The 121,896-nt window shown below is 44.1% G+C and overlaps 1 protein-coding gene and 1 long non-coding RNA gene across 16 annotated transcripts; one reads left to right on the top strand and one right to left on the bottom strand.

Moving 5' to 3' along the window:
* Nucleotides 1-4,011: 4,011 nt before the first annotated feature.
* LOC147009933 (uncharacterized) lies at nucleotides 4,012-119,843 on the bottom strand. 15 transcript variants are annotated; one of them, XM_085863249.1, is made up of 9 exons: nucleotides 119,306-119,826; nucleotides 116,842-116,901; nucleotides 113,730-113,894; nucleotides 104,022-104,129; nucleotides 79,457-79,564; nucleotides 31,735-31,800; nucleotides 20,786-20,845; nucleotides 10,439-10,525; nucleotides 4,012-4,525 (listed from the first exon to the last, which is right to left on the bottom strand). In XM_085863249.1, exons 1-9 carry the CDS (start codon nucleotides 119,478-119,480, stop codon nucleotides 4,431-4,433), a joined length of 924 nt encoding a protein of 307 aa, XP_085719375.1. In that variant the 5' UTR covers nucleotides 119,481-119,826; the 3' UTR covers nucleotides 4,012-4,430. The 15 variants fall into 15 exon arrangements, with proteins under 15 accessions (XP_085719375.1, XP_085719368.1, XP_085719369.1 ...); XM_085863235.1 differs by lacking the exons at nucleotides 4,012-4,525; nucleotides 113,730-113,894 and having other exon boundaries at nucleotides 8,347-10,525; nucleotides 119,306-119,755; XM_085863245.1 differs by lacking the exons at nucleotides 4,012-4,525; nucleotides 10,439-10,525; nucleotides 20,786-20,845; nucleotides 31,735-31,800 and adding an exon at nucleotides 75,548-77,620 and having other exon boundaries at nucleotides 119,306-119,825.
* Nucleotides 31,859-69,680, top strand: LOC147009934 (uncharacterized). The gene is made up of 2 exons (XR_015053079.1): nucleotides 31,859-32,070; nucleotides 69,452-69,680. It is a non-coding gene; the product is annotated as an uncharacterized LOC147009934 (long non-coding RNA).
* Nucleotides 119,844-121,896: the final 2,053 nt, after the last annotated feature.

The raw sequence follows: 121,896 nt of genomic DNA, 5'->3' as shown, positions 1-121,896 counted from the left end.
AGATAGAGACATGGAAGACGGGAACTCCAAGCTGTTTGGACAATGTATTACTTGAAGAAGAGGAGATATTGGAGGACGAATAAGCTGCCTTCTCGAAAATGGCTTGAAAACACATGTGCCAGCTTAGCAGAAGTGTCGTTGCCTTCTCATCCTCTCCTCCGTTCCTCCTTTCGTTCACACACTGTCGTGTCTCCTTATATCTTGTGTTTTTGTTGTTGCAGTTTTTTGTTGTTGAGACAACCGGAAATTTAACAGCCAATATAGTTTTCACTAAAGCACAATTAAATGGAACTACTGGTCCGTAACACTCTCCTCCTTCAAGGAAGAAAGTATGAACACAGTGATAACTTTCTTATCCTTTACGCAAAACACACACAACAAAACAAAATATTCACAGCCATGAATAGCATTCAGAAATGCAAAATAAAAACAGATTATCCTCAGTAACACATCCCAACAAACTACAGTCTGAATGATCACAGAGTTACTCAGATCTTGACAGAACATCTGCAATTACATTGTCTTTGACGTGTCTAATTTCCAAGTTGAATTCTTACGAAGACAAGCTCCATCTCATCAATCTGATTTTTAAAAATTCTTTATTTCATGAAGGAAAGTTAAAGGATTGTGATCTGTGAAAACAATAACTGGAAAAGTAGTACATAAATATACCTCAAACTGTTGCAAAGCTAGTGAAAGAGTAAGGATCTCTTTTTGTATTGAGCAATAGTTATTACTTTGTGAAATGATTTTGCCAAGTATGTTGGTCTGTAGCGTCTGTCTGTCTGTTACAAGATATTTGTCCACAGTTTTCAAGCAATCGTTGTGAATTTTCTTGTGTGTAGGTGACCAGCCAAGGACAGCAACGCACATTTTTGGTCAAGATCCATATCTGGATCCGGATACTAGAAATTTGTAATTGATTCTGCATCATTGAGATGGGCTAAAAAACACATTGAATGTTATTTCAAAATGCTGTGGATGCATTCAGACGAAACTTGGTGGACAGGTTGGGTGTGTGAGATGGACGACTTAATTCAATTTTACTGAATATCCGGATCTGGATTCGAGAATTTTTCAGGCGATTCTTCACCATTAAGAGATTAGGTCAAAAACGATATATAGCACAATATCTCAAAAGGTTATGGATGGATTCACACAAAACTTAGTGGACAGGTTGGGAGTACCACTAGGAAGAATTGATTCATTTTTGGTGAAGATCCGAATCCAGATCTGGATATAAGAATTATTAAATTAACTGATTCTTCACCATTGAGAGATGGGGCTAAAAATGATATTGCATATCTCAAAAAGTTGTGGACGGATTCAGACGAAACTTGGTGAACAGGTTGGGTGTGTGACAATAACGAAGCAATTCGATTATAGTGAAGATATGAATCCGGATACGATAATTTTTCAAGTGATACTTCACCACTGAGAGATGGAGCCAAAAACTATATAGAGTATATCATGATATCTCAAAATGTTGTGGACGAGTTATGACAAAACTAGGTGGATGAGTTGGTTAGGTGACAGGAACAAACCAATTCCAGTTTGGTTCAGATCCAGCCTATCGGTGGGATACAAAACATAAACTGTTCAGCCTGGCAGAAGTGTGCACTCTCCCAAATGCCGTTCTAGTTACCGAAGGTGAAGGAGGTAATGTTTTTTTTACCCCTTTCTGTCGGTTTATTTGTGTGTAGGATACCTCAAAAAGTTGTGGACAGATTCAGATGACATTTTGTGGACAAGTTGGGTGTGTGATGAGGACGAACTGATTAGATTTTGGTGAAGATCCAGATCCGGATCTGACGACGAGAATTTTATCAATGATTCGTCACCATTGAGAGATAGGGCCAAAAATGATAGAAAGCACAATATCTCAAAAAGTTGCAGACGGATTCGGACGACAATTGGTGGACATGTTGGGTGTTTGACAAGGAGGAATTGATTCAATTTTTGATCCGAATCCAGATCTGATTTTTTTTCAGTGAATCTTCACCATCGAGAGATTGGGCTAAACCGATATATAACAGGATACATCAAAAGGTTGTGGACGGATTTGGACTAAACTTGGTGGACAGGTTGGGTGTGTGGCATGGATGAACTGATTAGATTTTGGTGAAGATCCGGATCCGACTACGAGAATTTTAAAAATGATTCTTCACCATTGAGAGATGGGGCCAATAATGATAGACAGCACGATATCTCAAAAAGTTGTGGACGGATTTGGACAAAACTTGGTGGACATGTTGGGTGTGTGACAAGAAAGAATTGATTCAATTTTAGATCCAAATCCGGATCTGATTTTTTGAAGTGATTCTTCACCATGGAGAGATAGGGCCAAAACATTTTTTTTTTGATGGACACTCATCACTTCTGATCAGAGAACATTCTCTGTGGATCAGAGAACATACCTTCCAAAAAGGTATATCCATTATACGTTCACCGCTGCCTAACAAATAGCATGAAATTTGAAAAATGTATTGGGCCTGATATGTTCTTGTGGATCAGGCATTGAGTGGTGGAGATATGCGCTCTCCCGAGTGCCCTTCCAGTTCAGTTTGTTTCACTGATTGTCACTCTACGAGTGATTTCTAGTTTTGGTGTTTGTCAAACTTCTTCGAATCATAACATACAGAGTGATCTACACCTGCAGTAATTCCCTGCAGCCAAACAGCCCCAGCACCCACATCACGAGCGTCTACTGCTAATTTTAAGTTTTTCTGAAAATTTGGTACAAGAACTGGAGAACTCATAAGTATGGCTTTAACTTTGTCGAATGCCACCTGACATTATCCATACCATACAAATTCTGCCTTCTCATTAGGAAGATTAGTCAAGGGATAGCAACATCAGAGAAAGTTTTGGAAAACCTCAGATAGAAACCATCAAGCAATACCAAAGAATCTTATGAGCTCCTTGTTACCTTTAGGTGCTGTCAAGCTATCAATTGCTCCCACTTTTACTTTTACTGGCTGAACCTCACCTTGACCCATTACATGACCTAAGAACACAAGCTGTGCTTTAGCAAATTCAGATCTTACCAGATTTACAGTCAGTTTGGCATCAGTGAGCCTCGTAAAGAAAGCATGGGTTCTCTTTGAAGGTGATTGTCACAAGTCATGGAGTGGACAAAGACATGTAATGTAAGCCTCTACCCGCTCAATATCCATTGTAGGATCATTAACGAGGTGTTGAAACATAGCTCGGCTGTTCTTTAGGCCGAAAGTAAAAACTTTATACTGGTAAAGTTCATTTGGTGTCACGAAAGCATTGATTTTCTTTGCTCATTCAGCAAGAGGAATCTGCCAGTACTCCTTCATTAAGTCAAACTTGCTCAAAAACTTGGCTTGACCAATCGTGTCAATGCAATCATCAATCCTAGGTATTGGATTAGAGTCATTTGTAGTTCTTGACACAGCATTGACCTGCTTGAAATCAGTGCAACAACGGAAATTGGCATCTGGCTTCGGTGGCTGGATGAATGGTGAACTCCATTCACTGTCCCTCGGTTCAATGATGTCATCCTTGAGCATGTATTCAACCTACTTATGAAAATGTTCCAACTTGAGACAGGGTTCATCCTGTACGGGTGATCTTTCACTGGTGTGGCATCACCTCCAAATCTTTCTAGAACACCTTGAGACTCAGGATGGAAAGCACTTCTTGGCTCAACCTGTTTCACCCCAAGCTGGTGCAAAACCTGATGAAAAAGTTTTTACATGAAATCGAATCCCTGATCATACTGTATGACCTGAGGTAGGCCAACAAGGGTAAATAACTTAACTTTTTTTTTTTGATTACCTGCCTTAGTCTCGGGTAAGGGACCTATACAATCAATGATAACTCGACTGAAGGGTTCATCAAAAGCCGGAATGGGTTTTAATGGCGCTGAAGGAATTTTTTTGATTGGGTTTCCCAACCATCTGACGTGAGTGACAGGATTTACAAAACTCCACAGCATCAAGTGGCAAACCTGGTCAAAATAAATACGTCAAAATTTTGTCACATGTTTTGTTCACCCCTAGGTGACCTGCCAATGGTCATGTGCCAAACTCAATATGTCATTACGTTGCAGTTGCAGAACCACAATTTGATAATGTACCTTCCATTCATCATCCGCTGTTCCATCAGGCAATCTCCATGTCCTCATTAAGACACCATCTTTCTTAAAGTAGCTAACTAGTACTTTGGTAACATCCTCCTCCACGAGGACTATTAGCTAGCACAATGAGCTCAGAATCTTTCATTTGCTCTTCTACAAGTCTCTCTCATGTGAGACCAGACTGTTCTAATGCTTTTCCAGACATTTCTGATTGGGTCCCAGATTTGAAAGGTTTATATCCCTCATTCATAACGTCTGGATCTAGCATCACATCTTTTTGGGTGACCCTTAAAAAGTCACTCAAGAAGGAAAAACTGGAAACTTAAAGAGAGGTGGGCTTGGGTAGGGTGAATGGGGGGTATAAATGATCATGGTTTTGGATGATCTGAGATGGTGGCGAACAGCTGTCTTGAAAACCTGGAGGAAGGAAGAGATTGAAGAGAACATGGAAGTTGGTTCCACAGATGGTTAAAAAAAAAAAATTAAACAAATGAGTGGAGGTGAGCAGTGATTCTGGCTTTTGGGAGATACACCAGAAGAGGGTTGCTGGCAGACCACAGGTGACCTCCAGAAATTTGGGTGGGTTGGGAGGGGGGTGGTGGGGGGAGCAGGGAGAGAAGAGCACAGAGAGAACACAGGGTGCAACACCAGAAGGGAGGGGGTAGAATACAGAATTTATGTTATTCCACCAACATGATCTTTATAATGGCAGTGTTTTCAGAATAGCCTCAAGTGTTTGCACTTTGTCGTCTTGCGGCCTTTTGTCTGGCGTAATCAAAAGCAATTTCCATTTTTCTTCTTTTGTTTAATTATTTGTTCTTGGGTCACTTCTACCAATGTGGGTCGTCATGTGTGCCAGGCAGCCTGAGTTGTCAGGGAATGATTTAATGCAGCAACTGCACTTACATGGCAGCTGCAGGTAGTATCATTGCTTCTCCCATTGGTTATCTCCAGTTCAGGAGGTGGGAGACAGTTCTCCCAGAACTCAAAATCTCCATCACCTATTTTTTGGTAAAGGATCATTATTCATGAACCAAAATGTGAAGTTTCGTTCTCAGCCTCGTTCCAAGGGCTCTTTTCAGAATCTTCACTGAACCTCTGAAAGCCTCCACTTGTAGCTCGTTTGTAGTGATATTCCCCAGATTGATTTTTAAATACTCATGAATGGTTTTCTTTATCATTCCTGTAGCTCTGACTATCACTGGTACAATTTCAGCTTTCTTCATTTTCCACATCCTCTTGACCCCATTTTTCAGATCCTGGTATTTGGTAATTTTCCTAATTTCTGTGGCATTTCGTCCAAACTCATTGGGAACTGAAACCTCGTTTGTTGCTAAATGGATTAAGGATCCCTTTTCTGGTTTGTTGTTTTTTCACTTGTGTACAAATCTCATCCGATAGTCTGTTGATCTGTTCATCAAACCATCTCCTCCTTATCGGCTCGGTAAGTGCAACCTCGGTATGCATTGGTTTTGTAGAACATCTTGTGAATAGTTAGAAGTTTCCTTGTTTTGGTGTCTTAAATTGTTGAACTCCAATGGTGGACAGTTTATAATTACACAGCTATATTGCAATACGGTACGACAAGTTGATTTATAGCTTTGATTTTGTTTCTTGAAGAGAGGGATGACTTCAGAATTAGTGTTATTCCACGTAGGTAGTCTTTGCTCATTATTTTCCACATCTATTTTGTGTTGCACCTGAAGGCTTTCTTCTATTCCGAGGTACTTGTAGGATACTTTGTTTTTTATTTCCACAATTGTTGTACTCTGATCGATTGAGATGTTGAATGTTCTTCTCGTTTTTCCTTGTACAAATGTGCCAAATGCACATTTGGCGAGATCAAACACCATTCGGTTGTCCTCTGAGTACTGCTTTACTAGTTTCTGTTGATCTGTCAATTTCTCATCAATCTATGTGAAGAGTTTTAGATCATCCATGTTCAGTAAATGTGTTACCTTTCTTGTTTCTTTGGTCATTTTTCTTTTGCATGTCAGATTGTATCCATTTCATTGTTCATTGATGAGGTGAGTCAGTGGGTCCAGAGCCAGATAAAACAGGAGAGGGGAAATGCTGTCACCCTGCAAGATACCACATGGTATCTTTACATGGTATCCTGGGATTTCAATCTTTCCTTCCAAGTAAGGTAGTACCATCGTTTTATTCCAGAGAGCATCATTGCTTTCTCCATCAGTGTGACTACTTGGGGGTCAGTTTTATATACTTGCATGAATTTTATAATGCTTGAATGTGGGACATTATCAAAGGGTTTTTTTTGTAATCTATCCAGGCTGTGAATAAGTTGGTTTGTCGGAGCTTGCAGTTTTTGAGTATGGTTTTATTTCACAATAAATGGTCAATTGTTCCATCACATCCTCTCTTAAACCCTTTCTGAAGCTCCTTGTTGAGTGAGGTGGCCATAAATTGCTTCGGTGATTATATTCCTGTTTAAAGTGTGTCAGTTGTTGGGAGGCATGTTATTGGTCTATATTTGTTGGGAAGATGGATTTCTTCAAATTTGGGGATTAAAAGAGCATTGCCTTCTGTGAACCATTCCTCCAATGGCTGTTCCCCTTGGATGAATTCCTTAAATGCTCGAGCATAGTGAGGGTGGAGAGCATGTAGTTGCTTTAGCCAGAAGCTCGGTATCTCTTCCATGCCTGGGCATAAAATGTGGCACTTTTGCGAGATGTTTTATATTTTTTTTCCTTTGTCAATTATCATTGGGTGCATTTATTTTATATTTTCCAAGTGTTGTCGCACTCCGATTCCTTGTGTTCTTTTTTGTCTTCAAATGTACCTTTCTGGAATTTTTCTAGATCCTATTTTTTGGGGGGAAGTGGTCACATTTTGTTTGTTTCCCTCGCTCTCGGTAGAACTTTTTCGGGTTGTTTTCAAACTGTTTATTTTGATTTCTTTTGTTGTTGGCCTCATCAGAGTTTTTAATTTTCCCAGCTATCTGTTGTATTTGGAGTTTATTATGGGCAGCTGATGGTTCTAATCCATTGTATTCTAAGATGTATTTTTTTCTTTGTCTGTCTGATTCTTTTCTTGAGCTTTGGACTTCTGTTTCCCCACTTGAATTATTCTATTTGTCCCGTTTCCATCCTCAGTCGGTCTCTCTACTTCTCAAGTCTCTATTTCCATGGTGGTGTTTTGTTTCTGTTCAGATTATCAGATCTATCTTTTTTGTGTTGTTGTTTACCTGTTATTTTCTCTTGGACATGTCGTGCTGCTGAAAAGCCAATTTGTTAATTTCTTTTAGATTAGGTGATTTTGGGAGCATTTTAATGACTGCTTGGTTTATTCTCCTTACATGTATGCTCAACTGTTTATTCGGTGAAGATGTGGTCTTTGCTTGGATGATATCAATTTAATTGGCTCTATTTTATGATCCAGCTCATCTTCTAGCCTATGTTGTTCATCATAAACCTCCTCTTCATTCTGTTGTCCATTCTTCTCCTCCTCATTGTGATCTATCCTTGTTGCTCTTCTTTGCTTTGTTTATAAAGGTACTATTTGATCCGAGTTGGTAACTTCAAGTAGATCTTTCTCTACACGTGCTGTTACATCATCTCTTTTTGTCATTCTCTGGTCCTGTTGTTGTTTTCAGTTTTGTTTCTTGATTCAATTCTCCAATCTGTTGCCTAATTTCTGTTTCTGTTATACTGATTAAATTTGAAATCTCATCTGTTTCTGTTTTACTCTCTTGTTCTATTTTCTGTGCAACCCCAGTGAGTTCTGTTGGTTGTTCCTTTTCTTTGGGAGTTTGTACTCTGGAAATCTCGTTCCAAACGTATGTCCCGTCATTCCATTGTGGCATTGGTGGTAGGTCTTCATTTATAGGTGACCATTCGTTTGTTCTTGCATCTTCAATTTATTCCTCTCTTATTCTTCCTTCCTTCTCTGTGAATATTTTCTGTTTGAGGATTTTGATTTTCTTTGTGTTTACCCAGGCAAAAATAACATTCCTTTCCTGTAGTAATTCTGTGCAAACTACAATAGTATGAGAGTGCAACTCTAATATATATATATATATATATATATATATATATATATATATATATATATATATATATATATATATATATATATATATATATATATATATATATATATATATATATATATATATATATATATATATATATATATATATATATATATATATATATATATATATATATATATATATATATATATATATATATATATATATATATATATCACTGCCAAGGTAAGCCTGGTGTGTTGGCGCAGTGGTTAGGGCAGCGGCTTGGGATCCAAAAGGTCCTGAGTTCAAGCCCCGTTGGGCCACTGAATTAATACACCAGGGGGTTGACTCAGCCTGTCATCCTTCCGAGGTCGGCGAAATGAGTACCAGTGTACTGGGCCGGTGTATACCCCGGTTAAAATAGGTGTACCATATCCCTGTGTCGTAAGAGGCGACCAGGGTTGTGTCAGGAAGGGCATCCGGCGTAAAACATGTGCCAAATCACTATGCGGATCGGATGATCCGCTGTGGCGACCCCTAACGGGAGCAGCCAAAAGGAGAAGAAGAAGAAGATATATATATATATATATATATATATATATATATATATATATATATATATAATATTTCTAACTGCAGCATTTTTACCTGGGTAGTGCTGCCCTATCAAAAATTGCCTTTATCAGAGCATAGTCCAGATTATTTGTTCCCAGGTGTTTGCACTTTTTTTCCTCATGCCTTTTCCTGGAGTTCTCCTGTATGAGACTTCATGTGCACCTTCCACTTTGAGTAATGAATAAACGATTTGGTGCACACATTGCACTTAAACGGCTGCTCCCCGGTGTGTGACCTCATATGTCCCTGGCAGTTTGAGTATTGAATAAATGTTTTATTGCACATGCTGCACTTGTACGGCCTCTCACCAGTATGGGTCCTCATGTGATTTTGGCAAGTGACGTTTGTACGGAATAATTTATTGCATATGCTACACTTGAATGATTTCTCTCCTGTATGAATCTTCATGTGCACCTTGCAGGTTGAATAATAAATAAACGATTTGTTGCACACAGTGCACTTGTATGGCTTCTCCCCAGTGTGTGTCTTTATGTGTTCCTGGAGGGATGAAAACTTACTAAATGATTTGAAGCACATACCGCACTTATAAGGCTTCTCACCAGTATGCGTCCTCATGTGATTCTGGCATGTCAACTTAGTACGGAATAGTTTATCACAGATGCTGCACTTGAATGACTTCTCTCCGGTATGAATCTTCATGTGCACCTTGCAGTTTGAGTAACGAATAAATGATTTGCTGCACACGGTGCATTTATAAGGCTTCTCCCCTGTGTGAATCATCATGTGTACCTGGCAATGTGCATTCCTCGTGAATGATTTGCTGCACACACTGCACTTATATAGCTTCTTCTCGGTGTGAATCCTCATATGTATGTGGCGATCTGCAATATTACTATATGATTTATTGCATATTGTGCAATTATAGGGCTTTTCTCCAGTATGTGTCCTCAAGTGTGCTTGGTATTTGTCATTCTTACGAAAGGATTTATTGCACAAAGTGCACTTAAAGGGTTTCTCACCGTTATGAAGCCTCATGTGTGCCTGAAATGATGACTTGCATTTTAATGATTTATGACAGATAATGCACTTGTATGGCTTTTCTCTCGTATGCGTCCTCATGTGTGCTTGACATTTTCCGCTACTTCGAAATGATTTATTGCAAACACGGCATTTAAACGGCTTCTCTCCGGTATGAATCCTCATATGTTCTTGTCGGGTTGAGCTTTGACTGAATGATTTGTTGCACACACTACAGTTAAATGGTTTTTCTCCAGTGTGAGTCCGCATGTGCATCTGGCTGCTTGATTTCTGGCTGAATGATTTGTTACACACATTACACTGATATGGCTTCTCCCCAGTGTGAGTCCTAACATGTGCTTGGTACTTTGACTTCCAGTTTAATGATTTATTACAGATAAGGCACTTGTAGGGCTTCTCTCCAGGATGTGTCCTCATGTGTATCTTGTACAATGAGTTGTGAATAAATGATTCGTTGCAAACATGACATGTATACGGCGTTTTACCGATATGTATCCTCATGTGATTGTGATACGTTGAGACCTCAGAGAATATTGTAAAACATAAACAACACTTGAACTGATTCTCTGAAGGGTGGATCCTCATGTGTACCTGATACGTTGAAACGCAACCGAATGTTTGATTGCACACAGTACACGTGTGTATATTTTCAAAAGTGGGAATGTTCAAGTGTTCGTGTCCATGAATACTTTTCTCTTTATAATCCGAAAACTGCACATCACCTTCCCCGTGTTGCGGTGAAGCATTCTCCATGAACGTCACATCATTCTTGGTAAAGGACAACGTATTGAAGATTGGTGTCTGTCTATCTGAAGATTGGTCAGAAAAAAAGAAAAAAAAGAGGATACATGTTAGTGAAGCAAAACACACAATTAGGATGTATTTTGAAAAGCAACTAGAAAGCATCTGAAAATGCAAATCCTGTCTGCATCGTACTAATACTAAACGTCACAAAAGCGTTAAACAAATTGTGCATTTTATTATTAATTTGTGTTCTCCAGGTTAGGTCAAATATGGGAGCATGTGCCAGAGCTGTGAGTCGCTGTGTCCACTTTCCACCGGTAGTCCAGGGGCCGCCATCTGGCCACTTCCCAGGCAGATGCCCGGCCCATCCCCCATCTCCTTAAGATGATGATCAACCTGCTGCAACCATGAGGTACGTGGTTAGCCCATTAGCCTCCTGCACTCAGGAGGCTCCCTCGCTGAGAGAATCTGGTGAGCAGGATCAGCATCAGGAAAACGAACCACATGTCCATACAGCTGCAGTTGAGGCTGTTGAGCTGCACTATGCAGGCAACAAATCTCATTTGAGTCTCTCTCAGCAACCGCTCGTTGGATACAAATTCCGACCAGCGATAACCAAGGATTCTCCGAAGAGACCTGGTATGAAAGGAATAAAGTCTCCATCTCAGATCCCTGGTCAGAGTCCAAGTGTCACATCCATAGAGCAAGACTGGAAGTAACAAGGACCTGAAGACTCGGGCTTTCATCCTCCTGCACAGGCACTGGCAGTGCCACACCCTATGATCCAGTGAATCCATGACTCCTCAGGCCCAACCCAGACATCTAATGACCTCTGGCTCACAGCCAGCAGAGACATGTACATCACTGCCAAGGTAAGTGAATTTCTCCGTGGCCTCAATATACTCACCACAAACAGGCACAGACAAGACAGCAGCATCCAAGATGTCATTGAAAGCCTGGATCTTAGTTTTGACCCCGGAAACTCGTAATCCCAGCGACTCCGACTCCTCATTCAACACCTCAAAGGCCCCCAAAAACATATCCAGAGTTTCCGCAAAGATGACTGCATAATCTGCGAAATCAAGGTCAGAGATCTTGACATTCCCAAACGATGCACCGTAGCTCAAGCTCTCTGACATCCTCCCCAGGATCCAATCTAGACAAGTGCTGAAAGGTGTGGGGGCCAGTACACACCCCGAATGAACTCCAGTCGCAACTGGAAATAAATCAGAGATGGTATCGCCACATCTCACAGCACTCTCAGTACCAGGATATAGTTCAGACATCAGATTGATCAGTTTTGGTGGCACCAAGAAGACCAAGAATCCTCCAGAGGGCATCACGATTCACTGAATCAAATGCTTTCCAGAGATCAACATAAGCTGCAAGCACGTTATGCCAAAACTCTCGTCTGCGTTTGGTGAGGACCCGAAGAGCAAGGATACTACTGTCAATCATTGACCTCTTTGTTCTAAAGCCTGACTGCAGTGGACGCCGGTGCTCAAGCAGATAGTGGTGAACCCGATGAATAATTATCCGAGCAAAGACCTTACTCAGCATTGAGAGCAGCGTCACCCCTTGGTAGTTGTTTCAGTTCTGGCGATCACCCTTCCCTTTCCAGAGAGGGACAACAAGGCCCCTCTTCCAGTCAGTTGGGATGATGCCTGTGTTCCAGGTAGAGCACAAAACTGCAAGCAACAACATGAGTACAGTTCAGCATGGATGTCACAGATCCTAGGAGCTTTACCCCATTTCAACTTTACCCATTTCACCGCTGCCTGTGTTTCCACAAATGAAGGTGGATCACAGTTGATTGGAGGGTCAGCAATAGGAATAGTAACACTCTTGACATCCAACTTGACAGCTGGTGTATCAGCCTGGTACAGCCACTCAAAATAACCGGCCCAGCGAGTCTTCATTTCAGACTCCTCTGTCCAGAGCCAACTACCCTCCACTCTAAATGCAGTACACCGAGGGATGGGCTTGGAGGAACGCAATACATGAATTCTCCTGTAAGCAGGAAGACAATCAGGTAACCACAGGTGATGCTCTACCGCCTCACAGATTCCTCGCATATAGGCGTCGTTGTCCACCCTTAGTGTATGTACAGTTTTATACCTCAGCTACCTGAACAGTTCAGCTTTGCCATTAAGCCTGGCCCTGCGACTCTGGTCAATGGTATCCACTGTCCCTTGAGACAAAATTCTTCTTCACCCAATGGTGAGTTCCAAGACATCCACCAGCAACATCAAGGATGGTAGTCTTGAAGGCACTGCACAACTCTTCAGGATTCTCCAAAGCACTCAGACCCCCCAAATCCCCACTCAGCCTATATCCAAACTCCTCAGCTACCCTCTCATCATTGAGCTTGCCATCATCCAGCCTAGGCGGGGATGGTGCCATTCTCCCAGATTTAAGCTACAACTTTAGAGCTGCTACAAAAAGCCTGTGGTCGGTACTGAGGAACTGAGCACTCCGGTAAACCTTGCAGTTCTGGGTCCTCCTCCAGCAATCATCAACAAGCACATGGTCAATCTCCTTTGCCACACCGCCGGCGTTGGAATACCAAGTCCAGCGATGAGCCTGTGGGCGCTGAAACTATGAACCAGCCTCCCTCAGTCCATGACTTCTTGCAAAGTCAAGGAACTTAGTGCTATTCAGGTTCACAGTTCCAGACCCATGGGGACGAACACATGTCTCATACCATCCATATCAACTCCAATCGATGCATTAAAATCCCCCATGACTAGAAGAGTATCTCACCTGGGGCACTGATCAACCACAGATTTGAGTGTGGCATAGAATGCGTCCTTCACGGTGAGATCACTCGCCTCAGTCGGAGCATATGCAGAGACCAGGGAAATGACACCCAAGGAGTGACAAATCCTTAGTCTCATAATACGCTCGTTGACTGCTGTTTCCTCAATTATCATTGAAGTCAGATTATTGGACACAGCTACAGCAACTCCTTGGGCATGGTAACCATCAGAGCGACCAGACCAAAAGTAGGTGTAACTACCCGCCATATCACATCACCACTATCTGGTCTCCAAACGTCAGAGAGTGCTGCAATACTGATGTTCAAACGCTTGAGCTTGGATGATAACAGAGACAAGTAATCATCCTCTCTTTGAGAAAGGACATTCCAGGCACCCACCCAAAGGGACCACCTCAGGTTAACCCAAGGAGACCCCCATCTGGTGGACAACACCTTGTCACCATTCCGCCACACACCACCACAATCTGATCCTGGATATTAACACCATGTTTTTTGTCCTATCATCAAGGAATGGGGGTCCCAAATGCTTTGCCCCAATCCCGTCATATGATGAGCTGCCCTGAGAAGGGCAGCAGCACAGGAGGTACTCCCACAGAGTGAGTTTTCAGATTTCCTTATATTTGTGGGTTTTGCGGAATGAAGTGTTTTACGGTGGCCGGAGTGTAAATCCTGCCACTAACCTCCTTAAAAAAAAGTAACCCAACTGCAGGAGGACATCAGCAGACACAGATGGGCAGTAGAAATGGATGGCCATTGGCTCACAAGGAGCTCCTCTGCCCTTTGACAGGATTTTTTTTTTAATCCTGCTGGGTGTCGATATCCATACACCCTCCTCATCAGAAAACCTGGTGGGGGAGACGGTTAGTCACCGACAACCCGACCATGAAACAGGTTAGCACAGGTTTACATGGTACCTGTAGCAAGTCACAGATCTCATCTGGCTTGACCTGACAAATGTGTTCTCCACAATCTTATAATAAAGGTTTGTTGAAGATTTGATGACAAAATCTCAATTGGTAAATATGTTATGACCTGGACATGCACAATTAATCTCAATGGTAAACAAAGATTTTGATTAAAACATTTATGGCTAGTCTACCACTTCACCGATGACATCATCCGAACAAGACTTTATTTCTCCATTGGGAGTAGAATGAAATGTGCCAAGTTTCAAATTTTTCTGATCAGCGGTTTCAGAGATATAATATTCTAATTTTTTTTGTGTTTAATCAAAGATGGCTGCCATACCCCTTGACCTGTAACATCGCAATTACCATTAAATACTCTCCATAGCAGAGTCTCTCCTACCCTGAAAATTTTGCGTCAATCGGACAAGTCGTTACTGAGAAGACAATAAATGTTTTAAAAAAAAAATAAAACAAAAAAAGGATCGTAGAATAACAATTAATGAAAATTATTTTAACCAAATTATTAATTTGCCTTCTTCATATTCTCATAATAAAGCTTTTTGAAAAATTGATGACAAAAGCTCAAATGGTAAAAAAAAAAAAAACAAATGGCCCAGACAGAGACACAGAAGTGATTGCAAAATCCTGTCTCTCGCTGTGCAAGTTGATTTATAGCTAATGAATCTCATAGCTATAGAGGACAGGCTAATGAATCAGCAAACTTACACTCTCATTAAAAGACTTCACCTGGAAGCCAATCAATGTATTTATGAATGAGGCATTTACTTTTTCAAATACTATAACCATGCCAGTGAGAAGAGGTACAAAAGTGCAACGTCATGAAAAGTTTTAGTGATAAAACGTGTCCATGAGACTTCAGCGACTGAGACCGATTTGTGCAGAAAACTTTTCACAGGGAACTTCATGATCCCACTAGAAAATTATCAGACCTTATTTCTTGCTCTTCACTTTCTTGTGGAGAGATTCACTTACTTTGGCAGTGATATTCATGTCTCTGCTGGCTGTGAGTCAGAGGTCAATAGACGTCTGGGTCAATCCTGGGGAGTCATGGATTCACTGGATAATGGGGTGTGGCGCTGCTGGTACCTGTGCGGGAGGACTAAAGTCCCAGTCTTCAGGGCCTTGGTGCTTCCAGTCTTGATCTATGGATGTGAGACTTGGACTCTGACCAAGGATCGAAGACGGAGACTTAATTCCTTTGGTACCAGGTCTCTTCGGAAAATCCTTGGCAATCGCTAGTCGGACTTTGTGTCCAACGAGCGGTTGCTGAGAGAGACTCAAATGAGATTTATTACCTGCATAGTCCGTGAGCGTCAGCTGCGGCTGTATGGACATGTGGCTCGTTTTCCTGACGCTGATCCTGCTCACCAGATTCTCTCAGCGAGGGAGTCTCATGAGTGGAGGAGGCCAATGGGCCGACCACGTGCCTCATGGTTGCAGCAGGTTGATCGGCATCTCAAGGAGATTGGGATGGGCCAGGCATCTGCCTGGGGGATGGCCAGATGGAGGCCCCTGGAGTACCGACGGAAAGTGGACGCAGCGACACGCTGGTCTGGCGCATTCTCCCATACCTGACCTGACCTCTTCACTTTGAAGTGTGGGTAAAATATCAAGTACAGGGTATTCAGATGTATTGTGACCCCCATTTTTTTTTTGAAGAATTTTTTGAGAAAAAAAATTGAAGTTTTTTTGGGATAAGTGGATAGGCAGAGGCTCAGCAAATTTTCCAGCACCACTTAATTGCCCCCCCCCCCGTCCCCGAGAGTCCTGATCTCTCCTCATGTGATAACTCAACATAAGGATTTATCAAAGAATGAATCTCAAAAAGAAAGATACAGCACAACAGAAAAATGCATTTGCTCAAGTGGACCTGGAAATGTTTATAAAATTTATCACAGGACATGACATCGAATTGCAAAAACAAGAAAAAATTGGTAGTGGATAGATATAAACTTTATTTCCATGGACAGGATGGGAGAATAAATGGTTTTGGAGTACTACTTATAGTCAGTTGCCATTACACCTCAGACTGGGCATGGACCTGAGAAAGAAAATAATTCTGGAAACACATGGACAATATGATACAAACGATAACAAGTAGTGTCAGATTTGTGGTGGCAGGTGACCTAAATGGACATGTGGGGAGAGAAAGTGGGATATGAGGATATCCATGGTGGACATGGTCTTGGAGGAGTAAATGAAGGAGTCAAAACCTTGGAGTTCACAGTATTGTACCAACTGGTAAAACTCAACATGGTATCAAAAACGTAGGAACCACCTTCTAACTTACAACAGTGGTCGTAAAGAAACACAGTTGGACGACATCATAGTGAGGAAATAATATGTAAAGGAAACAAAGAATTCATTGCAAAGTCTTCCCAAGGAAGGCACTGACCCATCACTATCTGACCCTAAACCCATCACTATCTCTACCCACTTTACCCAGTCGCACCCAACTGTCCCTGGACTCTGTATCCTTTTCTCCTGACAAGGAGGAGAGCTTGCTTTCAAACCTCGAGTCAGATTCTGCAACCGGTCCAGACGGCATCAGCCCACGTGTCCTCAAAGCCTGCTCTTCTGCTCTTGCCCACCCACTCTCTGTTCTATTCACCCTCTCATTTGCCCAAGGTCATCTGCCATCTGCTTGGAAATCTGCTAACATCACTGCCCTGCATAAAAAAGGTGCAAAAACAGATCCCTGTAACTACAGACCAATCAGCCTTCTCCCAATTATCAGCAAGGTGATGGAATCCATCATCGCCTCAGATATGAAATCCTTCCTCTTCTCCAATGGCTTGATTTCCAATCATCAATTTGGTTTCAGACCAGGTCACTCTACCCTGGATATGCTGCTTCTGCTCTCCCATCAATGGATGGAGGTCCTCAATGCCAGACAGGAAATCCGAGCCGTATCCCTGGACATATCATGTGCTTTTGACACAGTCTGGCACCCTGCCCTACTCACCAAACTCTCTTCCCATGGTATTCAAGGCCATCTCCACTCATGGCTCGCAGACTTCCTCTCCTGTCGCAGTCAACGTGTGGCCCTAAATGGAGTTCTTTCATCCCCTCTTCCTGTGCAGGCTGGAGTTCCTCAAGGTAGCGTTCTGGGCCCTGTTCTTTTTCTGGTTTTCATCAATGATCTCTCGGACTCTCTGGAAAATCCTCTATTTCTCTTTGCCGACGACTCCACCCTCTGCCGTACCATCTGTCATCCCTCAGACCGGCAAGCAGCAGCTTCTTCACTCACTGCAGATCTGGATAAAATCACAAACTGGTCCAACACGTGGAACATGTCTTTCAATCCAGACAAATCTCATACTCTCACTATGTCTCTTCGAAAGGACCGTTTACAAAACCCCCCCATCCACTTTCTCAACAATCCTCTGGAAGAAGTCTTTTCTTTCAAGCTTCTAGGTCTCACTATCTGCCATGACCTTTCCTGGGAAAGTCACATTTCCAACCTCGCCTCAAAAGCCAGTCGCCGACTGGGAATCCTCCGTCGTGCTAAGTCCTTCCTCGGCCCTCTTGAGCTCCTGACCACTTATAAAGCTTTTGTCCATAGCCTGATGGAGTACTGCTCTCCCCTCTGGGCTGGTGCTCCTGCCTCCCACCTTTCTCGGCTTCACGCTGTCGAAACCAGGGCATTTATGATCATCGGCATCTCCCGCAATGAAGCTGAGTCTTTGGGCCTCTCACTCAATCACCGCAGGTTGGTCGGTGGTCTTTCTGTCTTCTACCGACTCCTCTCCAGCCTTGCCCCCCCTGCTCTCTCTGCGATTTGTCCCCACCACATTTCCACAGGGCGCTCAAGGTCCGCCAACAACCCCCTTCTGGTAAAACTACCAAAATCACGAATCACTGCTCATCTTCACTCTTTCATTCCTCTTTTTTCCCGCCTTTGGAATAAACTTCCTCACTCTATTCTTTCCCATTCTTCCCTCCAGGCTTTCAAAACAGCTGTTCACCACCACCTCTTATCTTCCCCCATCCAAATCCTCGATCTTTTCTACCCCCGATAATCCACCCAAGCCCACTTCCTTCATTTCTCCTGCTTTCCTTCCTGAAAGTCCCTGAAATGTCCATCTTCTCTTCGTCATGTTCCCCGTCCCATCCCCATCCCTCTCCCTTCCACAGTTCACCTAATGTGTCTGTTCCCCACTGTTTTGTCCCTTCCACTCCCGCCCCTCTTGTCTCATGCCTCCTTGCTGTGAGTTGTGTGTTAGCTCTCATACGAGCCTCGACCAAGGTATACAAAAAAAAAAAAAAAAACACCGCCCATCGCTACTCCCGATCAGACGGTTTGGTGAGATCCTTGGATCAGCCCCTGCACACTATCAAAGATCAGGCCATTCACAATACATGTCGTTACACCACATCGTCGTTGTGTCTGGTCGTGCCGGTGCGCCGAAAAGATGAGTGAACTTGACTGTCTAGAAGAAGTTAAAGTCATAACAAGGTTCTCCAAACTGGACTTCTCAAGATTCCTAATGACCAGATAAAATGTATTGTTACGTGGAAGGGGAGAAGGATCTATAGGTAGACAGTGATAAGTGCAGTATCGTCCGTGTGTTTTGAGTTGGTTAGATTGCCATGTAACAGGCATCTGTCAAAGTACAGTGTCATTTGTTAACATAATGCTGAGGAGGCAGAGTATATCATTTATAGACAGGGTAGACAATTTAATTATGTATATGTAAAAACCTATTGTAAATGGGGCTAGGTGTGGACTTCCTATTGCAGAGACACATATAGGCTGATGGCGATATCTCTGGCCAGTGTGTGCCAGCCATGGCAGCACAGTGGCTGTAGAGCCAAGAAGAAAAGAAGTATTTATTTCTTATTGGGGGGGGGGTGGGATGCATAACGAGGGGACATAAAGTGGAGGGATACTGAGGGGGGCACATATAAGGGGTGGGTTGGCAGGACATGAGCAGGTAGATGTGGGGGGGGGAGTACTGACATGGAGGGGTTTGACACCATTATGGGATGTGAAGGAGAAGCAATTGTCATGAGCAGATGACATCTGCAAACTGGACTTCTCAAGATTCCTAATATGGATTTATGGAGACAGACCTCATTGGAGGGATGGAAAGAATGATTGATGAAGACACCGAGGAAAGTCATGCTGTTGACTGCATGGGAGGAGGGTTGATCATCAAAGCGTTGAGGAGTGATACAGGTTTAGAAGAAGAAAAAGATGAAGAAGAAGACAACAAAGATAATGAACAAGAAGAAGAGAATAAAAATAGGACGGCACGTCCTGAAGCTCACCTGGATCAGGATCAGACCACTCAAAGTGCCTGCAGACCCCCTTAGACCCTGATTTTTTTTTTAATGCCATGAACAAAATTTGGTACATCATGGCTGATGAAGGTTGTTGTCAAGTTTCATCGAAATTGTGTGCGTAATTTTAGAGAAGAGTAAATACCTATTTTGGAGAGTCAACCCCCCCCCCCCCAATAAACCACCTTAATGAGCGCAGATTTTGATGTGGTCGATACACTTTGGTTCATCATGGGTGATGAATTTTGTGGTCAAATATCATTAAAATCATGTGTGTAGTTTCGTAGGAGACAGAAAATACCTATTTTGGGGGGTCAACCCCCCCTCCCGTAGACCCCCTTAACAAGAGCAGATTTTGATACCATCGATAAACTTTCATACATCACTGGTGATGAAGGTTGTGGTCAAGTTTCATCAAAATCATGTGTCATTTCAGAGAAGAGAGCTTATCTATTTTGGGGGGTTCACCCCCCCCCGCCCCTGTAGATCCCTTAATGAGTGCAGATTTTGATGCGGTCGATACTTTCGTACATTATGGGTGATGAAGGTTGTGTGTGGTCAACTTTCATCAAAATTGTGTGTGCAGTTTTGGAGAAGAGAGCAAATACCTATTTTTCTTTTTTTGGGGGGGGGGGAGTCAAAAAAAACCACCCTGTAGACCCTCATAATGAGCAAAGATTTTGATGTGGTCAATATACCTTCGTTAGGCATCAGATATGAAGCTTGTGTCCATGTTTCATCAAATTTGTATGTTTAGTTAGAGTGATTATGACTGAAATGTTTACGGACTGACTGACTGACTCATTTACTTACTTATGGATGGACACTGCTTGATCGCATAACCTCACCTGACTGAAGTCCAGGTCAGATAACAGCAACAACAACAACAACAATAATAAGTACAACAACAATAAGAACAACAAAGACACAATGGATCTGAGCTGGAAAAGTTTGATGAACTGAAAGGAGGAAATACTAATTGAAACATGTGAATATTTCATTTTACAAAACACCACATTTCTGCATGACAAAATCTTCTACCCAGGAGCATTTCTGAGGATTTGAGGAAAATTGTATTTTTAAATAAATGCTTCTTTCTCCAGTGAAAACATGAAACGGAATTTAATTTCTGAAATATAATTTAGGTTTTTTGGATGGAAGAGGAACGTTTTTGAAATGTAAAATCACAATCTCTACAAATCAAGTAAAACGTAGTAAACAAGAACAAAATATAACAACGTGGAATCCAAACTCAATGACTACTCTTAACACAATTCCCATCATCAAGTATCGTTACCTTCAAGTTGAATAATATTATCTTGTATTCTTACCTTGTGAAGGAGATCCATTTGTAGCTACAGGTTCCACTTTCATCACCACGATAGAAGATTCTGCAGAAAAACAAAACCTGCTGTAAAAAAGCAAGAACTAGCAAGCACACGCATCCATACACCCATCTCCTAGTACCAATTCGTAAACCCTTTTAAATGCTGATCTCATGACAACTGATGATGGCTCAGATGGCTGATCATCTTGAGCAGGAATATGTTCTTAAACCTCTGAAAAGTTTTATTTTTGAGCTCAAATGCACCACAGAAATGAACAAGAACAGGCCGGATATGCATCCCGATCATTTGACCTTGTCACACACCAAAATCTAATTGGCTTGGTCTTGTTAGCTACCCAACTCATACACCAAGTTTTGTCATAATACCTCAACAACTGTTTGTTGCCAGATCGAAAACAGGCAAAACATGACTCTTACTAGTCCGGGAGCCAACCTGTGTACGAGGCTGTTTTAGGGTTGGACCTTACAGCCTCTGCTATAAAATTTTACACCCCCAGGATGTTTAGATATATGTTTGCAGTTCATGAAAACCAATGTTGGCAATTCATAAGCTCTTGCGAAAAATTTTGGCGGACGTTTTTGTTTGAGGAAGATTTGAAAAATTTGATAAAACAGCAATTGTCAATAAAATTTCTAAAAAAATTAAAAAATCACATTCATGAAAAATAAATGTGAACTAAATGTAAGAATTCAATCAGTGCATTGTAAAATGACAAAAAAAAATTGCCTTTGTGGAAGTAAACCTCGTAAAAGTACATAATTTTGTGAAAAATGCCTTAAAAATAACGTTTTTTGAAGATGGCCTTTAGAACTTTTCTTATCATAGGCAGATGCTGCATTAGAATACTAATTTCTCTTAATGTGATATGAACATGGTATCCATGGCTAATTAAAACAGCAAATTTGAGTGAGTTCTATCAATTTTTAAAGAGAAAATTAACATTTTTGTCAACCAAAGTTACCCCTACCCCCAAAATCTTCTTACTCTATTGAACACAGTTCGGTTAAGGTTTGCTAGATCCAGGTTGGGTACTTCACAGTTCACTCTTCCAAAGGAAAATTCAATGGTGTTTGGAGTGACATGGCCCTGGAGCAGACATACAACAATGAAGGGAAGACATCTCTGTTCAAAGGCATATCTCAGGCACCAGCTGCTCGAGATAAATATGTGAAGACAGCACCATTTCTCACAGCTGTATCAGAGAACATAAAGTCTATGGCTAATCTAGGCCAACAGGAATCTACTCATCATGGAGAAACACATAAGCAGGCAACAGAAGAACATATGCATGTTGAGGAGATCAAGAAAGTGATATGCCAGCAGATGATAAACCCATTCCAGTGTAACAACCAAGTGGATCTGCTCAATAGAGCAACTGGTGAGAAGGATGCTTCAAAAGACTTGGTCCATGCTCAAGCTAAGGGCATGGAAGCCATTATGAAAGCAGAAGAGGTGGTCTCTATTAAGATTGAACCACTGAAGCTGGTAACTTTGTCCTCACAGAAGAAATCAAACCCATCAAGGAAACAGAGTTTAATCAGGATCTATCAAGATGAGACTGCAACTACACGTGTGCTGTGTTTCTATCGAGATGCCGACCCAGTCACAAGACAGATTGCATTTTCCCATGAGTGGACAGACTATCCATCATCCCTGTTTGAGGTTGATCCACGCTTAGCACAGGGGTTTGTAATGCGCAAAGGCAACAAGTCTGATTTCGTGGCAGTGCTAATTGCTGAAGCTGAGCAGGATGTTGTTTTACAGCTGCCATCATTACCACAGAGTGACCTATACACAGTTTATCTGGTAGACACAATGGCATTTGTAAATAAATACCAAAAAATGGGTGCAAAAACATTTGGTGAACTTCCCCAGCTGTATCTTCGCAAGCTCCTTCAGTTCAAACCTGAAATGTGCAACTGTGTCAACATCATTGGTGATCAGGATGATTTTGATGATAGCCATACTTTGAAGGGTCATGAGCAGCAGAGGAGAAACCAGACAGACCAGGCAAGACAATTCTCACCATCCAAGAGTCTAGAAATTCCGGACTGGAATTTACTCATGAAGAATCCAAGAAATAAAGGAAATCTTCAGAACTTCATTGGCACTTCCCTTTGTGAGAGTCCTGAAGCTATTCCGGATGGAGTGACCATCATTCTTGGTGGTATGATGGAAAACAAAGGTCACACTCTTTCCATCACATCAGCATCAAGTTCAGTTCTGGACTTACCTTGTGAAGAACATGAAGAGGCAGACACAAGGATTATTGCTCATCTTGCATATTGTGTGGAATATCCTGATCACCATTGAGCTGTTGTGCATGCAACAGATACAGACATAATTATGCTGTGTATATATCACTTCTGCTGCTTGAACACATTGCAAGAACTCTGGATACAACGGCAGAATCAATACCTACCTATTCATGAGCTGGTAGAAGTGTTGAGCAAGAAGTACCAGAAAATCCTCTTGATGTCGCAGCCACACTTCTGTGCACATATGTGTTGTGTGGATGTGACACAGTGAGCTACTCATTCAGAAGGGGAAAAGAAGAGGTCAGGTCAGGTATGGGAGCATGTGCCAGAACAGCGCGTCGCTGCGTCCACTTTCCGCCGGTACTCCAGGGGCCTCCGTCTGGCCATCCCCCAGGCAGATGCCAGGCCCATCCCCATCTCCTTGAGATGATGGTCAACCTGCTGCAACCATGAGGCACGTGGTCGGCCCACTGGCCTCCTCCACTCATGAGACTCCCTCGCTGAGAGAATCTGGTGAGCAGGATCAGCGTCAGGAAAACGAGCCACATGTCCATACAGCCGCAGCTGACGCTCACGGACTATGCAGGTAACAAATCTCATCCGAGTCTCTCTCAGCAACCGCTCGTTGGACACAAAATCCGACCAGCGATAGCCAAGGATTCTTCGAAGAGACCTGGTACCAAAGGAATTAAGTCTCCGTCTCAGATCCTTGGTCAAAGTCCAAGTCTCGCACCCATAGAGCAAGACTGGAAGTACCAAGGACCTGAAGACTCGGACTTTCGTCCTCCCGCACAGGTACCGGCAGCGCCACACCCCATGATCCAGTAAATCCATGACTCCCCAGGCCCGACCCAGACGTCTATTGACCTCCGGCTCACAACCTGCGGAGACATGAATATCACTGCCAAGGTAAGTGAATCTATCCACGACCTCAACATCCTCACCACAAACAGACACAGACAGGACAGCAGCATCCAAGATGTCACCGAAAGCCTGGATCTTAGTTTTGACCCAAGAAATCCGTAATCCCAACGGCTCCGACTCCTCATTCAGCACCTCGAGGGCCCCCAAGAGGATGTCTAAAGTCTCCGCAAAGATGACTGCATCATCTGCAAAATCAAGGTCCGAGATCTTGACATTGCCAAACGATGCACCGCAACTTTCTCTCTCCGACATCCTCCCTAAAATCCAGTCCATACAAGTGCTGAAAAGTGTGGGGGCAAGTACACATCCCTGACGAACTCCAGTAACAACTGGAAATAAGTCAGAGATGGTACCACCACACTCCACAGCACTCTCAGTACCAGAGTAGAGTTCAGACATCAGATCGATCAGTTTCGGTGGCACCCCACGAAGACCAAGAATTCTCCAGAGGACATCCCGATTCACTGAATCGAACGCTTTACAGAGATCAACATAGGCTGCAAGCAGCCCCTGCCGAAACTCTCGTCTGCGTTCGGTGAGGACACGAAGTGCAAGGATACGGTCAATCGTTGACCTCTTTGGTGTAAAGCCTGACTGTTCTGGACGCTGGTGCTCAAGCGGATGGTGGCGAACCCTATCAAGAATTATCCGAGCAAAGACCTTGCCCGGCACTGAGAGCAGCGTCACCCCTCGGTAGTTGTTGCAGTCTTGGCGATCACCCTTCCCTTTCCAGAGAGGGACAACAAGGCCCCTCTTCCAGTCAGTTGGGATGATGCCTGTGTTCCTGTGAAAAGAAGAGCGGCACAGGTTTCTCTGGGACTGATAGGAAACCTTCCCCACCTTGTTGATTTTGGAAGAGATAGTGAAATGGCAGCAACAGAATGTGTCATTGATGAGGCCAGAGTATACTGGACTGCTCTGCATGGCCAAAAAGGGTTCAGCTGTTTGGATACCCTCAGGCAGCATATGTTTGTCTCTTCAAAATTAGACCTTAGGTCACTGCCAGCAACAGAAGATGCGTTTTACTTCCTTGTTTTAAGAGCATTGTATCAATTGCTTCTGTATAGACGTGCACATCTCAGTGACCGAGCACTTCCCCCAGCCACAACATTTGGCAGAACCCTTATCAATGGAAAACTGGTCCCAATTCTCATGTCTAAGCCAGCCTAGCCAAACATAGACAAAACTGTGTCTTGCATGTGCAAATTATCCAAATGTCTGAAACGATGTTCATGCAAAAAGGCTGCTGTGCCTTGCTGAGTGACATGCATATGCCTTGGTCAGAGAGGTTCATGTGGTGGAGTTGTTTCAGAGAGTGACTCTTCCTCTGAAGAGGATGTTTCATGTCACAATATTGTGTTAATCCATTTCTAATTTTATCTTCCTTAAAACCATGGCATGTAAAAGTATGTTCTTGTTCCTGACCCCATTGATAGTCAAGCATTTCTGAGTTGCATAAATCTTTTGTTGTTTGACATATAACCTTGTCAATTGTAGGTAGGTTAAATCTACACCAATTGTGATATAGGAAATGAACTCCTCTTGAATATGAGGGGTCATTTGTGTATATAGGTTTAGTGGTTATGATTTTAGGACAATATGAATTACCCATACCCCCATCCTACATCTTCGCTTTTGCCAACATTTTGTCATCAGAGGGGGCTCGCAAAAGTGTTGACTGTGTTGTTGCGCAAGAGTTTCACCATTGCCAACATTGGTTTTCATATACTCAAAGGGTGTCTCTTTATGAAAATCAACACAAAAATTTTATAGCAGACCGGGCAATTTTTTTTTAATTTTGATCGGTTGGCTCCCGGACTATACCCATAGATATAACATGTCATCTACAACCACACACATTACATTCTCAAATTTATAATCGCCATTTTAAGGTTACTTATTGGCTGCCCCTCAAATGTAAGTGTGTGTGTGTGTGTGTGTGTGTGTATGTGTGTGTGTGTGTGTGTGTGTGTGTGTATGTGTGTGTGTGTGTGTGTGTGTGTGTGCGCGTGTGCGTGCGCGCGCACGCGCACACGCGTTGCTATGTCTGGCTTCCTTCTTGGGTCTACGGTGCAGTAATTGGTCTTTATTTTGATTAGGTATGATGCAGCACAAGGCTGTGGGGTAGCATCATTGTTTGAAGGTGTGGCTGTGCAACCAATTCCCTCTCTAGGTTTGGGTAGGAATTAGGCCAGGGTGCCAGCTTCTCCTTCTTTCGCATGCAGCACAAGGCTGTGGGATAGCATCAATGGCTGAAGGCGCAGCGGGACCGCCGATACAATGGCCTCTGTAGGTTAGGGCATGAATTTCACATTTAGCCACTATGCCGGCAATAGCTCACCTACTCTTCATAAAAGACACAATGGGGTATTTAACGTGCAGCAACTAATGGCAGCAGACGAGCCTCCCAGTTTAACATCCATCTGAAGATGGAGGATGGCACACACATTGATGAATCACCCTTCCTGTGAAACACTGGAGTGATAGTTTATTGCTGGGTCAGGATTTGAACCCAGGCTAGACAGGTTAGAGGCATGTGTGAGTACATCTAGCCCACCCTGCCAGCCCCCGTGTTAATATTATTATTAATAGCAGCAGAGTAGCCACCACACAGGCAACATTCTTCTGACACATCCTTTTATTTGGGCGGTGTAAAAGCGACAAACAAATCCATGGTTCAATCGGAAGGAATCGGGACAGGACATAATGATGCAAGACGTGACATAAGGTGCGACTTTAAACCAATGAGAGCCGTCCCATTCACATGTCTTTTGGGGAAATCACCCAGAGTAGCTTGGAGGGAGGCACAAAATAAAGCTGCCCTCCGGTGTTTTATCATCACAAACAATCTTTATATGAAAAAATGAAGGAACAATTATGGGACTCGATTAGGTCTGGGCTCATCTCGGGTACTCATCTCGGCACACCTGGTGGCACATGCACGTACCCAAGCACATTTACACACACACAGGCTCCTGTTCTTTTTAAACAAAAATAGTTTGTGTAAACACTCCACTTGTTCTGACTTTGCTCCATTAAAATGGGATGTCAAGCTTCTTCGCTGGCTTGTCGTCAGGATTTGTATGTCGCATCAGTAACAGTCATAAGAGCAAATCCCCACTTGTCTGAGCAAATAAATTGTTTTCTTTGTGTTTGCATATATCCGTTATTCTCGCATGTGCTCTGACAAGCTGCATCTGCAGGTATAAATTATATTAATATCTGCAGGTATAAATTATATTATCTGCAGGTATAAATTATGTTTATATCTGTAGGTAGAAATTATATTAATATCTGCAGGTATAAATTATGTTAATGTCTGCAGGTATAAATTATGTTAATGTCTGCAGGTATAAATTATATTAATATCTGCAGGTATAAATTATATTAATATCTGCAGGTATAAATTATATTATCTGCAGGTATAAATTATGTTTATATCTGTAGGTAGAAATTATATTAATATCTGCAGGTATAAATTATGTTAATATCTGCAGGTATAAATTATGTTAATGTCTGCAGGTATAAATTATATTAATATCTGCAGGTATAAATTATGTTAATATCTGCAGGTATATGTTAATATCCGTCGGTATAAATTATGTTAATATCTGCAGATACTGGACTGGGTTCACAGTGGACGCCATTACAAGACGAGTTTGAGTGTCGAGGTTGCATCGGCTTTTTCCGGTGTTCTGTATCTTGTCTTGCCTGTATTACGGTCGATTCTTTGCTCAATTGGCAAAGTTAATCTTCCGGGATGCCGGGAGGAGGTGCTCAAGGATGATAAACGTGTCTGACGAAGATGACGAAGGTTCATCTAGGTCGGTTTATCAAACTAGGAAGAGGGGCAGACCACGACGGAAGAGTACCGATGAGTCGGTGCAGCGATGAGTCGGTGGGGTCCCAAAGCGGTTCAGGTCGCCTCTATCTCTGATGAGCACCATGCCAAACTATTGGTCATAGTTTCGGCCTCTGATGGCTCTAAACCCTGAAGCCCCGACAACCCAAACAAAATGGCTGCAATGATTAAAAAATAATTTGGAGACGTGTCCAGTGCCAAAAAGCTCAGGTCCGGCAACCTTTTCATTGAGTGTAAATCAGTCGCCCAATGGGAGACGGTGATTCGAGCCTCGTATTTTGGCGACGTCCCAGTCTCGTGTCAGATCCTCAGTCTCTGATTGAGAGTTGAGGAGTCATTTACGGGATTGATCCCTCCATTGAAATTGACGACATCAAGAACCATTTAGCAGAGATGGGAGTTGTTGACGCCCACCATCTCACCATGGTCAGAGATGAGGTCAAAGTCAATACCACCTTGGTAGTTTTGTCCTTCGGCAACCCAGTCCTTCCCCCAAAAGTTTTCCTGAGGTATCAAGCCTTTACTGCACGGGAATACATTCCAGCCCCTTAAGATGTTACAAGTGCCAAAAGTTAGGTATACCTGCAGATATTACCTGCTTCTCACACACATATTACCTATTACCTAACTGCACACACAGTTAGGTATACCTGCAGATATTACCCGCTGGCTTCTCCAGCCTGTAGGGAGTGTAGGGTAAACAACGCTGCAGCAAATGTAATGGAGCGCTCGCATTTCGAATACGCAAGCTGCACCAGTGAGGAAAAAAATGTCTTGTGACAATCGTGATGGGGACGATTAATAAAATAGTTTATTGTGGTGAGTGGCTAAATGTGCTAATGTCCTTCAGAGGATGTCCCAAATTCTAAAGAGCTGTCCAGATCAAACAGGTGAAGGCGCAGAAGAAACTGTCTTATGCTGAGGCTATTCTGATGGTCCCCAAAATGAAGACCCCAGTAAACGTAGTTAGGACATTAAGACCCCAGTAAATCAAAACTGAGGGCCCGGTTAACGTACTAACTATATCGGTGGGAGTTCAGCGTGAGACGAAACATACAGAATTCCAAACATAGTGCAGTCACCGATGTGGATATGAATATTACAAAAATTACCCCCGGTTGGGGGTGACGGTCATCTCTGAAGCACCGCAAAGTTTTGTAGTTTAGATCACCGGAGATCTTGAATTTCAAGGCAGTGTTTTCTTAGGTACTGCACAGATCGGCCACATGACAATTTGCCAACTATGAAGTCACGCGACTCAAACGAGGACAAATTCGAAAAATACGACCCGACCAGGTTCAGATATTGTACCCTACTATCATAATCCGTTGGAAATTCCGCCGAGATCGGATAATAGATGGTGGAGGTAATGTTGAAATTAGCTGATTTTTCAACTTTGGAGTGACCTTGACCTTGACCTTCAATCGTGTCTAAAGTCATACCGTCGTGCATCACTCATGAACCCCTACCTACATACCAAGTTTCATCAAGATCGGGCGAAATTTTTTTGACCGTATCACATAGACGATTTTTCCAACTTTGAAGACACGTGACTCGATAACCAGGACAGATTTTAAAAAACCGGCCTGACCAAATTTAGATATTGTTCCATATAATCAAAATCCGAAGATATTTTGAAGATCGGATCACAAACGGCAGAGGAGATAGATTTTGAAAATGGACGATTTCGCAACTTTGGAGTGGCCTTGACCTTGACCTTGACCTTCAATCGTGTCAATAGTCATACCGTCGTGCATCACTCATCGACCCCTACCTACATATCAACTTTCATCAAGATCGGGCGAATTTTTTTTTGACCGTATCACATCGACGATTTTTCCAAATTTGAAGACACGTGACTCAATAACCAGGACGAACTTCAAAAAACCAGCCAGAACAAATTTAGATATTGTTCCATATTATCAGAATTCGAAGGAATTTCGAAGATCGGATTATAAACGGCAGAGGAGATAGATTTTGAAAATGTACGATTTCGCAACTTTGGAGTGACCTTGACGTTGACCTTGACCTTCAATCGGGTCACAGGTCAAGCCGTCGTGCATCCCTCATCGACATCTACCCACATACCAAATATCAAGAAAATCGGACGAAAAAAATGGGGACGTATGTACGGACATCGAGACTGGTTTTATTAACCGAGATCGATTAACCGAGACATCGAGACTGGTTAAAAATGGGGTTCATTGGTTTTATCACCGAAGTAGTAAATTGTACAGTTCAAGTAAAAAATCAATATTATATCCGCTGCAGCCATCAAACATTCGGGCTGGGTGGGGTTTTCTTCCAAGATAATTAATAAAATATTCAGTCAATGAGGCCAAACACGCAGAGGGTCAGATTCCAAACGGTCTCAGGATTCCCCTGCTGATCCATTAAAATTATCCAATGAAATGCAAAAAGCTTAGCTGCTCATGGGCCAGAGTTTATTAAATACATCAGCGATTTCACATCCAAACCGGATATATTCTGTATTGAAGAAACCTGGTTATAAAAAAAGGGAAACCGGGTGAACAGTATGAAGTCCCTGGCATTTTTAGATCCTCGTGGAGGATCTCTAAGTCTTACATGCGTTGTTGTTCTTGTGGACTTTTTTGTTTCACAGCCTACAGTTTTCATCGAAACTTCCTTAAACTTGGCATATATATGTAAAAATACCCTGCGCAGACAGTAACAATCTCCGATTTTGAAAATTCCTCCTAGAAAAAAAAAGTTATGACGTCAAAATATCTCCGCTAATGGAAATCGCCTAAAAATGATCTCCGAAACGAGGCAAGCTTTTTGAATCCTGTTTGGGGGAATCGAACAGGGCATTAGCAGAGATGAATTACCACACATATGATATCACTATGACGTCATATCAACTTTTTGGACGTCATTCCTATTTTTTGACTTTTTTGTTTCACAACCCAGAGTTTTCATCGGATCTTCGTGAAACTTGCCATGTATATGCAGAAAGCCCACGCGCAGGCAGTAACCATCTCCGATTTTGGAAATTCTTCCTAGAAAAAAAGTTGACGTCATAATATCGTCGCTAATGGAAATCGCCTATACCATTATCTCCGAAACTAGGCAAGCTGTTTCAATTTTGTTTGCGGGAATCAAGCCGGGCATTAGCACAGATAATTTATCGCAAACCTGATACATCACAATGACGTCATATTCGTTTTTATGACATTATCATTATGAGGACGAGGATCTTAGCTCATCTGAGCTTGTTTACTATATTTTTTGTATTTTGCTGTAACCGATGAGTTTGGGTTCGTGGTGTTTATACAACCTCGCGGCTCTGATAACGTGAGGAAGAGTAAGAGGAAGAGGAAGAGGAAGAGAAAGAGGAAGAGAAAGAGGAAGAAGAAGAGGAAGGAGGAGGGAAGGAGGAAGAGGAAGGAAGGAGGAGAAGGAAGGAGGAAGAAGAAGAAGGAAGGAGGAAAAGGAAGGAAGAAGGAGGAAGAAGAAGGAAGGAGGAAGAAGAAGGACAGAAGAAGAAGAGGGAAGAATTCGATTGGATTTGAGGACATTACCCTCCTGACCACCTGAATGCTCTTTTCTCAATTTCTTCCGTTCTTAACGAACGTTATCAATCGATGGTGTTGAGTCTGAGATGAGCAAACATCTCCATGCAAGATGACCGTGTTACCTGATTCCGGCTCCATTCCCTCCCCTCCATCCTGAAGATTCTGAACGTCCAGGATCCTGAACCCGTAGATCCCAGCATCCCCTCCAAGACCCACTCTGTTCCCTCCATCAGAGCCCGACTTAGAATCCGAGGAGCCTTGATCGTGTGTGCAGATCGGGAGGTCTCTGTCCATGACTCTCACACAAACTGACGAAGTAATACCCCGTTCGGTTCCTCCTCCCGTTCTTACCGACCCTCTCTTCGGCACGAACCTCATCCCGATATCTTGAATCCTTGAACGAAGTGTGTCGATTCCCTGGAAATACAAGATATGTTTAACGTTACTCCAACTACAAACTTTTCAATTAACATCAAACCCACGATTCTTGTTTCAGATGTTCATTTCAACTTGAGTAACAAAATCAGTCTGATGCGATGAGTAGGCGGTAAAAGGGAAAATGGACATGTTCAGCTTAAACGTACACGAAAACGTTTATTTTATTTTATTTTATTTTATATTCCTTCAGCGGCGATGCCGCCGTGCAGCACACAGAGGTGGAATTGGGAGGAAGTAGTGACTTCTGAGGTAAATATGTATAAATGATATTTAGTTTATTTGTACAAATGTACTTCTGAGGTAAATATGTATAAATGATATTTAGTTTATATGTACAAATGTACTTCTGAGGTAAATATGTATAAATGATATTTAGTTTATATGTACAAATGTACTTCTGAGGTAAATATGTATAAATGATATTTAGTTTATTTGTACAAATGTACTTCTGAGGTAAATATGTATAAATGATATTTAGTTTATATGTACAAATGTACTTCTGAGGTAAATATGTATAAATGATATTTAGTTTATATGTACAAATGTACTTCCTAAGGTAAATATGTACAAATGATATTTAGTTTATATGTACAAATGCACTTCTGAGGTAAATATGTACAAATGATATTTAGTTTATATGTACTTCTGAGGTAAATATGTACAAATGATACTTAGTTTATATGTACAAATGTACTTCTGAGGTAAATATGTATAAATGATATTTAGTTTATATGTACAAATGTACTTCTGAGGTAAATATGTACAAATGATATTTAGTTTATATGTACAAATGTACTTCTGAGGTAAATATGTATAAATGATATTTAGTTTATTTGTACAAATGTACTTCTGAGGTAAATATGTATAAATGATATTTAGTTTATATGTACAAATGTACTTCTGAGGTAAATATGTATAAATGATATTTAGTTTATATGTACAAATGTACTTCTGAGGTAAATATGTATAAATGATATTTAGTTTATATGTACAAATGTACTTCTGAGGTAAATATGTATAAATGATATTTAGTTTATATGTACAAATGTACTTCTGAGGTAAATATGTATAAATGATATTTAGTTTATATGTACAAATGTATTTCCTAAGGTAAATATGTACAAATAATATTTAGTTTATATGTACAAATGCACTTCTGAGGTAAATATGTACAAATGATATTTCGTTTATATGTACTTCTGAGGTAAATATGTACAAATGATACTGAGTTTATAGGTACAAATGTACTTCTGAGGTAAATATGTATAAATGATATTTAGTTTATATGTACAAATGTACTTCTGAGGTAAATATGTACAAATGATATTTAGTTTATATGTACTTCTGAGGTAAATATGTACAAATGATACTTAGTTTATATGTACAAATGTACTTCTGAGGTAAATATGTATAAATGATATTTAGTTTATATGTACAAATGTACTTCTGAGGTAAATATGTACAAATGATATTTAGTTTATATGTACAAATGTACTTCTGAGGTAAATATGTATAAATGATATTTAGTTTATATGTACAAATGTACTTCTGAGGTAAATATGTATAAATGATATTTAGTTTATTTGTACAAATGTACTTCTGAGGTAAATATGTATAAATGATATTTAGTTTATTTGTAAAAATGTACTTCTGAGGTAAATATGTATAAATGATATTTAGTTTATATGTACAAATGTACTTCTGAGGTAAATATGTATAAATGATATTTAGTTTATTTGTACAAATGTACTTCTGAGGTAAATATGTATAAATGATATTTAGTTTATATGTACAAATGTACTTCTGAGGTAAATATGTATAAATGATATTTAGTTTATTTGTACAAATGTACTTCTGAGGTAAATATGTATAAATGATATTTAGTTTATTTGTACAAATGTACTTCTGAGGTAAATATTGTTGTGGTTGACGAAATTCGCACACCACCATTCAGGTCCCTTAGGTGAGATATCTCGGTAAGTATATGTGTAGTTAGGCCCAAACCCGTGGTCTAGAGGGAATAAATGTCATTCATGCTGGCTGCGACTCTTCAGGATAGCCGTTTTTCTTTTACTATCTTTATTTTGGACCAACCGCCATTATTACCACCACCAACCACGTCTCAACAGTCATCACAACATCAACCACCCACCACAACGCCACTTCACCACAACAGCCACGACCTTTACCGTCACACCTCGCAACCGTCGCATCGCCACCGTTCTTGCGCCGCTTGTGGGTACCGGTATTGGACTCGTGCAGGGCGCGCGCCGAACAGCGTGTACAAAACCACGGACTTTCCGCAGAAAAACGGATCAAAAACGACTCACGCCCACTTTTGTTCCGTCCAATCGGTGAGCGAGGGGCGATTTGGCCCCGCCTCCAGGGCGTTGGAGGGCGGTCGCTATATGCAAATTCATGGATCAAAAAGCATTCACGCCCACTTTTTCTCGGGCCAATGGGGAGCGAGGTGAAAGGTCGAAGGCAGGGGTCAAAGGCGAAGCCACGGGGCTTATATAAGCAGCTGCGTTCGTCAGTCAAGAGAGTAGGAGAGTCGGAGAGTAGAAGGGTAGGAGAGGCGGAGAGTCGGAGAGTAGGAGAGTCGGAAACAGAGTCGTCGCGGGCGGTGCGTTGGAGAGTGTGCAGTTGGGAGTTCGCGGAGTCGGAGTGAAGAGGACGGAGCTGTGGAGAGGCGGCGGCGGCGAAGGCAGACGAGGGGGTGCTCGCGTCGGTGCCGGGAGCTGCACACCAGAGAGGCCAGCAACGCGACAGAGGTGGAGGAGGAGACGCTCGCCGCGGGACCCGAGACAGGGTTATATCCTCTATACCCCGAGCATCAGCAACCCCCTCCTGTTTCCCCCACGCTGAGATAGTGCGACAAAGGGGGCCCCCTTCACACCCCTACCAGACACTGTCCGCGAGGCCCGCGGAGTTGAGGCACCACCGCCGCTCCGCGTCTCATCACCAGACGGGTAGGCCCGACACGGTCTCGGCCCCAGGCCCGCCTACCCCCTCATCCTGGAGGGTGGTTCTCTTTTCTTTGCTTTGGGAATGTGTGTTGTCGGCGCCGTCTGTGAAGTAAAATTGTATAAGTGTTGTCGTGTGCTCGCGTAATCGGTATTAGATCTGCATTGTGTTTTCGCTTTTATATTTGCTTTTTGTGTAAATGGAATTGTGTTTTTCTTTTCTGTGTGCTTTTGGTGGAATTGTATATGTGTGCTTTCCGTTCATCGCGAATAAATGTGCTTTATGTTGAACTGTTTCCTGCTTCGCTTCGTCATTTCTCTCATTGAATCCTCATCTTGCTTCACGTAAAGGGTTGGTAGTGGGCTGAATACGCCCGATAATTAATCGAACCGTCGAGGCCGACGATAACACCGCTCGGTTATCCCGATAGTACGGAACGGGTCGCTTAAGTGGCCCGTGTCCGAAGTCGACCTGCGGCGAGGTGCGATCGCCCGGTCTACCCTCCGTGTGGGTACTTAGGTAGGTCGAATTTGGCGAGCAACCCTATCACACGCGGGGGCCGATTGGCTCGATCGCGGTGAGACCGAAAGGTCCACCCGTGACTGGTTCCCGGCGTTAGTCCGAGAGGGTCACGACTGGATTGTCCGTCCGGTGGGCGACGTGCCGCGATTCGAGTTACGTGGCCGTCCGCACGCCGGCGGGCACGAATCCGTAACAATATTGTTGCTTTCGGTCTCACCGCGATCGAGCCAATCAGCCCCCGCGTGGGATAGGGTTGCTCGCCAAATTCGACCTACCTAAGTACCCACGCGGAGGGTAGACCGGGCGATCGCACCTCGCCGCAGGTCGACTTCGAACACGGGCCACTTAAGCGACCCGTTCCGTACTATCAGAATAACCGAGGGGTGTTATCGTCGACCTCGACGGTTCGATTAATTATCGGGCATATTCAGCCCACTACCAACCCTTTACGTGAAGCAAGATGAGGATTCAATGGGAGAAATGACGAAGCGAAGCGGGAAACAGTTCAACACAAAGCACATTTATTCGCGGCACACGGGAAGCACACATATACAATTCCACCAAAAGCACACAGAAAAAACACAATTCAATTTACACAAAAAGCAAATATAAAAGCGAAAACACAATGCAGAGCTAATACCGACTACCGAGCACACGGCAACACTTATACAATTCTACTTCACAGACGGCGCCGACAACACATACCCAAAACCAAGGAAAAGAAATACCCTCAAGGATGAGGCAGGCCTGAGGCCGAGACCGGGTCGCGCCTACCCGTCTGGTGATGAGACGCGGAGCGGCGATGGCGCCCCAACCCCGCGGGCCTCGCTGGCAGTGTCTGGTAGGGGGTGGGAAAGGGGCCCCCTTGGTCGCACTATCTCAGCGCGGGGGGAAACAGGAGGGGGTTGCTGATGCTCGGGGTATAGAGGATCTTTATTATCCCTGGTGTGCGTCTCCACCTCGGCCAGGTCGCGCTGTCGGCCTCCCTCGGGTGCAGCTCCCTGCACGACGCGAGCACCCCCTCGTCTGGTGTCGCCGCCTTTCCACAGCTCGTCCCTTCCGTTCCGACTCCAACGCACACGACGAGCAGCTCCACCGCCCGCGAAGTCTTGACCCTCTGCTTCCGACTCTCCTACTCTCCGCCTCTCGACTCTCCGCCTCTGGACCCTCCGACTCTCCACACTGACAAACACGGTCCTTTTATCCCCCCGTAGCTTCGCCTTTGACCCCCTCCCTTTGACCTTTCACCTCGCTCCCCATTGGCCCGAGAAAAAGTGGGCGTGAAGGCTTTTTGATCCACAAATTTGCATATATCGATGGTCCTGGAGGCGGGGCCAAATCGCCCCTCGCTCACCGATTGGACGGCAAAAAGTGGGCGTGTGTCGTTTTTGATCCGTTTTTGAAGCACAAAATCCGTGATTTTGTACACGCTGTTCGGCGCGCGCCCTGCACGAGTCCAACACCGGTACCCACAGCGGGGCAAGAACGGTGGCGATGCTACGGATGCGAGGTGTGACGTGAAGGTCGTGGCGGTTGTGGTGAAGCGGCGTTGTGGTTGTAATCATGGCGGTTGGTCCAAAATAAAGATAGTAAAAGAAAAACGGCTATCCTGAAGAGTCGCAGCACGCATAAATGACATGTATTCCCACTAGACAACGGGTTTGGACCTAACTACACATGTACTTACCGAGATACCTCACCTAAGGGACCTGAATGGTGGTTTGCGAATTTGGTAACCACAACACTACCCCCTCCCCTTTTTACAGACTCGTCCCGAGTCGTCAAATTTTCGTGTGCCATCATGTGTAGTTTTCCCCAAGTACATTTTACCTACGGATCCCTGAGTGCGACATTCATGGTATTCGTGTCCCCAAAATAAATAACCTGAGGGCTGCGTAACTATCTAAACAAACTCACTCACACGGACGACTTAAATAAAATTGCCGGCGCTAAGACATACATGCCGGGGGCGCACTCATATTTACAGTACATCTTAACCTTAACTTACAAATTTTACACTAAACCATGGCCCAGGATCATTGAACTCTGCAAAAGAAAAGCAGTTAGCAGGGAGCCAGGCTGCCCGCATGCAGTCTCTGGCTCAAACAATGCAGGTGACAGGGAACGTGGCTGGCTGCTCACACGCAGTCCAAGGCCTTCCCTTTTGAACTGAACGCAGTGAACCACAACGGTGCATGGGCTGCACAAACGCAGTCTCCGTGCCAGCTCAAGTGGCACACGCAATGAGCACAACGAATGGATGCATGAACACAAACACGGTGCACGGGCCGCCACTGCAGGCCCGTGTTGTCGCTGCCAACAGGGCAGTTCTCGCAGCTTGCAAACTGTTGCCTTGATCCTGGCGCACATGGCAATGAACAGGGGGGGGGGGCAAAGCAAAAATTGAACGGGGCTGGTGAACCTGGGCAGTGGGCATGGCATGGCAAAGGTGAGCAGGCAAACACAGCCCGCAGAAGAAGGCCGCTGCAGGCAAACACAGCCGGCAGATGAACTGGCCGGCACAGGCCTTGAAGTACCACAGCTGCAGATGATCCGGCCGGCACAGGCCTTGCAGCACACAGCCAGCAGATGAAGCTGGCCAGCTTTTGCCGTCAGTGGAAGTTGGTGGAGGGAGTGCGGTGGTGCTGGCCACTTGGAAGGCGGGCTCGGACCTACCTACCTGTCTCCCTCCCAACCTATCGCCTTTGCCTGTCACTGTACATACCCACTCCCTTAATTTGTCAAACCCCAATTTAGCCCCAACTTATTTTTTTGTTGTTTTTATTTTTACTCCCCCACTATAAATCGTCCCCTAACCCCCTTTATCGTCCTTGTTCGGCTACCCTATCCTGTCACCTAGCCTACTCCCAACCCCTACGTTCCCTTCCCGGAGGGGAATAAGGGAGAGCTAACGTCCTGCGTCGAGGCCCAACGAAGCCTCAGAATGGCCTCCCCAGAGTTCGGCGATCTTAACACCAAGTGGGTCCAGCGGCCCACAACGACAGCGAGGGGATGGATGGTGCGGAGGGGTACATCTCCTAATCTACCCTAACCATTTAACTGTTAAACTACCCCGGGGCTTTCAACAAGCGCCTCTCGCTTAAACTATTGGTTCTATAAACCCAGATTCCCGTCGCCTGTGTTGGTGTCCTCACAATTTCGGGCCTCGCCCCCCAATTTTCTCTCCGTGCCCTCACACGGTCTCCTGGCTAGGACACGTGGCTCCCTTTGGCAGGCACGACCCTCTGCCGAATCTCCCGCTATGGCACCCCCGGGCACTACACTGCCTCCGAGCCTACCAGCTCCCGAACACCGGGGAGTGCCCCCCATGGCACCTCCCCTGAAACGCACACGTGGCAGGCTGGCTTCCCAGGCCCCTTTCCGAGGGTCACCCTTGCCCACAACACTGCCCACGCGGCAAATGGCGCCCCGGGCCCCCGCACCAAGCAGGCGCACCCGTGCCCACTACGCTATCCCGGCCCCCCATGGGCCCTTGGCCTACCACGGCCGACTAGCCTGGTGCCCGGGGTACCCACTCAGCGATACTCACCTTTCGCAGCCACGCTCCCAAGCCCGTCAACAGGGCTCCTGCACCCCTCCAAATGGGTCTCGAGCCTACTTTCCCACCAACAACAAAACGACCTCCATTTTTCAATTTGACTAACCCAGCTAACTCACTCTACACTGACCCCGGGGTCCCTTGGGCGGGAGTCACTCCTCCCCCCAATCACTCATCGCACCATGCATTCCCCATTCGCTCCATACACACAGACCCGCTGGCCTCACTCACTCGCCAAGTACTCACCTCACAACTCACCAACTACTCTTCAACACACACACCGCTGAACTCTGCCATCCTTCTAACTACATCCCCTAACTAACTCGTGCTCCCACGTCGTCCCTTAAACTACAGCACGTTCCTTTTAACACTACGTAGCTAAGCTACGTCCCCTCTGCACATTCACAAGTCTGTCACTGTCCTCAAAATATCCCAAAAATCAATTTCCCAACCTAAATCTCGCTATAATCCCTCTAACTAATCCATTCCACGGACTCCATGAGGACTTACTCCTGCCCCATGAAGTCGGTCTAACTAAGCTAACCCTTCCCCCCAGCTAGTTTCCATCCTGTGCCCCGGTAAGGGGGTCTTTCACCCCTTGCCCAGGAATCCTGTGCACCCGAAAGTGAGGCTTGCCTTTTTTTTTTTTTTTTCCATGCGCAGCACCTGCGCGGCAACTCGCGCACTTTACACCTGCCTGTGACGTCATGCAGCTGCACGTGTTCCTCGTCCCTCCTTGGACGGGACCATCCGGCAGAGATACCCCTCCTGCCGGATTCCAACCCCACGTGCAGCCATGGCGTCACCGTGCGCATAAAAAAAAAAACAAGCCCCACGTCTCGAGGGGTTCCCCACGCGAACACATGTGCTTTGCCCGTTGGAGCTTAACACACACGATCGCGTGGAGAACCCGTCCGGTCCAAATCCGTTATCCTGCCTAAACTCTGTCCGTCCGCGGGATCGGCAAATCCACCGCTGGCGTTTCCGGGCCGGGACTTCACTCTCGCAAGCGAGCACGTGGTGGTCTCGTGCGTTGCACAGCACGAACCGCGTGCTCACTGCTGGGTGAACCTGGCACGGTCCCCGAAACAACTACAGCCGCTACCCGGCTTTCTCTCCTCTGTCGCCTTCGTCGTCGCCATTCAACCCACGCACACCTGCGTGTTACGACGCACACAGTCCACTCCATCAAACTCACACCGGGAGACGCGGCTGCGTGCTCCCGCATGCCAACCGACATCTCCCTCACATACCGCTCTCTCACACACACGGTCTCCCTTGCACACAGCGACCTTGCACACGGCCGTTCACTCACGCGTGTGGGGGCACTCACCCGCGGTGCCTCACTCGCACTTTGTGCCTCATCCACACACGCGGGGGCACTCAACCGCGGTGCCTCATCCACACACGGTGCCTCACCCACACACGCGGGGGCACTAACCCGCGGTGCCTCACTCACACTGGCCGTTTCATCCACACACGCGGGGGCACTAACCCGCGGTGCCTCATCCACACACGGCGTGCTGGGAAGCACGCACTCCGGCACCATCGCCACCACACCACTCACACACGGGGTCGCTTCCACACACGGGGACGCACTCACACCTTGCACCACACACACAGGGACAACCACACTGGGGATTTGTGTCCCCACAAGGGTCTCCGGGGCCTCTACACCCCCCAAGCTCTCCGTGCACCCGTCTACAGCACTCGTCCCCTCAACCTCGCAAAACACGACCGAACTCACCTGGTCGTGACTCGCCTCAAGGGGGCATACTCCCTCCCCTCGTTCCTGGAGGAGGCCATCCAGGTGCTCGCACTGGGTCTCTACCCAGTCCGCCAGCTCACCCCCATTATCCTCCACTACCTCCGTGTGTGTGTGCACGTCACTTACCCCGTCTTCATCGTGTAGTCTCTCCTCTATCGTTCCCTTCCCGGCTACCGTCACTGCCAACTCTTCACCCTTTACCTCCCTTGTCTCAACTATTATTATTTCCTTTGTCGTCACCTCGTGTCTCGTCTCACACGTTTTGGTCTCCCCATTTAATTTTTCCCTTTTGGTCACCGTCGATTCCTCTTTCACGACCCTTGCCCAACACGCCCCCCGAATTATTTTTTCACCCGCCTCCACCGCGGGCCTGTCAGCCGTTGCACCCCCTTCCAGCTCGCCTGCTCCCACACGTGGAGTCGCCATTCCCAGCTCCCTGGTCACGGCCTTCATGCCCGCCTGCAGGCATCGGCCCATGTTCTGCGTCTCACCCCGTAGCTCTTTCATTTCTTTTTTCATGTTTGCTTCCATTCCGTTTATTTGCTTGTTCATTTCGTTTTTCATTTCATTTGTATTTGTATCCATCTTTTCGTTCATGCCTTTCATTTCGTTTGTATTTGTATCCATCTTTTCGTTTATTTGTTGTGTATTCGCATCCATCTTTTCGTTCATTTGTTGTGTATTCGCATCCATTTTTTGTGTATTCGCATCCATTCTCGCTGTCATTGCCGCCAGCATGGCGCATAGCTGGGCCATGTCGGGTGCGCTTGGGTGAGCCGTTTCGGCAGGGATCGGGGAAGGGTTTTGGTGGAGGGGGGAAGGGGAGGTGTCATACACCGCGGCCGCTGCCGCACCCATTTGGGGCTCTGGGCTCAGTTGGGGGAGTTCATGTTCCTGCACAATCAACATTTCCTGCACGGGGATTCCATCCTGGACCATGGATTCTACATTACTACACATATACATTTCTAATACCCCCGGCTCCCGCTCGCCTTGAGACGCCATCTTGCTTCTCGTGAAGGGTTAATTTAACTCGCTCGTAATTTGGAGGGAATCGGGGGTCGCTTCTCTCACCCCTGGACCGATTCCCGTGAATTTAGCCGGAGACAGGAGAGCCCGTTTTCCTGTTCTCCGATACCAGTGCCGCGAGGAGGGCGATGAGTTTATATCGCACGACCTGACACCAGTGTTGCGGTATTTCGCGCCCGCCGGCGTGCTGACGGCCACGTAACTCGAATCGCGGCACGTCGCCCACCGGACGGACAATCCAGTCGTGACCCTCTCGGACTAACGTCGGGAACCAGTCACGGGTGGACCTTTCGGTCTCACCGCGATCGAGCCAATCAGCCCCCGCGTGGGATAGGGTTGCTCACCAAATTCGACCTACCTAAGTACCCACGCGGAGGGTAGACCGGGCGATCGCACCTCGCCGCAGGTCGACTTCGGACACGGGCCACTTAAGCGACCCGTTCCGTACTATCAGAATAACCGAGGGGTGTTATCGTCGACCTCGACGGTTCGATTAATTATCGGGCGTATTCAGCCCACTACCAACCCTTTACGTGAAGCAAGATGAGGATTCAATGGGAGAAATGACGAAGCGAAGCGGGAAACAGTTCAACACAAAGCACATTTATTCGCGGCACACGGGAAGCACACATATACAATTCCACCAAAAGCACACAGAAAAAACACAATTCAATTTACACAAAAAGCAAATATAAAAGCGAAAACACAATGCAGAGCTAATACCGACTACCGAGCACACGGCAACACTTATACAATTCTACTTCACAGACGGCGCCGACAACACATACCCAAAACCAAGGAAAAGAAATACCCTCAAGGATGAGGTGGGCCTGAGGCCGAGACCGGGTCGCGCCTACCCGTCTGGTGATGAGACGTGGAGCGGCGATGGCGCCCCAACCCCGCGGGCCTCGCGGGCAGTGTCTGGTAGGGGGTGGGAAAGGGGCCCCCTTGGTCGCACTATCTCAGCGCGGGGGGAAACAGGAGGGGGTTGCTGATGCTCGGGGTATAGAGGATCTTTATTATCCCTGGTGTGCGTCTCCACCTCGGCCAGGTCGCGCTGTCGGCCTCCCTCGGGTGCAGCTCCCTGCACGACGCGACCACCCCCTCGTCTGGTGTCGCCGCCTTTCCACAGCTCGTCCCTTCCGTTCCAACTCCAACGCACACGACGAGCAGCTCCACCGCCCGCGAAGTCTTGACCCTCTGCTTCCGACTCTCCTACTCTCCGCCTCTCGACTCTCCGACTCTCCGACTCTCCGCCTCTGGACCCTCCGACTCTCCACACTGACGAACACGGTCCTTTTATCCCCCCGTAGCTTCGCCTTTGACCCCCTCCCTTTGACCTTTCACCTCGCTCCCCATTGGCCCGAGAAAAAGTGGGCGTGAAGGCTTTTTGATCCACAAATTTGCATATATCGATCGTCCTGGAGGCGGGGCCAAATCACCCCTCGCTCACCGATTGGACGGCAAAAAGTGGGCGTGTGTCGTTTTTGATCCGTTTTTGAAGCACAAAATCCGTGATTTTGTACACGCTGTTCGGCGCGCGCCCTGCATGAGTCCAACACTGGTACCCACAGCGGGGCAAGAACGGTGGCGATGCTACGGCTGCGAGGTGTGACGTGAAGGTCGTGGCGGTTGTGGTGAAGCGGCGTTGTGGTTGTAATCATGGCGGTTGGTCCAAAATAAAGATAGTAAAAGAAAAACGGCTATCCTGAAGAGTCGCAGCACGCATAAATGACATGTATTCCCACTAGACAACGGGTTTGGACCTAACTACACATGTACTTACCGAGATACCTCACCTAAGGGACCTGAATGGTGGTTTGCGAATTTGGTAACCACAACAATATGTATAAATGATATTTAGTTTATATGTACAAATGTACTTCTGAGGTAAATATGTATAAATGATATTTAGTTTATATGTACAAATGTACTTCTGAGGTAAATATGTATAAATGATATTTAGTTTATTTGTACAAATGTACTTCTGAGGTAAATATGTATAAATGATATTTAGTTTATATGTACAAATGTACTTCTGAGGTAAATATGTATAAATGATATTTAGTTTATTTGTACAAATGTACTTCTGAGGTAAATATGTATAAATGATATTTAATTTATTTGTACAAATGTACTTCTGAGGTAAATATGTATAAATGATATTTAGTTTATATGTACAAATGTACTTCTGAGGTAAATATGTAGAAATAATATTTAGTTTATATGTACAAATGTACTTCTGAGGTAAATATGTACAAATGATATTTAGTTTATATGTACAAATGTACTTCTGAGGTAAATATGTATAAATGATATTTAGTTTATATGTACAAATACACTTCTGAGGTAAATATGTACAAATGATATTTAGTTTATATGTACAAATGTACTTCTGAGGTAAATATGTATAAATGATATTTAGTTTATATGTACTTCTGAGGTAAATATGTATAAATGATATTTAGTTTATATGTACAAATGTACTTCTGAGGTAAATATGTATAAATGATATTTAGTTTATATGTACTTCTGAGGTAAATATGTATAAATGATATTTAGTTTATATGTACAAATGTACTTCTGAGGTAAATATGTATAAATGATATTTAGTTTATATGTACAAATACACTTCTGAGGTAAATATGTACAAATGATATTTAGTTTATATGTACTTCTGAGGTAAATATGTACAAATGATACTTAGTTTATATGTACAAATGTACTTCTGAGGTAAATATGTATAAATGATATTTAGTTTATATGTACAAATGTACTTCTGAGGTAAATATGTACAAATGATATTTAGTTTATATGTACAAATGTTCTTGAGAGGTAAATATGTACAAATGATACTTAGTTTATATGTACAAATGTTCTTGTGAGGAAAATATGTACAAATGATCTTGTGAGGTAAATATGTACAAATGATATTTAATTTATATGTACAAATGTACTTCTGAGATAAATACAGTATGTACAAATGATATTTACTTTATATGTACAAATGCACTTCTGAGGTAAATATGTACAAATGATATTTAGTTTATATGTACAAATGTACTTCTGAGGTAAATATGGACAAATGATATTTAGTTTATATGTACAAATGTACTTCTGAAGTAAATATGCACAAAAGATATTTAGTTTATATTGTGACAGATTCCCGCCCGCCGGCATGTCAACGACCGTGTTTAACCAATAGCGGCCGCTTCGCTCTCGGTCTATCTCCCGTGTCTCTGGCAATACTTCTATTTCCTTCGTTGTCTGTTATTTCCCTTATCTCCATTTTGATTTGTGTCTCCTTTATCAGGGTTTGCCCTAATTGTTGCTTCATCCGACGAGTGATGTCAATCAAGTCCCGCACCACTAACGTTCCTCCCTGTGGTGATGTCACACATCCCCTATTATTGTGCTGTTCTACTTCCTGGCTCCTTTTGAGTCGTTCTTCCTCTCTGAGCCCCCTTAGCTGTTCGTTATCTTTCCGGAGCTTCTCCATCTCTGTGGACTCAAATTTTGCTCTTTCCTTGAGTTGGTTAACTTCAAACTCGTTTTCTTTTTGTTTTCTACTCCACCGTCTCTCATGTTCTTTATTCTCCAATCTCATAGTTTCCTTCATTTTGTTGATTTCCTTTTCCTGTTTCATTCCTTGTTCTTTCACTATCTCCGCGTACTTCAACCTTGCTCTCTCCTTTAGTCGTTCTTGTCCTTTTTGTTTCTTCCTCCACTGTCTCTCATGCTCTTCATTTTCCAATCTCATAGTTACCTTCAATTGGCCGATCTCCTTTTCCCGTTTCATTCGTCGTTCTTTCACTATCTCCGCGTACTTCAACCTTGCTTTCTCCTTCAGTTGTTCTTGTCTTTCTTTTTGTTTCATTCCTTGTTCTTTTTGTTTCTTAGCCCACTGTCTCTCTTGTTCTTCCTTCTCCAATCTCATCGTTTCTTTCAATACCCTTTCTTGCATCTCATTCTTTAATCTGGCCTTAGTTTCCAGCTGTTCAATCTCCACAGTGTGGTTCCTTAACGTTTCATTCTCCGTTCTCGTTCTTTCCTCTCTTAACATCCTCAGTTCGTTTTGTAATTCCCTCTCTCTGCTTTGGTGTTTCCGTAACTCAGAAGCTTTTTTTTCTAATTCCTCTCTCACCTCCTCACACTCCACCCTTGCTTTGGCTTCTAACTGTTCGATCTGCACAGTGTGGTTCCTTAACGTTTCATTCTCCGTTGTCTTTCATTCCTCTCTTAACATCCTCAGCTCGTTTTGTAATCCCGTCTCTTTGTTTTGGTGTTTCCGTAACTCAGAAGCTTTCTTTTCTAATTCCTTTCTCGTCTCCACACCTCTTTCACATTCTTCCTTCCTTATTTCATCCATTCTCTTGCTCATCTCCTTTAGTCGGTCAATTTCCAATTCGTGTTCTTTTTGTTTCTTATCCGCTTCTTCCCATAATTCCTCTCTTATCTTTGCACCTCTTTTGCAGTCTTCCTTCCTCATTTCGTCCATTGTCTTACCGTATTCCTTTAGTTTTTTTAAAGATATTTCTCTCTTCTTTTTATCTTCTGTTCTAAGCTTCCTCTTATCTGATCGCCTGATCTTATCTTTTTCTTCAGTTGTTGCAATTTCAAATCGTGTTTCCGTTTTTCCTTTTTTAGCTTTGTTTTCCATTCTTCTTCCAAGTTCTCTCTATTCCGGGAGTTACTAATTCGCTCTTCCTCTATTCTTTCGTTCAGTTCGCTCTTCTCATGTTCCAACTCATGCGTACTCCCCTCTACTTTCCTCATTTCTCCCTGTAGTTCTTTGATCTGTCTTGGCTTTTCCAACAATTCTTCCTTCCGTTGCTCCAGATATTTCTCTCCTCTTTTTATCTTCTGTTCCAGGCTCTCCCTTATCTGATTGCCTGATCTTACCTCTTCCTTCAGTAGTTCCAATTCCCGATCGTGTTCACATTTTTTCATTTCTACCTTTTTTTTCCATTCTTCCTCCAAGCTCTTCCTATCCCGAGAATTACTAATTTGCTCCTCTTCTATTATTTTATTCAGTTCGCTCGCCTTTTGTAACAAAAACCCACGCAACCAATCTACTTGCGTCGTTTCCCCACGTAGTTCCTCGACTGTGCTGACTAATTCTTCATTCAGCTCCCAAATTCGTTCCTGTGCATTGGCCAATTCAGTTTGCAATGTACTGCCGGCGCCCTGCCTCGCCTGCCATGCCCCCGTGGTTTGAACCGGCGGGAGAGAGCGCTTCCCCCGCTGTGCAGTGTGGCTTGTTGTGCTATTAATAGTGGCCCACTCACGCCTCGTGCCGCGCTGAGGTGCGACCGCGCCGCCATCTTGCGACTCCGAGTTTGTTTGCCGGAAAAGTTCCTGCACAGGCCGCTCCCAACGACTACTATTTGTGGTGCGGTTATAATAATAAAACGGAGAACCAGATACATTGGATCGTCATATCTCCCAACCTTCTGGTACGGGTCCAACCCGTATGGCGATGGCGTCCTCGACCATGGATTCTAACATTTCTAAATCTATCTCTAATACCCCCTGCTCCCGTTCGCCTTGAAATGCCATTTTGCGTATCGGAATTAATTTTAAAAGTTCAGAATTTGGGGGAACGGAGGGTCGCTCCACACACCCTTGGTCCAATTCCCATTAATTTGGTTGGAGGCAGGATGGATTCGAATCTCACTCCGGAAACACCAGTGTTACAGATTCCTGCCCGCCGGCGTGCGAATGACCAATAGCGTGCAAACGACCAAAACCAATAGCGGCCGCTTTTCTCACCGAACGGACAATCCAGTTGCGGCTTTCCGGATCAACGCCGAAAACCAGCCACGGGTGTGTTTTTAACCACACCACAACCTTGTCCGTACTCTAACCGCGTTACAGGATCCGATTGCCAAATCTTCAATTTACCTAATTAATTGCTCGGGTAGATTACCGAGAGATTGTACCTCAATGAGGCCCGCTTGGAAACAAGCCGCTTAAGCAGCTCGCTCTGTTTTGGGATAACCGAGTGGGGTGTTATCGCGAGGCCCCGTTGGACCCGATTCTATTATCGGTTATTTCACAACCAACTATATTCCGAGCGCAATATGGCAGTTCAATTAGGGAAAAGGACGCAATGAACGGGTGACATTTAAACAAGCACATTTATTTCACAACCAAACATGCACATATACGGTCAAAGATGCGGTTATGCAGTCATGCATGCAAACAATGCACGTATTCAACCATGCAGTGAATGGGGGTAGAGACAAGACGCGAGCAAGACAAAGAGCTACTACCGTCTATTTATTATGTACAGTCACTTATCGACAGTTCTACTTACGGACATGGCGCCACAACGTTCATGCAAAAGAAACAAAGGAAAAACCCCAGGACAGACGAGGGGTAGACTGGACCCCTTGGGGTACTTATAAACACAGAGCCGTTTAGACCGCAAAGGCTCCGTGCGACCGGGCTGGCTACCTTTACCCTCGTGGTGACTTGCTAGGGCGACTCTCGACGTCCCCTCTCCAATGACTCACGGTACGGCAGGCCGTGCGCCTTGGCTCTGCTACGCTCTGCTCTCTCCAGCTCCCTACCGCGGCTCCACACACTGCCTACAACTCCGACACGACACTCTCTCCTCTCCTCCACACAACTCACAACCTCCAGCAGCTGACTCCTCGACGTGCATTCAGTGCGCCCTTTTATTTCCACGGTGCCTCACCCCTCCCTTTCGCCCCCCCGCTCTTCCAGCACGCGCGTGAAACTTCCAGAAGAAGGGCGTTTTCCTCGCCGAATCGGGGCCTTTCTCATTCTTTTCCTTTCTTCATAACTAGTGTTGCTTTATAACTCTTGGTGTTGGGTTATTCTCCTGCTGCGTTGGCCGGCGCAGATGTTATTCGTTGGGGGGTGGGGCCGTCGTCTGCTTTCCCCCGATGAATGCCAGGCTTCTCGCAACTGTGTGCCGAGGTGGCAATGCGGTGGTGGTTACGGTGGTTGTTGTAATGGTGGTGTGGCTGGCATTTTGTGGTGGTCATGAGGGTGGTGTGGTTGTGGTTATGGTGGTTGTTCTGAAGGCAGCTGTTCGTTGTCTGTGGAGACGTTGGCGGTTGAAGAGAAGGTGGATGTGGTGATCGTGGTTGTTGTGGAGCGGTTGATGAGAGCGATGTTCGTGGTGGAGGTGGTTGTTGTGAACGGTTCATGAGAGCGATGTTGGTGGTGGAGGTGGTTGTTGTGAACGGTTGGTCCAAAATAACGATAGCAAAAGAGAAACGGCTAACTGAAGATTCACAGCCCTGCACACGAATAATTGCCCGTTAAACATCGGTGGGGAAATCTATCTGAACACACACTTATCGACATAACTGATCTCAGGACCTATATGGTGCTCTGCGAATTTCCACAGCCGTAACAATATGTACAAATGTACTTCTGAGGTAAATATGTACAAATGATACTTAGTTTATATGTACAAATGTAATTCTGAAGTAAATATGTACAAATGATACTCGCTGTGCAGCACATGGAGACGGCATTGGGAAGGAGTGGTATACAACAGGGTGTTTCATATTGCAACTTTTTTGTGCCAGTCAAGTTGGCTACCCGTCGTAGCTTTCCAGTATGGATAAAAACCCCACTCGCCGATTTTTAGAATTTTCCTCCCAAAAATGGCCAGCGGCGGCTATTTTTTCCAAAATGGCGGCCTTTTTTCGCATTTTGACACAGAAATCGACTCTTACACCTGTGCTGTATCACGTGATTGGGTTTTCGTATATCATGACTCGCCCGCTTGGGGTGGCAGGAATGTACATCAGGACGCGCAATAAAGCGGAGTTGCTGCTAACACTCTTGCTTCCCATGTTCCACTGTACCTCGGACACCACAGTTGGCTGACGAGGATGGTTGATCGACGAGTCACGGCGCACGGACAGGTGCCCGTTTTCGTCGGAGGCGACTTCGAATTGTTTTTAGAACAATTGGGATGCTATTTCCACGCGAATGAAGTGGTCGATGAGAGCAAACAGAAGTCGATCTTGCTCGCCTCGCTATCGACGGAACATTATCGACTGCTGAGTAATTTGGTGGCACCGGACAAGCCCGGTGATAACGGGCTGTCATTTCAGGGCATTGTGCGGAGGATGAATGCACACATGGTGCCGGAGAAGTCATTACAGCTCACTCGATACCAGTTTGATCACCTCTGGAAAGGGACGGAGGAGCGCGTCGCTGATTTCGTGGCCCGAGTGAAGCATTCTTCCGTGGCCTGCAAGTTCACGGCAGAGGAGCGTCCAGCTCAGCTCAGAGATCGTTTTATTGCTGGTTTACAAGATGCGAAGATGGTTTTGGCAGTTCTACGGCTGAAGGGTGAAGCCATTACATTCGACTCGGCGGTCGGCACTGCTACAGCTGTCGAGCAGACGCGCCGAGATGTTCGGGCCATCACCGGCCACAGCATGCCGGATGGCCCGGAGGCCCACGCGGGGTTGCGAGCGCCCCGGGACGCACGCACGACCTTCGGTGCGGGCCGGACGTCGCCGCGCGGCCGCACGAGCGGCGAGGTGACCCCGCGGACGTGTTTGGGATGCGGAGGCTGACACCTGCGCCGTGTGTGCCCGTATAAAGGCACCATGTGTTTACATTGTCACAAGGTGGGTCATCTGAAGCGTGTGTGCCGTGGGGCGTCGGCCACCGTTAAGGTCATGGACGGCGATGTGCGAGGCGACCTCGGCGACCCGGGGCAGAACCAGCAGCCGTTGATGGGCCTGTTTTCAATTGGCCCTGCGACGGCACGCCCGATGACTGTGGAAATCGAAGTGAACAAAACGCCGATCACGGTTCAGGTTGATACGGGAGCGGCTGTGTCGATCATAAGTGAACAGACCGCGCGTAGACTCTGTTATGACTCTTCACTCGGCCGAGTAATGACAGAGTCGAATGAGGGTTTTCGAATGATACGATTTATTTCAGAAGATGGCACTACGCATGCGGAATGCAGCCCAAAGGCCCTTCAGTCAGGTGCCCCCGGACCACATTGAGATTCTTACTTCAAAACAGTTGTATATATAATCACACAAAAGCAGAAATGGGTGTGGACTACAAGTGTGTGCTTAAGGGATAAAGAAATAAAGAAATAAATGCGGCAGTGGGCTTCTTTCCCCCCTCCCTAGGGGCCCTCAGGGAAGTTGGATCAGTCAATCCTCAGATTCGCAACCCAACAGTTCATCTTGCAAACTAATAACTTTCTAAGACTCCTACACCCCTACACTGGCACCTGCTGATAGCAAAGGCGAAACTCTGGTGATGACTAAGAACAGGAATGTGTGGGATATCAGCATACACAGTTTTCCCAAGGACATGCTGTTGTGCAGCTGCAGAGCCATAAAGAGTTATCAAAGACATAGTGAAAACAGCATGATACATTTAAAGCAACATTTTAAAGCAAGGTTTGAATAATACACAATTACAAGCAAGGTTAGAATCCCGACAGCTGATTAACACACAGCTAATGGTCCAAAATATGACCACCTAGCATATCATCATAACAGTTTCCCTCCTTGGTCATATTTTGACCATACCCAGCCACACCTGATACTCACCAACCGAGTGGACCCCTATTTGGTTCCTGTAGCAGCTACCCCTAGGCCCCCGTGCCTGCCAAACGGGATTTGCAAATGCCGTGGATAGCCATCAACATTCCCCAAATGAGAAGTCCCCAACTGCCGGTGGTTCAGGTTAGCTTCTGTTGCCTTTTATCTTGCCCACTGCCACAAGTCTCCCATTAAGTTGTCATATACAAATTTGATGTTAAGTCCACACAATATTAAAGGCACTACAAGTCTATACAATATTAACAGCAACATTATTATTTAGGCAATTATACTCAACACTAATTACAACAATAATATTTACAATATGCAAATGTATTAATGGGTGAGCAGCACTGTGAGCGCTCAAGGCATGGTGTAAGCTCCTTTCTCAACTTGCGCTAGAAGACAAAAGAGTCTCATGAGATGCATATTTACATATAAGGGTCATACAAGTATTTTCCATACATTCCTTCACTATCTGGTATTGTCCATTTTCCACGATTATGCATATGCTAGTCAAAACACTGCCACATCTATCATAAACCTCCATCAGCATTTTACTTGTAGATTTCCTTTCTTTCTTGTTACAACTTCCTGTATCTTCGTGTGTAGTGAGATGTATGAGTCCATGTTTGGCTTACCTTTTCACTTGAAAGTTCGTTGAGTAATCAGTAATACCTGGAAGAGTCTTCCCCAGGGCGCCCTCCGCCAGAACACCTTGTTGGCTCCTCAGCTGGTGGGGGTCGGGTCTGGTTGTGGCCCCATACAGAGGTCCTCGGGGTCTTCCTCCATGAGTTCGCTGTTAATTATTATGATGGCCTGGGTGAGGGGTGAGGCTTCACAGCATTTCTTTAGACAAATGGAAATGAGACGTTTGATCAGAAATACTCCAAAAATGATTCCCATGATGATTAGGATTGCTGCCCCTACCAGGCACAGTAACCAGTCTCCCCAGTCATGAAATATAGATCTCCACCCTGCGTAACCCTCCTTGCGTTCCACTCGATCGCTCGTGAGAGCTTCAAGCCTTATAGGTGAAAACACCTATAAGTGAAATGTGTTCTTCTCTGGGAGGTTACTGTATTTTCACAAGATTTCACAACTGTACTCCAAAAGGGTTCTTTCGGGGCCCATGGAACTTGGGTAATTAGAGATGCGTGTTGACCCCATATGAATCCTATTTGTGCAAAGTGCCCCCACTGGGTTTTGTCTTGCGTTTTGTTCTGCCAAGCCACTTCTGTCTTTTCTGCATTTTCTGACGTCCCCCTTTGCCACGGAGGTGTATACGGTTTCTTTGGCTTGAGTGTGTTGCCTAGTGATAGGTCCCCCCCACAAAGGAGTAGTGTCAGTACCAGGAGTTGCATATTGTGTCGTCAAAGGTTCTGTCACTGTCTCCGTTACTACAAGGTTTACAGCATGCCACTGCACTGAACACTGCAGTCAACTGCAACATAATGACAAGTATTTGTGTAAAAGATTATTTTTAAATGATACCTCCGTACGAGGCTCCCACCATGACTAGAGCTTGCAGGACTGGAAGTTGCTCTGGGTGCGTGGTGAGTGGACGTGAAGGCCAGAGACCTTACTGTACACTACTGTGGATTTTGATCAGGCAAGCATACCTTCCATCCATCTCCTTGTCTGACGGCCAGTAAAGTGTTCTGGTGTTCGTTGCCCCATCCTGTGGTTCTGGGGCGCATCTCAATCTGTTCACCATTCTTCCCTAACTCCCCTGCACTATGTCCGTTACTAACTGCCATTGAGATGTACGGTGTTAGTCCTTCTCTGTGCTTCATTAGTTCGCGCTCTCTGGCGGCTTGTTTCACCTCCACCGCCGCTCCTTCCTTCCCCGATCCATCGGTTGGTTGTCATCAGAGAGCGTTTGACGGTGTAATCTCTATGTGCTTTGGCCACGTATTCATAATCCTGCCCTGTTTCATCGTAGTCAACAGTGAGTGCAGTGCAAAGCCAATTCCATTCCTTCCAGATCGATGTCGTTGCTCAGCAACCATTCCTCTACATCCCTTTAATTCCGCTTATACTTCCCAAATCCAATGAATTTATCCTGACAGATAGAGGCTCATATAAAGACAACAGACATGCTTTCTGTCCGCTTCCAAACAAACATCTCGACCCTGACAGGCAGAGAATCGAAACGCTCCCTCGTCAAGGCCCACGATGGCTGCGTGTTCAAACAGCACGAGCCCCGCCCGTAATTTTTCCCAAAAACACCGCTATCCTCATAAGTGCGTAGCCTACCAAACGTCCTTGTTCTTGGATGTCTGACATGTAAACTAGGACAAATGTGTCCAAGAGCCACGTCCTAAAGGTTTTGTCTTCACCAGAATAATAATAAGAACAACGCGGAACTCTTAGAGCCGGCGTTTACTACGCGAGACGCGGCTAAAAGATAAACCCACTTTAAATAAAATCCGTTCCTTGTTCAAAGCATTTAAATCCTCCTTTCCATCTGTTGTAGTAATCAACAATAAACCTTTTCGATCGGCTTTATTCTCACAAAACCCATACGCATATCTACAACAACATAAATATACATAGGGTAAGAATAACAAAATACAATAACTTGTACACATAATACTGAAGGCAAACTCCATACTCTAATCCCAATTACATTCCTCAGAGTACACCATTCCTAACACAGTATACTACATACCATTACTGTTCCAGCACGACCCTCCACGGAGCACGCGGCATACGAGTCATCACCAGCCACCGACCCCCATACACAGTGCTGCCACATCCGCCCAATCTCCGTTGCCGCTAATCACAGTACGGCACTTCATTACCACAACACCATCCATCCTAAATCCCTCGGTCCTGCGCCTCTTCCGCGTCTCTTTTTTTTTTTTTCTCTTTTCCTCTTCCGGTCACGAAGCCCAATCAACAACAACAACAACAACAACAACAACAACAACAACAACAACAACAACAACAACAACAACAACAACAACAACAACAACAACAACAACAACAACAACAACAACAACAACAACAACAACAACAACAACCGGAACAAACATATATATATATTACAGCCTTGTTTCAAAGCATTGTCGCTTCCATGTACCGATAGCGCGTGCACTCGCCTCGAAACACAAAATCGAGCGATCCTTTGAAACGTCAATGTCCTTATTAATTAATTTTACCACAAAGCTATCTCTTTAAAATCTAGTTTGTCCACCATATTCAAAATCAGCCGCCTCGAGAAATTCTTGTACATTGCTCCGACAAGCAGGCACGTTCACAGCAGGGTGTTAATTGCACTTTCAAGTTTGACAAAGCGCGCTGGGCCCATGCGTGATTACGTCATCACGCACTCACATGAGCAATACGTCTTATCAGCGCGTTGGTTTTTACCATCAAACTCACGGAACAAATATTTGACGACATCTCAAATACGTTCGTTTTAAATCGGAATTTTACAGAATCCTATGAAGGGCGTCCCATTTTGTAAAATGTGCTAATCTATTTCGTAAACCCTCACGATAAGCTGTCCTTCGACGGGACGATTTCGTGCTTTCGGCACGCCTGTTAAATCCTATGGCACGTCACGTGACTCGCAAAACCCCATAAAATAAGTTTTTTTCCCAGATTTACGAAAGTCAAGCATAAAACATGCTTAATGACCCCAACAATGAAACCAGAATTGAAACTGACGTTAAAAACGAACCCGTAACGTCGATCAGCCTTACGAAACATGCAAAGTGGAAACAGAACTGAATTTCAATTTGAAATCAAAATGATGCTCCGTGGAGACCATCCATTTATCACGTACAGTGTTCAAAGCCAAAACAGCATACAGAGTTTATCGGACCATGAGAAAACCCGAACGTTGGTCCATTTGACATCCCATTTGACAAACTGTCTGCTGAAGTGGTTTTAATTATTCAATTCCCCATCCAGTTCACACACACACACACACACACACACACACACACACACACACACACACACACACACACACACACACACACACACACACACACACACACACACACACACACACACACACACACTCTCTCAATGACATTTTCCCATCACTGAATTAACAACACGTGCAGAATCGGTCATCATGGTCCTTCCTCCAGATTTGGTGTGCGCAATTCACCTCGTCCAAAGTCTTCACATTGACGATGACGACCCATCATTATCTCCATACAAACATACAAGTTGTTCCACACATACAAGTTCCAGGTTGGAACACTCAACTTACGTCTAACACAAAACTCAACCTTCCCCACCACATTGTATTCACAAATACATCCAAACAGGTAACTTCTACAAACAGCCCTTCTCCTGGCTCATTAACCTTGTGTTCTTTTCCCGTTGGTTCAAGATTCCCTCTGAATCTAATCGCTTACGTCCTGTCTCACTTTGTGACTCCGTTAGCCACGCTGCAAACGCTCTCCAGTGTTTTCCACTTTCACCGATAACTTTAAGTGTTGTTCCTTTGGGTAACTCTATGTTCTTTGCAGAGTTATTCCCCATCTTTTGTTCTTATCTTACCAACCGCCTAATAGCTGTAAATCGTTTCTCCTTTTACGTCGGGACCGAAATCCCTTTCAATCAGCCGCCTAATAGCTGTAAATCGTTTCTCCTTTTACACCGGGACCGAGATCCCTTTCGACCCGCCGCCTAATAGCCTCAAACCCAATGAAGGCCTCTAACCTTCCCTCTCTTGGTACAGGATTCCAACCTGTTTCCTCCTTATTTCACACGGATACCTTTATCCTCGACCCTTACCGGTTCTAACATACGGCCTGCCAGCCCTCTTTGTGCCCTTCAAACAAACCGCATTCGAATCACCTCATATGTTTTACCGTTACAGTTCTTGATCCGAGCAGATCCTGGAGCTGCGTCCAGCGGGGCACTGCCCACCAAGTGTACAGTTTTCACCTAACTAGGGCTCCCTGTCTTAGGTGCCCTATACGTGCAATTTCCACGTACCTTTAGCTGAACCCTTGTGATCGCTGTACACCAAGTGGAGTCCCGCCGTCCCACACCGCCAGCATCAGTCGCATCCCATCCTCGTCGCCAATTGTTATGACTCTTCACTCGGCCGAGTAATGACAGAGTCGAATGAGGGTTTTCGAATGATACGATTTATTTCAGAAGATGGCACTACGCATGCGGAATGCAGCCCAAAGGCCCTTCAGTCAGGTGCCCCCGGACCACATTGAGATTCTTACTTCAAAACAGTTGTATATATAATCACACAAAAGCAGAAATGGGTGTGGACTACAAGTGTGTGCTTAAGGGATAAAGAAATAAAGAAATAAATGCGGCAGTGGGCTTCTTTCCCCCCTCCCTAGGGGCCCTCAGGGAAGTTGGATCAGTCAATCCTCAGATTCGCAACCCAACAGTTCATCTTGCAAACTAATAACTTTCTAAGACTCCTACACCCCTACACTGGCACCTGCTGATAGCAAAGGCGAAACTCTGGTGATGACTAAGAACAGGAATGTGTGGGATATCAGCATACACAGTTTTCCCAAGGACATGCTGTTGTGCAGCTGCAGAGCCATAAAGAGTTATCAAAGACATAGTGAAAACAGCATGATACATTTAAAGCAACATTTTAAAGCAAGGTTTGAATAATACACAATTACAAGCAAGGTTAGAATCCCGACAGCTGATTAACACACAGCTAATGGTCCAAAATATGACCACCTAGCATATCATCATAACAGACTCAACGGCCTGAAGCTTATCAGGTCAAATCTCACACTGTTCACGTACACCCGCAAGAAGATAACGCCAGTCGGGATGGCAGACGTGTCTGTGCTGTACCAAGGCCAGGTTGCCACACTTCGGGTGTACGTCGTGCGGGAGAGGGGACCTTCTCTCCTCGGCCGAGACTGGCTGTCCCGCATCAGGCTAGACTGGGCCGCCGTTCACCTTGTGCAACCCGTGCCGAGCCTATGGGAGGATCAGTTGGAGAAGATTCTTCAAATACATCAAGGGTTGTTTTGCGACGACCTTGGGAAACTCAGGGGCATGCAGGCAAAGCTCTTCCTGAAGGAGGGGGTGGTTCCTCATTTTTGTAAACCACGACCGGTGCTGTATGCCCTGTGGGACAAGGTCAAGGGTGAACTGGATAGGCTGGAGACCTATGGAGTGATCGAACGGGTGTCCTACTCAGATTGGGCCACCCCGGTCATCACGGTGCTGAAACGGAATGGAGACGTCCGATTGTGCGGGGACTTCAAGTCTACGGTTAACCCGGGGCTCAGCGTGGAGCAATATCCACTGCCGTCAATCGATGAAATATATGCACGATTGGCGGGGAGTTGATACTTCAGGAAGCTAGACCTGCGTGATGCATATTTTCACCTGGCGATGGATCCCGGGAGTAGCGAGCTTTTGAAAATCAACACGTGTCAAGGGCTCTATCGATATACCCGACTCTGTTTTGGGATTACTTCGGCCCCAGCCTTGTTGCAGAAAGCCATGGATCAGGTTTGCATTGGCCTGCCCGCTCAGATCTACCTGGACGATGTGCTCATTGCGGGGAAAACGGCGGACGAGCACCTTGCGAACATTGCCCAAGTACTGACAAAGCTAGAAGCGTGCGGCCTGCGCTTGAACAGGGACAAGTGCGCGTTCTTCAAGCAGCGCTTGGAATACCTCGGGCACATCATCACGCCGGAGGGGCTGTTGAAAGGCCCTCGGAAGGTGGAGGCGATTCAGCATATGCCACCGTCTCGCGACATGACGCAGCTGCGCTCGTTCATTGGTATGGCACAGTATTACCAAAGATTCGTGCGCGGGCTCAGCTCGCAGCTTGCGCCATTAATGTGGTTGCTCAGGAAGGACGAGCGCTGGGCCTGGGGGCATGCACACCAGGCGTCGTTCGACCGCGTCAAGCGGCTGCTCACAGAGGATACAGTCCTCGTGCACTACAAGCCTGCGCGTCCGCTTTTATTGGCATGTGACAGCTCTGCATATGGCATCGGGGCAGTGCTCTCCCACAGGATGGACGATGGTTCCGAGCGGCCTGTTTGTTTTGCATCCCGGACCCTGTCCGCAGCAGAGCAGGAATGTGTGCAGATCGAGCGCGAGGCTCTCAGCCTCGTCTGGGGTGTGCAGAGGTTTCATGAATACCTGCTGGGGCGGAATTTCACTTTGCAGACGGATCACAAACCGCTTCAATTCATCCTGAGACCCGAACGCGGGGTACCGGTGGTAGCGGCCGTGCGAATACAGCGGTGGTGTCTGTTTCTTGCTGCGTACAATTACGATATTCAGTTCCGAAGCACCGAGAAGCATGCTAACTGCAACGGGCTCTCACGCTTGCCGTGCGCGGAGGGTCCAGCTGTGTCTGAGTCGGCCGACCGGGTCGATGTGTTCGCGTTGGGCCAGGTCCAAAGCGGGCCGATCACGGCGGAACAGGTCACGGTGGAATCGGCTCATGATCCAGTGCTCGCCCGTGTCGTCCAGGCGATTTCTACGGGGAATTGGAGCGATCTACCTTCAACACCGGCATTTCAGCCTTTCGCGTCGCGCGCATCGGAGCTGTCGTTGGTCCAACGGTGCGTTATGTGGGGAATGAGGGCTTTGATTCCACCGAAGTTCAGGCAGCGGTGTTTGGAAGAACTGCATGTCAGTCACCTTGGCGTCGTGAAGACCAAGAGTCTTGCTCGTAGCCTGTTGTGGTGGCCGGTGTTGGACAAAGACATTGAGCGGTTGGTTAAGCATTGCACCACGTGTCAAACAGATGCTGATAACCCGCGTCGAGCCTCGGGACTATGGCCGACCCCATACATGGCCTGGCAGAGGGTCCATGTGGATTTTGCGGGGTCGGTTAATGGCAAAATGTTTTTGATTGTGATCGATGCATTCTCTAAATGGCCAGAGGTTGTAGTATTGCAGCATACATCGGCAAACATTACAGTAGAAAAACTGCGGACGATCTTTGCTAATAAAGGATTACCTGAGATCCTGGTCTCTGATAACGGTCCACAGTTCATCGCAGGTGTATTTGATGAGTTCATGCGTCAAAATGGTATTCGACATTTGAGGTCCGCACCATATCATCCTGCGACGAATGGGCAGGCTGAGTCGTTTGTTAAGATGTTGAAACGGGCTTTGCGCAGGGGGGAGTGTTGCACCTGTGCAGACGGTGGTCGATGTCTTTTTGTTCCAATACAGGAACGCGATTCATCCTGTCACGGGTGATTCTCCTGCCATTCGTCTCTATGGACGGGCATTGCGGTCCAGACTGGATTTGCTGCGACCTGGAGGGTCGGTGAGTGGCGAGGGGGGGGGGAGGGGTGTCCCGCCCGACGCTGCTGCGCGGTTTTGATTTGGGACAGCGGGTAATGGTGCGCGATTATTTCCACGGTTCCAAATGAGTGCCGGCTGTGGTCTCTGTGGTACTGGGGCCGGTGAATTGCATGGGGCGGACTGATAGTGGGGAGGTGTGGAAGCGGCACGTGGACCAAATGCATGATCGCTGTTCAGCGTCACCCCCCCCCCCCCGTGTCGAGCGATGTGGGACCCCCACCTGTAATGTCGCCGTGGCCAGATGTTGTATCGCCAGGGCCGGACGTGCCGACGCCCACGGGGTCTTCACCTGATTCAGTCCTGCCCGGGGACATTGGGCAGGCTGGTCGGCCGTGGGCGGTTGTTATTGCGGATGGGGCAAGTCCGGCGAGGGTGTCACTTCGACCGAGCCGTGAGGCGTCTGAGCCTGGGCCGTCTGGCATCGCTGCCCGCCTGAGGCGGGTCAGGATGCGGCCGCGATACTTGGAGGATTTTGAGTGTTGATTGGTTTCGGTTGGTCATGTTATGATTGTCCGTTCATCATTTGACTTGTCATTTTACGAGGGGAGGAGTGTGCTGTATCACGTGATTGGGTTTTCGTATATCATGACTCGCCCGCTAGGGGTGGCAGGAATGTACATCAGGACGCGCAATAAAGCGGAGTTGCTGCTCACACTGTTGCTTCCCATGTTCCACTGCACCTCGGACACCACAACATGTATATACTGTACATGTTAAATAAATACATGTTTGACCTTCGAATATTTAATTGTTATTTTCTGATATCAATGAGGGCGAGAATATTCAAAATTCTTCTTCGGACTTGCAAGAACTACTTCTTAACGCGAGAGCATGACCCCCGCAGACGTCTCTGTGACAGATATACTGCATTTTAGAGCATAAAAACGAATTCAGCACACCCAAAAACCTATAACTAGACATATTAGAACCCACATCGGAGGGAACAACTTTCCAGTGGCCAAAAATCGGCCATCTTGGACGCCATTTTGGATTTTTCCGCCATATTGGATGCCTAATGTCTAGTCCCCGACTGCTAGCAGACATAGCAATCATAATCATCTACAAACATACACATATCAAGTAACATTAACGTATTTTAGCAGGTGTAGGAGTCGATTTCTGTGTCAAAACGCGAAAAAAGGCCGCCATTTTGGAAAAAATGGCCGCCGGTGGCCATTTTTGGGAGGAAAATTCTAAGCGTTGGCGAGTGGGCTTTTTATCCATATTGGAAAGCTACGACGAGTAGCCAACTTGACTAGCACAAAAAAGTTGCAATATGAAACAACCTATTATACAATGATTGATTAATTGATTGCATAATTGAAGCGAGAAGGGCACTCGGGAGAGTGTGTACCTCCGCCCTGTAATATCTGATCCATGAGAACATATCGGTTCCCAATACATTTTTGAAATATTATACTATATATCGTTTTTGAACCCTATCTCTTAAAGGTGAAGAATCACTTTAAAAATTCTAGTAGTCGGATCTGGATCTTCACCAAAATCGAATCAATTCGTCATGATCACACACCCAACCTGTCCACAAAGTTTCATCCAAATCCGTCCACAACTTTTTGAGATATCGTGCTATATATCATTTAGCCCTATCTCTCAATGGTGAAGAATCACTAAAAATATTATCAGATCCAGATCCAGATCTTCACCAAAATTGAAACAACTTGTCATGATCACACACCCAACTTGTCCACCAAGTTTTGTCCGAATCCGTCCACAACCTTTTGAGATATTGTGCTATATATCAGTTTAGCCCGATCTCTCAGTGGTGAAGAATCACTCAAAAATTTCTAGTAGTCGGATCCGGATCCGGATCTTCACCAAAATCTAATCAGTTTGTCCCTGTCACACATCAAACCTGTCCACAAAATTTCATTCGGATCCGTCCACAACTTTTTGAGATATCCTGTACACAGACAAACAGACAGAAAGGGATGAAAACATAACCTTCTTCACCTTCGGTGGCAGAGGTAACAAACAAATAAATAAGAAAAACAGCAATCAGAGATTGCAGATCCTCGCCAGGACTTGTTTTGTGTGGTGTGTTTGTGTAGTTTTGTGTGTCATTTGTGTACTGGTTTGTTACGTAATTAAAAACAGAAATAATTAGAACTGCCACTTTAAAACTGCTGACAGTGATGACCGGTTCAGCCATTTCAGAGATTTTTGAAGGTTTAAAAAAACCAAAACAATATGGCTTCTGGATCACATGACCGATGACATCATCAAAAAAAATGTTTCCATTTTATCTCAAGATGACCCTCAAAAAATTTCATACTGATCGAATGTAGCGTTCTACATATGCAATTATGACATCATAATGAAGGCACCTAGGACATGATAAAAAAAAAATCACTCTTATTCCCCATGAGGAGTACTTGCTATGTGCCAAGTTTCAATTTTTTCCTTGGTGCGGTTTCAGATACGGAGGTCCAAAGTTTTTTTTCCGTTTTCCCAATATGGCTGCCACACCATATGACCTACGATGTCATAATTATCATTGAAACATTCTACATGAGTAGTCGCACCAATGGTGAAAATTTTGTCTCAATCCAACAAGTGGTTGTGGAGAAAAACATGAAAGTTCTGTGAGGACAAACAGGCAAACAAACAAACAGGCAAACAAACAAATGGACCCAAATGCAATACCCTCTCCTTCGACAAGGGTAACGAACGGAGTAAAAACTGAGTACTCCCTTGCTTTTTGAATAATCATACAATGTAGTTGGATCATGCATCGCCTGCATATGGAATTGGGAAGGAGCGGTGTACAAGTAATAGGGTTGGGTTGTGTAGGGTTAATGGGAGTAACAAAGACCATGGGCCAGAATTGGGGGTGATAGGTAATGGTGTATTGCTTGTTTGAAGTCCTGGAGGAAAGAGTGAGACAAAATACTTGAGGAAGATGGTTCCATAGATTTGGGGGGGGGGGGAGGAAAGCGTTGAGAAAAAATGAGAGGTGAGGTGTGTGGTCAACCTGCCTTTTCGAAGTTTAACCAAGAGGGAGTAACTGGAAGAACATGTGCATCCTGCTATTGCTGGAGATGACTTGAAGGCTGAGAGCACAGATGGAGCAATGGTGGAGAATAGGTGGGAGAAAACACCATCGGACCTACCTGTGATGTACAGCAACAAACCCGGTGTTTTGACCTCATCATGGGAGATTCAAATGATTTTTTGAGCTTTACATTGATTTTGAGAGATGATACACCATTGAGCTACGGATACATTCCCTGTAGGCTGAGTCTGCGGCTGGCTTTGGAGACCAGCTTTGGTATGTGGTGGGTCATGGCCGATGATGTGCTTCATAGTTCAAGAGACTGAACCCCTTCCAGTGGATGACCAATGAAAAAGATGGATGGGGTTGTTTTACGATACTTTTGGAGCAATTGGGTGACACTGTGGGCATAAGTCCCGTGCCACAGAGAAGGTGCCACAGAGAATAAGTCTCGTTCTCCAGTGGAGGGCATTTTTGAGCCAATACAACCATGGCCTTGGAGGAGCAATAGCTTGAAGACTCACAAGAGTCACATCCCCACCCAGTAGTCAAGAATCCTCCTGAGTACCCCAGCTTTGCCGCTGCATCTGGACATCAGTTTGCAATTGGCGGCCATGATGGCTCAATTGATGGCAAAAATAGATACGGGACCGAACTGGCGAACAAAATTAAGGCTGGCCAGAACAAATTGTCAGCTGACATGGCCAAGGTCAAGACCACACAGCAGTAGTTGGCGGCTGGCCAAGCCAGATTACAGAGGGGTTTAAACAGGCTCAAGGTGAAATTAAAGGGATTGAGTTTCGAGAAAGGGAAATTAAAGGACGACATAGTGGACAGTTGGGGAACCCAGCCACTGTGGTTGCACAAGTCAGTGCACTCTCAGCACCGGTTCCAAGGCCGGATAAATGGGGAGGGTTGCGTCAGGAAAGGCATCCGGCGTAAAACCTGTGCCAAATCAATATGCGGATCATAAACCGGATTTCCATACCAGATCAGTCGAGGCCCAGGTTACCAATGATCGGCACCAGTACTGTTGGCCAGCAGGGTACCGGTGGAAACTGTTACTGCTGGGCGAAGGAGGAGAAGGAGAGGGGGAAGGCATTTCCAGAGGCAGTGGGAGAGGAGGAAGGGTAGAAGTGTGGAGGTGAGAGTTGGAGCTTTGAATGTTGGTACTATGACTGGCAAAGGGCGAGAGTTGGCTGATATGATGGAGAGGAGAAAGGTAGACATACTGTGTGTACAGGAGACCAAGTGGAAGGGGCGTAAGGCGAGGAGCATCGGAGGTGGTTTCAAACTGTTCTACCATGGTGTGGATGGGAGGAGAAATGATGTAGGAGTAATCCTTGAGGAGGATTATGTTAAGAGGGTATTGGAGGTGAGGAGAGTGTCTGACCGAGTGATGCGTGTGAAGTTGGAAATTGAAGGGGTGATGATGAATGTCATCAGTGCATATGCCCCACATATGGGGTGTGAGATGGAGGAGAAAGAAGATTTCTGGAGTGAGTTAGATGAAGTGGTGGAGAGTGTTTCCAAGGAAGAAAGAGTGGTGATTGGAGCAGATTTCAATGGGCATGTTGGGGAGGGGAATACATATGATGAGGAGGTGATGGCTAGGTACGGTGCCAACGAGAGGGATGTGGAAGGGCAGATGGTGGTGGATTTTGCAAAAAGAATGGAAATTGCAGTGGTAAATACGTATTTTAAGAAGAAGGAGGAGCACAGGGTGACATATAAGAGTGGAGGAAGAGGCACACAGGTGGACGTCTTAAGCAGGAGATGCAACCTGAAAGAGATTAGAGACTGTAAGATGGTGGCAGGGAGAGTGTAGCAAGACAGCATGGGATGGTGGTTTGTTGGATGATTTTGGTGGTGAGGTTGAGGAAGAGAGTGAGGGCTGAACCAAGGACCAGATGGTGGAAGCTGAAAGAGAAAGACTGTTGCGTGAAATTCAGGGAGGAGGTGAGGCAGGTGTTGGATGGTGGTAAAGAGGTGTGGGATGACTGGGAAACTACTGCAGAAGTGGTGAGGGAGAGAGCTAGGAAGGTACTTGGTGTGACATCTGGACAGAGGAAGGAAGACAAGGAGACTTGGTGGTGGAATGAGGAAGTAGAGGAAAGTATAAGAAGGAAGAGGTTGGTGAAAAAGAATTGGGATAGCCAGAGAGATGAAGAAAGTAGACAAGAGTACAAGGAGTGGTGGCGCAAGGTGAAGAGAGAGGTGGCGAAGGCTCAGGAAAAGGCATATGGCGAGCTGTATGAGAAGTTAGATCCAAAGGAAGGGGAAAAGGATTTGTACCAATTGGCCAGACAGAGGGACCGAGCTGGGAAGGATGTGCTGCAGGTTAGGGTGATAAAGAATGCAGATGGAAATGTGCTGACAAGCGGGGAGAGTGTGTTGAGAAGGTGGATGGAGTACTTTGAAGAGCTGATGTTGTTCGTCTTCCGGCTGCTCCCGTTAGGGGTCGCCACAGCGGATCATCCGTTATGATCCGCATACTGATTTGGCATAGGTTTTTTACGCCGGATGCCCTTCCTGACGCAACCCTGGTCGCCTCTTACGACACAGGGATAAGGATTGGGTTTCGCCATGATTCCAGGCTGCCCTACACCCTCTCATAGCGTGGCCCAGTGCAGAGTTCCCGTCTTCAAGCGATCCTCCAACCCATGCCTCCGAGTAGCTGGATTACAGGCGCACGCCACTATGCCCGGTATTACTTTGAAGAGCTGATGAATAAAGAAAATGAGAGAGAGAAGGTTGGAAGAGGTGGAGATAGTGAATCAGGAAGTGCGGTGCATTAGTAAGGGTGAAGTGAGGACAGCTATGACGAGGATGAAGAGTGGAAAGGCAGTTGGCCCAGATGGTATACCAGTGGAGGCATGGAAATGTTTAGGAGAGATGGCAGTGGAGTTTATAACCAGATTGTTTCACAAAATTTTGGAAAGTGAGAGGATTCCTGAAGAGTGGAGATTAAGTGTACTGGTACCGATTTTCAAGAATAAGGGTGATGTGCAGAGCTGTGGTAACTACAGAGGGATAAAGTTGATAAGCCACACCATGAAGTTGTGGGAAAGAGTAGTGGAAGCTCGGTTGAGAGGAGAGGTGATGATCTGTGAGCAGCAATATGGGTTTATGCCAGGAAAGAGCACCACTGATGCGATGTTTGCTTTGAGAATGTTGATGGAGAAGTATAGGGAAGGCCAGAAGGAGTTACATTGTGTGTTTGTGGATTTAGAGAAAGCTTATGATAGGGTGCCAAGAGAGGAGCTGTGGTATTGTATGAGGAAGTCGGGAGTGGTAGAGAAGTATGTGAGGGTGGTGCAGGATATGTATGAGGACAGTGTGACAGCGGTGAGGTGTGCGGTAGGAATGACGGACCGGTTTAAGGTTAAAGTGGGATTGCACCAAGGATCGACTCTGAGGCCTTTCTGTTTGCAATGGTGATAGACAGGTTGACGGACGAGATCAGACTGGAGTCTCCATGGACTATGATGTTCGCGGATGACATCATGATCTGTAGGGAGAGTAGGAAGCAGGCTGAAGCGAGCCTAGAGAGGTGGAGGTACGCACTGGAGAGAAGGGGAATGAAAGTCAGTCGGAGTAAGACGGAGTACATGTGCGTAAATGAGAGGGAGGGTGGTGGTATGGTGCGGTTGCAAGGAGTTGAGGTGGCAAAGGTTGATGGGTTTAAATACTTGGGATCAACTGTCTAAAGTAACGGAGAGTGTGGGAGAGAAGTGAAGAAGAGAGTGCAGGCAGGATGGAGTGGGTGGAGAAGAGTTTCAGGAGTGATTTGTGATAGAAGGGTATCTGCAAGAGTGAAAGGGAAAGTATACAAGACGGTAGTGAGACCAGCTATGTTATAAGGTTTGGAGGTGGTGGCGCTGACAAAAAGACAGGAGGCAGAGCTGGAGGTGGTAGAGTTAAAGATGCTGCGATTATCGTTAGGAGTGACGAGGATGGACAGGATTCGAAATGAGTACATTAGAGGGACAGCGCAGGTCAGACGGTTTGGAGACAAAGTGAGAGAGGCAAGATTGAGATGGTTTGGACATGTGCACAGGAGGGATGCGGGGTATATCGGGAGAAGGATGCTGAGGATGGAGCCGCCAGGTAGGAGGAGAAGAGGAAGGCCAAAGAGGAGGTTTATGGATGTGGTGAGGGCGGACATGCGGGTGGTTGGTGTAACAATGGAAGATATGGAGGACAGAGCGAAATGGAGACGGATGATCCGCTGTGGCGACCCCTAACGGGAGCAGCCAAAAGAAGAAGATAGTGGAGAGTTGGGAAGAAAACACTCGGGAGAGCTTTGCACCCAATCGGTTCATCCAGGCCAACCTGGACAAGGACCTGTGGATCCAGCTGGCAGTGTGACGACCAGCCAGCGTGCGCGAGGCAGCCAACACCGCCGCCCGTTGAGAGATGGTGAGACACCCACATGGGTTGGGAGGGGGAGAGGGTTCGAGCATCCACCAAAAGCCGTGCAGCATGTGGAGCCCCTCGGGCCAACCTGTCAGAGGGGATTTACATGGAGTACCAACGGATCTTGCCCTATCAAAGACGGTGCTTTAAAATTGAGTGGGACTGTCAAGCAGGGAGACACTCGGCCTCCGAGAACATTGACTTCACCGGTGATCCCACAGAGAGGTGCCAGATGGTTACAACCCTCGCCAAAGCCAGGGAAACTAAAAGGACACAGACACAAATGCTGTACTCAACAGTAGTGGATGAACATGAGCCTTCATTTCTGCGACATTATTTATTGTGTACAAATTGGAACATGTTGCTAAAAAAAAATGTGCCAAATAAAAGGGGTAAATGTGGACGCTGTTGTGGACAGAGAGAACACGACCATCCTGAGCCCTGTGGTCCTATTTCGGAGCAAAAACGGCTGGAGAAATATGAGCCGTCAAAAACAACAGTTCTCAATTTGCCACTTGAGTGACAGTTCCCTTCTTACGATGTGGTTCTGTGACCTTGAAATTGGATGTGAGGAAACAAAGAATGCATGTTTGAGTGGCAAAGGTGTGTCACCTCTGCAAAATTGGTTTAGAATTCTCGTTGGCTGCTGGATTGATTTGGACCGAGTTATTTTGTGAATGGGGTTGGAGGAGCTGCCGCTGGAGGGAGATGGGACGAAGGGGAGGAAGGGGCTGGAGATGCCCAAGTCGGTGACCGCAAACTCCATCTGGCTGGCGATCGGATGCAGTGCAAGTATGACACGTCGGGCCGACCAAGATGGAACAGTCCGCTGCTCCAAACTCACTTTGCCTTGGCGGGGTCCGGAGGTCATCTTGGCTAAAATTATCCGCGCTGATCGATTGAGCTCATACCGAGTAGATGAAGCACGGCACTGGGTCACTCAGGCCATTGAGGTATCCAGGAAGACAGCTGGGGCTCCGCTTATTAAGTATTGGAAAGATGTGATCTATCCATCCATCCATTGGGACCATACTCTGTGTAGAGCATTGGTACTGTGAAGCAGTCTCCTGGGCTATTGGAAACAATTCTGGATGGGTCGCCACTCTGACGCAGGCAACTCAAATGGCTGTCATCCCAGCAAGCTGGTACTCATTTTACCCACATCGGAAGGATGACAGGCTGAGTCAATCCCACCTGGTTTTAATTCAACAGAGAGTGGGATTTTGAACGAAGCACCCTCGGATCCCAAGCCTACAACCCGAACCATTAATCCAACACCAGGCATAAAGATGTGATGAATTGGGTTGAATTGGCTTGATATAGGAAAAGCAGTGTTTTTTTCCTCCCTTTTCTCACTCCGGTGAGAATTGGGCAGAGAAAATGTGTGGAATGAGAAATTGAGTGCATGGACCCAAATTTTAGGTGAATGGTGTGAATATAACCCTTGACGCTGGGGGCCTCCAGGAATAAAGTTGAAATTTGGGGTTGGGGGTGGGGAGTTGGGTTAACGGGGGTAGATAAGATCATGATTTTGGATGGAGGTAATTTGAGATGGTGGTCAACAGCTGCCTTACATTGAAGAGAATATGGAAGTTGGTTCCACAGGCAGGAAAAGAGGAACAAATGAGTGGAGGTGAGGAGTGACTGGATTTTAGGAGTTTCAAAAGAGGTTGATGGTGGACTACATGTGAACTGCAGAAACTTGCAAGAGCAGAGGGTGCAAGACCAGGAAGGAGGCCGGAGAAGACAAAGAGACCACTGACCTATCTCTGATGGAAACGTGAGAAGCCTATGGACTCAACTTCATTGTGGGAGATTCCAATGATCTTGAAGGCCTTGGTTTCCATGGCATATAGCAGAGCATGGTGTGAGGCAGAGACAACAGGTCAAAGGGGAGAACAGTATTCCATTAAGCTACAGATTAAGGACTTGTATGAGGGTGGATAAGAGTCCAGGCGAGCCAAGGAAGGACTTCGCACAATGGAGGATGCCCAGTCGGTGGCTGGCTTTGGACTGAGAAATGTAATTTGCCTAAGATCATGGCTGATTGTGAGACCAAAGAGTTTTAGTGACTAAACGTCTTCAAGAAAAGGAAAAACAAAGTGTTTTTGCATGTACTGAGGAAGCTGAGGAATACTTCCCCTTCACGCCATTCAATGGTTTGCTGCCACTGCAAAGAGGACTAGGGCGATTGGCTTTCTCGAGGACCCATTGAGTCCCAAGTCTAAGGAGGCCTGGAGATGGTTTTATTGGGTCAATTTGGGCAGGGAAGTACAAAATTGGTGCCCACTCCACCGGTCAGCCAAGGTGAGGTCATGCCACCCCAACCTTCTTGTCTCAGCATATGCTTCTTCCGGGTAGGTCAGATTTTCGATTTTAAAATTCAGGACAGAGTTAGTGGGATTAGTGAGCCGGCATTACAGATAGAGTTACGACATTTTTAGGGTGAAGCCGGCTGTCCTTCCTACTGTTATCCGCAGGTTCACTGACATCAGAGAGCTATGACCTGTGAGGATGGCGGCTTGCCTACTCACCTGCCTTCCAGCCTGTCATCATCATTGCCTGGACCTCAAGAGAAGACACAACGTAATTGTTGTGTCGGCCACATGGGCATGGAGGTTTTTATTTTCAAGAAGAGTAAAGCAGAATACGCACATCTGTTCCAGCCTTTAATACATCTCAATTAACATTAAAAAAAGTGTGAAAAAGTTTTGAAGATGAGACATTTCATTTCTGTATATTCATGATGCCTTTTTGAAAATGCAATGTCTGTTGGTTTTGCATCTCCTCTCAAACCACAGGTTGCACAAAGTTAAAAAGAGTACCAGACTTGGCATTTTATGCATTGTTTCACTGACATATTTAATCAGAAGATAGCATATTGATTGTACTTCACAAACATTCTGCTCTATTCACCCTATAATTTGCCAGAGGTCATCTTATATCTGCTTGGAAGTCAGCTAACATCACCTTGGTCAGCCAACTTCTTCTGTTTGTTAACGGCACAATTATTCCAACATTTTTGCAGGGTGGGCCGAGGGTGGGAGGAAGTTTAGCTCAAGTCTTTCACGAACCGGCTGGTCAGGCCTAACGTTCGACTAAAGTTAGGGAATGAATTTGTAAATTGTCCAGGGTGTTGTCGATAGCTCGCCTACTATTTGCCAAGGACACCGTGGGATATTTAACGTCCACGAACTAATGCCAGCAGATGGGGTACTTCTTTAACGTCTGTTAGAGGGTCAGCACACACGATGATGAATCACCCTGCCTGTGAAACACCAAAATGACAGTTTATAGCTAGTTCGAGATTTACATCCAAAAGTGTATGCATACTACTCAGCCATCCTGCAAGCCAATCAAACAATATGCCCCAATAACTTCCATTCAGAAACAGGTCCTCTATAATGATCAAAGGATCACGAGCGCTTCCTTCTGAGCAGTGAAAATCAAAAATCATTTCCTTTGTCTCATTGATTTTAAGAACCAAATGATCGTCACACCCGTCTGTGAGCTTCTTAACTTCCTTCACATATTCACTCGGAACAAAACTTCAAAAAGAATACGCTAATAACCGTATCATTTTCAGATTTCATTACACCACAATTAATACTGAAGCTGCTGAGGCCGTTTGTGCACAAAGAAAACAGAAATGGAGAAACAACGCAACCTTGTGGTACACCGAGACTCAAAAACCTAACACTTGGTATCGTCTTATTGCACTTCACTATTTGTGGTCTAGCTGTAAGAAAACTCTGAATCAGTATTGCAGGCTTAGGCATGACATCCAAATTCATGAACTTCTCAATTAACATATGTGGTGAAATGGAATTGAAGGCATGAGAGAAGTCAATAAATACTGACTTTACAAAAGAAATAGGAGTGTGTAAATGATGGGAGGTAAATTATTTGGAGATAGAGCACAGAATCTTCAACATCTCAACTACTCTGATATGCACATTGAGATTTATCAAAAAAAACCCACTTCACTCCTCAATACTTTCAACGATGTCCTGTCGAGACATCCAATAGATGTCAAGGCGACTGGGGTAATCGTTCAACTCACTGGGTTTGTTTATATTTGACACTGGAATAATAATTGAAGACTTCCAAAATTGGGAAATGACATTATTGATCAATCCCTAAATGCAGATAAACATTGGGGCAAGCTGTTGGCTACACAATCTCAAAACCTGATTAAAAGTACCATCTGGACCAGTGGCCTCATTTAACCTTGTTTTTTTACGAATACATTACCAACATCATGAACACTCCCAACAAGACTATCATCAAAATTCCGAATCTAAATCTTTCAACATTTCCACAACAGTCATTGTCAAGTGCATTGAATGATTTCTGGATTTATTATGAACACAATGCTGAAACATCAAAATTGGAAACATTTAAACCAACCTAAAACCTGAGTCACATTAACTCAGTAATATGCATTCAAATTCACCGATTAAATAAAAACAAAAACAATCAGAAGGAATTACCCCACCGAACTACAAATTGAAGCTCAATTGATTCCACAGGCCTTCCGATGCAAAAGTACAACTAAGGTGAAATTACCACTACGTTTTCAAAGCAGCAATCATCTTCAAACAAAATAAACATAAAGAAGAAAACATGAAGCCAAAAGAGATAGCAGTTTCCATCTTCATTGTTTCTTGAATTCAAGCTCTTTGTGACAAAACAATGAAGAGAAAGAGAGTCAGTGAACGGTTCAGTCTCACAGTACACTGTGTACGTCAAGGAGACGGGTTCAAAAAAAGAGCGACAACTGGAAAACAACCAAGCGGGTGTTCAAAGGGGCAAGAAGATGTCTGCACAGTCCTTGATCCTTCCATGAGGCTGAAGATTGTAACATGACCAAGCATAGGTTCACAGGGGCAAGATCAGCGATGTCAGATCAGTGTCGCACAATTATAATGCCATTCGCGAGAGCATGTATTTCTGCCACGCTGAACAGTTTACGTTTTGTATCCTGCTGAAAGGCCGGATCTGCATCCAGACCTGAACCAAAATCGAATCGGCTTGGTCTTGTCACCTACCCAACTCATCACCAAGTTTTGTCATAATCCATCCATCTCTTTTTTTAAATATCGTGCTGCATATCGTTTTTGGCCCTATCTCTCAATGGTGAAGAATTACGTGAAAAATTTTAGTTTCCATATCCGCATTTGGATCTTCAAAAAAATGTTATAATTTTCTCCTCGTCACACTCCCAACCTGTCCACCAAGGTTCATCTGAATATGTCCACAACTTTTTAGAGATATCTTGTCACACACAAACAGACAAATAGGGGTGAAAACATAACCTCCATCCACCTTTCATGGAAGTAACAACCAACGAGTAGACTAAATCTTAAACATTAAACTCTGTAAAATGGAAGCAAGTGTTGGACGATGTTGGGATAGCAATGATGAAATGGTACAACTACAACAATGTGAAGTTAATTTTCTGCAAGACATTTTTGCTGTCCTGGCAATCGTTTACTTGAGTGCTTTATGATATTGTTGCGGTTGAGGAAATTCGCAAACCACCATTCAGGTCCCGTAGGTGAGATATCTCTGTAAGTACATGTGTAGTTAGCCCCAAACCCGTTGTTTAGAGGGAATAAATGTGATTCATTCGGGCTGCGACCCTTTGAGATAGCCGTTTTTCTGTTCTATCTTTATTTTGAACCAACCATGTCTCAACCGCCATCACACAACAACCACCAACCGCAACACCGCTTCACAACAACAACAACAACGCCAACAGCCACGACCTTTACCTTCACAACTCGCTCCCACAAACATCGCATCACCGCCATTCCAAACGTCGCCATGGCCATGGACCAGCACTTTAAACCCTCCACCACCTTCGCCTCTCCTTCTGCGGCCATTCCCGCACCGCTTGTGGGCAGCGAGCGTCAGGCTGTTCTGGCCTCGTGCGGGACGCGCGCCGAGCAGCGGGTGCAAAAAGCGGCCTTTCCGAGGAGAAGTCGGATCCGTCCTATCAGCAAGCGCGGGGCGATTTGGCCCTGCCTCCAGGCGCGTCGGAGTAGAATCGATATATGCAAATCCGAGGATCAGGGGAGGTTCACGCCCACTTTTCTTCCGTCCAATGGGCGAGCGTGGCTCCGCCCCCGAGCTCATCCTGATCCGGAAATTTGCATATGGGTTCTCCTGCCGTACTATAAAGCGCCGAGCGCGGGGTGAATTCAGTGAGTTTTTGGGCTCGGGCGAGTTGGAGAGGTGTGGCAGCGGCAGAGTGTGGCAGCAGCAGTCAAGACGGGTCTGGAGGAGAGTCAGTCTGTCGGAGGTCGGAGTCTGTTGGGGAGCTGCAGAGAGGGGAAGCCGGGAGCGCGGTCGAGGTCGCAGTGGACTCGCTCGTCGCGGGAACCACGCAAGCCAGCTATCCTTTTTCCCCAGAGCATCAACATTTCCCCCCTTTTTCCCCCCCGCGCTGAGATAGTGCGGAAAGGGGGCCCCGTTCCCACTCCATTCCAAGCAGTGCCAACGAAACCCGCGGAGGACCGCCGCCACATTTGCGGCTCATCACAAGACGGGTAGGCTCCACCTGGTCTCGCGCCCACAGGCCCGTCTGCCCCCTTGTCTTTGAGGGTGGCCCTTTTCTTTTGCTTTTGAGTATATGTGTTGTCGGCGCCGTCTGTAAAGTAAAACTGTGTAAGTGTTGCCGTGTGCTCGCGTAGTCGGTAGTAGATCTGCATTGTTGTGTTTCTTTTGTTGCAATTGCTTTTGGTGCATAATTGTTGTAATTGTATATGTGTGCTTTCCGTGTGCCGCAGAATAAATGTGCCTTATGTTGAACTGTTTTTCCCGTTTCGCTTCGTCTTTTCTTTAATTGAATCTCCATCTTACTTCACGTAAAGGGTTGGTAGTGGGCTAAATACGCCCGATAATTAATCGGAACCGTCGAGGTTGACGATAACACCGCTCGGTTATCCCGATAGTACGGAACGGGTCGCTTAAAGTGGCCCATGTCCAGAGTCGACCTGCGGCGAGGTGCGATCGCCCGGTCTACCCTCCGTGTGGATACTTAGGTAGGTCGAATTTGGCGAACAACCCTATCCCACGCGGGGGGCCGATTGGCACGATTGTGGTGAGGCCAAAAGGCCCACCTGTGACTAGTTCCCGGCGTTAGTTCAAGAGGGTCACGACAGAATTGTCCGTCCGGTGGGCGACGTGCCGCGATTCGAGTTACGTGGCCGCTCGCACGCCGGCGGGCGCGAATTCGCAACAATATATTGAGAAAAACTCACAATACTTTGATACTTCAGTTTACATCGCTATCCTGTCTTCTTTCAAAGTGAAAATAACAAGGGGGTTAGATTTTGGTTTCGGTCTGGATGTAGATCCTACCTATCAGTGGGATACAAAATGTAGTGTTCAGCCTGGCAGAGCTATGTGCTCCACCGAGTGCCGTTCCAGTGCTAGTAGTGTATTTGTAAAAATTAAGGTTAAACAAGGCCACTGGTCCAGATGGTATGTCTAATCAGGTTTTAACATTGTGGAGCCAACAACTTGTCCCAATGTTTATCTGGATAAAACAGCCAATTTTGGTCAATATTATCATTCCCCAATATTGAAATTCTGAAATTATTTTTCCAGTGCCAAAGAAAAACAAATCCAGTGAGTTTCATCACAAAAGGGTTGCAGACAGACCACATGCATCCTGCAAAATATGTGGGGAAGGGGTGATGGATGGAGAGAGGGGTGAGCAGGCAGCTGACAGAATTTAGTGTTGTTCCACCAGCATGATGTTAATAATGAATAGCTCCTCAGTGTAGCCATTTTAATGTGTTTGCACTTTCTCGTCTTCCACACGTTCATCTGGCATATTCTGCAGGAATCTACATTTGTCTCCTTTTGACAAGTTTCTCTTCCCTTGCTCGATTATATGTTCTGGGTTCACTTTTGAGCCAGGCTCTTGGTGACAGAATGGTGATGGCAGCTGGTGACGGCAGCTGTCACGGAATGATTTGTTGCAGCAACTACCACTTACATCACTACTTCCGTTGGTTGTTATCTCCATTTTTGGGTTTCACAAGGTGGGAGGATCTCATAGCTTCATTCCAAAGGCTCTTAATTCAAAATCTTCACTGAACTTTTGACAGCTTCTACGTGCAGCTCATTTGTAGTGATATTCTCCGGAATGGTTTTTAAATACCCAGGAAGGGTTTTCTTTATCATTCCTGTCGCTCCAATATCACTGGTATAATTTCTTCAATTTCAAAGTCCTCTTGACCTCATTTTTCAGATCCTGATATTTGGTCATTTTCCTGATTTTCTGACACATTTAGTCCAAAGTCATTGGGAACTGAAACCTCAATCAACAACGCTCACTTTTCCTTTTTGTGTTTCAGCACAATGTCTGGATGCAATGCTTTGTAATGTCCACACTTGATGGGATCATCTTGTCATGCGTGAGCATTTTATGTTCATTTTCAACGATCGGATTTGGTTTGTGTTTCAATGATTGTACAGGAACTGGAATGTTGAAATGTTTAAAAATGTGCCAATGGATTACCATTACAATGATGCGTCATTCCAAGGAGCCTTCCTTGTCGATCCCTATCTTATCAAGCTCTTTTTAAAATCGTCCTGCTCTTTTGTCATTCTCCCATTTGACAGAGTATATCTGCTGATATTTATTTTTGTGGTTATTCCTTCTTTTTTTTTCTTTGCAATCATTGGGGCTGTGTTTGTATCTGTTTCGTTCTCCTGTGTAGTATCCATAATTTACATCTGTTTTTGGAAGTTTGTTGCTGAATGGATTAAGGATCCCTTTTCAGGTTTGTTGTTTTCTTGCTCGTTTACAAATCTCACCCGATAGTCTGTTGAGCTTTTCACATACTCCGCTCGTCCTACACACGATGTTCTGTGCACTTGGTTAAGCTCCATCAAACAACCTCCTCCTCCTCGTCTCAGTAAGTACAACCTCGGTATGCATTGGTTTATGTAGAATATGTTGAGAATAGTTAGAAGTTTCCTTGTTTTGGTGTCCAAATTGTTGATCTCCAATTGTGGCCAGTTTATAATTACACAGCTATAGTGGAATACCGGCACAACAAGTTGGTTTATAGCTTTGGTTTTGTTTTGTGGAGAGAGGGATGACTTCAGAATTAGTGTTATTCTGCGTAGGTACTCTTTGCTGATTGTTTCACACATTTTTTTGTGTGTTATACCTGAGGGCATTCTTCTATTACAAGGTATTTGTTGGATGCTTCATTTTCTAGTTCCTGTATTGTTGTACTGAGATAGATTTGAGACGTTGTTTGTTCATTTTGTTTTCCCTCATACAAATGTACATTGGCACATTTGTCAAGACCAAACTCCATTTGAATGTCCTCTGAGTACTGCTTTACTCGTTTCAGTTGATCTACCAATGTCTTATCATTCGGTGTGAAGGGTTTTAGATTATCCATGTACAGTAAGTGTGATACCTTTCTTGATTCTTTGGTCATTTGCCTGTTGCATATCAGATTGTATCTGTGTCCTTGTTTGTTGATGAGGTTACCCAGTGGGTCCAGAGCAAGACAAAACGGGAAGGGGGAAAGGCTATCACCTTGTAAGATACGACGTCGTATTTTACTTGTGGGATGTTATGAAATTGGACAATGGCTTTTCATGATGGTTGTTACCTCCATTGTGGGTCCTCACATGTGTCTTGTGGCCTGAGATGCTGCCAAATGATATATTGCACATACTGCACTTGTACAGCTCGTCACCACAATGGGTTCTCATGTGACGCTGACATTGCGAATTTGTACGGAATAGTTTATCACATATGCTGCACTTGAATGACTTCTCTTCAGTATGAAGCTTCATGTGCTCCTTGCAGTTTGAATAATAACTAAACAGTTTGCTGCACACAGTGCACTTGAATGGCTTCTCTCCAATGTGTGACCTCATATGTCCCTGGCAGTTCGAGTATTGAATAAATGATTTATTGCACATCCTGCACTTGTATGGCTTATCACCAGAATGGGTCCTCATGTGATTTTGACAGGCCAAACTTGTACAGAATAATTTATTACATATGCTGCACTTGAATGGCTTCTCCCCAGTGTGTGACCTCATATGTCCCTGGCAGTTTGAGCTCTGACTGAATGATTTGTTGCACACATTACACTTATATGGCTTCTCCCCAGTGTGTGTCCTGACATGCACTTGGTACTTTGACTTCCACCTGAATGATTTATTACAAATAAAACACTTGTACTTTTTTTCTCCAGGATGTGTCTTCATGTGTGCCTTGAAGAACGAGCTCTGATTAAATGATTTGTTGCAAACATGACACGTGTCCTGTGTTTCACCAATATGTGTCCTCATGTGATTCTGATATGTTGAGATTTCATAGAATAATGTGAAACAAACACAACACTTGAACGGATTATCTGAAGGGTGGGTCCTTATGTGTATCTGATAGGTTGAAATGCATCTGAATGTTTGATTGCACACGGAGCACGTGTGTATCTTTTCAGAAGTGGGAATATTCGTGTATTCATGTCCGTGAATATTATTCTGTTTATAATCCGTAGACTTCACACCATCACCTTCTTTGCGTTTATGAAAAGCATTCTCATTGAACATCACAACATTCTTGGTAAAGGGCATCTTGAAGATCGGTGTCCGTATTTCTGAAGAGTGGCAAGAAAAAAAAAGGGATATTTATCATGGTGATGCAAAACACGCAACACATAACGATGCATTTTTAAAGAACAATGAATCAGCAAACTCACACTTCCATGAAGACTTCACCTGGAAGCCAATCAATGTACTTTTTAGTGAAGCATTTACTTTTGCAAATATTTTAACCATGCTAGTGGGGAGAGAAGTATATAAAGTGCAACAAAATTGAAAGTTTCAGTTAACAAACGTTGAAATGAGACTTCAGCAACTGAGATTCTTGCAGAAAACTTTTCAAAGGGAACTTCCATGACTCCATTTGGAAACTAGAAAGGTACTCGGTGGAGTGCATACCTCTGCCAAGCTCAACAGTTTATGTTTTGTTTCCCACTGATAAGCTGATTTGATTTTGGTTGAAGCCTGGATTCAGATCCAGCCTGTTCATGTCACCTCCAAAATGCATCCACCAAGTTTTGTCTTGATCTGTCCACGACTTTTTGAAACATCATGCCATATATTGTTTTTAGCCCTGTCTGAATGGTGAAGAATCACTTAAAAAAAAAAAATTATAAAATTCTAGGATCCAGATCTAAACCAAAATGAAATCAATTTGGCCTTGTCAAACATCAAACCTGTCCACCAAATCACATCTTCCAATGACTTTTATTCTAAGTTACCTGCACAATTAAGTAGGTAGACAAATAATTTAGCAAAAGAGTGGGTCATTTCTTTGGAGAAGTGTCACTTCTAAAACAGCCGTGGATAAAAATAGAATATGCTTCCATTGGCTCTGCCTTCTCACGTTAAGTCGTGCATAAATAAACATATAAATAAATGTCAACAGTTTCCCTTTGTCATTAAGTTTCAGTTTGCAATGTCACTTCTATCACACTTGGATGCATCCGAGTTGTTCTTCATGATACAACACATTCTTGTGATTCAACAAGCCAGTGTGCCCAAATTGAATGAATCACCTGGTGCAGGAACTTTGGTCAAAGAAAAACATTTACTTCCCTTACTTTGTTGTTTACTAAATGTGGGGGAAAAAATAGTTTTGTTAGTGTATTCACGATGTGTTTCCTGCAATATCTGTGCAACGGTTGCAAGAATCACTGTCTGAAGGTGATCAACAGGTACAGTCATTGACTGTCTTTGCAGAAACCACACACCACACAGCAGCCACTGAGAATATCTTGGGATTGATTGTGCTTCCAAAATCACCATTCGTACACCTACTAAAATGATCTCGTGCTATCATCAAATCTCACATGTCTTTCTCATGCCTTGTTTTGGTGCTCCAAACAAAAACCTTCTGAGTACAAACTTCATTCTTTTTCAAAAGGGAAATGATCTCGATATGTTCGGGAACAAACAGGTTCGAATTATGCTTCTGATGAACTTGCCTCTGTTACAGAGTGTCGGTGCTGCTGAATCAGTTTCTTGGCAAAAGTTAAACTGGGTGGTGTGCCGTTGTCTTCCCAGCAGTAGTTACAGCAGGAATTTGGAACTTGTCAGGGCATCGGTGCCAGCTCGTCAAGCTTACACGAGGTGGGATCTTTAACGTCAACCAATTAATGGCTTCTGCCAACAAATGCCGACAGATGGGACGTCCAGTTTAACAGGAACAGTGCACGCATTGATTGGACGGCACACACAGTGATGAAATGACCTTGACTGTGAAATATTGGGATGACAGTTTATAGCTGGACTGATATTCAAACCCAGGCTCGATAGCTTAGAGGCGAGTATGCGTACTCTAAGATCGTTCTGCCAGCCTCAAGGTGGAATTAGGAACAGGAAATTCAAGATAAAATCGTTCTGTATTTAAGAAACTTCTTTGAGCTCACCATTTGCATTGAAAGAATCTTCACTCACGTCTTCCTTCACATGAATGGTGTTTGAAGTTCGAAGAGCATTATCAGAGAGCCCTTTCCTATCATCTGGTCCTGTTTCACCTGCAGAAAATCCAATGCAAGAGAAACACAGCATTCTCATTCTTGAATTATATGCCATTTTTGGCATTTATAATTGCTTTTAAGAATAATTATTTCATAATAAATACAAAAGCTCAGCTCATGCAACATTAAGGGGAGAGAGGGCAAAAAAGCAACATATTAACACATGGTGTAGGAGGTGTACGTAAAAAGCAATTGGATGAAGATAAAGGAGAGGAGGAAACCTGCAAGTAAGAGGGTGGGTTATGTCGCTTGCAGAAGTGGTTTTTTTTTTGTGAAAAAACACATTTGCCTGGACCTTTCGGTAAAAGAATTTAAGATTGTAAGCAGTTTAAATAAATAAAGCCCAACACAGTAGATCAATTAAATTAAGTAAGCCTGTGAAACATGTTGTAATTGAAAGAATTCCATGTGTTTTATATGTGTTACATCCTATATGTCTCTTGTCGCATTTTTTGCCATTGATAAAAACAAAAACATATATATATATATATATATATATATATATATATATATATGTATATATATGTATATATATATGTATATATGTATATATGTATATATGTATATATGTATATATATATATATATATACATATATACACACACACACACACACACACACACACACACACACACACACACACACACACACACACACACACACACACACACACACACATATATATATATATATATATATATATATATATATATTTATATATATATATATATATATATATATATATATATATATATTTATATATATATATATATATATATATATATATATATATATATATATATATATATATATATATACATGCACACACACTTATACAAAGATATATATATGTATATATATATATATATATATATATATATATATATATATATATATATATATATATATATATTTATATATATATATATATATATATATATATATATATATATATATATATATATATATATACATGCACACACACTTATACAAAGATATATATATGTATATATATATATATATATATATATATATATATATATATATATGTATATATATATATATATTGTTGCAGTTTTTGGAACCGCATGCATCCAACAGATAGTGGTCCCAAGACAGTTATTCCATTAATATACATGTAGATAGTCCCTTTCCTTTTGTCTAGTGGGACAATAGGGGCGTGCGTTGCGATGATCTCATATCGAGGTTTGCTTACATCATTTTTTTCTTCATTTCTTTTCTACTCTACTTGTCTGATTATTCCTGAGGTAAATCTGAGCTATGTGTGCCTTCGCTGTGAGGTGGGCCCTCATGGAGGCCAGCGCATGCGGCGCCGCTGCGAGGAAACGATAACGCATGGGCATTAACAGCACAAAGCCCTGGTTCCCAAGCGAGCTCTAAACCCAACGTGTGCAGCAAGTCATACAGTGTGCTTAGCAGTGCGGGATTATCGACTTGAGCTTCTGATGATCTGGGGAAGATTGCCGGTTGCATTAAAAAGGCAGATGAATGAATACCTCTTAAGGGTCATTCCGTGCCAACTCACCTAAGGGTCCCCAGGTCACCTCCTCAGATTTTGCTGGAAAAATTCTTAAATGTAGATCTATATGGCTCTACCCACCATGCAAAAGATTAGCTTTCAATTCCTCATAGTTTAAAAAATATCTATCTCAAGAGACCTTTGAAATTTTGCCCTAAAAATGCCAAATGTGAAAAACTCATTTTTTTTCAACTTCAGTGGCTTACAATTTTATAATGGACTCCTCTAGAAAGCTAATATTGCAAATATTTACTAAATGGCATCCAAGTTTTTCAATTATGGCATCAGATAGCTTCTGGGATGCATATTTCTCACTCTATGGGAAGCTAAAAATGACTTTTTGGCCAAAACAAGCTAAAATAAGGTGAAACTATAGGAGCTCTCCTAAAAATATGGAACAATTTAGAATTTTTTTCCTCATAACACAGTGATTATAGGGTCATTATCTATCCATAGATACATTTTTGTTGGGATAATACAGTTAGGCGATGAATTATAAAAGTTTTAACGTAAGCTCTTGCCTCCGAGGGCTCTAAAATGGACTAATTTTGTCCCCTGGTTTGACCTTGTGGCTAGGGGTTTAGGATCTTCATTTTTTTCTAAAGATTGCCTCATATAAGATGTGTCTACTGACCGAATAATTTTATCTAACGCCCATGGCTTCATAGTAAAATAAATTTTTATTTACATGCACGTTTTTTTATTATAATTATTTGCTTTTTTCATATGCAGAAGTTTATAAATCTTAAATGGAACTATCCAGGAAAGAGTTACTGCAGAATTTTATAAACTGGTATACAAAATTTCAGATTGTGGCATCAGAATGTCTCAAGAAAGCACATACTCCTAGTTTTAGGAAGCCAAATATGGCAATTTGGCCCACTTGGTACAAAACAAGGTGAACTTGCAGGGGTGCGCATGAGGCTAAATTATGCTTCTTATTTGACATTAGTGAGAAGGATGTTATTTATTCATGAATACATGCTAATGATTACTTTCATAAGTGATTGCAAATTATAAATGAGAATAAATTTGATTAGTTGAGTAGCAGCTTTTTTATTTACAGATATACAGAGACAATGAATATTAGTAATTTTTATACCTTAGAAAACTCTTTAATGACCTTTCATCTTTTATGACATTCATTATCATGATTATCTAGCACTCAGAGGCACAGAATTTTACATCTTAGAAAACAGGTCTTGAACATGCTTAAAGTCATGCTGTGACAGTTGGTACTGACGTCCACCAGATTTTATGTCATGGGCCTCAACCACACAAAGAATGTCGAGTAATGGCACCCGCATTGATCTTTCTTTTTTTCTGGAGGCCATGAGAATATTCACCATTTTTGTTCAAAGTGGCATTTTCAACTTCCTACAGATAGAAACGTATGCATTTATCAGGCATTCTGATAACAGATCCTTAAATTTCATATGCCAGTTTATAAATATCTGCAGTATCACTTTGCTAGAGTGTTCAGTTTCATATTTATAAGCTCATGAATATGAAAAAAGTGTATAATTATAAAAAAACGTGCATGTACATAAAAAATTTTTTAATATGAAGCCATGGGCATTAGATAAAATTATTCGGTCAGTAGACACATCTTATATGAGGCAATCTTTCGGAAAAAAAATGAAGATCCTAAACCCCGAGCCACATGGTCAAACTAGGGGGCAAAATTGGTCCATTTTAGAGCCCTCGGAGGCAAGGGCTTATGTTAAAACTTTTATAATTCATCGCCTAAATGTATTATCCCAACAAAAATGTATCTATGGATACATAATGACCCTATAATCACTGTGTTATGAAGAAAAAATTCTAAGTTCCATATTTTCAGGAGGGCTCCTATAGTTTCACATTATTTTAGCTCGTTTTGGCCAAAAATCATTTTTAGCTTCCTATAGAGTGAGAAATATGCATCCCAGAAGCTATCTGATGCCATAATTGAAAAATTTGGATGCCAATTAGTAAATATTTGCAATATTAGCTTTCTAGAGGAGTCCATTATAAAATTGTAAGCCACTGAAGTTTGAAAAAAATGCGTTTTTCACATTTGGCATTTTTAGGGCCAAATTTCAACGGTCTCTAGAGATAGATATTTTTTAAACTATGAGGAATTGAAAGCTAATCTTTTGCATGGTGGGTAGAGCCATATAGATCTACATTTAAGAATTTTTCCAGCAAAATCTGAGGAGGTGACCTGGGGAGGTTTTTGAAATTTAGGTGAGTTGGCACGGAATGACCCTAAAGAGGCTGCACGAATGGTGTTTTTCACAACACAGGAAACACTGCCAGCATGACGGCCACACTGCACGAAACGTGTACGGAGGCTGATAAAGGTGACTCCACGCCACGTCGGGCAGGATACGAGTGTAGGAAGTAAGAAGCGGCGCATTCCTTTTCAACCAAATATTTAACCCATATTGGTGTTCACCCCATGCACACGCTGGCAGAGTCGTGCGAATGCGAGTGCTGGCCACATGCAAAATGGCGGAACCACGCGCACTGTATGGAATGTGCTCGAAGGCAGACACGTGCACCGCTCGCGAAACATGCATGGATTTATCCATAACGATGCACCTTCGGCCCTTGCTGGCAGCAGCGGATTCCCCAGGGATGGTGAACGTCTTCTCGTCTCTACGGCCAGCGAAGCTGCGATTGAGCCAGGGAGTGTTGTACAGTGTGGGCCGTGTTGGCGCGGGCGGAGCGGGCGCGTTGATCGGCGCTAGTCAGACGCCCGAGAGGGCATGCGGGACCCTCGGCCGGTCGCCAGGGCACGGCCCAGGGTTTTTTGCGGGACTATTCGCATGCCAATTTCGGTGTGGGCGATTTGTATCATGTCGTGGGGTGGGAGAGAAATATGTTCGCTGTCTGGGATGACCTTGCCGGAAACGAAGTGAGGCGGTTTCCTGCCAAGGTTAGCGGGCCACGTGAGGGGTCAGGGCCAATCGGAGCGCCCGATTAATGTGATGACCTTTCGCTTTGGGATGGCCCCTCCCCCTGCGCTGCAAGTCCTATAAAGGTCGGAGCGGTCCATCCACCTTTCTCTCTCTTTTGCTCTCTCACTCTGGCCTCACCCTCGCCCCACTCGTCGACATCGCCACGACCCACCTCCTGCTGCCTGGGCTCCACCTTCTCGTCTTCGCCCACACGATGTCGACCCCACCCGCCTACCTGGTCCCGCCTACCACTCCGTCCACGCACTCTGGACTCCGCCCCCTTCTCCACTCAAGCCCCTCCTTCATGCCCATGGTCTCCACACATGCTGCTGAAGCCAGAGACGACACGCCAGCTGTTGAGTGCTGCACCACGGAGCACCCCTCCCCCCCCGAAACATATTGGTGGTGCGTCCGTGCATTGAAGAACAAAGGTACTGACATAGTAGCTTCAACTCCTCTCCCTTCTTGTTCCAATACTCCCTCGTCATCAGGTTTTCTGTGTGTGGGTGTGTGTGTGTCCTGGCGCCTGTCTGCTTCAATAAGACTGCAGAAGATCGTTATTGTTATTATTTTCACGTTAAGTCTGATCTGTGTCCACTTTTGTAAGTTGCTTGTTTATTTGCTGCACCACACCTCTCCCCCCTATCTCTGCACAACACACCCCAATAAATCTTTATCGCACCATATACCTTTCCTCGCCCATTGTAATAAATTATTATAAGGAATGTTCCATGCTCGTTTTTGTCTTTTCTTCCATTGATCCAGCATGGTCCGAATCCTAGCTAAGCCGGGACTTTATTCCCAACAAACCGTTCCTTTTAGCCGGTACGTCCTTGGCAGTGTCGCTCGGCTGCATCCGATCCGGTAGAGTGATCCGGTTCGGATAAGGCGTACCGAGGGCATGTTCCTCGGTAATTAAACCACGTGATTAATTAAGTAACCTGATTAACCCATAGACGGGAGGACCCTAGGTTACGCGGTTGAGTTATTGGCGTCCACGGTCGGTTAAGCGACCCGCCGCATCACGGAATTATCCATGTGCGATTGCCTTCAATTCCGGGGAGTCTGGTGGGAGCTGAGATAGCTTCCCCCACCTTGTGGTCTTCTCACCCGACCCCTCGCCCGCAACAATATATACACATATATGTAATCTGATTTTAATTGCTTGTTTTGTTCTTGTGTCAAGCTCTGAATTAAAAAGCATGGGTGCTCTTGCAAAATTAATGGCCTGCAAGATAACATGTTATCTCCTCCTGTCTCTAGTTTGTCAGGCTACTCTATGGGGCTTCGCTTTCGCAATGCAAAATGTAGAGCTTGTAAAATCAAATTGACAAGAACTATTTCATTATACGATTAAATAGCTTTTATATTCTGGTTTACTTAATATGTAAAAATAAATATATTTTAGCTCCTATAAGTGCCTGTTTTCTGTAGCTGGCTTTGTAAAGTGCTGAAGTGGTCACTACATTTCATCACTACTATTCCTGTTCATGTATCATAAACCAAAAATCATGCATGTATGCATCTTATATGGTTTTATTTTAAAAAGAGCATCTCAGTTTAATGAGTTATATTGTTGTACGGCAGAGTTTCGGTGGCGAGCACAACCGCGAGATGGAGCAGTAGAGTCAGCTCCACCGAACACCTGGAATTTATAGGTCGTCACCCCGGATAACTCTGGAGTCGACGGGTCCCTTATCGGACCGAATATCGTCATTAGGTCGACCGCGTGGGATAGGGTCGATTGCCAATTTAAATTTACCTAAATACCCACGTCATCCAAACTACCGGGGAAAGTCACCCTCGGCGGAGCTCGAGCGGAACGAGCTGTTAGCGTGCTCGAACCGTGCGTAACCTGAGCGGATGGTTACTGAGGTCCGTCGGTCCAAATGCACAATTTTCCGCTTCCAAATTTCTCAACACGCATTCCAAATCTCAGTGCATTCAAAATGTTTCTCAACAAATTTCTCAACTCATATAAGACGATCTCAACACAAATTTCTCAACTTGCTAAACCAATAAAGAAAACACAGAAACGAGCTGAAACATTTAACAGGGGATTTATTTATAATGGGGGGGGGGGGAAAGGGAACACACAAAGAGCAGAGTTATCCGACTATAAGAAATGAAATGCAAATAATGTACAAGGAAAGCACTTAGCAATTCTACTTATAGACGGGGCCCCACGGACACACACACACACACACACACACACACACACACACACACACACACACACACACACACACACACACACACACACACACACACACACCCAGAAAGAGAGATGGCCCTCGAGGTCTTTATTATTCCTTCAGCTCGGAGGGAAGTCGAGCTGAGGGATGAGAACCTGGCCGCGTTCGCGCGGCTTGACGTTCGCACCTTCTCGGAGCACCAGTCGTCAAAGAACGGACCAGGGCAGCCGAACCCAGAGGAGGCGAGACGAGGTGATCTCCCGTGATGAGATGGTCGACCTCTTGTCGTTGTGCACCAGACGAGACGCCTCGGATGCGCGCGGTGCAGTCAAAACGCCGACCAGACCGAAACGTGCTCGAGCAGACCGGGATGCAATTATTGCTTCTTTCTTTTCTTTCCTCGTCCTTCTCGGGCACGGTCCGCTCATCCGTGGCCTGCTCTCATTGGGCGGACCGCGTGTCGCGGCTCCGCCTTCTTGCAAAGGACCGCCCGGCTCTGATCTGCTCGTCGCCCATTAGCCGCAAAATTACGCATACCCTTATTTGGCGTCAGGCCAGAACGAAACGCTTCGTGAGCGCGGACAATGCCATGAGCAGAGTGTTGTTGTTGGCGTTGTTGATGTAAAAATCCTAGCTATAAAATAATCCGTAGCGCACACATGTAATTCCCAGGAGACAGAAGGGGACAGATTCTAACTGTACACATACTTATCGACATAACTAACCTTGGGACCTGAATGTTGAGTGCGCATGGTTTCCAGATTCGTAACAATATTCTGTCAAAATTTCACAATTAAATTTCTTTCAATTATTTTATCATGAATAGCTCTCAAATTTAAAGTTACCTTATTCAAAGCATCTTGCCCCGTTGATCTTTTTCAAGAGGTGACTGTTTGTCTATATAATAATAATAATAATACTATGCAAAAAGTGCAAGGTTAACCAAAATTCTTCCTCCCCGCTGCCTTTTGCCAACCGCAACCCCTCTCAATGGACCGGGGGCCCCACTCACTATGGAGCGTGATATTTTGATTTTCGTGTCATGGTCGTCGTCGTCGTTGGTGATTGACTGAAATCTGCTACAATCTACATCGACTGAAATCTGCTGCAGTGATCTACTACAATCTACGAGAAACAGTCTACTTAAGGGAGCGAAAAAGAAGTGTTTATTTTTTTCTCCCAGACAAGTTGTACAACTTCCGGGAGTTTGATTTATTGTTCAGCGATAACATCCAGTTTTCAAGTTATTATGTCCAGCGGTTTATTGTATTAAGATTTTCATAAAGAGTTTCTTCTATCTGTACAATAATACACAAAAATGACGCGGGGTGTCTGCCATAGACGTTTCAATTATTTTATCATGAATAGCTCTCAAATTACCTTATTCAAGCATCTAGCCCCGTTGATTTTTCAATGGGTGACTGCTAGTACTGCATATAAAACTGGAAAACACAGGTCGATGGTGAACCCTCGTCGATATGATGTCTTGGTTGACCCCTCGGAGTATGTCCATTAATTAAGTACTGTTTGAATGCAAGTTGGAATGTGAGTACGTCTATTAATTACTTATTATTGGACCTTGAATAAGTCTTTTACTTACGGACTATTGGTACATACCTTTTTGACATGTGGACCTTTCAAGCCGTTACACCTTTTAGACCCCTTCGGACCAATGTAAACCCTTTATACCCTTTAAACCTTTACACGCTTCAGATCTTTTGGAACCTGCAGACCCCGTAATACCCTTTGAAACCTTAAGACCCTTTCAGACCCTGAAAAAAACGCTTCAGACCATTAAGACCCTTGATAACCACAGGATCCTTTGAGACCCTTTAGACCCAAAAGACCGGTACGAACCCTAAGAACCTCGAGACCCTGTTAGAGATTCTGTCTGAGCGCTTTCTGCAATAACACTTGAGGGTCACCAGTCATAATCAAAAGGCCCTCCATTGGTAGACCACATCAATACCAAGCTAAGAGAGTGCAAAATAGAATTAATTCATTTATGTCTTTCTCTTTTTTTTTCAGGTTCTGCTCATCTTGGTTAGTGGCATATGGAAAAGTCCCACGTGACAAAGAGATAACTCTCAAGACAGCTAAAACCGTTCAGACAATTCCGACCATTTAGACCTTAAATTAAAGCCTTTAGACCCCTTTGACCTTTGATGACCCTTAAGATCATTTCTACCCTTTCGACCCATTTAGACCTTTAGAACTAGACCATTTCGACATTTCATTTGCAATCAATGACCTTTAATTTAGTACAGTAAAAATTGACCATTTATTTACTGCACAAAAATATACCACACAAAACAAGTCCTGGTGAGGGTCTGCAATCTCTGATTGCTCTTTCTAGTTTTTATTGCATTTGTAGCCTATTTCAGGATTTTGATGCACAATTTATCCCTGTCATACAAGACGATAAATTTGCAAACTAGGATCTGGAATCGACTAAATCTGGATTTATTCATGCTAAATATAACAACAACAAAAAATTCTGGAAATAGAATTAAAACAAATATAAAATTAAAAAAAAAATTTCAGTGGCCGACAGCCTTGGAATGTTAATCCAAGTCTTTTAGCTCAAAAGGTTGCTTTTCTCACCTTTGCCATTGTGAACTGATGCACTGAACTGAAGTGTCGGAGATATCCAAAAACTGGCCAATAGCGTTTTCAATCAATAAAATGGCAAGTGATGCCAGTTTCTCGTAGGCCATCATCGATCAACGATATGTTTTAATGAACCTGAGCTTCAAAAAGATGCGCTCTCTCCTCGCGACTGTGACCGGCAGAGTGAGCAGAATCCTGAACGTTATCCACACATTTGGAAAAGTGTCCTTCAGCTCTGCATCACAAATGAATTGGAGAACTTGAGTGAAAAGTGCTTCCTGTCTCTCAAAATGTGATGGATGTTGTGTAATTAAATGTAGAGGGCTTTATCATTGACATCTGAACATTCATCTTGTGTTAGTCTCCAGTAAAGTTCCACTTGATTGTCCTTTCCACTGCCGGCTTGCTAAGGCCGTATAAAAAAACCCCAGATATTCTTGTGGTGCTTCATTTGTCTGAACCATTCTTCGATGGACACTCGAGCAATGTCAACGAATGTGGAGAAAAACTCCCTCTTGAATTTTCCTTTCAAGCTTCCCATAACCTCTCTCTGCCCTCATAACCAAACAGTCTCTTCTTTCATCAAATGCCGACATCACCTAAGACATCGTTGCTCGTGAAACATCAACAAGTTGAACTGTCTTAGTCACTGAAGCTCTTGCCAAACATGCCCCACCAATCACCCTCTTTCAAAGACACTAAGGTCTCCTCTTGTAGCCATGCTCACCATAATTATGGGCAACCAGATCTATGCAGCATTTTCATTCATGACCCGAAGCAGGCTGGGATGTTATTTGCTGAATTAACATTTGGGCCACGCCTGGGCGGAAGTCGTTGCTTTCAATATACTCGATGTCCATCCTTTACCCAGGTGTTTCCATTTTTTTTTGTCCGCTACCTGTATGCGGCAATTTCAGTTGTCACCATGCAAAGTAGTTGGGTGTTGGTTCCTCTCTCACGAGCAATGGCACTTCAGCAAAGGGCTTTTGTAACAACATGGGATTGACCCAATCCGTAAACTCAATGGCAAAATCCTCCCTTCCAGACTTGGTGATGACAAACTTCCCCACAAATGTCTCCTGCTCTTCCTCTGCTCCAATTGGTTCATCTGATGATATGCTTGAGAGTGAACAACTCTCTGGAAATTCTCAGGGAGCTTCCGCTGGTGAGTCTGGCAGTTTACTCAGGCAGATTGACAGGGCCTACAAGTAGCCGTCACACTACAGGAATGGTTTCCTATATCCACTGCCCCTGATATCAACTCAGCCTGGGAATTCTTCCATCGAAATCTGCTCTCTTTTATGTACATATTAATCCCAAATAGTCTTCGGTTATCCTACCCTTCTTCCTGCCCATAGTACACTAAATCCTGTGGTGAGGCAGTTGCTCTGAAGCAACCTGTCTTCTCTTCCTGGAAGGCAAATCTGACCAAAGGTAATCTCAGTGCATTCAAAATGTCCTGCACCAACTGTGTATCCACTCTCAGCAGAGCCAGAAAACAACATCTGCCCAACCTCAAGATTGAACTTTCAAATTTGTCTCCCTCCTATAAAACTTGGTGGTGTCTTGTTAAGTCTGTCTCTGGTGTACGCTCTCCTTCCATCCCTTCTCTCACTTCAAATGGCACTACAGCCAACTGTGCCCGTGAGAAGGCTGCATGCCTCAGTTCTGTTTGCTCCAAAATCTTGTGTCCCCAACCCCTCACTCTCTGTACCCATCCTTCCCAGTCATATCCAATTGCTCCTGGACACACTATTTTTTGCACCTGAAAAGGTGGATAAGTTTGTCAGCCCTTGACTCTGACTGTTACGGGACCAGACGGCATCAGCTCACTTGTCCTAAAAAACCTGCTCTGCTGCTCTTACACATCTCTCTGGCCTTTTCAGCCTATCATTTTCCATGATGTCATCATCTATCTGCTTGAAAAGTCAGCCAACATCAATGCATTCCATAAACTAGAACAGCACTCTTCAATGTCGCGACGTTAACCGATATGCCTCTGCTCAAATTATTACATCAATATAATACTTGATTCAGTTCTCCAATCTGTTGCACAATTTATGTTTTTGTGATTGTGATGAAATTTGAAATCCTACCTGTTTCTGTTTTCCTCTCCTGTTCTACTTTCTGTGTAGCACCGCTAAGTTCTGTTAGTTGTTCCTTTTCTTAGGCAGTTTGTCCAGTGGGAATCTCATTCATGTCAGGTCAGGCCAGATTAGATCTGTGACTTGCTACAGGTACCATGTAAACCTGTACTAACCTGTTCCATGGCCGGGTTGTCGGTGACTAAACCGTCTCCCCCACCAGGTTTTCTGGTGAGGAGGGTGTTTGGATATGGACACCCAGCAGGATTAAAAACAAAACCTGTCAAAGGGCGGAGGAGCTCCTTGTGAGCCAACGGCCATCCATATCTAGTACCCAACTGTGTCTGCAGACGTCCTCCTGCAGTTGGGGTACTTCTTATTAGGAGGTTGGTGGCAGGATTTGCACTCCAGCCACCGTAAAACCCTTCATTCCGCAAAACACAAAAATGCAAAGAAATCTGAAAACCCACTCCGTGGGAGTACCTCCTGTGCAGCTTCCCTTTGAAGGGCAGCTCACCAGATGATGAGATTGGGGCAAAACCTTCGGGACCCCCAATCTTTGATGATAAGAGGGAAACCACAGGGTAACGTTCCCGGGTCAGATTGCAGGGAGAGTCTGTCGGAGTGGTGCTGAAGTGTCGTCCACCAGACGGCGGTCCCTTCGGGTGGGTGCCTGGAATGTCCTATCCCTAAGAGAGGATGATCACCCGTCTCTGTTATCATCTGAGCTCAAGCATTTGGACATCGGTATTGCAGCACTCTCTGAGGTTCGGAGACCGGATTGCGGCGAGATCATGGTGGGTGGTTACACCTACTATTGGTCTGGTCGTTCTGATGGTTACCATGCCCAAGGAGTTGCTGTAGCTGTGTCCAATAAGCTGACTCCAATGATAATTGAGGTAGCACCGGTCAACGAGCGTATTATGAGACTAAGGATTCGTCACTCCTTAGGTGTCATTTCCCTGGTCTCCGTTGACGCTCCGACTGAGGCGAGTGATCTCACTGTGAAGGATGCATTCTACGCCACACTCGAGTCTGTGGTTGATCAGTGCCCGAGACGAGATACACTTCTAGTCTTGGGGGATTTCAATGCATCGACCGGAAATGATCAGGATGGTTACGAGACATGTGTTCGTCCCCATGGGTCTGGAACTGTGAACCTGAATTGTGAAGTGGTTCATAAGCCTGGTGTTGGCTTTGTAGTTAGGGTGGCTGGCTTGGGATCTTAAGGTCCTGAGTTTGAGCTTCGTTTCCACTGAATTAACATCAGGTGGGGTTGACTCAGCCTGTCATCCTTCCGAGGTTGGCGAAACGAGTATCAGTGTACTGGTAAGGGGACACAGTATCAGCAGCATATTCACGCCCCAACAAAATGACAGCTACCTGGCAGCCAAGCTGCTATATGCAAGAAGACGAATCTTTCTCCTTCACCCTTCATACCCCAAGGTTCATGCGCAGCATACGCTTTGCAGTGGAGGATCATTTCCCTTTCCTCTAAGTTCCAGCTCTGTTCATTTAATCTTCTGCAATCCGTCTGGAACTTGGTAGTGTTTGGTTGTAGAACAGGCAGCACCTTTTTAGCTTTTAGCTTTGTTATGGAACTCTGTCCTATAATGAGGCAGGGATCGCCTTCCCCATTGGAGAAGGTGCAGTCATTATCCTTTTCAGCATGCACTCCAGCTGCTCGTTGTGGCTGCACAGACTTAGGCCTCAGCCCACAAGGGTTCTGTGTCCCTTTCGTCATTTTCTGTGACTGATTGTCATTGTTACCTCCACACCAAAGCTGAAAGAGATTATGTTTTCACCCCCTTTCTGTGTTTGTTTGTCTGTGTGCAGGATATCTCAAAAAGTTTTGGACAGATCTGGATGAAATTTTGTGCCCAGGTTGGGTGTGTGACAAGGACTAACTGATTAGATTTTGGTGAAGATCCGGATCCGACTACGAGAATTTTTAAAGTGATTCTTCATCATTGAAAGATAGGGCCAAAAATGATATATAGCACGATATCTCAAAAAAAGTTGTGGACGGATTCAGATGGAACTTGGTGGACATGTTGGATGTGTCACAAGGAAGAATTGATAAAATTTTGGTGAAGATCCGAATCTGGATACGAGAATGATTTCTTTTTAAAAGTGATTCTTCACCATTGAGAGATGGGGCCAAAAACGATAGAGTACTGTACAGCATGACATTTCAAAAATGTAATGGGCCCGATATGTTCTCATGGATCAGGCATTACATGGTGGAGGTATGTGCTCTACCGACTGCCCTTCTAGTTTGGCATATTTTCGTTACAGCCATCCATATTGCTTTCCCCAAGTGTGTGTGTGTGTGTGTGTGTGTGTGTGTGTGTGTGTGTGTGTGTGTGTGTGTGTGTGTAGTATAATATGTGTAGTATGATCACATATATGTATATAATATATATATGTATAATTATAAATCACAATTATGCATATGAATGTGTGTTTAAATCACGTTTCATGTATGTGTGTGTGCGTGTGTGTGTCCGCAACGCCACCACTGGTCATCATCTCCACTCGAGAGTCTCTAAGACTGAAAGTAGCCTTCCCCATTCCTAAAGGATCTACATTCACCAAAGCAATGAATCATTTGGACTAAGTCCTCTCATTATGCACGCTGCACCCAACGGAAACTTCTCCGGTCCTGAAGCATCACTCTTCCCCACAACAAGGAACCACGACTCATGAAATAAGCTCTCTCCTTATCTATGCTGCACCCAAGGGAGCCTTCCCCAGGAACTGAAGTGTCGATATTCCCCACAAGTAACCACAAATCATGGAACAAGCTGTCTCTATATCCATGTTGTGCCAAAGACACACTTCCCCAGAACTGAAGCATCGATCTACCCCACAGCAAGGAACCATGATTCATGGACCCTTATCTGTGCTGCACCCCCCCTCTATCCCTGAAGCAGTCATGGTGCAGACCCTCGTGACCTCTCGTATGGTGTGTGTGTTTTTTTCCAAGCTCATGTCCCCCCCCCACTTGAATGCGAATCTAATGCCACTCCCCCCTTTTAAGGCTTCTGCTTCTGTGCCCTATGTATTGTTCCACAGCATTCTCTCTTACACACTTTCTGCTCTGCCTCGATAGCTCCTTCTTTAGTGAGGTGGTCACAACTCCCCAGTATGGGTCCTCATGTGAAGCTGGCAGTGTGTGTTCTGATGGAATGATTTGCTGCAAAGTGTGCACTTATAGGGCTTTTCCTGTTGGTTTTTACCTCCATTGTGGGTCCCCACATGTGTCTTGTGAAACATACACAAAAGTTGACATGTTGCCAAACGAAATATTGTAAATGCTGCACTTGTACAGCTCGTCACCACAATGGCTTCTCATGTGATGCTGGCAATGCAAATTTGTACAGAATAATTTATCACATATGCTGCACTTGAATGACTTCTCTTGTTGGTTATCTCCATTTGGGTTCCAGGAGGTGGGAGGAAGTTCCTCCGAGAACTAAAAATCTTCACTTCCTTTTTGGTAAAGGATCACGATTCATGAACCAAACTGTAAAACTTCGTTCTCATCGCCTCGCTCCAAGGGCACTTTTCAAAATCGTCACTGAACCTCTGATAGCCTCCACTTGTATCTCGTTTGGAGTGATATTTCCTGGAATGATTTTTAAGTGCCTGTTGTTAGCTTCATGGTTAGGTTAGTGGGCTTGGGATCTGAGGGTCCTGAGTCCAAATCTCGCTTGGCTGTTGAATTAATACCAAGTGGGGTTGACTCAACCTGTCATCCTTCTGAGGTTGGCAAAATGAGTACCAGCTTGCTGGTATCCTGTGTCAGAGTGGCAACCTGTCCAGGATTGTGCACAATAGTCCAGGAGACTGCTTAGGCAGCACCAATGCTCTGTACACAGAGTATGGTCCTGACGGAGGGATTTTCAAATACTCAGTAAGGGACTAGACTCATGGATTAAGTGAGGGTTTTCTTTATTAATCCTGTAGTTCTGACTATCACTGGTATAATTTCAGTTTCTTCAATTTCGAAAGGCCTTTTCACCTCATTTTTCAGATCCTAGTATTTGGTCATTTTCCTGATTTCTGTAGCAGTTAGTCCAAAGTCAATGGGAACTGAAACTTCGATCAACAATGCCGGCTTTTCCTTTTTGTGTCCGGACACAATGCTTTCTTTGCAATGTCCACACTTGATGAGATCATGTCGTCATACGTGAGCATTATTTGTCCATTCTCAAGGACTGGACTTGGTTTGTGCTTCCATGATTGCTCTGAAATGTTTCCAGATGTGCCAGTGGATAACTCGACAGACGCTGTCGTGTCTTTCTGTGTGCAGCTGTACAGACATGAGTTTTTTTACATCCCGAAAGGAGGTGACTGGTAATTTCTGTTTCTCCCACGAAAAACCTGCATTTGTCCGATTGGCTCAATCCCGCCATTTTCTTGAAGGCATTAGTGTGGTGTCCTTGGTCCTGGGCATTGATAATGACTCGTTCTCCATTCCAATGAGCCTTCCTGGTCGATCCCTGTCCTGTCAAGCTCTTTTTGAAATCTTCCTGCTCTTTTGTCATTCTCCCATTTGTCAGAGTATATCTGCTGATATTAATTTCTTTTTGTAGTTTTCCTTTTTTATTTTGCATCGTTGGGGCTGTGTTTGTTTCTGTTTTGTTTTCCTGAGTGGTATCCATCATTTTCACTTGTTTTTCCTTGTTTTGGTGTCGAGATTGTTGATCTCCAGTTGTGGCCAGTTTATAATTGCACAGCTATATTGGACTACCGGCACTGCAAGTTGGTTTATGACTTTGGTTTTGTTTCTTGGAGAGATGGATGACTTCAGAATTCGTCTTATTCTGCATAGATCCTCTTTGCTGATTATGTTATGCATTTTTTTTGTGTTGTACCTCGGAGCCTTAATTCCGAGGTGTTTGTCGGATTCTTTGTTTTCTAATTCCTGTATTATTGTACTTTGATCGATTGAGATGTTGTCTGTTCTTTTTGTTTTTCCTTGCACAAACTCCATTGGGATGCCCTCCAAGTACTACTTTTCAAGTTATAGTTGATCTGCCAATATATCATTTGGTGTGAAAAGTTTTATATCATCCATGTACAGTAGATGTGTTTTTTTTTTTCCTTGCCATGTCAGATTGTACCCATGCCCTTGTTCATTGATGAGGTTTCTTCGTGGGTCCAGAGGGAAACAAAATGAGAGGGGGAGAAGACTGTCACCTTGTAAGAATCCACGTCGTATCTTTATTCCTGGGACGTGACGAAATTGGACGCTGGCTTTTCCTGTTGGTTGTTACCTCCATTGTGGGTCCTCATATGTGTATTGTGGCCTGAGATGCTGCCAAACGATGTATTGCACATACTGCACTTGTACAGCTCGTCACCACAATGGGTTCTCATGTGACGCTGACAATGCAAATTTGTACGGAATAGTTTATCACATATGCTGCACTTGAATGACTTCTCTTTAATATGAATCGTCATGTGCTCCTTGCAGCTTGAATAATAAATAAACGATTTGCTGCACACAGTGCACTTGAATGGCTTCTCCCCAGTGTGTGTCCTCATATGTCCCTGGCAGTTCGAGTATTGAATAAATGATTTATTGCACATCCTGCACTTGTATGGCTTATCACCAGTATGGGTCCTCATGTGATTCTGACAGGACAAACTTGTGCGGAATAATTTATTACATATGCTGCACTTGAATGGCTTCTCCCCAGTGTGTGACCTCATATGTCCCTGGCAGTTTGAGCTCTGACTGAATGATTTGTTGCACACATTACACTTATATGGCTTCTCCCCAGTGTGTGTCCTTACGTGTAGTTGGTACTTTGACTTCCACCTGAATGATTTATTACATATAAGGCACTTGTGCTGTTTTTCTCCAGGATGTGTCCTCATGTGTGCCTTGTAGAACGAGCTCCGATTAAATGATTTGTTGCAAATGTGACACGTTTTCGGCTTATCGCCAGAATGGGTCCTCATGTGATTTTGACAGGACAAACTTGTGCGGAATAATTTATTACATATGCTGCACTTGAATGGCTTCTCCCCAGTGTGTGACCTCATATGTCCCTGGCAGTTTGAGCTCTGACTGAATGATTTGTTGCACACACTACACTTATACGGCTTCTCCCCAGTGTGTGTCCTGACATGCACTTGGTACTTTGACTTCCACCTGAATGATTTATTACAAATAAAACACTTGTACTCTTTTTCTCCAGGATGCGTCTTCATGTGTGCCTTGTAGAACGAGCTCTGATTAAATGATTTGTTGCAAACATGACACGTGTTCATTGCTTTTTCAAAATGTGTCCTCACGTGATTCTCATACGTTGAGATGTCAGAGAATAAGGTGAAACATACACAACACTTGAACGGATTCTCTGAAGGGTGGGTCCCCATGTGCACACTACAGTTGTACGGCTTCTCCCCAGTGTGTGTCCTGACATGCACTTGGTACTTTGACTTCCACCTGAATGATTTATTACAAATAAAGCACTTGTACTCTTTTTCTCCAGGATGTGTCTTCATGTGTGCCTTGTGGAACGAACTCTGTTTAAATGATTTGTTGCAAACATGACACGTGTTCATTGCTTTATCAAAATGTATCCTCATGTGATTCTGATACAATGAGATGTCAGAGAATAATGTTGAACAAACACAACACTTGAACGGATTCTCTGAAGGGTGGATCCTCATGTGTATCTGATAGGTTGAAATGCATCTGAATGTTTGATTGCACACGGTGCACGTGTGTATCTTTTCAGAAGTGGGAATATTCGTGTATTCATGTCCGTGAATATTATTCTGTTTATAATCCGACGACTTCACACCATCACCTTCTTTGTGTTTCTGAAAAGCATTCTCATTGAACATCACACCATTCTTGGTGAAGGACATCTTGAAGATCGGTGTCCGTATTTCTGAAGATTGGCCAGAAAAAAAAAAGGATATTTCTCATTGAGATGCAAAACATGCAACACATAACGATGCATTTTTAAAGAGCAATGAATCAGTAAATTAACACTTTCATGAAGACTTCACCTGGAAGCCAATCAATGTACTTTTGAGTGAAGCATTTACGTTTGCAATTATTTTAACCATGCTAGTGGGGAGAGAAGTATATAAAGTGCAATAAAACAAAGTTTCAGTTTAAAAACACAAACAAATATACAAATGAGACTTCAGCAACTGAGACTGATTCGTGCAGAGACCTTTTCAAAGGGAACCTCCATGATTCCATTTGGAAACTAGAACAGTACTCGGTGGAGTGCATACCTCCACTAAGCTGAACAGTTTATGTTTTGTATTTCACTGATAGGCCAGATCTGAATCCAAGCTTTAACCACAATCAAATCAGCTTGTTCTTGTCACCTACACAACTCATCCACCAAGTTTTGTCTGGCTCCATCCATGACTTTTTGAAACATCGTGCTATATATCGTTTTTGGCCCTCTCTCAATGGTGAAGAATCACTTTTTTTTTTTTTTTTTAATTACAAAATTCTAGGATCCAGATGGAAACCAAAATCTAATCAATTTGTCCTCGTCACACATCACACCTGTCCACAACCTTTTCAGATGTCCTGCTCACATAAAGACAAACAAACAATGCAACCTCCATCCCTCCCTGAAAACATAACCTCCATCTACCATCGGTGGCAGAGGCAATTATCAAGGGTAAAATATCAAACATATCACGTCCAAAAAAAAACTACATCTTCCAGTAACTTTTATTGTAAGTTATCTGCACAGTCAAGTCAGAAGACAAATAATTCAGCAAAAGAGTGATCTTTTCTTTGGAGAAGTCTCAAGTCTAAAAGAGCCGTGGATATCAATAGAATACGCCTCCATTAGCTCTGCCTTGTAACGTCAAGACTTGCATAAATAAATATATACGTGTGTGTGTGCGTGTGAGTGTGTGTGCGCGCGTTTCCCATTGTTATTCAATTTTAGTTTGCATTCCTCGTTTCTATCACATCACACCTGAAGTTTCTATTACATCACACGTTTCTATCACACCTGAAGTTGTTCTCCATGATACCACACATTCTTATGATTCAACAAGCCAGTGCACCCAAATTGAACTCAACTTTAGTCAAAGAACTTTTGTCAAAGACCTGATGCAAGAACTTTAGTCAAAGAAAAACATTTACTTCTTTTGCTTTGTTGTTTAATAATTGTGGGAAAAAATAGTTTTGTTGGTGTATTCACGATGTGTTTCCTGCAATATCTATTCAAAGGTTGCAAGAATCGCTGCCTTAAGGTGATCAACTGGTACAGTCATTGACTGTCTTGCCACAAACTGCACACCACACAGCAGCCGCTGAGAAGATCTTGGAATTGGTTTTGCTTTCAAAATCACCATTTGTTCACCTACTAAAATGATCACCGAACACAACCAAAATGATCTCGTGCTCTCATCAAATTTCACATGCCTTTTTTTTGACATTCAAAAGAACAAGCTCAAATGAGCTAAGATCCTCGTCCTCTTAATGATGACGTCATAAAAACGAATATGACGTCATTGTGATGTATCAGGTTTGCGATAAATTATCTGTGCTAATGCCCAGCTTGATTCCCGCAAACAAAATTCAAACAGCTTGCCTAGTTTCGGAGATAATGGTATAGGCGATTTCCATTAGCGGCGATATTATGACGTCAACTTTTTTTCTAGGAAGAATTTCCAAAATCGGAGATGGTTACTGCCTGCGCGTGGGCTTTCTGCATATACATGGCAAGTTTCACGAAGATCCGATGAAAACTCTGGGTTGTGAAACAAAAAAGTCAAAAATAGGAATGACGTCATAAAAATAGATATGACGTCATCGTGATATCATATGTGCGGTAATTCATCTCTGCTAATGCCCTGTTCGATTCCCGCAAACAGAATTCAAAAAGCTTGCCTAGTTTCGGTGATAATTGTTTAGGCAATTTCCATTAGCGGAGATATTTTGACGTCATAACTTTTTTTCTAGGAGGAATTTTCAAAATTGGAGATGGTTACTGTCTGCGCGGGGTATTTTTACACATATATGCCAAGTTTCAGGAAGTATCGATGAAAACTGTAGGCTGTGAAACAAAAGTCCACAAGAAGAAGATGAAGAACAACAACATGAGTAAGACTTAGAGATCCTCCACGAGGATCTAAAAACCTTTTGAGTGCAAACTTCATTCTTTTTCAAAAGGGAAATGACCTCGATATGTTATGGACCAAACAGGTTGGAACTCTGATTCTGATGAACTTGTCTTTGTTGCAGAGAGTCACTGCTGCTGAATCAGTTTATTGGCAAAAGTTATACTGGGTGGTGTGCCGTTCCCTTCCCAGCAGTAGTTAGATTAGGAATTTGGAACTTCATAGAGCACCAGTAACAGCTTGTCAAGCTTACACGAAAGACACAGTAGGATCTGTAACGTCAATCAATTAATGGCGTCCACCAACTAATGCGACAGATGGGACATCCATTGTAACAGGAACAGCCCACACATTATGCCTGGTGTTGGCTTAATGGTTAGGGTGGCGGGCTTTGGATCCAAGGGTCCTGAGTTAAAATCCCACTCAGCTGTTGAATTAATACCAGGTGGGGTTAACTCGGCCTGTCATCCTTCCGAGGACGGCAAAATGAGTGCCAGCATGCTGGTATACTGTGTCGGAGTGGTGACCCATCCATGATTGTGCCCAATAGCCAAGGAGACGGCTTAAGCAGCACCAACGCTCTGCACAGATTATGGTCCCAATCTCCTCCTCCACACATATTGATTGGGTGGCACTAGGGTGGTCCAGAAAAAAATAATGAACACATTTCCTCTCTCCAGAAGGCTATTTTTATGCCTTCATCTACAATTAAAGAGCACACAAAATTTTTCTTCAAGAAAATATTTAGGGGTTACCCCATTTTATTCCGAAATCAGGGGTCCCACATATGATATGATACAAATGTTTGTAACGTAACAATTTATGATTGTACTGCTGCCTTAGTTGGAGTCGGGATCATCTTATGGTGGTTTGATACCAGTCTAAGCAGGAATTGTTTCTGGTCCTCATCCTTGGATAATGTTTCATTATATTTTTGAATTAGGCTGATGCCCCGTTCCGCAGTGTCATTTACTACTTTAACCTGAGAGGACCGAGCCCGTAGGACGTAGGTCATTGTTCAATGGATCATCTGTCCACTGACCAGGAGGTTTCTTCAAGAATGTTTGAGAGGTTGCTATTCCACCTTCGATCAAAACATCAAAGAAGGAACTGGTCCTTTTTGTCACAAGGTCCTCCAACTTGAGGTGTTCCCCTTTATCCTTGATCTGTAGCCGCCGAGGACAGTCAGGTAACTGTGGACGCTGTAGGTTCTGGACCATCTTTTCCTTTGTCTCCATGGTCACTCGCTCATGGAAAAAGGCAAGGGCAACCAGGTGTTCAGAGAGAAACCACAGATGCCTGCAAATGACTGCGGATGCTTTGCTGGCCACCATCTGATTGGGGTAAGTCTTGAGGAGCGAGAGAAGTTCAATGTCATTGTAGGGGGCTCGAATTCCAAGCGATGCTTCATTCCACTGTCTGATGTAAACAAGACTGACAAACAGACCCATGGTGGTTATGTTTCTGGCTTCTCGTGGTGTCAACTTGAATTGAGCTTGAAAAAGGAATATTTTCAACACATAAATCCCTTTCCCCATCCATCGAGCATGGTGTGTTGGACCAGGAGCTCGAAATGATACATTCTCACCTGCTCCGCCAAGGAACCAGAGGGACAAGCGCAAGAATTCTTGATAACAAACAGAGCCATGGTGGTTATGTTCCTGGCTTCTCGTGGTGTCAACTTGAATTGAGCTTGAAAAAGGAATATTTTCAACACATAAATCCCTTTCCCCATCCATCGAGCATGGTGTGTTGGACCAGGAGCTCGAAATGATACATTCTCACCTGCTCCGCCAAGGAACCAGAGGGACAAGCGCAAGAATTATTGATAATCATCCATTGGTTGCTGCGCATTGAGGACACGTGGTAAATAATCCAGCATATCTTGCCGCAATCTGCACAACACTGTATCTTGAAAGAGCTCATCGGTTGCTGCAGCAAAAGCACCTTGATTTATTGATAGCCATTCTTTCTGAAATCGCTTAAAGAGTTTGCTTTCTGGACCTCCAGATGGGCCAAAAATACAGGAGAAGACATTGGACAGCATGATTTCCATGATATGGTGACGGCATGCAATCCAGACCAGTTCAGTTCCAAGAGCTTCTTCAATCTTGATGCACGCGCCTCTGTGAAGCCCAGTGCTGCTGGCTGTTGTATCAAATATAAGTCCTTTGATTTGGGTCATGAGGCTCCATTTTTGAATTGCGTCAACACAAGCTTTCGCCTGAGACTCCCCAATATCAATCTTCGGAATTCCCAGAAGTTTCTCCTGGCTGTTTCCAGTGACAAGGACAGCAATACGGTCAGCGGTTACCTTAGATCCATTGATATCAGGCAGCAGTTTTCCATCCCAGTGTAAGAGAAGTGGTCCGTCCAATGAATATTCTTGGGCTTCTGCTGTTGCAGCTTCTTGCCTTACTTGTCTTCTAGACCGTCTGATTGAGCTACGGGAGATTGTGATATCTGGAACATTATGTCCAAGGGCCTGAGCAACGGCTGCGGCTACAAACACGGCTCCACGATCTGGAAGATCGACTCGATCCAAAGCACCGACCACTTCACGAGACTTGAAAATGTTCTTTGGTGTCATATGTGGAGATGGAGCTACAGCTGCAACAGGTATTGATGCAGAAGGTTGATAATCGCCTTCACTTTGAGATTCAGAAGAAGATGATGCAACTGAAAGTTCTCCTATTGGCCCCATAATTGATTTGATTTCCCTTTCTTTGTATCTCACATTTGCCGTCCTTTCTTTCTCATCTCGTTTTCTCTTTATCGAATGTGTTTTGGTCAGCCCCACTCAATCCCACTCATGCTACAGGAAAATACATTTTCGCGTTGCTTTTGAAAGAATTCCCGGTCTTCTGCGGTCTCTATTTCCGTCACTGCATCTTTTGTAGCAATATCAAACAATTTTTCCAGATCACCTTTGAATATTTCTTCTTTAATTTTATCACTGTCTCGTTGTCGAGTCCGATTCTTCTTGAGGGCCAAATACTTCTCATATACCTTTGACACTTTCCTGACACACGAATCTATCCGTTGAGTAGGAATTCTGGCGCGCTCCCATACAGCAACAACAGCTTCACATGCCATCTTGTGACTGGCTGGCAGGGTTCTTCCCTCATCCAGGTGATGGAATTGGATAAGTCGGAGCACGTCCAGACCACGGGGTAGTCTTGCTGTTGATAATCGAGAATTTGGCTTCCCAATGAGCCAGTTCTCAGGTGAAGATCTCAACCTAGATGATGCCATAATCACTCCTGAGCAGAAAACAGAATGAACTGTAATTAGTATAAGGAAATATAAGGAATAAGGATATTATATAAAAAATATGTGTACAGTACACACTACACAGTAGAGTGTAGTGTACAGTGTCCAACTCCACCGATAATCAGTATTACCTGGTATTACTCAATTCAGCTTCGCTACTGTACATGGTACCTTGCAGGTACCTATTTAGAGATATATAAACTGTAGCAATGTTGAAGTGGCTTGCCTCAGGGCAACAAAATATCATCTGAGTGTGATTCAGAGTTCCCTGTGATCATGAGGAAAAACGTGTCACTATTTGGCAACCATATATATACATATAATAGGTACATGCTTGGGGTGACTTCTAAATATCCACAAATCGAGCTCAAATTCCACACATGTGTAAGTTAACCCTTGTGGACAAAAATAAGGTATGCGGAGAAATAATTTGACCAACATCATTTTTTAATGTAACAGTTTGGACCACCCTAGGCGGCACACACAGTGATAAATCACCACCTTGACTGTGGAATATCGGGATGACAGTTTATAGCTGGGCCGAGATGCAAACCCAGGCTCGACAGCTTTGAGGCGAGTGTGCATACTCCAAGATCATTCTGCCAGTCCTAAGGTGGAATTCAGAACAGGAAATTCAAAGTAAAAATCGTTCTGTTTTACAGGCTTCCTTGAGCTCACCATTTGCATTGAAAGAATCTTCACTCAGCTCTTCCTTCACATGAATGGTGTTTGAAGTTGGAAGAGCATTATCAGGGAGCCCTCTCCCATCATCTGGACCCGTTTCACCTGCAGAAAATCCAATGCAAGAACAACACAGCATTCTCATTCTTGAATTATGTGCCATTTTTTTTAGCATTTATAATTGCTTTTAAGAATAATTATTTCATAATAAATACAAAATCTCAGCTCATGCAACAATAAGGAGAGAGAGGGCCAAAAAGCAACATAAACACATGGTGTAGGAGGTGGATGCAAAAAGCAATTGGATGAAGAGAAAGGAGAGGTGGAAACCTGCAAGTAAGAGGGTTGAGTTTTGTCGGGTAATGAGTCATTCCACCTCGTATCACCGGAGGCCTCCCAGTTGACCCCCTCATATTTACTTTAAACTTTCTTAAAATAGTTTCCAGGTATCAAAATGAAGCTGCGTAAAATTTTAGGTCCATAGATGCGGTCAACTCCGAGATATTGAGGGTTGAAAATGTGGTTGTGGCCCTATTTTTATGCTCGTTGCGAGCATCACACAATGAACGGCTACTTTTAAACTCCCACAACTTTTAAAATATTCATGCTGGAGCCTTGAAATTTTCAGAGATTATTCTTCTATAACTGCTCTGTAAGAAACAATCATAAAACGGAGTATACCTCTATTAATTTTTCTGATCTGATCAGTTGAAATCCAGAAAAAAAAATGTTGGTTTTGTATGAAGACCCAAGTTTGAGACCCCATATATTTTTTATTGACCCATCCCAGAAGCTTGAAATTTTTTCCTGTAATAACTGTATGGTCGTAGTATTCAAATACATGTTTACTTTTCTTAATCAGTCATATATAATACAGTCATGATCCCTCAAATATTGAAAATTTTCGTTTTTCCCCGAAATTCAGGTGAGAATTGCAAATACATGACAAGGTGTACCACTTCAAATTGTTCACCATTGGAAGGAGCATATTCAAGTTTACAAAAGTGTCAAATATCAAAGTGGTATAATGTTTCTATCAATATTTTAAAAATATTTGAATAAATGATGTTCTGCCAGTGCTGTGCGTGTTGTGTGTGCTATTTAATGAACAGTCCTTTTACATGTAGTATATTTGTGTAGTTCATGTATAAACAATGTACATACATATCATCTGCTATTAGGATACCATGAACACAATACTTTGAAATTTGATTTTGTAATTCTTTGTTTCTCATTTGTATATAGCAAGAGCTTAACTCATCTGGTAGGGGCTAAAAATATAACTCAGGAATAGTGGCTGATCTGCTGATGCCAGCAGTGTATATAGTTACATTCAAGGGAGGACATTTGTTGGGTTCCTTTGGTCCATGTGATGAAAGTTATTGATGCTCCCCTAACGTCAACTGGGATGCAGTAGAAGCTTGCACCTGACTTGGAAAAGCGGATCAAGGACCTATTCAAATTATTTACATGAAATGTTTTATTACATTGTTATTGCAGTATGTGATATATTTTTGTGTTATTAATTTGAATCATAGAACTAATCATTCATGATTACCATGGTGCCCACACCACACACACACACTTCATGTATGCACGACTGTGTTAACAACAGTTTTAAAAAAAATAGAAAATATATATATTTTAAATATACCACATTGATATTTGACACTTTTGTAAACTTGAATATGCTCTTTCCAATGGTGAACAATTTGTAGTGGTATACCTTGTCATATATTTGCAATCCTCAGCTGAATTTTGGGGAAAAAAGAAAATTTTCAATTTTTGAGGGATCATGACTATTATATATGACGGATTAAGAAAAGTAAACATGTATTTGAATACTACTACCATAAAGTTATTACAGAAAAAAATTTCAAGCTTCTGGGATGGGTCAATAAAAATATACTAGCCAAAACCCCATCACAGACGGATTCCGTTCCATGAGCCCAATATGACAACCAGTGGCGGCTCTTGTAAGAGCCGGATCCCAGTCGATGTCCTCCATGGCCTTACCTAATGAGGCCTACCAAACGTCCTTGTACATGACATTTTTGGAGTACATTACTCCTTGTGAAGAAGTCCCCTGATTTGTGCACGTGTCTACTTTGATGTACACCGTGTCAAAACTTCTCAGGTCACAGTACCGAGAAAAACGTGACGTGACCACTAGGAGCACAAAATTGGTCCTTCAGTATTAATATATAGATGCTTCAGAGTTGAAGGTTGACTATTGCCGCTATGTGCCGAAACTAGTCCCCTGATTTGTGCATGTGTCTACTTTGACGTACAAACACCGTGTCAAAACTTCTGGCTCTCGAGAACGCGACGTACAATTGTCCTTGTGAAAAAAACTGGAGATGGAAAGTATATTCCCACTGTACCAAATGTTTGTCCTTGCGCCTTGTTAATGGTCATGCAGTATGCAAGCCGGATGGGGAATTGGGTTCTCTTTAGTGTGAAGGGCAATGCTACGTCTGATGGTTCCAGCTTCAGCCGTGGAATCAGAACTCACCGTCTGTGTTTGTTTCCGCCAATGATTTATCCATCTAACACATGGTTGTGTAGTCTTCAAATGCACAGTCTAGTGCCGTTGCACAGTCCGCGTCGAATGTCGAAGTTACATAGGAGCATCACGATTGGTCCTTCAGTATTAATATATAGATGCTTCAGAGTTGAAGGTTGACTATTGCCGCTATGTGCGATGCACTCTTACAGGTACGAAGTTTCTTTCAGTCCAGGTCACAGTACCGAGAAAAATGTGACGCGACCGCTAGGAGGAGCACAAAATTGGTCCTTCAGTATTAATATATAGATGGGGTCTCAAAGTTGGGTCTTCAGACAAAACCAACATTTTTTTTCTGGATTTCAACTGATCAGGTCATAAAATTTAACAGAGGTATACTCCGTTTTATGTTTGTTTCTTACAGAGCAGTTATAGAAGAATAATCTCTGAAAATTTCAAGGCTCTAGCATTAATATTTAAAATTTTGTGGGAGTTTAAAAGTAGCCGTTCATTTTGTGATGCTCGCAACGACCATAAAAGTAGGGCCACAACCACATTTTCAACCCTCAATATCTCGGAGTTTACCGCATCTATGGACCTAAAATTTTACGCAGCTTCATTTTGATACCTGGGAACTATTTTATGAAAGTTTAAAGTAAATCTGAGGGGGTCAACTGGGAACATTTTCTTAAATTTGGTGATTTCAGATGGAATGACTGTAATGGGAGATGAAAATATTGCGTGTTGGGATGGAAGTTGCCAAAATATAGTGATCGATTCCATGATTGGCCAAAATATCATGATTGACATGAATCCCTAGATGGAAGGGAAGAGTCAAACAGCCTCAGGTCGGCGGTGTGCCGGCAAACCATCTGCAATGTCAGTGCAACTGGTCTTGTACTTCTGCCTTAACGTGAGAGATGAGAGGATTTTAAGAGCTTGATATTAAATTTAATTCTTGAGACAAATATGTTATGTTGGGCACCAGCCGAGAGGAGAGCAGTACTCTGAGATGCAGACAAAAGATAGTCGAGTGTGAAAAGTACTGATTTTTACAGAATGACATTGAAGGCACCTGTTCATCTGTAGAGGTGAGATCTGCGATGAGCTTTTTAAGTCATCTTTGCTATTAGGTCAACCCTGGAGAGGTTATGCCTGATGGTAAGGCCTTGAAGTTCAAGAGACTCAACCTCCTCCTCTGCCTGACCGTGGAGGTAGAGAGGTGGGTTTGCTTGACAATTCTTCCAGCACGACAAGGTGAGACTGTTGTTGGATTTTTCAGGATTAAAAAGACATACTCCAATCCCAGACCAATATGGAGAGAAAAATTATAATCGGTTCCAGATTCTGTTTGCTCATCACAAGGATGGGGAACAAATGATCTGATATCTTGAGTTGCCAAGTGTTAGATGCACCTGAAGTTGTTCTCCATGATACCACACATCCTTGTGATTCAACAAGGCTCTTCATAAATGCATGAAAGTAAACATAAATTCATATTCCCTCCTCATAGTTTATTTTATTTTGGGAGGGAAGTCATTGTGGGACTGCTGTGTGAAGCACAATCATTCATGTTCCAGGCTTTATTGGGTTCTTTATTGGGCATGAGTACTGCAAACACACTCCCTCGACCTTGCAGGACAAGTGTCAGCACCATCTTGAGGCATCTCTGTGATGCAGGAATCCGTGCTTGCAGTACTCAAATTAGTAGGTTCAATAGACACAGAGGCAATGGAAAAGTGTGATGTTCAGCAAAAATCCAGGTTTCTCCATGAAAGGAATGATGGCCATTAACGTGTCCACAGAAGACGCAATGAGTGATGTGCCCCCAGTCTGTGTACAGGAAGCTGCAGGTTTGAACGTGGAAGTGTCATGATTTGGGGTGGTATTGCTGAAACCTTTCGCACCAACGTGATTAGTAACTATGACAATATGATGGCAGATCAACACATTAATGAGACCTTCCACAAACATGTATTGATGACCCTTCAACAACATGGTCCAGGAATTATCTTCATTCACGCCAAAGAACATTCTCATTTACAAGGAAATCAGACACAAGTGGAAGCCATTCAGCCCATAATGCCTGTGCCACAGCAACACAAGATCCAAAGAATAAAATGCTAAATTTATTATTATTTGAATAAAAGTGTTTTTGTATATTTATTTATGCATTAATTTCTTTTTGTTTTTTTAAAGTTTTTGTAGGTTTTGCATTTTTTTTTCCTCAAGGGAGGGGGCATGGGCTTGGTTAAAAACATACATCAGCCACACAACACCCCTTGACGAGACCCCCACCAACAGCACTTTGTACACATACACACAATCACCCATCAATAACACTGAACAACAAAAATTTTTTACTGGAGATGTGTAAAGTGATTTAGACTAATTTGGGTACGCTGATTTCAAAAATCATAACCGTTTTGCTGTATCACGTCAGGATTTTCAGTAACAGAAATATTCCCATTGCCTAGAAGTCAGGATTTCAATGAAATTTACAAAAATTCATTTATTCATTTATTTCATCATGAATGCTTCAAAATTATAGAAATTACAGAAAAACTCCACTAGAATGTAATTAAAAATGCTTTAGGCATTTGGCTTTGCGTTTGTGCTGCTCTGTGTCAGTTTCACGATGCAGGAACCAGCAGAAATCGCCCATCATGTTCGGGTTGTGCCGCCCTTGGTAACGTGTCTCCATGAGTGAAATCTCTTGGTGGAATCGCTCGCCGTGCTCGTCCGAGACTGCTCCCAAGTTGTCAGGGAAGAAGTTCAGGTGCTGGTGTAGGAAATGGATTTTCAGGGACATCCTGGAGCCAAGTTTCCTGAAGGACTCCAGCAGCTGCTGCACTATTTCTTCATAGTTGTCCGCACGCTCGTTCCCCAAGAAGTTGTCCGTCACAGCTTTGAAGCTCCTCCACGCTGCCAGCTCTTTGGGGTTTAGAGTTGTCGGAAAAGTTTCGTCCTTCATAATCTGTCGGATTTGCGGTCCAACAAAGACACCAGCCTTGATCTTGGCCTCCGACAAGGTGTTGCCAAACTTTTTCCTTGAGGTATAAAAACCCACGCCCATTCAGATCCATTGCCCGTACAAAACTTTTCATCAAGCCGAGCTTTATGTGGAGTGGTGGAAGGAAAACCTTGGCTGGGTCGACAAGGGCGACATGCTTCACGTTGTGTCGACCAGGTACATGCTCTTTTCGCTCTTCCCAATGTTTCTTCGTCCAGTGATTCTTGTCGTTTCTGCTATCCCAGAGACAAAGGAAGCACATGTATTTCGTGTAGCCTGACTGCAGCCCTAACAACAGCGCCACCACTTTCAAGTCTCCGCAGATGTGCCAGTTGAAGTCATTGTACTTGATGGAATCAAGCAGCTGCCGCATGGTCTCATAGGTCTCTGTCATGCCGAACGCGTGAGCCAGTGGGACTGATGGTTTCTCTTTGCCATTGTGGAGCAAAACAGCCTTCAAGCTGTTCTTCCCCGAGTCGATGAAGAGGCGCCAGTCTGCAGGATCGTGATCACACCCAAGTTCTTTCAACAGACCGTTGATGTCACTGCAGAATGTCATCGTGTCTTCCATCTCAAAGAACTCAGCCATGTTTCTGTGACGTGCTCTGAACAAGGATATCTTGGTGTTAGGTTCAAGTAGATTCCACTGCTGCAGCCTTGATCCAAGCAGCTCTGCCTTCGCCTTTGACAGCGAGAGATCTCTTACAAGATCATTTAAGTCTCCCTGGTTCAGAAGGTGTGATTCTTGAGTGTCGGGTTCAAAAGGTTCATCATCACCATCCTCTTCACCACTGCTTACAGCTATGTTCTGATCAGCTGGAGGTGTTGGAACGGGGTTCTCGTCATCATGAGGCACAGGTTTACGAGCAGAGACGCAGTCAGCGTACTTGATGTGACCTTTATTCTTCTTGTTGAAGCCGGCGATGCTTGTGCAGCAGAAATAACAATCATCATGATGATTCTGCGGCTCCACGGCATATCATGGGCACCGCAAATGGCATGCTCGCGCGCTTGCCCACCAACCACTGAGTCAAGGTTGTGTGACAGCTTGTGCAGCAGATGTGTGGTGCCCAGCTCTGTTCTTTGTCCCCACCTTACACCCGAAGTAGTGAAAGTAGGCGGCCTTCATTTTCACTGCTGTAGATATACTTCGCTGTTGATCTTTTTTGGTATACCGACCACAGACATAACAGAAGTTGTCAGGATGATTGGTACAGGAACGCCTACTCATCTTTATCTGAAAGAAAGAAATATAACACAAGTTAACAACAATTGTACGAAATAGACATGTTAAAGACATATGTAAATTTCATTGAAATCCTGACTTCTAGGCAATGGGAATATTTCTGTTCCTGAAAATCCTGACGTGATACAGCAAAACGGTTATGATTTTTGAAATCAGCGTACCCAAATTAGTCTTAATCACTTTACACATCTCCAGTAAAAAAAAATTTTTTGAAATTTGTTGTTCAGTGTAATCAAGCTACCTAAAAATCCTGCCAACATCCCTATACCCATCTCTCCATAACTTCCAGGTACCTATCAAATTCTAATTTTAACTTATCTACTGTTTCTGCTGCCACGACCTTTCCAGGGAGGCCGTTCCATGCATTCACTACTCTCTGAGAAAAAGTCTCCTGCCTTACGACCGTCTTAACTCTCAGGCTATAGCCCCTGGTTCTATCACTGTCTCCTCTGTTTAATAATTCATCTGCTCTTATTTTATCGATACCTTTCATTATCTTAAACATCTCTATCATATCTCCTCGTAACAGCCTCCTTTCTGGTGAATAAAGCCCTTTCTCCTTCATCCGCTCCTCATAGCTGAGTCGAGCTTGGTCCGGAATCAATCTAGTAGCCCTGCGCTGAACCCTCTCTATGCCATCTATGTCCTTCCTGAGTTGTGGTGACCAAAACTGCACACAATATTCTAGATGTGGCCCTCACTAAATTCCTGTACAATGTTAACACCATCTCTTTTGATATATAAATGATCCCCCTCCGAATACAACCTAAAACCCTATTTGCTTTCCCTATAGCTGTCTGGCACTGTGCTGCCTGTTACCTCCCATATCTATTACCACCCCCAGATCCTTCTCCTGTGTGACACGCTCCAAAATTACCCCTTGCATCCTGTAATCTCCATTTTCATTGTTCTTTCCCTTCCCCAACAGCTTACACTTGCTCAGGTTAAATTACATCTGCCAATCTTTTACCCAATTCATACAAGTATCAATACTTTTCTGAATCTGATCACCACCCCCTCTGCTATCCACCTTACCCCCAAGCTTTGTGTCATCCGCAAATTTGGAAAGCTTACTCTTCACCCCACTATCCAAATCATTGATGTAAATAATGAATAGTATTGGTCCGAGTACTTATTCCTGAGGTACCCTGCTACTTACATCCTCCCAGCAAGACATCCTTCCACTCAGTCACTCTTTGCTTCCCATCATGAAACCAGTTTGCAATCCAATTAGCAACCTGACCAGCCACACCACAAGCCCTCACTTTGGCTAACAACCTCCGATGTGGTACCTTATCAAATGACTTCTTAAAGTCTAGATATACTATGTCCACTGCCTTTCCCTCATCCACCCAATCAGACACTGCTTCATAGAACTTTAAAAGATTTGTAAAACAGGAACTACCTTTGGTAAACCCATGCTGACTACCTTTAATTAGTTTGTATTTATTTAAATGGTTCCTCAGCTGGTCTTTAATTAATGTCTCCAACACCTTCCACACAACTGAAGTCAAACTAACAGGTCTATACTTTCCCAATTCTTCTCTGGATCCTTTCTAAAATAATGGTGTTACATTTGCTACTCTCCAATCCTCCGGTACCTGTCCTGACTCCAGTGAGCTATTGAAAATATCCGTTAACATCTCACTTACCTGCTCAGCCCCTTCCCTCACTACTCTTGGTTTCATATTATCTGGACCCGGAGCCTCATCTTCTCTTAGATCAGTGGTTCTCAACCTTTTGGAGCCGCGACCCCCCCCAAAAATTTAAGTTGGGGTTCGCGACCCCCCTCCCAACTCACACTTGAAACACTGCAGTGACGTCACGGAGAGGAAAATGCGAGCCTGCTCACGCAGTTCAAACAGTCTGGTTAAAACTTTCCCCCCATGATAGCCATCTGACCTCTGTGTGTAATAGTAGAGATTCGTGTTCCAATCCCATTTCCTGGCAGAGTGTGGCAAACAGTCTGGTATTAACCGGACGGGATTTTATGAAGTTCACCACTTTAATTGCTGTTTGGAGAACATTGCGGAGTTGTGGCTCGAGGTTCTTGCTGGCGAGGGCCTCTCTGTGAATAATGCAATGAGTGAATTTGACATGCGGCGCCACTTCCCAAACTTTAGCTTTCAGTCCTCTTCTTGTACCCTGCATGGCGCCAACTCCATCTGTACACACAGATATGCAATTTTCCCAACTTAGCCCCTCCTCGTGCATTTTACTGTCCAGTTTGTTAAAAATGTCACGACCAGTGCAAGTTCCTTCAAGTGTCGAGCAAAACAACATATCCTCGTACATTTTCCCCTCGTAGCTGTATCTTGCAAAAACAAGTAACTGTGCATCACTGGAAACATCCGTTGTTTCGTCAATTTGGAGGGAAAATCTTCCACTTTTCTTCACTCAGTCAATGAGCTGCTCTTTAATGTCGTTGGCCATTTCACCAATGCGCCTCGCCATTGTGTCATTAGACAGTGGAATAGTCTCAAGTGTGCTAGCTATTTTTTCACCATGCATAGCTCTGGTCATTGCAATCGCTGCTGGGTGGATCAGGCTCCCTGCAATAGTATGGGGCTATTTGGATTGAGCAACCAGGTATGCCACTTCATATGAAGCCAACAGGGCTTTGACAAGGATTGTAGAGTGCTCATGTACAGTCGTCTTTTGGCTCTATAGTTCTCCCTCCTTTCGACGAACAAAATCTAATGGTTTGTCAATGGAGGATGGGTGTTTGGTTTGTAAATGTCTTCGATTTCACTGGTTTCAAGCTTTCGTGAGCAAGCACTTCTGAACACAGAATACACTGTGGATATTCCACTTCATTTTTGGCTAGGCATGTGAATCCGTACTGCAGGAAGTCGGTCTGATATTTCCAATGCTTGTTGGAGGCCAAATCTGCCAAATCTGTCTTACGTTTTTCAGTTGGACTTGTAACAGTTGGCCCACCTTCACATGTGTCATCTTGGTCCGCATCTTGAGCTTGCAGACGTTTTTTGACAAGCCACCGATCCATATTCAGCCACCTTGCAGTAGTTAGCTCGCGCCAACATTGACTTTCAGCACCCGCCACTGTGCTGCGCTCTCTCTCACACACACACTCACTCACACACACTACTAATTTCACTTGCTGCTCAAATCTGTTTCATAATGACTACATTATAACATTGGTATGGGAGATTTAATTGAAAAATCATTTTCAAAAAATATTTTGAATTTCTTTATTATATATTTGTTTGTTTATTTGTTTTGACAACCTTCCAGCGACCCCCGAAAACAATCTCGCGACCCCCTGGGGGATCACGACCCCCAGGTTGAGAACCATTGTCTTAGATTACCGAGCTGTTCCTTTACTTCCTCCACTCCAACCTGGATCTTCTGTGAAAGCCCTTTCTCACCTCCTTGCTAAATACTCTCAGCTATTGGCAATTCTCCTGACTGTTTGTGTGTAAAAGTTGAAGCAAAATACCTGTTTAATAAGCCTGCCATCTTACTTTCATCACGAACCACTCTCCTGGTGCTATTTCTCAATGGGCCCACACTGGTCCTAACCTGTTCTTTTCCCTGATATACTTAAAGAAAGCCTTGGTATTATGTTTAATATTCTTCGTCATGTCCTTCGCATCCTCTCTTTTGGCTTGCCAAATTATTTTCTTAATTTGCCTCTGTTTACTCTGATGGTGATATAAATCTAACTCCAGTTCTGTTGTTTTATACCTCATGAATGCCTTCTGCTTCTCCTTAATGGCGTTCCTCATCTCCCTGCTCAAACACCCTGGTCTCTTTATACTTCTAGTTTTACACCTCATTGGAATGTACTTACTCTGCACTCTACAAATTTGCTCCTTGAAGGTTTCCCATTTTACTGATGCTGATTGTCCTATTGTTAGCTTCTCCCAATCTACATCACCCAACTCTCTCCTTATACCCTCAAGGTTTGCCTTCCTAAGACAGGACAAAGTGTTATATTTACATCATAATACTTTGTCCTGTCTGAGATATCATTGATCGCCACATTTGAACCTTCCCAAGACAGTCACAGACCTTCGATGAGCTGGAACGGGAGCCGATTCGGGCATGGAATGCAATTCGCCAGGCTCAAATTTGAATGCTCATATCGTCAATGTAAGCCTACATAATGCAGCGGTTGCTGCGGGAGGTGGACATACCCGGTATTGAGATTGTTAATTTCACGTTGGATCCCTATTCAAAAACATTCGCCACAATGCAGCATGATGGGCTTCGGTCACAATCAAATGGACATGTCAGAGTCCTAGAACTTTGTTCACCATTGGAACTTGCTCTGTTTATTCTGATGGTGATGCCCTGCGCTCAGGTTCTGGTGAATTGGCCTGCTTACCTCCCATATCGATTGGATAAATGGTTCCTCATCTGGTCTTTAATTAATGTCTCCAACACCTTCCCCACAACTGAAGTCAAACTAACAGGTCTATAGTTTCCCAATTCTTCTCTGGATCCTTTCTAAAATAATGGTGATCCTATTTTTGCTCTCACCTCCTTTGCTCCATCCTGGCTTAATGTTGTAACCCAAATTTGGTAGCATTCTGACTGGTGAATCAGGAGAAGATTTTGGAAGCAATTTGCGGGACCGCCATTTTGACACACTTGACCAACCCTAACCCTAACCAACATCTCTGCCAGAGGTGTGCACCTCACCTGTGTCCCATGATATAACATAAATATAATGCATCAATAACAATAACAACCTCGTGTTCGGTTTTTCATGGTGGTGAGTGAATATATAATTTGACAAGTGTCTTCATTTCATTGTTTGTTTGTTTGTTTTTGACTTCCATGCACTCCTGAACTGCAGAACGGACGGAACGAGTTGAAAACTATTGGTTGCACTCAGGGTGGGCAGGGGAACGTTTTCGGCAGTAAAAAAAAAGAAAAAAGTTCATAGTCACAGAGGGTCAGGGTAGGGGGAGGATCCCATTTCTCTCCATGTAAATGTGTATGGCCTCTCTCCACTCTCCGTAGGGTTGGATGTTGTTGTTCGTCTTTCGGCTGCTCCTGTTAGGGGTCGCCACAGCGGATCATCCGTTATGATCTGCATACTGATTTGGCATAGGTTTTACGCCGGATGCCCTTCCTGACGCAACCCTGGTCACCTCTTATGACACAGGGATATGGATTGGGTTTCGCCATGACTCCGGGCTGCCCTACACCCTCTCATAGTGCGGCCCAATGCAGAGCACCCGTCCTCAAGCGATCCTCCGAGTAGCCGGATTACAGGCGCACGCCACTACGCCCGGTTTTCCGTAGGGTTGGATGTGGTGTCCAAATCTGGATATACGGAGACAAACCTCATGGGAGGGATGGGAAGAATGATTTATGAAGGCATGTGGGAAAGTTGTGTTGCAGGGTTGAATAATAAAAGGCATGGAGGAAAGTCATGCTGTGGGCTGTACAGGAGGAGAGTTGATGGACGAAGCAATGAATAGTGAGACCGGTTTGAAAAATAATTATTGTGAAGAAGAAGAGGAACAAAGACATGATTGATCTGGTCAGGAAAACTTTGCTTTGATGAACTGGAAGGAGGAAAGAACTGCCGATCCAAACGTCCACAAGGAAGAGAATCCAAACGTCCACAAAAAGATGTTTCATTGTTCTATTTGATTTTTTTTTTCATCCACAAAAAGATCATTTTCACTATACTGTAGTACAAGATTTTTCATTCTACTACATTTTACTATTCGCCACATTTCCGCATGGCAAATCTACCGGCCAAAGGCACTGCGGAGGATTTGAGGAAAATTGTATTTTTTTTTTTCAATGCAAGCACACAAAATAAATGCTTCTTTCTCCATTGATACAATGAAACAGAATTTATTTTCTGAAATATAATTTAGATTTTTTGGACAGAAGAGGAACGTTTTTGAAATGTAAAATCACAATCTCTACAAGTCAAGTAAAACGTAGTAAACAAGAACAAAATATAACATAATTTGGAATCCAAACTCAATGACTACTCTTAACAAAATTCCCATCATCAAGTATCGTTCCCTACAAGTTGAATAATATTATCTTGGATTCTTACCTTGTGAAGGAGATCCATTTGTAGCTACAGGTTCCACTTTCACCACCACGATATTAGATTCTGCAGAAAAACAAAACCTGCTGTAAGAGCAATAACTAACACGCAGGCACGCACGCACGCACGCACGCACGCACGCGTCACCCATTTAAATACGAATAAAATCTGGTGAAAATAGTCAAAAGTCATGGTCATCCAAAACATGTAAAACATCCTCACCACAAACAGACACAGACAGGACAGCAGCATCCAAGATGTCATTGAAAGCCTGGATCTTAGTTTTGACCCAGGAAACACGTAATCCCAGCGGCTGCGACTCCTCATTCAGCACCACGAGGATCCCCGAAAGGATATTTAGAGTCTCTGCAAAGATGACTGCATCATCTGCGAAATCAAGGTCAGAGATCTTGACATTCCCAAACGATGCAGCACAGCTCGATCTCTCTGATATCTTCCCTAGAATCCAGTCCATGCAAGTGCTAAAAAGTATGGGGGCCAGTACACACCCCTGACGAACTCCAGTAACAACTGGAAAAAAGTCAGAGATGGTACCACCACATCTCACAGCACTCTCAGGACCAGAGTAGAGTTCAGACATCAGATCGATCAGTTTAGGTGGCACCTCACGAAGACCAAGAATCCTCCAGAGGGCATCACGATTCACTGAATCAAACGCTTTTGCAGAGATCAACATAGGGTGCAAGCAGCAAATGCTGAAACTCTCGTCTGCATTTGGTGAGGACCTGAAGAGCAAGGATACGGTCAATCGTTGACCTCTTTGGTGTAAAGTCTGATTCTCTGGACGCTGGTGCTCAAGCGGATGGTGGCGAACCCTGTGAAGAATCATCCGAACAAAGACCTTGCCCGGCACTGAGAGCAGCCTCACCCCTCGGTAGTTGTTGCAGTCTTGGCGATCACCCTTCCCTTTCCACAGTGGGACAACAAGGCCCCTCATCCAGTCAGTTGGGATGATGCCTGTGTTCCAGGCAGAGCACAGAACTGCATGCAATGACACGACTACAGCATTTCCAACAACCTTGAGAAGTTCAGCATGGATGCCACAGATCCCTGGAGCTTTACCCATTTCAGCACAGCCTGTGTTTCCACAAAGGTGAACCACAGTTGATTGGAGGGTCAGCAATATTGATTGTGACACCCTTGACATCCAACTCGACATCTGGTGGGTCAGGCTGGTACAACCGCTCAAAGTAACCGGCCCAGCGGGCCTTCACAACAGACTCCTCTGTCAAGAGCCCACCACCCTTTGCTCTAACTGCAGTACACCGAGGGATGGGCTTGGAGGAACGCAATGCACAAATTCCCCTGTAAGCGGGACGAGAATCACTTGACCACAGGTGATGCTCTACCCCCTCACAGATTCCTCGCAAATAGGCCTCCTTGTCCACCCTTAATGCACGTACAGTTTTACGCTTCAGCTCCCTGAACAGCTCAGCTCCGCCATTCAGCCTGGCCCTGCGACTCTGGTCAATTTTTCACATAAATCGACGAAGTCAGCCATTTTGACACACTTTCGGTCAGGTGATCGGAATGACTTTGGCAATTTCACATCCCTATCCTGGCCTAATGTTGTAACCCAAATTTGGTAGCATTCTGACTGGTAAATGAGGAGAAGATTTTGGAAGCAATTTGCAGGACCGCCATTATGACACTTCTGGGAAGGTGATTGGCATGGCCTCCGCAATTTAACATCAGGACCCTGTCCTAATGTTTAACCCAAATTCGGTGGCATTCTGACTGGTGGGTCGAAAGACGAAGATTTTTGAAGAAATTTACTAAGCTGGCCATTTTTATCTGCTTAAAGTCATGTGACCAGAACGAGCTTTCCAATTCCTGCGACCAGTCAGGAGAGGAACGTTGCTGTGGAGGTTCAGCCGGATCGACTCAGCGGTTGGGCCGGAGAAGTCGAAAAAGGAGACGGATGGATGGAGCGCGATGACAATACCTTGTCTGGGATGTAAATTACAGATAAGCCAATAAAGACGTAAAATTGCGAAAAAAAAAATAAATGTAATAAATCAAGCGGACGATGACCTTGCCACCAGTCAGTGGTGGTGTAAAAGTAGTCGGAGTATTATTTTTTGCCTTTACGTTTTTCACACACCTCCTTTTATTTTCAGCATCTTGGTATACGAGACAGTGTGGAGAGCCCTGGATGTGTGTGCGGTCCTTCTGATGGACGTTAAACGGCTGTCCTGTCTGCCAGCATGCGGTGGTGGATATTAAAGATCTCATGGTGTCCTTCGCGAAGAGTAGGCGAGCTATCGCCGACACTTTGTAAAAAATTTACAAATTCCTGGACTAACCAGCAGAGGGCACTACAGTCACTACATCAGCATCACAGCCACAATATAATACATGCTTCCCCTCAGCCTTGTGGAAGAAGAAAGAGAAAGAAGAAGTAGAAGAGGTCGAAGAAAAAATAATCTGTTCAACATGATCGTGTTACCTGATTCCGGCTCCGTCCCGTCCTCTCCATTCCGAAGGTTCTGAACGTTCAGGATCCTGAACCCGTAGATCCCAGCATCCCCTCCAAGACCCACTCTGCTCCCTCCATCAGAGCCCGACTTGGAGTCCGAGGAGCTCGGATCGTGGGTGCAGATCGGGAGGTATCTGTTGTCCATGACTCTCACACGGACTGACGAAGTAAAACCCCGTTCGGTTCCTCCTCCCGGTCTCCCCGACCCTCTCTTAGACACGAACCTGATCCCGATATCTTGGATCGTTGAACCACGTGCGTCGTTGCCCCGGAAGTACAATATGTGTTTAACGTTCCTCTATTATTGGAATCACTCAGATGAAGATCAACCCCACGTTAGAGGAAGAGGTGAAGGGGAAAATTGACACGTTCAGCTTAAACATACACAAAAGGTTTTTTTTTTCTTTTCTTTTCAGGGAAGAGCAAGGCAATGAGAAAAAAGGGGAATGAACAAACAGAAAAAGAGGAGAGGGAAGGAAACTATGTTAATATACAAGTAAGAGGGTTGAGTTGGGAAGGGTTAATGGGGGTAATAAAGACCATGGATCAGAATTGGGAAAGACAGGTGATGGTGTATTGCTTGCTTGAAGTCATGGAGGGAAGAGTGAGAGAAAAAAAAAAGAGCCTCTGGAAGATGGTTCCATAGATGGGAAACAAGAGGAATTAGAAAGCTTCTCAAAATACAAAGTGAGTCAGCATCCGCTTTATACTCGAGAAGTAAGCTTGACTAAACCGACAGTTAAAAAAAAATATTTATACATTTTAATAATTTGTTTTCTCCATAATCTCATAATAAATAGTTTGTTGAAGATTTGATGACAAAAGCTCAAATGGTAAAAATGTTATGGCCTGAACAAAATTTGGTACATCACGAGTCATGAAGATTATGGTCAAGTTTCATTTAAATTGTGGGTGAAGTTTGGGAGAAGAAAGCAAATACATATTTTGGGGGGAAACCCCCTGTAAACCCAATTAGACCCCGATTTTTTTTTAATGTCGTGAACAATCTTTGGCACAGCAAGGATGATGAAGGTTGTGCTCAAGTTTCATCGAAATTGTGTGTGTGATGTTAGAGAAGAAAGCAAATGCATATTTTGGGGGTCAACACAACATACATCACCTAAGACCTCAATTTTTTTTGATGGTGCGTACAAACTTTGTTACATCACGAGTGATGAAGGTTGTTGTGAAGTTTCATCGAAATTGTGTGTGTCGTTTCTGAGAAGAAAGCAAATACATATTTTTGGGGGGAAACCCCCATAGACCCAATTATTTGAATGCCATGAACAAACTTTGTTGATACACGGTGATGAACGTTGTAGTAAAGTTTCATCAAAACAGTATGTGTAGCTTCAGAGAAGTTGCAAGTATTTATGGATGGACGGACGGAAGGTCGGACGACAGGTCATCCCATAAGCTCCCCAGAACTACATTCCAGGTGAGCTAGAAATAGGACCACTGGACCTGTAGCTTATCCTGGGCCCTGTCCTAATGTTGTAACCCAAATTTGGTAGCATTCTGACTGGTTGGTCTGGAAAAGAAGATTTTTGAAGGAACAGTGCACGATGACAAGACCTTATCTGTAATTCCAATTCCAGATTAGCTAAAAACGGGATGTCTCGCGCTTGACGCGCTGCTGCACTGCTGATAAAGGTTATTTTAATTTATATTCTCTGTGACTTTGCCCTTTCACATTTTCATCCAATTCTTAATTGTTTTTCTCCATATTCTCACAATAAAGGTTTTTTGAAAATTTGATGACAAAAGCTGAAATGGTAAAATAAATTATGATCGAGACATACAGACAGACAGACTGACTGACTGACACAAACAAAAACAAACACACAAACAAAAACAAACACACACACACACCATCAAATCTAAATCTTTCAACATTTCCACAACAGAGCCACTCTCCAGGGCATTGAATGATTTCTGGATTTATTAGTAAAAATATAATGCTGAAACATCAAAATTGGAAACATTTAAACCAAACCAAAACCTGAGTCAGATGAACAGTCAGTAATATGCATTCAAATTCACCGATTAAATAAAAACAAAAACAATCAGAAGGAATTACTCTGTCGAACCACAAATTAAATCTCAGTTGGTTCCTCAGGCATTCAGAGCAAAAATACAACCAAGGTTGAATTATCACATTTTCAAAGCAGCAAATCAGCTTAAAACAAAATTAATACAAAGGGAAAAACGAAGCCAGAAATAGAGTGGTTCATATTTCTCTTACGAGTTCAAGCTGTTGGCGACAAAACAATAAAGAGAAAGAGAGTCAGTGAGAGGTTGAGTCGCACAGTACTCTGTGTACGTCAAGGAGATGGATTCAAAAGAGAGCGAAGGCTGTAAAACAGCCAAGTAGGGGTTCAGAAGGGCTAGAAGATGTCTGCAGAGCCATTGATCCTTCCATGAGACCTGGGTTGAAAAGAGGCTGAAGATCGTAACACAACGAAGCATAAGTTCACAGGGGCAAGATCAGCGAACTCAGACCAGTGTTGCACAACCAACTACAGGTGTCCCATCCTGCTGGAACCATTTACATTTCCAAG

Source organism: Eptatretus burgeri, chromosome 17 (genome assembly GCF_056783735.1).
Source record: "Eptatretus burgeri isolate ZD-2024b chromosome 17, Ebu_testis_v1, whole genome shotgun sequence".
Classification (NCBI taxonomy): Eukaryota; Metazoa; Chordata; class Myxini; order Myxiniformes; family Myxinidae; genus Eptatretus; species Eptatretus burgeri.
Note: the sequence above shows the minus strand (reverse complement) of the source record. Positions and strands in the feature narration are given on the sequence as shown.

Coding starts and splice junctions, on each gene's coding strand:
- LOC147009933 (XM_085863235.1), bottom strand. CDS start 119,480: ATGGACAACAGATACCTCCCGATCTGCACCCACGATCCGAGCTCCTCG. Junction 31,801..79,456: donor AGATTCTTTCAATGCAAATG/GTGAGCTCAAAG, acceptor TTGTATTTCCAG/GGAATCGACACACTTCGTTC. Junction 10,526..20,785: donor AAATGGATCTCCTTCACAAG/GTAAGAATACAA, acceptor ACCAATCTTCAG/ATAGACAGACACCAATCTTC.